Source organism: Schistocerca cancellata, unplaced genomic scaffold (genome assembly GCF_023864275.1).
Source record: "Schistocerca cancellata isolate TAMUIC-IGC-003103 unplaced genomic scaffold, iqSchCanc2.1 HiC_scaffold_782, whole genome shotgun sequence".
In the NCBI taxonomy this organism is placed as follows: Eukaryota; Metazoa; Arthropoda; class Insecta; order Orthoptera; family Acrididae; genus Schistocerca; species Schistocerca cancellata.
In genome coordinates, this window is record NW_026046793.1 from 4,320,741 (window position 1) to 4,464,919 (window position 144,179).

General features: G+C 40.8%; 1 protein-coding gene across 1 annotated transcript; it reads left to right on the forward strand.

Annotated features, from left to right (window-relative positions):
• Positions 1–26,162: 26,162 nt before the first annotated feature.
• LOC126143137 (disks large homolog 5-like) lies at positions 26,163–116,404 on the forward strand. The gene is made up of 10 exons (XM_049915348.1): positions 26,163–26,302; positions 51,268–51,403; positions 56,077–56,209; positions 69,616–69,764; positions 78,399–78,641; positions 84,949–85,149; positions 99,635–99,823; positions 111,002–111,167; positions 111,380–111,545; positions 116,148–116,404. The coding sequence occupies exons 2-10, from the start codon at positions 51,305–51,307 to the stop codon at positions 116,272–116,274; spliced, it is 1,473 nt and encodes a 490-aa protein (XP_049771305.1). The 5' UTR covers positions 26,163–26,302; positions 51,268–51,304; the 3' UTR covers positions 116,275–116,404.
• Positions 116,405–144,179: the final 27,775 nt, after the last annotated feature.

Here is a 144,179-nt window from a genome sequence, read left to right on the forward strand (position 1 = left end):
ACTTATAACTAAATCTGAGGGGGCGTGCGATGGGGAGGTTCCCTTGTCAGTCATTCTAAAGAAACTTCTAAAGAAACAGAGATAACTGAATAATAGCTGTAAAAACAAAGCATAGGTTTATACAGTGCTTTTTTTCTAAAAAAAAAGTTTGAGGGTACTCCGACATTGGATATAATGCAGCAAAAATTACTTGTAACTGAAGCATGGGATACCACTCGTCTGCTTTTAGCCGTGACGTCATCAACATGTCGAACTACAAAAAAATGGTATCGGACTTGTTCCAAAGTCCAACACTCTGGACGATCATTTAATTTTCTATCATGCACTAGTTCGTTCACTGCATTTTCCACGTAGGTTCAATGCTCAGGTTTACAGTTTCACTTTCGTCATCCACTGATGAACTTCCTAGCTTTTCACTCGCACACGAATTATTGACAGTTTTTGGTTTTTTAGACGCAGAACAAGTAAAATAGTTTGTAAGTTTTCTGATTGAAACAGTCAATGGCATCGCTTTTCCCACCAAAAACTGCACTGGTATCATTCCTATTGCAATTACCAACACGAAAAAATGAAATAAAAAATTTACGCCTGTGAAATAAATCTTTGGCACTCTTCCAAGTTCTCAATATCGTAAAAAAATTACTTTGTTGACGAAAAAGTTTAGGGTTAGGCATCGCCCAGCGTTCCCCCACAAAAACAGCATTGGGTTTATAGATACAGAGCTGCTGAATGAAGCAGGTTTGGCTGTCAAGAGGACAATGGTTTAAGTCTTCAATGACTACCATAGCTGAACTGTGTCAAACGATTTTTCATAAAACCCTAAGAAATTACGGTCCTATGTAAAGGCTGTTAGTGGCCCCAAAGTTAGTGTCCAAACCCTAATGAATGAAACAGGAACTGAAATTCAGAGTAGCAAAGCAAAAGCTGAAATGCCTAACTATTTTCAAATGTTCCTTTACGAAGGAAAACCCAGGAGAATTGCCCTGTTTTTAATCCTCTTACCATTGGAAAGATAAATGAAGTCAGTGTTCAGTGGTAGTGTCAGTGGTGTTGAGAAAGGGAAGAAATCCTTAAAATTGAACAAAACTGTAGGACCCGATGGAATCTCTGTCAGGTTCTATACTGAATTTGTGGCCAACATAGCCCCTCTTTCAGCTATACTCTCTTGTAGACCCTTCAAACAAAAAACCTTGCCCAGTTCAGGGAGAAAAGCACAGGTCAAACCCATCTACAATGAGGCTAGAAGAAGTGATCCACAAAACTACCGTCCAATATCCTCGACATCAATTTGTTGTAGAATCTTAGAACTTATTCTGAGCTCCAACATAACGAGGTATCTTGAACAGAATAACCTCCTCAATGCCAACCAGTATGGAGTCCAAAGAGTCAATCATGTGAAGCCCAACTTGCACTTTTCTCACATAACATACTGAAAGATTTGGATCAGACTGTCAGGTAGATGCATTATTTCTTGATTTCTGGTAAGTGTTTAACTCAGTACCATACCTACACTTACTGTCAAAAGTACGATCATACGAGGTATTAAGTGAAATTTGTGGCTGGACTGGAACTTTTAGGCAGGGAAGACACAGCATGCTATCTTGCACACAGAGTCATTATCAGATGTAGAAACAACATCAGGCATGCCCCAGGGAAGTTGCTGGGACTCTTGCTGTTCATGATGTCTATCAATGAACTTTCACACAATATTAAGACTTTTTATAGATGACGCAATTATCTGTGCTGAATGAAGCTGCATAGATATTCAGTCGAATCTTCATGAGATTTCAAAGTGGTGCAAAGATTGGCAACTTGCTCTCAATGTTCAGAAACAAAAAATTGTGCACTTTACAAGAAGAAAAAACAAACATAGTATCCTACAACTGTAGTATCAATGAGTCACTGTTGGAATCAGCCAACTCATACAAATACCTGGATGTAACACTTTGTGGTGATATGAAATGGAATGCTCACAAGGTCTCAGTTGAGGGTAAAACAGATTTCGGTTTGTTGGTAGAATACTGGGGAAGTGCAATCAGTCTATAAAGGATATTGTTTACAAATGACTCGTGTGACCAGTTCTGGAGTATTGCACAAGTGTGTAGGACCTGTACTAAAGAGGGCTAAAAGGGGATATTGAACACATACAGAGTAAGGCAGCAAGAAAGAGCACCAGTGTGGGAGAGTGCTACAGTGTTGCTGAAGAAATTGAACTAGCAGATTGCTGAAGATAAATGTGAACTATCCTGAGAAAATCTACTAACAAAGTTTCAAGAACCAGCTTTAATTATTACTCTAGGAATAAACTTCAATTCGCTATGTATCACACACATATGGATTGTGAGGGTGAGATTAAAAAAATTACAGTGTGCAAAGAGGCATTCAAACAATCATTCCTTCCACACACCATACGTGAATGAAATGGGAAGAAATCCTAATAAGCACTTCATGATGGTTTGCAGAGTACAGGTATAGGTGTAGATGTAATTGTAGATTTCTCGTATTTTGAAGAGTTAAGTGTAAATCAATTGCATGTTAATGCAGTACTGTAAAAAGGTATGAACCGATGTTCAGCTGCCATTCACAGAGACAATATATTACTGTACGATACAGACATATTTTACAATACACGCACCACTAAACATTACACTTTTTTGTAAGATTTTTGATTGTGTGAATGTTTTCATTTTGTTACTGTTTTAATATGGAACAATATTTCATATAGTATTTCCAGTTGAACATTGAAGTTGTGCTGTACTGTATTATGATGATGTGGGTCAATAAAAGTGTTGTTCTGATAATCCAGCCTTTTTGTGGTCTGACCATGCTTCTGGTCCTGTAGGATGTGGATAGTGGGGTTCTGCTATACTTGGCAACATCAATTCGCTTGGTTGTGTTGGTCTAGTATATCACTGATGTTACTCACATCTCTCTTTGATTGTTATGATAGTCAGCCTTGTGGTACACAACAGACTTACAGAGGCCTAAATCATCTTTAATATTACAAAAGTGCTTTCTATCTTAGTTGAAAGGAGTGAAATACAACAGATACCATGTTCTCACTGGACTCCACCAATCTTTCAAGATATTTGGTCAGCGTAAGCCAGACAAGCAATTCTTAGTTCCTGTTCTTCTTTCTCAGTCTCAACCTCTATCTCACATATTCTTTATTTTGATTTCATATGATAATGAGTACCCATTCCTTCAGAACATTATTCATAAGTGTTTTAAATTTTTCAGCAAGGGTCTTCTTGTCTGAAAGTGTTTGAGCTCCAAGTGTGACAAAGCAAGATGGGATATTTTTAATTCCCCTCTTATTTTGCCATCTGTCTACTTGAATTTGTTTTTTTCATTTTTGAACTAATTACCAATAACATACATGAGTATAATCTGTATTTTCATAATACAGAAAGGTTGGCCCTCAGTTTTAAAGAATATAACACCAGATCTAATTTTGTGCTTAGTTTTACATGTGTAATTGACTTTCTAATTTATTTTGACTATTATTAGTTAGTATCTTTCATTATAGGGTGAAATCAGTAATTGTTTCTTAACTTAAATTCTACTGTTGACATATAAACAAATATAAATTCTGTAATAATTGTAAAGATTTGGAAGATAAAATACTAGTAATCTTAAAGTATCTATTTGGCTCTATTCAAAAACATGTTAGCAAAGCCAGCCTTTAATTAATTTCAAAGTAATTAACAGTTTTGTCCAAAGTATTGTTTGTGTACTTATATTTGTTAATTTCATGATTTAAACAAATAATTCGGCCTACATCTTGTAGTAGAAGAAACTGTTAAAAAGAACCAATTTTTTGATGTATTCAGTTAATTTAATGAGTTAAGTTTTAATTGTAATTTCTGTAGATTAAACATTGAACAATGTGTAGTTTCAGGGCCTACTATTCTGATGATATACAACGGCCCACTTTTTGGTCATGAGTCAGTCAGCCAGTCCACGTCCGAATTTCAGATGAGAAATCTGTGTTGGTTAGAACAACAACAATACTTCAACTTAACTGTGGAATAAGTGTTAAACAATTAGGCCACGTGTCAAACCAATGACAGTGTCTGCTCCATATGTACCTTGCTATTCTTCAAGAACTGTGAACTTTGTGGTTAGGTTTTTACTGCTCGAGATGTTCAACAGTAAACTATTGTAGCAGTATTTGAAGTTCTGCCTGCAAACTATTAAAAAGACTGTGCACTGGGCAAATAACTGTATTATTAGCGGGTTGTGAACAGTGAAATTAAAGTACTGTGAAGCGCAACTGTGCACCTGTCGGCTACATTGTTTACAGTAGTCAGTGTCGGAATCCACAACTCATTTTTCAGCCAGTGTAGCAATGCAGTACGTCATCACCGAGGACAACAAATGAAGAAACAAAGCAGACGGAACCACTACACATGAACCATTCTTTAGCATCAAATTCCTTTGTGATGGATGGCAATGGCTTTATTCTTGGAGATAAATGTCAGTATACGTAGACTTTCTACATACACTGTGACCTAGGGTTGGTTGGTTTGGGGGAAGAGACCAAACAGCAAGGTCATCGGTCTCATCGGATTAGGGAAGGAAGGAGAAGGAAGTCGGCCGTGCCCTTTCAACGGAACCATCCCGGCATTTGCCTGGAGTGATTTAGGGAAATCACAGAAAACCTAAATCAGGATGGCCGGACGCGGGATTGAACTGTCGTCCTCCCGAATGCGAGTCCAGTGTGCTAGCCACTGTGCCACCTCGCTTGGTGTGACCTAGAGATCCATTGTGATTCTTCTCATAACTAACACATCAATGAAAGGTAGCTTGATCTCTCTCTCAGTTCCATCACAAATTTTGTATTATGATGGACAGAGTTTAAATGTTCCAGTAACTCTTCAGCTCTTCTGTTCCAAGTGCTAACACCCCATAAATGTATCATATACCAACAGAAACAAATTAGCGAAATTAGGGTCTTTGCATAGGCTGGTACTGAATAATGGACTACCCACTACCACATCATTAGTTTGTTCATAATAGTTACCGAAGAACAGGAGATAAACTGATGTCACAATGTGCATAAAAACGTCTGTGAAACAACTGTCTGGCTTCAGCGTATTCTGAGAGCCTTAATCATGTTGCATGACGAGCCTTGAGTCATTGAGAAGGGTCAGACTTCCTTTTGATTTTACTTGTAGGGTCGACATTTATTTGTCTGTATGCTACATAATTGAAAAGGTGAAAAATCTTATTGTAGTCCTTGTGACATTAGGATTGTAGGATCGCCTTATTGGCAGGTAGGACTATAATTTCCTTGTCCCCTTGCAGATTTCTCAGTGTTGCTTGCTCTTCCTTGGAGATGCTGGATCTTAGTATAGGCACTGTGATAAGTGCTCTAAAGGTTTTACAACAAACCACCTCTTCTGCTTCCGGTGGTAGAGAAGCTGCAACATATTCCATGGAGCTGATGTAATCTACTACTGGTATAATTTTTGGAGCGTGTATGAAATCGAGCCCTTTAGCAAGGATCTTCACTGTATTCTCATCTACATGATTGTCGGTGAGATTAATGACAGTATGTTTCCCTGTACCTTGTCTTGGCTTTTTGTGCTAATGATTGAATTTTGTTTTCTGGTGCGAAGTAATTTTCAACTGCACTGATTCTGTTTGTGACAAGGCCATATTGTCACCCCATTCCCAAGAATTCCAGAGTGTGTAGCTGACATGTAAAGATGGAGATGAAGAATTTTTTTAAGTGATCTCTGGCATTCTTCGGATTTCATGAATTCTCTCTCTTACTAGGGCCAAGTTTGCAAGGCTGGTGTGTTAATGTGATGTTCGATGTATGCAGATGTAGGTACGGCTTTTTCATCCTGACACCTTGTCGAATAGATCTGTGTACTGAGAAGTCTACCTTTCACCTGGCACAGCTTCTCCAACTGATATGCATTGTGAAATGTTTACTCCCTGTTGAATGAAGTGAGGTGATCTCTCAGGCTTTCCAAGTGTGGTTGGTTAATGGTGTGTTGTGCTGAGTCCTCCTCCCCCCCCCCCCCCCCCCCCTCTCCCCCAAGGCAACTGCGGAAGCGGAATATTGATATTATGGTCAGTTTCAGTGGTATTGCCCTCTTGACCAGGTTCCACTTTGACACCTTGGAACTAATCATGGAAAACATTGAAGATTGTATCACAGAAAGTTTTGTGTGTTTTCTGAAGTCAACTTATTTCCTATTCAAAGGAAAATATGATGACCAAACCCCTGATGGCAAACCTATTCATGGAACCCAATTAAACAAAGGTACTAAAATCCTCCAAGCTGAAACATGTTTCTATTGGCACATGGACGGCACTTGTCTTTTGGTCACATCAAGCAGAAAAACTTTAGCTCCTGGAACACGTAAACTCTTTGTAACATAAAACCCATGATGCAACTTTGAAAAGAGAACTAGCTACCTTTCCTTGACATGATATGAGAACACGTTGACACCTTTGTCACAATGCATAAGGCAAACCTATATGCACTGACCTATCTCCATGCCTCAAGTCATCATCAGCTAACAAAAATTTGTTGCTACAAAATCTGGTCAATACTTTCAGACAAGGAGAGCATCATTGAAGAATTACAAGCAATGCTCCAAAGGAGTGGGTACTCAGATTGTCAAAATCAAGAATGAATGAGAAAAAGATTAAGTCTGAGAAGGAAGAAGAGAAGCAAACAACTGCTTACATATCTAATGCTGGCCAAATATTCAAAAAGATCAGTAGACTCCTATAGAAATATGGCACACAGTGCATTTCACTCCTTTCAACTAAGATAAAAAGTAGTCTTTACAGTGTTAAAGACAATATGTCACCTTGAGGTTGAAGCTCTTCTGTCCACCTTTGCTTACAAATAGATTTGATTTTGGAGAGGGTCCACCTCGAGCAAAACAATTTTATTTTTTCCTCTATCTTCCAGACATGTTTCACTGAAGTTCCAACATCATCAGTGGGGCTTTATTTTTGTCCTTGTTACAAAATGCTATCGTTTTCCCATGTTTTTGTATTTCTTATTATAATTGTTTTTTTCACAGTTTGTCATTTTTTGTGGTTTCACCACTATCTCCACTGTGAAGACCTGCACTATGTAACATTCACTATAACTGTTTACAAATTATGTCTCCAAAAGTCTGGCGTATATCAAATGCCATTAGAACATAGCCCGTCTTACGTGGGGGCAGACTATTGGGACATTCGAGGAGAGGTGAAAGCACATCAGTGACACATCCGACTGTAACAACCAGGCAAACCAGCTATCGCTAAGTACTGCCTCGAATATAATTATGAAATGAAATATAATGTGAACAGCCTTGTAGTGGAAATATCAGGTTTCTGGGACAGCATAATTAAGGAGCCAACTGCAATAAGTATGTTAGAAAACCTAACAAACAAGGACAAAGGCTTGATTTTCAACAAGGCTTGAGGCCCTGCACTCATTTTGTTCTCTCTGGCCATTATATTCACCAGAGCTGGGACACAGAATCTGCATTTCATGGAATTTCAGCTTGAGCTCTGAAAAACAAGCACATCAAAGGGCAAAGTAGGTGTCTGGAATCCAACTCAGCTAGAAATAGCAGCACGACACCAATAATAAGTCAAGTCTTTCGGAGTGCATGCATCGAGTACACACAGCAGCAAACTTTGCAGCACTTTAGGAAGACAGTTGGGCTAGTAATCAACATGTTGTACATAAAATGGAAACAACTCAGCAAAATAACTGGAAGAACACAATCTGTCACACCGATAAAACCTGAGAGATGGCAAGAAACTGGCTACTTTGCAGTAACACGAGTATCCACATGGTCAGTGGGACGAAGTCTGGAGCACTATCTACTGTCAGTATGTTTGTCACTGTGGTGACATCCACTAATACAGTGGCAGTGAGAAGAACACCGGTGGAAAGAGGCACAACCACAGCAGTGTGCGCAACAAAAACATTGTATTTAATACTGACAAGACAAATTCTGTTTAGATGAGTCCCAGCTCTGCATACACTATTGTGATGGATGTAATCATGTGGGGTAGCTCTGAGTATAAACATTGTCATATGAGCCCAGCACCTAGTGTGATGATATGGGGGCACTACCAAGTTCACAAGTTCTAAGGTAACATATCACTTTAACAAGCAGAGGTGTTGCACAACATTTACCAAACCAACGAATGATGATTGCAACAACAAAAATTTAAGTAATGAGTTAGTATAGCATGCTGTTTGGAAATTTGTTTTCTTTCTGTGTGTTTAAGTTGAATGGACACAGCATATCTGCTAGTCAGGATGACAACAGGAATCTTACTAAGCTTCATAGTACCTGTTGGTTTTGCATTGTCTGCTCCTACCTTGGAGATATGGTACAATCCACAGGAGGAGGACGTCTGTGACAGTCGTGATGATGTCCCCAATATCTGGAGAGTCTTTGAGATCGTTCAGTTAGCTGTCATCCAAGAGAGAATAAAGGTCAATTACTATCATACGTAATTGTATTGAGCAAATCTAATGATACTGCTCCTTGGTCATAAAGGAATGTATGACATGTTTGACTGTTGTAATTAATAGATCAATGTATTCATATTAACAAAGAACGTTTCTACATTATTTATTGGAAATTTGAGATTTGTAAGAGATCTGTTCAACTTCCAGCACAGAAGTTGCAGAAGGAAATAAAGTCCACAGTAACGAAGACTGCACAGCTAGTCCGATCTAGGTATGAATAATTCTATAATGGCAAACAGAAATTTATACACGGGTATATTACATTACATAAAACATGATATAACACCTCAACACAATCACTTCTGGTTCCAACAGATATTAATACAGACAGCATAATTTGCATTTCTGGCAAGTGGCTTAGCCGAGATGAGTCTCCGAAGTCACTGTGACAATCTGTGAACGAGGCAACTTAATATCACATGTCACCATTGCTGTCCTGACCTACCCACCTAGATACAGTGATTGTTCTGCTACTGCTCTGGCCAATATGTTTTCCAGAACTTTGACCAACTGAAAACACCTGGCCATTTGCTGAGAGACTGGCACGCCAACAACCAACAGCTGCTATGACTGATGAACTCTGCCATAAGGCTGAAGCAGAATAGAATGCCAGAATGAAATTTTTGCTTTGTGGTGGAGTGTGGACTGATATGAAACTTCCTGACATACTAAATGTGTGTGCTGGACCAAAAGTTGAAGTGTGGACCTTTGCCTTCTTTGGGCCCATACTCTACCGGCTGAGGTCGCCAAGCACGACTCGTGAACAGCCCTCAAAGTCTTACTTCCATAATTATCTGGTCTTCTACCTTCCAAACTTCACAGAGGCGTATTTTTGGGTAGCTCAGTCAGTAGAGCACTTGCCACGGAAAAATCAAAGGTCCTCAGTTCATGTCTTGATCCGGTACACGGTTTTAGAATAGAACGAATTACCCATACCTAAAGTCAAATCTCAGTTCAACCCAATGCTCAGCCTGGGTGGAGCCATTGTTGCGGCTACAGTTGGCAGCTTTGTGTACGTTTCACATCCTGTATACTCCACAACCACATACAAACAAAATTGTGTATTCTTCTTACTATACAGCATAGTGAGGTGACAGAAGTCTTGGGATACCTCCTACTATCATGTTGGACTTTCTTCTGCTTGGCGTAGTGCAGAAACTCGATGTGGCACGGACTCAATGGATGTCCCGTGCAGAAATATTGAGCCATGGTGTCTCTATAGCCATCCATAACTGCAAATAGTGTTACTGGTGCAGGATTTTGTGCACAAACTAACCTCTCATTTATGTCCTATAAATGTTTGATGGGATTTATGTCGGGGAATCTGGTGGCCCAATAATTCGTGCAAATTGTCCAGAATGTTCTTCAAACCAACAGCAAAGAACTGTGACCTTCCACAATTGTTTGGGAAGTTGAAATCCATGAATGGCTGCAAATGGTCTCCAAGCTGCTGAACATAACCATTTCCTGTCAATGATTGGTACGGTTGGACCACAGAACCTGGTCCATTTCATGTAAACAAAGCCCACATTATCTGAAATCTAAACTCATCTGAACAGGCCATAGTTTCCAAGTCATCTAGTGTCCATGCAATATGGTCACAAGCCAGGAGAATTACTGCAGATGATGTTATGCTGTTAGCAGAGGCACTTGCAACAGTTATCTGCTGCCATAGCTCATTAACACAAATTTCGTTGGACTGTCCTAATGGATACGTTCATCATATGTTCCACATCGAATTCTATGGTCATTGCATGCACTGTTGCTTGTCTGTTAACACTGACAACTCTACACAAATGCCACCTCTCTGTCATCAAGTGAAGGTCACTGGCCACCACTTCACTCATGGTGAGAAGTAATGCCTGAAATTTGCTATTTTCGGCACACTTTTGACACTGAAGATCACGGAATATTGAATTCCCTAATGATTTCTTAAATGGAATGTCACATTAGTCTAGCTTCAACTACCACTCCACATTCAGAGACTTAATTCCCACTGTGCAGCCACAACCATGCTGGAAACTTTTTCACATGACTCACCCGAGTACAATTTACAGCCCCGCCAATGCACTGCCCTCTCATACCTTGTGTACACAATACTACCACCATCTATATATGTGCACATTGTTATCCCATGACTTGTCACCTCATTGTACATGCACAATAAGTAAGATTTCATTATTTGCTTTTTTTCTGTGTGTTGATGTCAAGCACTGCCTTAATCAAACAGACTTTCCATAGGGGGAGTACCAATACTGAAAATGTGTGGAATAAAAAGAAATATTTTTTTTTTGTTTTTAGTTTGAGAAATCTTGGTGTTTTTTGGTACAAAGTGGATGCCTTGGAAGAGATGTGTGTGTGTGTGTGTGTGTGTGTGTGTGTGTGTGTGTGTGTGTGTGTGTGTGTGTGTGTGTGTGTGTGTGTGTGTGTGTGTGTGTGTAGAATAGTGAAGGACTGGCCCTGCTGGGAGGGGAAAGACATACAGGACAATAAGGGGGCAGGAAATAACGGGACATTAGGAAAGCATATGGAAATAGTCTTTTGGTGACACAGGAAGAAATAATGCGAGTTCAGTACAGAACAACAACAATATGAAAAATGATAGATTGCTACTCATCGAATAAGAGGAGGCATTGAGTTGCAGACAGACACAATGAAAAGACTGCTTATCTTTTAGCAAAAATTTCATTGTAGTTTTACTGAAAGCTTACCTGTTTTCCATTTCGTGTGTGTGTGTGTGTGTGTGTGTGTGTGTGTGTGTGTGTGTGTGTGTGTGTGTGTGTGTGTGTGAGAAGAGAGAGAGAGAGAGAGAGAGAGAGAGAGAGAGAGAGAGAGAGAGAGAGAGAGAGAGAGAGAGAGAGAGAGAGAGAGAGATAGACTGACTCAATGTCTCCTACATGTGGTGGGCAGCCTTCTCTCTTCTTCATATTACTGAGAGACTGAATATGTTTCTTAACTATTTGGGCAGATTACTTCCAGTCTCATTGTTTTGGCAGGATTATAGACATATTGCACTACCCCACCTTGCAATACAGCCAGTCATAACCCATAATTGAAACACGGCACACCTGAATTTTCAGACTGTGGTTTGTATATATGCATTCTCATTGCTCTAACAAGAAAACTGTGGGCTAAGCATGACCAAGTCTGAGATGAAGGTAATAATCATTTACAATTGTTACAAAAACATTAGTCTGATGAGAAATGAACATCAAACTTAAGATGAACAGTGAAATTTAAAACCATAGTACTAAAATTGAAAATGTTACAGTTTCAGAATGTAGTTTTATATTCTTGTGCAAAAGTAACAAGCTGCCAGCAAACACCAGAGAGGAGACTTGAAATCTCTAGCTTTTCAAAAATTAAATACAAGATCATCTTATCGCTTACTGAGTATTAAGATTCAACAGTAAGTTTCAGTACATGCCTAACAAGATTTCAACTTTTCAGTATACAGACAGCCAGTATCGCTATTTGAAATCAATAGAGACACCCTGATGTGAGAAATAATGAAAGGTAAAGTGTCTTCTAAGACACAGCTATTAGCTGACTTGGTGGCTCTCTGGCTACAAATCCAAAGGTCTGGGGTTCAGCACTACAGTGGCCCTAATACTTTTCTGTAAATTACCAAGTGATCATCAGTTCATGTGAAAAATTACAAGAACCCTGCTACTAAACTACTGTAGTGTCCAAACCAACCTTCAGTTTGAGGACAACTTTACATACATAATACCATTATTTATAACACATTACAAAATAATCTAGAAGCAATTCCCATAACTAACAATGTGACAGTTGTAATTTGTGGTTAGTATATTTCACAGAAGTTGCCTGCAATGACTCTTTTGCTTGCTAATACACAACTTGACTCACTCCATATCCCTAAATACTCATTTGCAGGATGCAATTTATTGAATACAATGTGTAACTGAATATGGTGTTACAAATGCTGGATAAAATAAAGATTGCACTTTTATTTTTCAACCATTATGAAGCTGACACACAAACAGAAAGACAGAGTGAAGTACGTGCACTTTCACTTTCATAGTACATTTTACAGGACTGTGGGTTTTGGAAATTATCTACAGAGTCAAGGAGAATAATTCTGAAAAATACAAACAGTTGATATGCCAATGCTTCCACTATATGTTTGTTTCATTAGCATTTCAAAGATTTTACATAAATTATGAAAAGAATAGATTGCTACTCGCCACTTGGAGGAGACATTGAGTCACAGACAGACACAACAAAAAGACTGCTAGACACTAGCTTTACGCAAAATGGCCTTCTCCTGAGATACAAAACACTCACACTCACACGCAATACTTATACTACTTCTATATATTGTATTCCACGAGAAACAAAGTAAAGAAATAATGTGTCAAGTAATTTTTAAAAAATAATTTTCTCATTAATAAGTTTATAATCAAACATTGCATTTATGCATGAAATTACAAAGGAGAACAGTGCTTAAAATGTAATATTGGAAGGTCATTAACATACAACATGAACAGAAAGGGTCTTGACACACTTGCCTGGGGCACACCTTAAGTTACTTCCACATCTGACAATGACTCCATCCAAGATAAACTACTGTGTCCTTACTATCAACAAGTCTTCAATCCAGTCACAAATTTCACTCAATAACACATCTGATCGAACTTTTGATGATAAGCAAAGGTATTGTACCGAGTCAAATGCTTTCCGGAAATCAAGAAATAATGCGTCCACCTGACTGCCTTGATATATAGCTTCCCGTATGTCATGTGAGAAAAGTGCTAGTTGGGTTTCACATTATCATGTTTTCAGAATCCATGCTTCCAACCTAATATTTTGGGTAGGAAAAATATATGGTGTATGTGATGGGGTTGCAATCCTAAGAGTAGAATCCTATCACATCAAAGCATTGACCCATCAAACCTTCCAATGCTTAAAACACCTCAAAGAAATTTCTTCTATTATGATCTAGTGCTATCAATCATCATATTGCACTTTGTCTACTCTCCTTTCAAAATGGGTTTTTTCAAAGGCATCTTCATTTAAAACACAGCAATAAGTCACAATACATGATGTCTGGAGAGGAAGACTGGCAAACAACTGAAATTTAATTTTCGGACAAACGGTTCAGTTGTGATCAGATGGGCATCATAGCGATGCAACTTGTCTTCCACTGACCTGGGCTCTTGCCCTGAAATACCTCACAAAGACTGTACAGAATTACTTGACTACTAGCTTGTTACTTCTTAACCTTTTAGTGCCTTTTCATTTAGTAGCTGTTATAGGTAACACCCACTGACTTACAGTTAGTTCCTCCAATGCTCAGTACCAAATAAGGCAGCAAGAATCCTCCAGTGAACCATCAGCTGCCAGGTTTTCAGCTTCCTCCCAGGTCATGTCCATGCACTGATGATCCTTTGCAGAAGTTTATTTCTTTGTGCTACAAGATCTTGCTGTATCCATCTGTTTATTTCAACAGAAATGTTGATTTGGGGTTGTTCCATCTTTCATGCAGAGAACATGCCCCACAAGCTTCAGCCTTCTTTCGGCAATGACTTTGTGCAGGCTGGATAGACCACTTCTCAGCACTTCTTCATTTGAAATGTGGTGGTGATAACTGACCTTCAGAACTTTCCTGAAGAATTGTTGGTATAAAACATTGAGCTTGTGTATCAATTTTACTGATATTTTCCACATCTAACATGCATATATGGCCATCGGAAGGATGATAATAGTACGACCAAAGCTTTGTGGACACACCCTTTGAATATATGTTGGAAGATTGTAGAAGCTCTCCCAATTCTGCTGCTGTTGTCCACATCTATGTCCCCATTATAACAGATAAGGTTGTTGGGGTCAACAGAAGCGTCCGATCCCACGCGTCGGTTTTGACCCGTGACATAAGGGTGTTATGGTGTGTGACGTCATGACGGCACGGAGTTTGGTGTGGCGTGTTTGTAGATGTCATCGTGTTGTGGTTTGTTGTGCCCTCTGGTGGTATGTTCAGGGTTTTCATTTGTTTGGTGTTTTGGGCTCAGTTAGCTGTTGCTCAGTGTCAAGTATTGTTCGAGTGTGTTTGAAGTGGAATTCGTTTCAGTGGTTAATGATTTTGTGGTTTTGTGTGAAGATTAATTTAGTGGTGATCGCTGTACGTCGTGTGGTATTTTTATTAAATTTAATCGGTTGTTGTTTTTTGATCAGGAATGGATATGACAGATAAGATTAATAGTTCCTGTTTGAGGGCTATGATGGGGAACACCCCTTTAGAGCTCATTAAGTTTCTGCAGCTTTTTGGCTTAATTGCCAAGGTGGTCAAATGCAGTGTTTTCCGTGAAGAAATGAAGTTGGCTAAAGTTCCGGCCTCTCAGACCAGGGTCGGTTATATTTGGCGCTGTAGGAAAGACGACATTTGGCGTTCCATACGGCGCGGTACCTGGTTCGAGAAGTCTAGGTTGGGCATGTGCGAGATAGTACTGGTTACTTATTACTTTTGTTATAGATCCCCACACAGTTTTTGCATGCATGAGACTGGTGTGAGTGAGAGGAGTGTGCTTGATTGGTTTTCTTTTTGTTGTGAAGTGTGTTCAGAGTTTACTAAGTACAGGGGTAAGCTGGGGGGGGGGGAGAGGGGGGGGGGGCATGGGGTTGTTGTGGAGGTGGACGAGTCGCAGTTTAGGAAAAGGAAGTATGGGAGAGGTAAGTCTGTGGCTAGTCTCTGGGTGTGGGGGGCTGTTGTTCCAGGGGGTGGGTGTTCCGAATGTGTTTTTAGGGTTGTGGAAGGGAGGTCTAAGGCTGAATTAGTAGGGTTAATTGAGGAATATATAGAGCCAGGGTCCACAGTAGTTTCTGATGCTTTTTCTTCATATAGGGGGTTGGGTGAGAGGGGATTTCATCGTTTAGTAGTGAATCATAGCTTAGAGTTCAAGAATTATGAGATGGGGGCTTCTACCAATACAATAGAGGGGATGTGGGGGGTGGTTAAGGCAGTTCTTGGGAGGGGGAAGAGGCGCTGTTCTAACCTTCAGTCTCATTTAGATGAGTACTGTTGGCAGAAGAGTATCCCTGAGGGCTATTGTGTTGTTCGGGTTTTCTTAAGGGCTGTGAGTAAAATGTATAGGCCGAAAGTAGTTGGTTAGGGTGGTCTGGGTAGGTAGGTGGGTGGGTGGGTGGGTGGGTGACTGGCTGGCTGCAGCTCAGGGTGGGGTGGGTGGTTTATTTTGTGTTAGAGTGTTTGTGAGGGTGGGGGGGGGGGGGGGGGGGGAAGAGTGTGTGTGTTCGTGTTTTAGTTGTGGAGGATCTATTTTGCTGAAGTTTTTGTTGAGTTGTAGTGTGTGATTGAGATTTTTTTATGTTGCATTTGGTTTTTGTTTGTGAGATTTTTATTTTGGGTTGAGGGGGGAGGTTGGGTTGGTTGGAGGGGGTTGAGGTGTGGGTGGGTCGAGTTTTTCTTTTGGTTGAGTATTTTTTCGTAGGTGTGTGTGTGTGTGTGTGTGTGTGTGTGTGTGTGTGTGTGTGTGTGTGTGTGTGTGTGTGTGTGTGAGTGAGAGGAACCACGGACCTTGCCTTTGGTGGGGAGGCTTCCGTGCCTCAGCGATACAGATGGCCGTACCGTAGGTGCAACCACAATGGAGGGGTATCTGTTGAGAGGCCAGACAAACGTGTGGTTCCTGAAGAGGAGCAGCAGCCTTTTCAGTAGTTGCAGGGGCAACAGTCTGGATGATTGACTGACCTGGCCTTGCAACATGAACCAAAACGGCCTTAGTGTGCTGGGGCTGCGAACGGCTGAAAGCAAGGGGAAACTACGGTCGTAATTTTTCCCGAGGGCATGCAGCTTTACTGTATGGATAAATGATGATGGCGTCCTCTTGGGTAAAATATTCCACAGGTAAAATAGTCCCCCATTCGGATCTCCGGGCGGAGACTACTCAGGAGGACGTCGTTATCAGGAAAAAGAAAACTGGAGTTCTACGGATCGGAGCATGGAATGTCAGATCCCTTAACCGGGCAGGTAGATTAGAAAATTTAAAAAGGGAAATGGATAGGTTAAAGTTAGATATAGTGGGATTTAGTGAAGTTCGGTGGCAGGAGGAACAAGAGTTTTGGTCAGGTGAATACAGGGTTGTAAACACAAAATCAAATAGGGGTAGTGCAGGAGTAGGTTTAATAATGAATAAAAAAAAATAGGAGTGCGGGTAAGCTACTACAAACAGCACAGTGAACACATTATTGTGGCCAAGATAGATACGAAGCCCATGCATACTACAGTAGTACAAGTTTATAAGCCAACTAGCTCTGCAGATGATGAAGAAATTGAAGAAATGTATGATGAAATAAAAGAAATTATTCAGGTAGTGAAGGGAGACGAAAATTTAATAGTCATGGGTGACTGGAATTCGAGAGTAGGAAAAGGGAGAGAAGGAAACATAGTAGGTGAATACGGATTGGGGATAAGAAATGAAAGAGGAAGCCACCTGGTAGAGTTTTGCACAGAGCATAACTTAATTATAGTTAACACTTGGTTCAAGAATCATGAAAGAAGGTTGCATACATGGAAGAATCCTGGAGATACTAGAAGGTATCAGATAGATTATATAATGGTAAGACAGCGATTTAGGACCCAGGTTTTAAATTGTAAGACATTTCCAGGGGCAGATGTGGACTCTGAACGCAATCTATTGGTAATGAACTGGAGATTAAAATTGAAGAAACTGCAAAATGGTGGGAATTTAAGGAGATGGGACCTGGATAAACTGAAAGAACCAGAGGTTGTCCAGAGTTTCAGGGAGAGCATAAGGGAACAATTGACAGGAATGGGGGAAAGAAATACAGTAGAAGAAGAATGGGTAGCTCTGAGGGATGAAGTAGTGAAGGCAGCAGAAGATCAAGTAAGTAAAAAGACGAGGGCTAGTAGAACTCCTTGGGTAACAGAAGAAATATTGAACTTAATTGATGAAAGGAGAAAACATAAAAATGCAGTAAATGAAGCAGGCAAAAAGGAATACAGACGTCTCAAAATGGCTAAGCAGGGACGGCTAGAGGACAAATGTGAGGATGTACAGGCTTATCTCACTAGGGGTAAGATAGATACTGCCTACAGGAAAATTAAAGAGACCTTTGGAGAAAAGAGAACCACTTGTATGAATATCAAGAGCTCAGATGGAAATCCAGTTCTAAGCAAAGAAGGGAAAGCAGAAAGGTGGAAGGAGTATATAGTGGGTCTATACAAGGGCGATGTACTTGGGGACAATGTTATGGAAGAGGATGTAGATGAAGATGAAATGGGAGATACAATACTGCGTGAAGAGTCTGACAGAGCACTGAAAGACCTGAGTCGAAACAAGGCCTCGGGAGTAGACAACATTCCATTAGAACTACTGATGGCCTTGGGAGAGGCAGTCCTGACAAAACTCTACCATCTGGTGAGCAAGATGTATGAGACAGGTGAAATACCCTCAGACTTCAAGAAGAATATAATAACTCCAATCCCAAAGAAAGCAGGTGTTGACAGATGTGAAAATTACCGAACTAACAGTTTAGTAAGTCACAGCTGCAAAATACTAACGCGAATTCTTTACAGACGAATGGAAAAACTGGTAGAAGTCGACCTTGGGGAAGATCAGTTTGGATTCCGTAGAAATATTGGAAACGTGAGGCAATACTGACCTTACGACTTATCTTAGAAGAAAGATTAAGGAAAGGTAAACCTACGTTTCAAGCATTGTAGACTTAGAGAAAGCTTTTGACAATGTTGGCTGGAATACTCTCTTTCAAATTCTAAAGGTGGCTGGGGTAAAATACAGGGAGCAAAAGGCTTTTACAATTTGTGCAGAAACCAGATGGCAGTTATAAGAGTCGAGGGGCATGAAAGGGAAGCAGTGGTTGGGAAGGGAGTGAGCCAGGGTTGTAGCCTCTCCCCGATGTTGTTCAATCTGTATATTGAGCAAGCAGTAAAGGAAACAAAAGAAAAATTTGGAGTAGGTATTAAAATCCATGGAGAAGAAATAAAAACTTTGAGGTTCGCCGATGACATTGTAATTCTATCAGAGACAGCAAAGGATTTGGAAGAGCAGTTGAACGGAATGCACAGTGTTTTGAAAGGAGGGTATAAGATGAACATCAACAAAAGCGAAACGAGAATAATGGAATGTAGTCTAATTAAGTCGGGTGATGCTGAGGGAATTAGATTAGGAAATGAGACACTTAAAGTAGTAAACGAGTTTTCCTATTTGGGGAGCAAAATAACTGATGATGGTCGAAGTAGAGAAGATATAAAATGTAGGCTGGCAACGGCAAGGAAAGCGTTTCTGAAGAAGAGAAATTTGTTAACATCGAGTATAGATTTAAGTGTCAGGAAGTCGCTTCTGAAAGTATTTGTATGGAATGTAGCCTTGTATGGAAGTGAAACATGGACGATGAATAGTTTGGACAAGAAGAGAATAGAAGCTTTCGAAATGTGGTGCTACAGAAGAATGCTGAAGATTAGATGGGTAGATCACATAACTAATGAGGAGGTATTGAATAGAATTGGGGAGAAGAGGTGTAAGTGGCACAACTTGACAAAAAGAAGAGACCGGTTAGTAGGACATGGTCTGAGGCATCAAGGGATAACCAATTTAGCATTGGAGAGCAGCGTGGAGGGTAAAAATCATAGAGGGAGACCAAGAGATGAATACACTAAGCAGATTAACAAGGATGTGGGTTGCAGTAAGTACTGGGAGATGAAGAAGCTTGCACAGGATAGGGTAGCAAGGAGAGCTGCATCAAACCAGTCTCAGGACTGAAGACCACAACAACAACAAGGTAAAGAGAAGTGTTCGATCCTAACTTATGGGGTTGGGAGCTGCTTTTGAGCTATATAGCTCGAGGGAAGTATCCGATTCCAGATGGTATTGTGTTTAGTGGTATTTGGGGAGTTTTGTGACGTCGATTTTTTTCGTCATTTTGCGTGGTTTTGTATGGGAGTGAGTGTCTAAATTTGTTTATATTTAGTTTGACCCCACCCAAAAACCCCCAATTTCCCGCATTTGTACCATTAGTGTCATTAGGCTTCTTGTGGAACATGTGTGTGTATGTGTTTCGATGTATTTTCATCTTCATAATGTGTATGTAACGACTTTATATGCACCATATTGGAATTGTCGTTTATGGTCGTTTCCGCCAGATTTGTGACGTCATCGGTCAAAGCAGACAGGTGGGATCGGACGCTTCCGTATTTCCGGTTGTTGAGACATAGAAATTGGTCACCATCTTGTAGTCCTTTTTGTTCCACTATAATCTGGGTAGACACATTTACACTTTATGCACATTGTGTTTCTCTCGTCACCATTTATTTTTAGCACTACAGAACTGACCTGACACAAAATATCATTTTAATTTTCTATTTCACATGGCATACGTGTTTTCAGTAATTGGGAAGAATGCTTCCAACACATTGTCCATGCTGTTTTCACATTGTATCCACACACCTATTACCCATCTCTGGTTGCAATGTTGTTGAATCAGAATCCCTCTTGAAGGTTTTAGTATTTGCAGCAGGCATGACAACGCCGCTACTCCACACGGTCATTACAGGTACTACAAACACCAATGATGACTTTGTAACAACTGGGTAACAGAATCCCGTGAATGGAACAAATTACTCATGCGAATTGAACTATAGGAAGCACAACTTTTGAACCCACGTAGATAAGCACCTGACAATGTATTCAAGCACACAGTTGGTTTGCACAGCCAATAACTGAGCACATGACAACTCTTGGCATGAGGGCAAAGCTATGACTAAGACTAAACTCAGTGGCCAGAGACAGTGGTCACTTGTGTGTTAGTTGCACTTGCACGAATGCACGTATGTTCGCTAGATTAAATGGAGGCCTTTTGGCTGCAAGTTCACCATGTGCAGCAGTCTTTTTTGTCGCACGTCTGCCATTCGACATCTCTTTTACATGGTGAGTAGCAATCTATCCTTCCCATAGTATTGTCGAATTTTTGAGGAGTTTGAAAGGGACTAAACATTGAGGTCATCACCTCCCATTAATTTCTTTAATAATCTACGGCAAAAACTTTCTGGAAGAAGGAAAGTAGAGACTGCCAATTTACTCTTTATCTTTGTGGCGTCACCTGAGACAGGGAGCCAGGTGAAAAACAGGAGGAGGAAAATAAACATCAAAAAGTAAGGAACTGCAATGAAATAGGAGAGGTAGGCGATCTGAAGCAGCCAGAGTCACAACTGCTCCACCTCCCCTCCTCCTCTCATGCACCTAGTTTGTAGCTGAATGTCTACTTCCTCATCTGATAACAGCTCTTTATTCATTGCAGAATAGTGGCAGAATGCTCGCATCACAGAATGGGGAAAAATAAGATGAGACCATGGTGACACGCTTTAAATGAATACAAAAACTCTCTCTAAAGTTTAAAAACCATGTCCACAGCTTGGACATCACCTACCGAGACCAGAATTGTGAAGCACCAGTGTTCATCACAGGGCAGTGAAGTTGGGGGCACTAGCATAATGTGGGGCACCAACAAGGGGCTTCACAATGGCAATACGATGGGTCCCCTTGCCTGAGAATATGACAATGAGCCAACTAGACATAGCTATAATGTAATCAACATAGAATAGTAGATATCCTGTGAGAAGTGTGAAGGGAAGATGATCATGTGATCGTCAACCTCCAAAATGGTTTCCTTTTATGTTGTTCATTCTGGAACAGCCAGCCATAAGATGGACAATGCATTATTTTATGCCAACTGATTTGGTAATGACTACATCTACACAGTATACCTTACCATGGATGAATGCCTCTTCAATGAAAGAGGAATCTATCAACAAAGAGCCTCCATATCAGCGTGATTCAATAAATACCTGGTGCCTATCTATTCCCCTTACACGTAAGAACAACTATCATCTTAATATTCCCGTATTGTTGGGGCCAAACAGATAACTAGCCTAGATCTGTCAGTTTCAAAACATCATTTGCTAAGGCACTTCAAGTTCAGTGGCTTTGGGCTTCTAACTGGACTCCTTAAGACTTGACAATCAAGAGGGAGTTTATAAAATTTAGAACTTTTTTCCTTCATTCAATTCCCTGTGTGAAATGCCTTGGAGTCCTGTTGGAAAACAAGTTAAACTGGAGACAACATATTGATAAACAAATCTAAATGGTCAGTTCTGCATGTTTTGCTAGGAGTATCTCTCATTGTGGTGGTTTGTTTCACATGTTTTCACTCCTCATTGCCTTCTGGAATTATCTTCTGGAGAGTGTACCTAAAGAAATGACCAGTAAGAATAGCATGTTAAGTAGAAAACTGCTCATCTTGCAGATGCCTTTTTAAAAACCTAAATTCTTGCAGTTACTTCCCAATATATTTACAATGTTGCTGACAAAAATAAATTGAAGCTGAACTGTTTTTTCTCCCCCTCCCCCCATGCAAATGTATTCTACCTGGTGCAAAAGTATTCTACTTCCCATCAGACAAAGCAAAAAATGGGTAATCACAACCAGTTCAGAAGAAAACTTAAAACCCCTTCTCATTAGTCATTCTTTCTACAAATTAACTGAATATCTAGACTCAAAGATTTAAAAGGTATGTTAGCTATATGGCAAGTAGCAGCTGTTGTGAGGCTTCGTGACAACTGCAACCATGGCTGAATATTTACACATGTAGGAAACCATTTTCTCTTAAAAAAGAAACCAGTCTAATTGTTTGTCTGTCTACAACTCAACACCAGCAATCCATCCTTTTCATGATACTCTAATTTTTCCATCCTAGATTTTCCATTGTTGAAATATTATGTTGTGTGTAAAAGCTGTTTGATAAAAAGTTTTTCAAAGTAGCAGCTTTATTCCTTACTTGGTTCGATTTAGCTGCTACTTACAACCATACTCTGCAAACCACTGAACAGCATGGTAGGGAATGTCCCACTGCACCCATCATTTTATTAGGGCTCCTTCCCATTCCACTTACATATAGAGATGCAGAAAAAAATTCTGTTGAAATGTGTCTGTGCAGACTGTAATTACTCTAATTTTACCCTCACAATCCCTACAGGAGGTGCTGTATATTCCTAGATCCATCATTTAGAGCTGGTTCTTGAAATTTTGTAGTAAGTTTTCTAGGGACAATCTACATATATCTTCAAGTGTCTGCCAGTTCAGTTTCTTTGGTATCTCTGTGACACACTGAGAAGTCGAACAAACCTCTGACCATTCATGCTGTCCTCTTCTGAATATGTTCAATGTCCCCCATTAGTCCTATTTTGCATGCATCACACTAACTTGAGCAATAGTCTCGCATAGGTCAGATGAGTGATTTTTAAGGAATCGCTCTTGTAGACTGACCACATCTCCCTAATATTCTATCAGCGAACCACAGTCTGCCACCAGCTTTGCCTACAGCTGAACCAAAGTGATCCATTACACATTCCTACAAAGAGTTGGCCTGCAGCCAAGTAAATGTCAAGTTGACAGATTCCAACTGAGACCGTTTGATACCATGGTTCTTTCATTTTGTGAAAGTGGACAATTTTACTTTTCTGAAGACTTCAAGCAAGTTGCTAATCTGCATCACTTTGAAACCTTATCAAGATATGACTGAATATTTGTATTTAATTATTTTCAGACAGTACTTCATTATAGGTAACAGCATCATCTGAAAAGATTCTGAGGTTGCTATTAATATTGTCTGCAAGATCATTAATACACAAGATCAACAGCAAAGATCCCCACACACTTCCCTGGCGCTCATCTGAAATTACTTCTGCATCAAGGACTCTCCATCCGAGGTAAAGAAATCCACTACCCATTCACAAATTTCTCTCAATATTCCACACAATCATAGTTCTGACAATACGCACAGGTGTTTTATTCAGTGAAATACTTTCTGTAAATCAAAAAATACTGCATCTCCCTGACTGCCTCGATCTATGGCTTTCAGGACATCATGTAAGGATAGTGTGAGCTGGGTTTCACAAGTTTGATGTTTTTGGAGTTCATGCTGGTTGGCATGGAGTGTGTCATTCTGTTTGAGATCTCTCATTACATTTGAGCTCACAATATGTTCCAAGATTCTACAACAAAAGGATGTCAAGGCTACTGAACAGTAGTTTGGTGGATCATTCTGCTACCCTGTGTGATCGGTGCTTTTCTCAGCTACTGGGCACAGTTTTCCGTTCAGTAGTTAAGTGTGAATGGCACTAATTTATTGTAACAGTATTGTGAAAAGGTTAGTTACAACTCACCATATAGCGGAGATGTTGAGTTACAGATAAGCACAACAAAAAGACTGTCCCAAAATGAGCTTCTGGCCAACAAGGACTTTGTCTCTGACAGCTGAAGCCAGACTACTGGCTTCAGCTGTGAGGGACTGTGGTTGTGTTCATGTGTCTTTTTTTGACAAAGGCTTTGTTGGCCAAAAGCTTGTTTTCTTTTTGTTGTGCCTATCTGTGACTTGGAACCTCTGCTGTATAGTGATTAAGAACTATCCTTTTCACAATATCGTTACATTTCAACCTGGATTTTTCACCGTTTGCACTAATTTATTGTTAATATGTCATACAGATTTTTCTATTATTTGCTTATCTTCTGTTAATGTACACAATGTCTCACTCCAGCATCCACAAAGTTGGTTCTTGATGGGATCTACACAATGTAGTAAATAACTGAACGAATACTTAATTCGTTTTTGTAGCTGCACTGCCCCAAAGGATAACTGTTTAGGGTAAAAGTGGCTGAAACTATGAAAATAAGCCAGCACTCTGTCTTCAAGTGAACAGTCAGAAATTAGGTAGGTACAAAAACAGTGATCTGAGCTTTGTTATTTAATCTGTTTTGACTAATTTTGCTATCTAGCTAAATGCCAAGGAATTTCACACACAGGGTTTAACTTACTGTATGATCCTAAGGTATGTTTATGGCACCAGTAAGTCATTTTAAGGTTCTTGGGATGTGATTCGTCTAATGCAACTAAATAAAAGACTCTTTTTATTGTACTATAAGTGGTTTACGTATTATTTGTGAAGCGTCTTCTGTGGAATTTTGAGTTGTTATTTGTGTGTATATGCCACCGGGAGATGTTATTGGGCAGTTTGCATATCAAGGATATCTGAATTTCGGCATTTAATAAACTCATTTCGACTTAGCAACTCGTTTTCATTCTACATCGTGTTTTGCTCGTAAGTTTGGCAGAAATGCAAAATTAAACTGGCTAGAATTGCACGTTAATTGCGTACATAGCACTGTACAAAAACGGCAAGTGAACTGACGTTTAGCTGTGGTGCATTTCAACAGACAGTTCGCATATTTTGCTGAGATTTCCGACTGGAGCAAATAGAATCCAAGGTATTAAGTGACACCTAACAAGTCGCTACAGTCTACACACACAAAACAATTTTTCCACGCAAAATTAAAATTTTTGATAAAATAAGTGAATTTTATTGACAGTTGAAACAAATCGGATGGAACGTTTTCAAGCTGATGATCACTGAAATCAGAAACGAAGGGCTGAAGCTGTAATGTGATTAATATCATTGTCCCCCACGTCCTTGAATATGTAAAATTTTAGATCAAATATGATCACCAAAACATTACCAGTATAAAACGAATTTAGAATAATCTACCAGTGTTGTGCATAATTATAATACTCAAATAATGCAGTGGAGTTACTAAAAGCATTTTACTTTCTGTGGGGTTTTAAAATTGCAATTTTATTTTTGTCACCATGTTTCATTTGAGTATCTGTCATTCCACACGTGAACACCGCAGGTTCTCGTTTAGTATCGTTTATTTGCATTCAAATATGCACCGTATGCACAAATTCTAAAGTTTTCAAGGAATCCTAATAAAACTGGTTTAATTTACACATGAGACTGCAAAGAATGTGTCGTGACACAGTCTTTAATATAGGGCGCTTTCCGCAGTTATATTTACATTCTAGCAAATATCCGTATATTCATACTGCGGTCCAATACGTAGTTTTTGGTTCGAATGCGTTAATAGGCATACATATCCAAAAACCTCTAATCCTTCACTTGTTCCCAAACTAAAAACCGGAGCTATTTACCCAACAATACACTTAAAAGGCGTTAGCTCATTCCCTCTTGACTACAATTACGTATCACGAGCTTCTCTTTCAAAACACGTACAACCCAACAAAATACACAATCACAAACCAACGCTATGCAATTATCTTTTAAACTTACGAAGCAGCTGTAATATCCAAATTCGCGCGGACTGAAAACATATTACTTCCGATCAGTCATTCGAAATGGGAAGCCTAACAGACACAATCAGCATTCATATGGTGACAGAGGTCCCGCGAAAATCATACGAAGCGTTCATAGATCTACCTACAAGCAGCTACGTCTCATTGGCTCTTACCGCCAACCAATGAGATATCGGTGCCAGTTGAAATAGCTACGTATAATTCCTCGTGGATTTACAGCCCAAGACAATAAAGGAAAAAACTGCGATGAATTCAAGGTAAACGAGTCTAAAACCTCAGTTAACTTTAATCGCGATTAATTCCTCATTTAACTTAAAACGAGGGTGGTGTATTACAATTTTTGAAAGGCCTATTTTTTCGGCTAACTTTTAATCGACCTTGATGTAATCGACAACAAGTGTCGATAATCGAATTGTACACTGTTGACGTTTGAAAGAGTGCGCGACTGCGCGAGTTGAAAGGGGAAATCGGCGTGACATCCAGTGAGCTAGTGACAACAGAGTTGGATAGAAAAGTCGTCAATTGGAGAGCAGGGCTTGGTCTTCCTCCACCAGATGATGAAACATTGCGAAGGTTTGAACTATTCAATTAAATCCGCTTTTCCTGACAGCCACCTGTAACCATAGTGCTATTTTCTCGCTGGATTACTGCTGAATACTTCATTTCATTATTGTAACGAAAACCTACTGTAATATAATAATTATCACGTTTGGGACCTACTTGACCACGCCATGTACAACTAGGGCCATTTTATGGTTTAGTTTTACCTTTTCTTATTGTTTGTATTACGTTGTCTTACAGAATAGCTCCTTTTTGCGCTCATAGCATCAAACTGTAATGGTCTCATTGGATTTTTGTGCCAGGAAGAGTACCCTGAAGCGCAATTTCTGCCCGTTCAATTTCTATGTACAGTATTTTCATTCGTAAATGCGATTTCAAACTGAAAATGTTATTTTCGTTTTTCACATTGGATTTCTTCAGTGCCTTCAGTCCCATATAGATAGACTTGTTTTGTGGCTGTATTGTCGTGCCTCAGTTTTGTGTATTTTGATATGCATTTTTTTTGTCACGGATGTCACTTGTTAGCCAGAAAGCTGTCTCTGAATAGTTTAACATATATATTTGGGTTGAGAATCACTCTTGAATTTGATTGGTTCATCAATTTTAAACTGTAATTTCAGTTTTCGCCACTTTCGGATTACTTTTTCTCATAAGCTTTCTTAAAATCTATAAAGATACTTTCGTATTATAAATGTTTTGATGTGAGAATTAGTTTCATAGCTAAAATTTGTTTCAGGCAAGATCCGTTTGGTCTGGAATTTTCCTGATGTTCACCGAATTTGAATTCAGAAATGCTTATTTTTAACCTCTTGTTCAGCAATTTCACCTTCATTTGATGCTTGTGAATCTGAATTGGTTTTTAGAATTTCTGATAGAAATCTTTCTTTGGGTTTAGGGCAGTTTGGAAGTTTTTTAAATTTTCTATTTCTTGGTTATGTGCCAAGTGTGCACTTTCTTTCATGAAACAGTTTTTGGGGCTGGTATCCATTTAGATTTGTTTTAAGTGTTTCATATAAGAACCCTTGTTTTTTATAAGCCTGAAGATGACGTCTCATAATGTCGTTTTGTTCAATTTTCAAGCTGCTTGGAATTGCTTGGCACTTTTTTTTTCAATTTATTATTTGATGATTTGAATGCTCTTTGTCAAGATTTTACTGCTTGCGCAGTCTGTTCCACCATGGATGTCTCTTTCCATCTTTGTAGAGGAATTTGAGTTTATGTAGTTTCGATAAGTTTCTGTTGAGATTTCTTTGGAGTTTTGTGCTTGTGTTTTGAGTTCATTTGCTAATAGCATTGCTTGGAGTTAATCAGTATCATGTTCGGTATTACCTGTATCTGTTTGCTGAACTTTTGAGGCTTTAAATTTAGTTTCACTGTGGTTAGGTAGTGATCTGTAAATATCTGGACATTTGTGTACTTCTACATATTTAAAATCCCCTTGTGATGTGGCTATGAGATTGTGATATGATCAGTACGGATTTCGCCTAAATTCTTGTCAGGTGTTTTTTGTTTTGTTTGAAATGTGTTGACAGTTTTGTGGTTACAATTTCTACACAGTTAAGAAAGTATCCATTTTGTTTGTTCCATTTGTGCGCAAGGAAGTCACAAATTATTTCCTTGCATTTTCTCTTGCACTAACTGATCATTAAAATACTGTCAAAATTTTCCCATGATTTTGTGGAATTTTAGAGATTAATTTTTCTATCACCCCCCATCGCATGTTTACTTTTCTGTTCCCCCTCCCCTTGGCTGATTAACATTAATTACTGTTTAAATTTTATTTGCACATTCAAAGTAAATTGTCATTAATTTTGTTCTTCACTTTGATTATGGATCTCTGAATGTCTTATGAAACTGTTCATACAATCTACCACATGGGGTATATTTATTGGTGTTATTTTGCCTTTTTTGCTTTTTGAATAGTCTGTAATTTCCAAAATCTGTGCTACGTGGTGGCATTCTCACTTTGCAATCTTGTTTCTAGCATGGTTAAAATTTTTTCTTAACTATTTCTCCTAATTTGTAGAGCTTTCTTGGATTTAGGAGTGAAGTAATGTTGACTGTACCAAACAAAGTTTTGAATTTGGCCTGAGCAGACCCGAGAATTCAGATGTCTTCTGAATTGGGAACCTGATGGTTGACTATTCTAGACTACTGTATTTTTATCCACGTGTAGACAATGTAAGTTGTATGTATGTCACAAATATGTGCCCAAGTACACACAGTTACATAAATAGGTCTGAAATATTTGCTCTGTTACATGTTTGTACAGCATTTTCACTATTCAATTGAATGTATTGCAAAAGCCCCTCAGTTATAGTAGTTATAATAGTACAGTTGTCTATATAATTTACATATTTCAGGTAATCCAGAAGTTTCAAAACTGCTATTTAATGAATAATTTTGAGTGTATATTTCATGTTTGTCTTAAATCACTTAATTGCATAACTCTATTTTGTTATACAGCACAAGATTTTATTTTCTTTCCTGCTGAGGTGTAACTGGTGGCTGCATCTGTTTCCATGTTCATGTAAAGACTTATTTCTTTGGTGCTTGTCCATCTCTTTATGTAGGACATTGTTTGCAAACTATTCACTTGGAACAGTAAAGATTCCTTCGTGTATAAACAATTCAGTACAGTGAGTCCTCTTTCCACTTTGTTGTAATGTCTATAGCCTCTTACTGCAGCTTAGATGTTACTATATTCAGTACATTTGTTTCCTGGAATATTTTCCATAAATAAAGACAGAATTGATAATCCAATATCTGTTTTAATGTGTAAGCTACTGCTCACTTGAATTATTATTACTGAAACTGCATAGCATACTGATGTTAGTTGCTTCAGAGGACTGTAAATTGATCCCACACGTCGGCTTTGACCCATGACGTAAGGGTGTTGTGGTGAGTCACGTCATGACGGTGTGGAGTTTGGTTTGCGAGTGTGGTGTGTTTGTAGATGTTGTCGTGTTGTGGTTTGTTGTGCCCTCTGGTGGTATGTTCTGGGCTTTCGTTTGTGTGATGTAATGGGCTCAGTTTGCTCTTGCTCATTATACAGAATTGTTAGTGTTGGCTGTGTTTGTAGTGGAATTCGTTTCAGTGAGTTAACGATTTAGTGATTTTGTGTGAAGGTTAATTTAGTGTTGTTCACTGTAGGTCTTGTGGTAATTTGAGTAAATTAATTGGTTGTTGTTTTTGTTCAGGAATAGATATGACGGATAAAATTAATAGTGCGCATCTGAGGGAAATGATGGGAAACACTGCTTTGGAACTGATAGTTTTTGCAGCTGTTTGGTTTAATTGCCAGGGTTGTCAAGTGCTCTATTTGTAGCGAAGAAATGAAGTTGGCTAAAGTTCTGGTATCTCGGACCAGGGATGGTTAAATGTGGCGCTGTCGAAAGGATGACATTTGGCGTTCCATACGGCGTGGTTCCTGGTTCGAGAACTGTAGGTTGGGCAATCGCGAGGTTGTACTGGTGACTTATTATTTTTGTTATAGATCCTCACACAGTTTTTGCGCGCATGAGACTTTTGTGAGTGAGAGGAGTGTGCTTGATTGGTTTTCTTTTTGCCGTGAAGTGTGTTCAGAGTTTATTAAGTACAGGGGTTAGCTTGGGGGAGAGGGGCGGCATGGGGTTGATGTGGAGGTGGACGAGTCGCAGTTTAGGAAAAGGAAGTATGGGAGGGGTAAGTCTGTGGCTGGTCTCTGGGTGTGGGGGGCTGTTGTTCCAGGGGGTGGGTGTTCCGAATGTGTTTTTAGGGTTGTGGAAGGGAGGTCTAAGGTGGAATTAGTGGGGTTAATTGAGGGGTACATAGAACTGGGGTCCACAGTAGTTTCAGATGCATTTTCTTCATACAGTGGGTTGGGTGAGAGGGGATTCAATTAAGTCAGTTCTTGTGGGGGGGGGGGGAGGAGGAGAAGAGGTGCTCTTCCAACCTTCAGTCTCATTTAGATGAGTACTGTTGGCAAAAGTGTCCCTGAGGGCTATTGTGTTTTTCAGGTTTTTTAAAGGGCTGTTAGTAAAATGTATAGGCCTAAAGTAGTTGGTTAGGGTGGTTTGGGTAGGTAGGTAGGTAGGTGGGTGGGTGGGTGGCTGCGGCTCAGTGTGGGGTGGATGGTGTTAGTGTTTGTGAGGGGGGAGGGGAGGGGAATTGTGTTGGTTTGTGTTTTAGTTGTGGAGGATCTATTTTGAAGTTTTTGTTGAGTTGTGTGATTGAGATTTTTTTATGTTGCAGTTGGTTTTTTAATTGGGTCTTTTATTTTGGGGTGAGGGGCGAGGTTGGGTTGGTTGGGGGGTTGAGGTGTGGGTGGATCAGGTCTTTGTTTTGGTCGAGTATTTTTTTCGTTGGTGTGTGTGTGTGTGTGTGTGTGTGTGTGTGTGTGTGTGTGTGTGTGTGTGTGTGTGTGTGTGTGTGTGGTGGTTAACCTAGTTTGTGGTGCCGGAACTTTTTTGTGGTAAGTTTTTATTTTTATGTTGGTAGTGTGTGTTGGGGTCGAAGGAAGTGTTCTATTGAAATGTGTGGCTGTGAATGTTGGTATTGGTATGAGAAGTAGTTTTTGGGCTATATAGGTCAAGGGAAGTGTCCGATTCCAGATGATATTGGGGAGTTTTGTGATGTCAGTTTTTTCGTTGTTTTGCGTGGTATTGTATGTGGGTGGGTCTCTAAATTTGCTTATATTTAGTTTGTCCGCACCCAAAAACCCCAATTTCCCGCACTTGCCCCATTAGTGTCATTAGGCTTTTTGTGGAACATGTGTGTGTTTGTTTTTTCGATGTATTTTCGTCTTCATAATGTGTATGTAACGACTTTATACGCGCCGTATTGGAATCTTGGTTTATAGTCGTTTCAGTCATATTGGTGACGTCATGGGTCAAAGCAGATGGGCGGGATCGGACGCTTCCGTATTTCCTAAATTGATAATTTCCTATTACCTTTGGATCAGCATACATCCCTAAAAAAATCTTGTTCTTGATAAACATTCTGCAATCTCAACTTACACTTTGTGTTTCTGTACATCTCATAATTCCATTTGTTGCTTATATGTACTTTCTCATAATAAGACAGAATTATGTACATATTCTAATCAGCTTTATTTTTTGTGATATCTCTTTGAGCCAGAACTGGCTGCAGAATGAAAATAAAGACTGAAACAGACCTGTTGGTTTCTTGGTGCTGAATATGTTGGATGAATTTATTTATTGCTGATGAGATGTTCACTGTATGAAATTTGTTTGCAATTTTATATATATCCCTAGTGGGTTAGTGCATGATAGAGTACATACCCCAACCCCAAACCAAAAAATCAGCACAGTGTAATAGTGTAGCAAGAGGTCTCGGTTTGTCGCAAGGTGTTAATCTGGTTAAGAGTTGATGTAGCCAACAAAGCTGAAAGCTAAATATAGGTATTTGTGCAGGTGGCTATGTAGCATAGCCCAATGTTTGTGCCATATTTAAAATACTGTGCCCTGTTTATCGTAAGTTTTGCCATGAAAACTTAAACAGTGTGATAAATTCAGAAAACCTGCTTTAGGTAATGAGCAGGCTTTAGAGTACTTTAATACATTGTGTACACGTCCTGTGTATTAACTACAAAAACATAAGGGGGGGGGGGGGGGAGGTGGTACCTCATAACTTTCACCCACGAGTGTGATAAAACATGGTTGTAGATCACAGTATTTTTCATGACTAACTACATATAAAGTAAAATATACAATGCCATTTGTGATATGTGAGTGATATGAGTTTTTTAGCTGAGTACGCAGCAGTAGATAAGATTGCTCATTCTAACTGAAAGATAATTGGGTCAGATGCTGTATGAAGTTGAAGCTGAGTCCTGTTTGAAACTATTATATCATCATAAAAAAGTATAAATGCTTTCAGTAAAAAACATGTTTCTTGTTATTGTAAGGCAGTGGAGGTAATTTGTTTCTTTTTAGTTAAACTATTAATTTGATATGTTCAGGGTTATCTGCTGCACTTACAGATTTTTGTGAATAAAACAGTCTTGGCTGCTTAACATTTCTTCCTTTATAATACTTTTTGGCTTCTGCCACCATCAGATCTGCAATTAAGACTATATGCGCATAAAGAATGACAAGTGTTCATTACTCAGTATCAAGGTACAAAAGGTAAATAATTAAAAGTTAAATAATTGTAAAAAGCTAATGCACCAAACCTTAGAATTTGTAAAACAAGGTTCGCCGGCCGTGGTGGTCTCGCGGTTCTAGGCGCGGAGTCCGGAACTGCGCGACTGCTAGGGTCGCAGGTTCGAATCCTGCCTCGAGCATGGATGTGTGTGATGTCCTTAGGTTAGTTAGGTTTAAGTAGTTCTAAGTCTAGGGGACTGATGACCTCCTCAGATGTTAAGTCCCATAGTGCTTAGAGCCATTTGAACCATTTGTAAAACAAGGTTCAGTTCAGCATCAAAAATATATGCCTAATTGGGGTGTTAGCTGGAACTTAATATATTTATTTCATTTTATGAGCCAAGATAGTCCCCTGATTAGACATTTGTTTTTGATGTTGACTTTTGCAAGTTGTAAGGTTTGTTGAATCAGGTTTTTATACTACTGGCCATTAAAATTGCTTCACCATGAAGATGATGTGCTACAGACGTGAAATTTAACTGACAGGAAGAAGATGCTGCTGTTGTTGTTGTGGTCTTCAGTCCTGAGACTAGTTTGATGCAGCTCTCCATGCTACTATATCCTGTGCAAGCTTCTTCATCTCCCAGTACTCACTGCAACCTACATCCCTCTGAATCTGCTTCGTGTATTCATCTCTTGGTCTCCCTCTGATTTTTACCCTCCACGCTGCCCTCCAATACTAAATTGGTGATCCCTCGATGCCTCAGAACATATCCTACCAACCGATCCCTTCTTCTAGTCAAGTTGTGCCACAAACTCCCCTTCTCCCCAATTCTATTCAACACCTCCTCATTAGTTATGTGATCTACCCATCTAATACTCAGCATTCTTCTGTAGCACGACATTTCAAAAGCTTCTATTCTCTTCTTGTCTAAACTATTTATCGTCCATGTTTCACTTCCATACATGGCTGCACTCCATACAAATACTTTCAGAAACAACTTCCTGACACTTAAATCTATACTCGATGTTAACAAATTTCTCTTCTGCAGAAATGCTTTCCTTGCCATTGCCAGTCAACATTTTATATCCTCTCTACTTCGACCATCATAAGTTATTTTGCTCCCCAAGTATCAAAACTCCTTTACTACTTTAAGTGTCTTACTTCCTAATCTAATTCCCTCAGCATCACCCGACTTAGACTACATTCCATTATCCTTGTTTTCCTTTTGTGATGTTCATCTTATATCGTCCTTTCAAGACACTATCCATTCTGTTCAACTGCTCTTCCAAGTCCTTTGCTGTCTCTGGCAGAATTACAATGTCATCGGCGAACCTCAGTTTTTATTTCTTCTCCATGGATTTTAATACCTACTCCGAATTTTTCTTTCGTTTCCTTCACTGCTTGCTCAATATACAGATTGAATAACATTAGGGAGAGGCTACAACCCTGTCTCACTCCATTCCCAACCACTGCTTCCCTTTCGTGCCCCTCAACTCTTATATCTGCCATTTGGTTTCTATACAAATTGTAAATAGCCTTTCGCTCCCTATATTTTACCTCTGCCACCTTCAGAATTTGAAAGAGAGTATTCCAATCAACATTATCCATAGCTTTCTCTAAGTCTACAAATGCTAGAAACGTAGGTTTGCCTTTCCTTAATCTAGCTTCTAAGATAAGTTGTAGGGTCAGTATTGCCTCATGTGTTCCAATATTTCTACAGAATCCAAACAGATCTTCCCCGAGTTCGGCTTCTACTAGTTTTTCCATTCGTCTGTAAAGAATTTGCGTTAGTATTTTGCAGCCGTGACTTATTAAACTAATAGTTCGGTAATTTTCACATCTGTCAACACCTGCTTTCTTTGGGATTGGAATTATTATATTCTTCTTGAAGTTTGAGGGTGTTTCGCCTGTCTCATACATCTTGCTCACCAGATGGTAGAGTTTTGTCAGGACTGGTTCTCCCAAGGCTGGCAATAGTTCTAATGGAATGTTGTCTACTCCCGGAGCTTTGTTGCGACTCAGGTCTTTCAGTGCTCTGTCAAACTCTTCACGCAGTATCGTATCTCCCATTTCATCTTCATCTTCTTCCATTTCTATAATATTGTCCTAAAAAATATCACCCTTGTATAGACACTCTATATACTCCTTCCACCTTTCTGCTTTCCCTTCTTTGCTTACAACTGGGTTCCCATCTGAGCTCTTGATATTCATACAAGTGGCTCTCTTTTCTCCAAAGGTCTCTTTAATTTTCCTGTAGGCAGTATCTAGCTTACCCCTAGTGAGATAAGCCTCTACATCCTTACATTTGTCCACTAGCTATCCCCGCTTAGCCATTTTGCACTTCCTGTCGATCTCATTTTTTAGACGTTTGTACTCCCTTTTGCTTGCTTCATTTACTGTGTTTTTATATTCTCCTTTCATCAATTAAATTCAATATTTCTTCTGTTACCCAAGGATTTCTACTAGCCCTCGTCTTTTTACTTGCTTGATCCTCTGCTGCCTTCACTACTTCATCCCTCAAAGCTACCCATTCTTCTTCTACTGTATTTCTTTCCCCCATTCCTGTCAGTTGCTCCCTTACACTCTCCCTGAAACTCTGTACAACCTCTGGTTCTTTCAGTTTATCCAGGTCCCATCTCCTTAAATTCCCACCTTTTTGCAGTTTCTTCAGTTTCAATCTACAGTTCATAACCAAGAGATTGTGGTCAGAGTCCACATCTGCCCCTGGAAATGTCTTAAAATTTAAAACTTCGTTCCTAAATCTCTGTCTTACCATTATATAATCGATCTGAAACCTGTCAGTATCTCCAGGCTTTTTCCGTGTATACAATCTTCGTTTATGATTCTTGAACCAAGTGTTAGCTATGATTAAGTTGTGCTCTGTGCAAAATTCTACCAGGCGGCTTCCTCTTTCATTTCTTAACCCCAGTCCATATTCACGTACTAAGTTTCCTTCTCTCCCTTTTCCTACTGACGAATTCCAGTCTCCCATGACTATTAAATTTTCGTCTCCCTTCACTATCTGAATAATTTCTTTTATTTCGTCATTCATTTCTTCAATTTCTTAGTCATCTGCAGAGCTATTCGGCATATAAACTTGTATTACTGTACTAGGCGTGGGCTTCGTGTCTCTCGGCCACAATAATGCGTTCACTATGCTGTTTGTAGTAGCTTACCCACATTCCTATTTTTTTATTCATTATTGATCCTACTCCTGCATTGCCCCTATTTGATTTTGTATTCATAACCCTGTATTCGCCTGACCAAAAGTCTTGTTCCTCCTGACACCGAACTTCACTAATTCCCACTATCTAACTTTAACCTATCCATTTCCCTTTTTAAATTTTCTAACCTACCTGCCCAATTAAGGGATCGGACATTCCACACTCCGATCCATAGAACGCCAGTTTTCTTTCTCCTGATAACGACATCCTCTTGAGTAGTCCCCACCCGGAGATCCGAATGGGGGACTATTTTACCTGCGGAATATTTTACCCAAAAAGACGTCTTCATCATTTAACCATACAGTAAAGCTGCATGCCCTCGGAAAATATTATGGCTGTAGTTTCCCCTTGCTTTCAACTGTTCGCAGTACCAGCACAGCAAGGCTGTTTTGGTTAGTGTTAAAACGCCAGATCAGTCAATCATCCAGACTGTTGCCCCTGCAACTACTGAAAAGGCTGCTGTCTCTTCAGGAACCACACGTTTGTCTGGCCTCTCAAAAGATACCCCTCCGTTGTGGTTGTACCTACGGTACGGCCATCTGTATCGCTGAGGCACGCAAGACTCCCCACCAATGGCAAGGTCCATGGTTCATTGGGGGGAGGAAGAAGATGCTGTGATACGCAAATGATTAGCTTCTCAGAGCATTCACACAAGGTTGTCACCAGTGGTGACACCTACAACGTGCTGACATGAGGAAAGTTTCCAACAGATTTCTCATACACAACAGTTGACCGGCGTTGCCTGGTGAAACGTTGTTGTGATGCCGCGTGTAAAGAGGGGAAATGCGTACCATCACATTTCCGACTTTGATAAAGGTCGTATTGTAGGCTATCGCGATTGCAGTTCATCGTAGCGCGACATTGCTGCTCGCGTTTGTCGACATCCAATGACTGTTGACAGAATATGGAATCGGTGAGTTCAGGAGGGTAATAAGGAACGCCGTGCTGGATCCCATCGGCCTCATATCACTAGCAGCCGAGATGACACGCATTTTATCCGCATGGCTGTAACGGATCGTACAGCCACATCTCGATCCCTCAGTTAACAGATGAAGACGTTTTCAAGACAACAACCATCTGCACGAGCAGTTCGACGACGTGTGCAGCAGCACGGACTATCAGCTCGGAGACCGTGGCTGCGGTTACCCTTGACGCTGCATCACAGACAGGAGCGCCTGCGTTGGTGTACTTGACGACGAACCTTTGTGCACGAATGGCAAAATGTTATTTTTTCGGATGAATCCAGATTCTGTTTACAGCATCATGATGGTCGCATCCGTGTGTGACGACATCGTGGTGAACGCACATTTGTCATTGCCATACTGGCATATCACCCGGCGTGATTGTATGGGGTGCCATTGGTTACACGTCTCGGTCACCTCTTGTGCGCATTGACGGCACTTTGAACAGTGGAAGTTACATTTCAGATGTGTTAAGACCTGTGGCTCTACCCTTCATTCGATCCCTGTGAAACCTTACATTTCAGCAGGGTAATGCATGACCACATGTTGCAGGTCCTGTACGGACCTTTCTGGATACAGAAAATGTTCAACTGCTGCCCTGGCCAGCACATTCTCCAGATCTCTCGCCAACTGAAAATGTGTGGTCAATGGTGGCCGAGCAACTGGCTCTTCACAATACGCCAGTCACTGCTCGTGATGAACTATGGTATCATGTTGAAGCTGCATGGGCAGCTGTACCAGTACACCCCTTTCAAGCTCTGTTTGACTCAGTGCCCAGGTGTATCAAGGCTGTTATTGTGGCCTGAGGTGGTTGTTCTGGGTACTGATTTCTCAGAATCTATGCACCCAAACTGCTTGAAAATGTAATCACATGTCAGTTGTAGTATAATATATCTGTCCAATGAATACCTGTTTATCATCTGCATTTCATCTTGGTGTAACAATTTTAATGGCCAGTAGTGTAAAAATTTGTAACATCTAATATATCATCCTTGTAGCATGATATTTTATGACGTGCTGTCTGTCTGGCTTTTGTTTTTGGTTCTTCAGCTGATGTAGGATTCATAATTTTTCTGATGTTTTACCAGTAAAAGTGGCTGGCATTGTCAAAGCTTCATCCTCCATTGCTGGTGGCGGAGTGTAGTGGAGTTGAGCTCGCAGCCGTAGATTTTATGTACCTTGTGTGCTGATGTCCAAGGGCCTCTTTCCATAGTCAATTCCGGTGTGGTTCTTAGCTTGCTATGTGCAGCAGTCGTTCTGCAGCATGGGAATTCAGGATCCATTCACCTTGAGGTGTTTCTCATTCTTGTTAGTGCCGTGTTTGTGTATTTCTGTAGCTGCTCTGATGAAGCAGGTGTGATAGCTTTTGTCTACAGCAGTAACTTCCATTTTGATGAATTTTACTGTGCTCAGTCACACACAATGCGTACTATGTGGAAAAGTTTGTATTGGAATGACAGGATGATCAATGAACACCAGGACCACGTAAAATAAGCGGCATTGCAGGTTGGGGCAGGTGCAGAAATTTGTCTGGCAGAGCATGAGACCAGCCACATAGTAAAATTTGCTGACACAGAAGTTACTTGTGTAGAGATGAGCTATCACACCACCTTGTTCAGAGACGCCATAGAAATACGCAACATGACACTAGCTTCAACAAGAAAGAAGAAAGCTTAAAGGTGAACAGACCCTGGATTCCCTTGCAGCAGTGAATGACTGTTGCAGATAGTAACGAGAGAACTGCACCGGAAATAACTACACCAAACCGAGCAGTCTGTGTGCCAGCAGTAGTCTGTTTGTGTGCCAGCAGTAGTCTGTTTGTGTGCCAGCAGTAGTCTGTTTGTGTGCCAGCAGTAGTCTGTTTGTGTGCCAGCAGTAGTCTGTTTGTGTGCCAGCAGTAGTCTGTTTGTGTGCCAGCAGTAGTCTGTTTGTGTGCCAGCAGTAGTCTGTTTGTGTGCCAGCAGTAGTCTGTTTGTGTGCCAGCAGTAGTCTGTTTGTGTGCCAGCAGTCTGTCACGAAACCTTCAACTACTTTCTACCATTTTTTGTAATGGACATGCAATTCTGTTGTTTTAATTTGAGTTAGTTTTTATGATGGAATTAGCTGAAATAGCATTATAAATAAATATATTAAGTGATGCTGATGTTTTTATTTGTGGAATATTCACAATGATCATGGACTTGTACAGGAAATTTATTTCCTGTATTGTCACTTCCAGATTGTTGCATGAGAATCTCTATGTTGAAGCTTTAACATGACAATACATGTAATCATTTGTCATTGCAATAGCAAGATGGCATGTCTGCTTAATGATGGGACATATGTGGTGCACTTGTGGTCTAGGGGTAGTACCTGTGAGTACTAATCAAACTGTCCATGGTCCCAGGTTCGAAACATGCCACCACTTAAATTTGATTAATAATCGTGATTGTCAGCCAAAGACTTCCGGTATAACAAGCCACCCTCATTCTTTCAATGGTCGGCCTTCTCAAAAGGATGAGGAGTGGACAGAGGTTCAGAGCAACTGGTCCCCCTGCGGGTTCGGGGGTTAGAATAGGCCCGCGGTATTCCTGCCTGTCGTAAGAGGCGACTAAAAGGAGTCTCACATGTTTCGGCCTTATGTGATGGTCCCCTCTCGGGTTTGACCTCCATCTTTCTAAATTATTCCGAAGAGCGAGCCAATTGGGGAAGGGCGCCTTACATGGTGCACTGTATCCGTCGTGCAATTAGACCTTTAGCCGTCTTTCTCGTCGTTGCAATGGTGTCCCGCTCGTTTTCGATCTTTTGGGCGATTACCACACTGCACTCTGCAGCGTTTCTTTTAACTGCGACGACGACCTTGGCCATTTTTTGCACCTAAGATCCAGCACGGTAGCCAGTCCGTTGTGGTGGGGCCGCCATGTACCCTCTTGGTTGTAGCCCCCTGACAACACAGGGATCGCTCTACTGATGCCTGCGCCGTTAACTCCCCACGTATGCCAAGGAGTAGATGCCCATCGCCCCGGGGCATCGGGACTCCCGGCAATGGCCATCCTGCCAGGTGGCCTTTGCTGTGGCTGGGTGGCGCCCGTGGGGAGGGCCCTTGGTCGGAGTAGGTGGCATCAGGGCGGATGACCCGCAATGAAGCGTGGTACATCATCTCTCGCTGGTGGGCCACCACCAGCAGTCTCTAAGCGATCGAGGTCTAACCTCAACGGCAGGAAATACGATCCACGATCATTTCCCTCCCTGGCCACTCCATGGGAGGAACGTATGGCAAAAGAAGGCAGTGGAGACTATTCACCCCGGTTCCTTGTGTGTACGCGAGTTGATGGGGAATCGTTTATGTCAACCAAGCCCCAGTTTTTTGTGGAGCATTTAGAGGACAAGTTCGGGGAGGTGGAGGGCTTGTCCAAGATGCGCTCTGGTTCTGTGCTCATCAAAACGGCATCCTCTGCCCAGTCACGGAGGTTGCTCAATTGTGACAAGTTGGGGGATGTTTCAGTTAACATCACGCCGCATAAGAGTCTGAACATGGTCCAGGGTATAATATTCCACAGGGATCTTCTTCTGCAGTCCGACGATGAATTACGCGCCAACCTCGAACGACGAGGTGTTCACTTCGTCCGGCGCGTCCATCGGGGTCCGAGGGATAATCAGGTAGCCACCGGTGCCTTCATCTTGGCCTTTGAGGGTGATGTCTTACCCGAAAAGGTTAAGGTGATGGTTTACCGTTGTGATGTGAAGCCATATATCCCTCCTCCGATGCGGTGTTTTAAATGCTGGAAGTTCGGGCACATGTCATCTCGCTGTACTTCCAGCATCACGTGTCGGGATTGTGGACGTCCTTCGCATCCTGATACTCCATGTGCCCCGCCTCCTATCTGTGTTAACTGCGGAGAACACCATTCCCCCTGCTCGCCGGACTGTAGGATCTTTCAGAAGGAAAGGAAGATAATGGAATATAAGACCCTGGACCGCCTGTCCTACACCGAGGCAAGGCGGAAATTTGAGCGGCTACATCCTGTGCCAATGCCAACTAGTTATGCCGCTGCTGCAACACCAGTTCGATCTCAGCTCGGTCAGCATTCACCGGCCCCCTTGGTTGTGGGGGGCACTTCACTCCCTGTTGCTCCTGCTCCATCTCCTTCAGGAGCAACACCACCCCAACCACCGGGGACATCTGTTCCCCCTTCACAGCCGGAGAAGCGTGAGCCTTCTTCGGCTCCTCTCGCTCGGAAGGGGTCCCTTGGGGCCCTCCCATCCCAGGCTTTGCCCAGTGCCAAAGTGGACACCCGCAAGGTTGTCAAACAATCACCGGTCGCTGGTCGCAGGGCGTCACGGTCGTCTTCAGTCCCAGAGACTGACCCAGTGAGGCCCTCCCAGCCAGAACCACCTAAGGCTCAGCGCGCAAAGCAGTCAAAGAAAAAGGCTCCCAAGCATCCTGAAATTGCGGTGGCACCTGTCCCACCGCAACCTTCTCCCTCTGCGTCCGAGGATGAGGTGGAGATCCTGGCGTCCGCTGAGGACATGGATCTCGCCAGTCCCTCGGATGCAGTAGATAGCTGTTGTCCAGGTGGTGACTCAGTAGCAGCAGGGGCCCCGGAGGCGTAATCTGCCTCCCCAGTCCCTTCACGCCTTTCCCATCCATGGCTAATACCATCCTCCAGTGGAACTGCAGCGGTTTCTTCCACCATCTAGCTGCGCTCCGCCAACTTCTCAGCCTTCGCCCTTTCTTCTGCATTGCTCTGCAGGAAACTTGGTTTCCGGCGATGCGAACCCCCGCCCTCCGTGGCTATCGGGGTTATTACAAGAACCGAGCAGCTTATGAAAGGGTGTCTGGTGGCGTCTGCATTTATGTCCTTCACACTCTGCACAGCGAGTCTGTCCCTCTCCAGACGCCTTTAGAGGCTGTCGCTGTACGCGTGTGGACGCCACAGGCTGTTACCGTCTGCAGTCTTTACATTCCACCGGATGGTGATGTCTCGCAGCATGTCCTGGCTGCACTGGTCGCCCAATTGCCGCCACCTTTCTTGCTATTGGGCGACTTCAACGCTCATAACCCTCTGTGGGGGGGGTCAGTGGCAACACGTCGAGGCGCCATCATTGAGCATTTATTGTCGCAGCTCGATCTCTCGCTGTTAAATGATGGTGCCTTCACACACTTCAGTGTGGCGCATGGCACCTACTCCGCCATTGACCTTTCAATCTGTAGCCATAGCCTCTTACCGTCTGTCCAATGGAGTGTGCATGACGACCTGTGTGGTAGTGACCATTTTCCGATCTTTTTGTCACTACCACAGCGCCCCTCTTCTGGGCACCCTAGCAGATGGGCTATGAATAAGGCTGACTGGGACTTGTTCTCCTCCACTGCCGCTTTTGAGCCTCTCTCTACCGATGACATTGATGCGGTGGTTCAATCGGTCACCACCGGCATCGTTACTGCCGCCGAATCTGCCATTCCCCATTCCTGTGGGTCCCCTCGGCGGAAGGCTGTGCCTTGGTGGTCGCCTGAGATCGCTGAAGCGATTAAAGATCGCCGGCGGGCGCTCCAGCGTCACAAGCGACACCCCTCCCTCGACCACCTTATCGCCTTCAAACGGCTGCGTGCGCGGGCCCGCCTCCTTATCCGCCAAGGCAAGAAGGAGTGCTGGGAGCGGTATGTGTCCACCATTGGCCTCCATGTCACTCCTTCGCAGGTCTGGGCCAAGATTCGACGCGTCTACGGCTATCGGCCACCTGCCAGCGTCCCTGCGCTCTCACTGAATGGAGCAGTTTGTACTGACTCCGACGTCATTGCCAATCGCTTAGCAGAGCATTTTGCTATGAGTTCCGCTTCTGCGAATTACCCCCAGGCCTTCCGCTCCATTAAAGAGCGGATGGAACGTCGGAGCCTTTCGTTTCGCACCAACCACCCAGAATCTTACAATGCTCCATTTAGTGAGTGGGAATTTCGCAGTGCCCTCGCTGCTTGCCCTGATACCGCTCCTGGGCCAGATGGCATCCACTGTCAGATGCTGAAACACCTTTCAGTGGACTGCCAGCGGCGCCTTCTCGATCTTTACAACCGTCTTTGGGTCGAGGGGGAGTTTCCGTCGCAATGGCGGGAAGGCATTGTCATCCCCGTTTTGAAACCTGGAAAGCACCCTCTGGAGGTGGACAGCTACCGTCCCATTAGCCTCACCAACGTTCTTTGCAAGTTGCTTGAACGGATGGTGAGCCGGCGCTTGCATTGGGTACTGGAGTCTCGAGGCCTTCTGGCTCCATCTCAGGGTGGGTTCCGTAAAGGCCGCTCCGCCGCCGACAATCTGGTGAGCCTGGAGTCGGCCATCCGTACTGCCTTTTCCCGCCGTCAGCACCTGGTCGCTGTCTTTTTCGACATGCGGAAGGCGTACGATACGACGTGGCGTCATCACATTCTTTCTACGCTCCATGGATGGGGTCTTCGGGGTCCTCTGCCGATTTTTATCCGCAATTTTCTGTCGTGTCGTACCTTCCGCGTGCAAGTCGCGGCCTCGTATAGTTCCTCCCACGTCCAGGAGAACGGTGTGCCACAGGGCTCTGTTTTAAGTGTCTGTCTGTTTTTAATAGCCATTAACGGGCTTGCTGCGGCCGTGGGAAATTCTGTCTCCGCTTCCCTGTATGCTGACGACTTCTGCCTTTATTACAGCTCTACTGGCATTGCAGCTGTTGAACGTCAGCTACAGGGCGCTATCCGTAAGGCGCAGTCTTGGGCTGTAGCGCATGGGTTTCAGTTTTCGGCAGCCAAGACCCGCGTTATACATTTCTGCCGGCGCCGAACAGTCCATCCTGAGCCGCGGCTTTATCTTGCCGACGAACTCCTTGCTGTGGTGGAGACCCACAGGTTTTTGGGGGTGGTTTTTGATGCCCGGTTGACTTGGCTGCCTCATATCCAGCAGCTTAAACAGACGTGTTGGCGGCATCTAAACGCTCTGCGATGCTTGAGCCACACCCGCTGGGGAGCCGACCGCTCTACCCTGTTACGGCTCTACCAGGCGTTAATCCAGTCCCGTCTGGATTATGGGTGCCTGGCATATGGCTCAGCATCCCCGTCTGCGTTGCGGGTGCTGGACCCAATCCTCCACAGCGGGATACGCCTTGCCACTGGTGCTTTCCGCACCAGCCCTGTGGACAGCTTACTCGTGGAGGCAGGTGTCCCTCCACTGCGGTTCCGGCGCCAACGTTTGCTGGCCGCTTATGCTGCCCATGTTCTAAGCTCGCCCGGGCATCCTACCTATCGTCTCCTGTTCCCGCAGTCAGTCGTCCGTCTGCCGGAACGTCGGCCCCGGTCGGGTTGTCCGATCGCCATACGCGTCAAGGAGCTTCTCTCCGGGCTTGGGCTTGTCCCTGTTCCACCTCCTTTCCGGGCACTTCTGCGTACACCCCCGTGGTGCGTTCCTCGCCCTTGCCTTCGGCTAGACTTGGCACAGGGCTCGAAGGACTTAGTCCCTCCAGAGGCCTTCCGCCGCCGCTTTTATTCCATCCTGGCCACGTATCAGGGCTCTGGCATTGTTTACACCGACGGCTCGATGGTTGCTGGTCGAGTCGGGTATGCGCTCACTCTAGGGAACCATTCCGAACAACGTTCTTTGCCGGCTGGCTGCAGCGTTTACACTGCTGAGCTGGTCGCCATCTTTCGAGCCCTAGAGTATATCCGCTCCTGCTCAGGTGAGTCGTTCGTTATCTGTAGCGATTCCCTGAGCAGTTTACGAGCACTCGACCAGTGTTTTCCTCGTTCCCGTCTGGTGATGGCTATCCATGAGTCCCTGCATACTCTTGCGCGTTGCGGCCGCTCTGCGGTCTTCGTGTGGACCCCAGGCCATGTTGGGATCCCCGGCAACGAGAATGTTGACCGGCTGGCGAAAGAGGCGACTAGTGCACCACCTCTGGACGTTGGCCTCCCGGAGACCGATTTGCGGGCGTTCCTACGCCGCAAAATTCTGGACCTTTGGGACACTGAATGGCGCGCCCTGCCTTCACGCAACAAACTTCGGGCCATCAAGGGGGCTACCGGTGTGTGGCGCTCCTCCTTGCGGGTTTCTCGCAAGGAGTCTGTTGTCCTCTGCCGGCTGCGCATTGGGCACACTCGGCTTACCCACGGCCACTTATTGCGCCGTGAGGATGCGCCTCTATGTCGCTGCGGCTCCGTTTTATCCGTGGTTCATGTTTTATTGGAGTGTCCGTTTTTAGCTGCGCTCAGGCAGTCGTTCGCACTGCCTGCCTCGCTCCCTGCCCTTTTAACAGATGACCCGGCTATGGCTGACTTAGTTTTACGTTTTATTCGGGCAGGGGGTTTTTATTCTTTACTCTGAGTGTTTCTGTTTTTATCTTATTGTTTTGTGTTGATTCTGGCCTTTGGCCTCCGGTTTTAAACTGATTTTTTAATGTGTTTCCAGTGGTTGGCTTTTCCTTTTTTATTTCTCTGGTCGGCCAACCACCGTCACACTCTGTGTGCTTTTAGTTCGTTTTGTCTTGTCTTTGTTTCAGTTTCTCTTGTCCTGTATCGTCTGTGATCTCTTTTGTTCCTCGTTTTTATTCTCTGTGGGTGTTCTTTGTCTTTGGAAAAAGGGACCGATGACCATAGCAGTCTGGTCCCTTTAATCCCCCAAACCAACCAACCAATCAGAGCAACTGGGGTGGGTAACTGCCCTTAAAGGCAGAAAAATCAGCAAAGATAAACAGCATGAGGATGCAGAAGGCAAAGGAAACCACTGCATTAGAGGCACATAACTTGTATCCTCAGGACATGTGGCCTGTAAGTGAGTGTGTCATGATGACCTCTCCATTGGCAAAAGATTCTGGACTAGTCCCCTGTTCCAATCTCTGCGAGGGGATTGCCGTAGGGGAAGGTGACCGTGAGAAAAAGTTTCAATAATCAATGAAAGGATAACATTCTAAGAGTTTGGCCATTGAATTTCAGAAGTTCAAATGTGGCATGGAAGCTAGAAAATACTGAAAAGGGAAATGCAGAGGCTCAATCTAATTATAGTAGTAGTGGTGAGTGAAGGGAAATGAAAAAGACAAAGATTTTTGGTCAGATGAGTATATGGTAATACCAACAACAGCAGAAAATGGTATAACATAAGAATAATTTATTATGAATAGTGTGTGCCCCCTTGCAGGTCCGGGGGCTAGAATAGGTCAAAGGTATTACTGCCTGTCATAAGAGGCAACTAAAAGGAGTCTCATGCTTTTTGACCTTTGTGATGGTCCTCTGTAGGGTTTGACCTCCATTTTTCAAAATTTTCCTGACGAGCAAGCCAGTTGGGTAAGGGCACCTTACATGGTGCTTCGTGTCCATCGTGCATCGAGATATATAGCCAACTTCCTTGTTCTGGCATTGCAGTCCCACTCATCCTCCATCTCTTGGGTGAGGACACCTTTGTGATTGTTTTCCTCCACCCACTATGCAGTGTAGTTTTCTGCACCGATGATGACCATGGAATTCTTTGCACCTCATATCCAGCACTGTAGCATGTCCGTTGTGGTGGGGCTGCCATGTACCCTGTCGGTTGATGCCTCCACCGTTAACTCCCCACGTGTGCCAAGGAGTAGATGCCACTCACCCTGGGGCATCAGGACTCCCGGCAATGGCCATCATGCCAGGTGGCCTTTGCTGCGGCCGGGAGGTGCCCGTGCTCCCGCACCACCTACTTCGGGTGCAACAACCCCCCCCCCCCGTCCTCCCTCCCCAACCATCAGGGATTTCAGTCTCCACTTCTGAGCCAGAGAAGCGTAAGGCCTCTTCGGCTCCTCTCACCAGGAAGGGGTCCCTTTGGTCACTTTCTTCCAGGTTTCTGCTAGTGGGAAAGGTGACACCTGCCAGTGGCTGAAGAGCCCAAAAGCAGCTGGTTGTAGGGCTTCACACTCATCCTCAGTCCCAGAGACTAAATCAGTGAAGTCCTCCCAGCCAGGGAAACCCAAGGAACAGTGCGAGAAATCAGAAAAGAAGACCCCCAAGAACAAGGAACTTGTGGTGGTGCCCACACCACTGCTTCCTAAAAGCTCTGCTGGACCCTCACACACAATGGATATAGACTGCTCAGGCAAAAAGTCGGTGGCAGCAGGTGACCCTGAAGCATAAACTGCCTCATTGAACGTTCCAAGCCTTCCCAGTCGCACGCTGATGTCATCCTCCAGTGGAATTGCGGCAGTTTTTTGCACTGCCTGGCTGAGCTATGGCAACTGTTAAGCTTTACACCTGCTTTCTGCATTGCCCTCCAGGAAACCTGGTTCCCGGCAATGCAGACCCCTGCCCTCTGCAACTATAAGGGATATTACATGAACCGTAGCTATTATAATAGTGTCGGGTGGAGTTCACATTTATGTCGTAAACTCGGTCTGTAGTGAAAATGTGTGCCTTCAAACCCCTCTTGAAGCTGTGGCTGTCAGAATATGGATGACACTGGCAATAACTGTCTGCAACGTATATCTCTCTCCAGATGGTGCAGTACCCCTGAATGTATTAGATGCACTGATTTATCAACTCCCTAAACCTTTCCTACTTTTGGGAGATTTTAACGCCCATAACCCCTTGTGGGGTGGCACCGTGGTTACTGGCCGAGGCAGAGCTGTTGAAACTTTACTGACGCAATTCGATCTCTGCCTCCTAAATACTGGGCCCGCCACATATTTGAGTGTGGTTAGTTACTTGCGAATTGATTTATCAATTCGCAGCCCAGGACGTTTCCCATCTATCCACTGGAGATCACGTGACGACCTGTGTGGTAGTGACCACTTCCCCATCTTCCTGTCACTGCCCCTGCGTCAGGCCCACAGATGCCTGCCCAGATGGGCTTTAAACAAGGTGGATTGGGGAACTTTAACTTAAACTCTCCCTGACATGGTAACATCGATGTGACGGTTGAACAGGTGATCCCTCGCTCTTTAGTGTGCCCCCCCCCCCCCCCCCCCCCCCCGGGCGAGAAACAGTCCCTTGGTGGTCGCCGGAAATTACTGAGGCAGTTAGTTGGCAAGCTCTACAGTGACATGAGCGGCACTCTTTACAGTATCTGATAGCCTTTAAGCGGCTCCGTACCCGTGTATGCCAGCTTGTAAAACGACGGAAACAGGAGTGTTGGTAGAGGTAAGTGTCGACCATTGGGTGCCATATGTCACCTTCCCATGTCTGGACAGAGATCAGATGTCTTTTTGGGTACCAGACCCCAACAGGTATCCCTGGTGTTACCGTCAATGGCGTGCTCTGTACCGACGCAAATGCGAATGCCGAGCACTATGTTTGAACCTCTGCGTTGGAGAACTACACCCCAGCCTTTTGCACCCTGAAACGGTGAGTGGAAAGTAAAGTCCTCTCATTCACTACACGCCACAGTGAACCCTTTAACGCTCCATTTATGGAGTGGGAGCTCCTCAGCGCACTTGCACATTGACCCGGCACAGCTCGTGGGCCGGATTGGATCCACATTCAGATGATCTCTCTTCTGACTACAAGTGCCATTTCCTCATCATCTTCAACTAGATCTGGTGTGATGGCCTCTTTTCATCGCAAGGCGGGAGAACACTGTCGTTCCACTGCTCAAACCCAGTAAAAAACCCCTTGATGCGGATAGTAATCGGCCCATCGGCCCTACCGACGTTCTTTATAAGCTGCTGGAACATATTGTGTGTTGGTTGTTGAGTTGGGAGATGGAGTCACATGGCCTACTAGCTCCATGTCAGGGTCTCCACTTATCCAAAACTTCCTCTAGCTCCGTACTCTGTGTCCAGGTTGGTGCCTCCCATAATCCGCCCCCCCCTCCCTCATATTCAGGAGAATGGCATTCCTCGGGGCTCCGTATTGTGTGTATCTCAATTTTGTAGTGCCAATCAACGGCTTAGCAGCAGCTGTAGGGCTGTCGGTCTCCCCTTCTCTGTATGCAGATGGCTTCTACATTTTGTACTGCTCCTCCAGTACTGGTGTTGCTGAGCAGCACCTGCAGGATGCCATTCACAAGGCACAGTCATGGGCGCTAGCCCACAGCTTCCAGTTTTTTGCCGCAAAGTTGTGTGTCGTGCACTTCTGTCAGCGTCGTACCATTCGTCCGGAACCTGAACTTTCTTGTTGATGATCCACTCACTGTAGTGGGGATATAGTGATTCTTAGGACATCCAGAAGCTCAATTGACTTAGTCAGCGTAAGCAGAAGTGCTGGCAGCATCTCAGTGCCCTCCGCTGCCTGAGCAACACCAACTAGGGTGCAGATCGCTCTACGCTGCTGCAGCTCTACAGAGCCCTTGTTCAATCCTGCCTTCACTATGGGAGTCCGGTTTACGGCTCGGTGGTGCCCTCAGCATTGCATTTAGTCAACCCAGTGCACCACTGTGGCATTTGCCTAGCGACAGGAGCTTTTAGAAAGAGTCGTGTGACCAGTGTCCTGGTGGAGGCCGGAGTCCCTCGATTGTGGATCTGATGTGCACAACTGCTTGACAGTTTTGTTGCACACATTCGTAGCTCCTCTGAGCATCTGAATTACTGTCTTCTTTTCCCGCATGCAGCAGTTTACCTCCCGCATCAGCGGCCAACATTACGGCTCACGATTTCGGTTCGCGTGTGATCCCTTCTCTCTGAACTGGAGTCCTTCTCTTTACCATCTCTGCTTGAGGTCCATTCACGTACACCTCCACAGTGTATACCTCAGCCGAAACGTTGTCTGGACCTTTTGCACGGCCCTAAGGACCATTTTAACACCGACGCTCTCCGCTGTCGCTTCCTCTCAATTCTTGACGTGTACTGGGACTCTGAAGTTGTTTACTCGATGGCTGATGGTAATGTTAGCTTCGCCTATGTTCAGAGACCATATTGAACAGCATTCCTTGCCTGCCAGCTGCAGTGTATTTACTGCAGAGCTGGTGGCCATATCTCATCCACTTTAGTACATTCGTTCCTGTTCTGGTAAGCAGTTTCCTCTGTTCTGACTCCCTGAGCAGCTTACGAGCTACCGACCAGTGCTACCCTCACCATCCTTTAGTAGCAAACATGCAGGAGGCCACGTCTGCCTGGGAACGGTCCACTTGTTCAGTGGTGTTTGTGTGGACCCCAGGACACGTTGAAATCACAGGTAACGAACTTGTTGACAGGCTATGCGGAAACCTCCCCTGGAGATGGATATCTCTAATGAAACTGCCCTGCGTTCTGTCTTATGTCGCAAGGTTTTTCAGCTTTGGGAGACGGAGTGACATAACAGTATGCACAACAAACTGTGTGTCATTAAGGAGACTGCGAATATGTGGAAGTCTTCCCTGCGGGCCTCTTGCATAGAATCAGTTGTTCTTTGTCGACTCCGTATCGGCCGTACGTGGCTCACACCTAGTTACCTCCTCCGTCATGAGGACCCACCTCAATATCGGTGTGGCTTCCAAATTACAGTTGTCCACCTCTTGCTGGACTGCCCACTTTTTGCTGCTCTGTGGCGGACTTTTAAATTTCCCAGCACCCTACCTTCGGTGTTAGGCGACAATGCTCCAACAGTAGCTCTAGTTCTATGTTCTATTTGTGAGGGTGTGTTTTATCATTTGATATGAGTTTTAGGGTATGTCCTTTGTCCCTCTGTGTCCTCCACTGTACGGCTTTTAGGGTGGTGGTTTTAATGTAATACAGAGTGGTTTGCTTCTCCTTTCTATTCTCATGATCAGCCAGCCATGGTAATCTGCATTCTAGTTTCTAATTTATTTTTTCTACTTCAGTAATTATCGTAAACCTCTTTCGGTCTCACTTTGACTCGGACACACAAACAAGTGATCATTACTTAGTTTCTGGAATATGACAGTTTTGTCTCCTGTTAGGATTTTGTATCGACATCTTGCTTCCCGTTGATAGAATTTTTTAAGCATTTCCTTACAGTAATTGACACTTAAGTTTTGTGGCATTTGTTGGGAACAGATCTTTTTCATAGCTAGATGTTAATGCAAAATCAAATACATTGCAGTCTCATCGTGCCTTGGGATGTATCACAATAAGTCGTGTGCCAGTCCTTTCGGATCTCATCTTAACATAATTTACTTCTCACAGAATCGTGTTTGTGATGAATTGTAAACAGCCATCTGTGAAGGTGATTATCAAAAGTTGAACAATAGGATTTGAGGCACGGTTGTTGATTTTGGCCATTACAAAAATTGTAAAGTCGTATAACAAATCTCTCACACACAATTTCCATTTTTCGCAAGTTTCCTTAAATGCAAGCTGAAAAACCTTAGCCAGTTTCTGGTGAGCTGCTAGAATGAGTACGATACAACTGGTGTCGTGCTGAAGTGGGGTTGATTGGTTGTGATGACACAGTTCTGTAGCAGTAGCCTGAAGTCTAGTTTAGGGTGAAAGGTGATAACTTGGTCGAGTTGATGAAAGCAATGAAAGTGAATGCTAAGTAAAGGTTGTTGTAAGACTGGCATCTAGTATAGTCTAGGTTCATATTTGTTTGTATTTAAACAGTTCACTACAGCCGAACACTGGTTGTGCTGTTGTCATTCTAGTTGTTCGTCTGTTTCTGAGCTGTTTTTTCTAACAGTAACAAATGAAAAACTTTAAAACAGTGGTAACTGTGCATTTCACTAGGTGACACTACTGTGCTGTGTAATTTGCTAAATATTTGTAAATACCCTGATATTTTCTGATGTCTTGTAACTTTTGTATTTATATTATTTCTTTGACTATTAACTTTTATTTTTAACACGGCAAACCAATCGTAATAGCATGTTGTACTATCCAGTGTGTGTAATCCACAAATACGACCAATCATAGAAGAGATGATGATGCGCATCCGTCCAGAAGAGGAGGTGAAGATGATACGGAGACGTGTGGCTATGAGTGAAATGAAAAAGAAGTCTGAATCTGATGAAAAAAATGTAAGTTTGCACTATTTTAAAAAAGTCTCTGTGGTGATTATTTGCTGTTATATATTGTTAGAGGTCTAGTCGTAACAGATCTTCCTATCCATTCTTTTTGCATTAGCGTTACCGTTACTGATACAGCTGTGATTTTCATCTGTACTTTATCATTCATAGACTACTTGAGCAGATAGCATCAGACCAGATCTATCTTATTCTCTTTTTATGTATGTGCTTATTTAACCCAGAAATTGTCATGATGGTGTAAGATGTCTCACCATAACACTATGAATACAAGTAGCTCCAGTACACATGCACACAGAATGTTTTATGAGGCTAGGACAGTTGGTTAGCTGTGGTCTTGTTGAAGGCACATATCTGGTATTTGCCTGAAGTGATTTAGGAAAATGACAAAAAGCCAAAATCTGGGCGACAGGACAGAGCAAACTATTCCCGAAGATGAACTCGGTGTCTGTACAACTGCAATGCTTCATTCAGTTGGTTCCAGTTGTTCATTGTTCTTATGTTAATTACATAACCTGCATGTACTCCCTCGATGGTAATATAGGTGAGCCATAATGGTGTGGTTAAGATTTGGGAAATCCAAGAATCTTGGGTTGTTGCCAGATTGTAATCAGTCACTTTCTGCTGCAAGCCTCGGTTCCACTTCAGTGTTCGGTGTGGCAGTGAAATGTTACATGTCTCAGTGATTGGGTATTTTTCATAACAGTCTGTATGCCATGTTCTGAGTGAGCAGACTATTATTTCAATAGCTCTGTCTGCAACAAATTTCAGCTGGTAATAGCGAATATACTGTTAATGATTTATTAGAGGAGGAGATGCACTTGGATCGTAAGAAGAGATTCCAAAATCGGATATTGGGTTTTAAGGCATACCCAGATGCAGATACTCGGATCACGATTGAGTAATGAAGAGTAGAGAGAAGTGTAAGATAATCTTCTGGAAGAATCAAAGTGGAAGGAGTTGGATACTGAAGCACTGAGGATGGGCGAGATGTGTTAGAGGTTATCTAAGGCTGTAGATGCTGTGACAAAAAATTCACAGTAGGCAGTTCAGTTGAAGAGGAATGAACTTTTCAAAAAAGGGCAGTCACTTAAGTTGAACAGACAGACATAAAGGCAACGAAAGTGACTGTAAAGAAATGTTGGGTTACAGAAGAAATACAGGGTGAGCACAAAGTCTTGCCCTGATCATAAAAAATTATAACAGAATAACCATTTGTCATAATAAGTTATATTTGATGCTGTTACATAGGCTAGTGTTACTAGTTGTTGCGACCAGTAGATGGTGCTAGTGCTCCACAACACCAATGCGGTCTGTTAGGTCACGTTAATTGCTGGAGAAATGGCATCAGAGCAGGTGAAAGAGCAGTGTGTGCTTTCTTTTCACAAAACGAAATCACCAGTCGGTGTTCGGCGTAAATTTCGGGCTTCTTATGGACGCAGCCCTCCTGACTTTAAATCGGTAAAGCGAGGTATGCAAAGTTTAACGAAACGGGCAGTGTTGAAGATCGTCCTCGAAGTGGCAGGCCTTGTGTAAGTGATGCAACTGTTGATAGTGTTAGACAATCATTTCGACAGAGTCCGTCTAAATCGACTCGTCGAGCTCCTTGTGAACTTCAAATATCGCAAGCAAGTGTGGTGAAGATTCTTCATGAAAGGCTTAGGTTGTGTGCTTACAAAGTGCAAATTTTGCAGGCCTTGCAACCGAATGATTTGCTGACACATGCTGAATTTGCAGCTGAGATTCTAAACAGGATTGATGGTGCTAATGATTACTTAAATCGCATATTCTTTACTGATGTATCCACCTTTCGTGTCAGTGGAATGGTCAAGAGGCATAATGTCCATACAAGGGGTTCAGAGTCTCTACATGCTACTGTACAGTTACTGTGAAACAGTGAAAAAATGAATGTTTGGTGTGGCCTCATGCATAACAAGGTTTTTGGTCTGTTTTTCATCACGCAAAAATCCATTACCGCTAACATTTACTTCCATGTTTGGCAACAGTTCATTGCCACACAGTTAGAAGAATATAGACCGTGGATACTTTTCCAGCAAGATGGAGCACCCCCCATTGGGCTTTGATGGTGCGTGATTTCCTGGATGAAACATTTCCGGATCGGTGGCTTGCAAAGAACGGTCCAACACCCTGGCCACCCTGCTCTCCAGATATTACGCCCCTTCACCTTTTTTTCTGGGGCTATATCGAGGACAGTCTTCGTCACACCAGTTGCTGACATTGATGAACTGAAGGCTAGGATACAAGTTGCTGTGGATACCGTGACAGAATACATGTTACGAAACACCTGGTGGGAATGTGAATACCACCTCAACATTCTCCAAGCTACCGAGGGAGCACACATTGTGGTTTACTAACATAAGTGGTCTAAAAAAACTAGTAACTATGTAACGGCATCAAATGTAAATTATTATGTACTTTCAACATAGCAGCACAGTCAGCAATTGTGATAATCTAATATATAAGAAACTATCAGCCTCGATTGTGGTAATGAAACAAACCTTTACCTAGGTTTCAGCCCAAATAATTGAGGCTTCTTCAGAAGATGCACCTGAATCTATAATTTGTCTAAGAGGGCATGGTCTAGAAATAAGACATGCCCTCTTAGACAAATTATAGATTCAGGTATATATTCTGAAGACAGGTCAATTATTTGGGCTGAAACCTAGGTAAAGATTGGTTTCATTACCGCTATCAAGGCTGATAGTTTCTTATATATTAGTAAATTATTATGTCAAATGGTTATTCTGTAATTGTTTTAATCATAGCTGCACTAGTTGGAACACTCTCCCATAACCTCCAGGCCTCGATCTTCCCTAATTGCTGTCCTCCATCTGCCTCTGCCCACTTCTCTTCTCCCCCTCTGTAGCACTGCACACCAGTGTGCATGGGTCAGTGAAGTGGTGAAATGCACCTATTCTAAACTCGCCAAATTACTTGTGCTCGAGCTACAGAAAGTGGTATTAGTTGGGGTAATTCACTGATGACTTAAGGGAATTGCTTCAGATGTATGAACACATAGGCTAAGAAGTGCACTGACCAGTGAAGGAGGTTATTGAGAGTAACATAGTACTTTTTAATTTCATTTATCTTCAGTAAAATTTGTAAGCAAATGTGGTGCCATATTATGTCTGAATTACCTTCATTCAAATATTTCTTGGAATAGTCTTTCGCCGGCCGGAGTGGCCGTGCGGTTCTAGGCGCTACAGTCTGGCGTCGGGCAACCGCTACAGTCACAGGTTCGAATCCTGTCTCGGGCATGGATGTGTAGGATGTCCTTAGGTTAGTTAGGTTCAATTAGTTCTAAGTTCTAGGTGACTGATGACCTCAGAAGTTAAGTCGCATAGTGCTTAGAGCCTTTTGAATCAATAGTCTTTCATTGTGACATTCTCAACCATTTTGTTTCAAATACTACTTCCAAATCAGTTTAAAGTTGATGTGACATGCTTTTGGTTTTGGCTGACACTATTTTTGAATACTGAGGCGAGTATTTTTTGTACTGTAGAACAATAAAAATTCATTAGTAAATTTGTTGTGAGCTACTTACCTTTCCTTCATACTGTGTTCTAATAACTTTCCTCAGTATAAATAAAATATATAGTAAATTATTACATATTCCTGTTGTTACAGAGTATTAATATTGAACATGCTATTCATATTGAACATTATACTGGGTGTACATAAAGTCCAGGAACACTTTAAATTATTTATTGCACACGAACTAAATATTGTACAGATGTCATGCATATTGCATTTTGAAGAGAAATTCTGAAAGGTGTGTTTTTTTGCAAGCATTGAGTATGCAAACCGTGAGTGACTCGGCAGATGTCAATATGGTAATAGAATTCTTGCCATGCCCGTACCAGTGTGGCAGTCACTTCTTGTATTATCCCGGAGCTCTTCTACGTTGAGTGGTAGAAGCAGTACGTACACCAGATCATTAATTTGTCCCCATAGAAAAAAAAGTCTCACAGTGTGATTTGGCGATTGGGGAAGCCATTTCATGAAGCAGCTGTCCCCTTCTGTAACACGGCGTGTTTTGGCTAGCACTGACTATTGGCAAATTGCCAAACTACACTATGGCTGTATATGTGGGGGGGGGGGGGGGGGGGGGAGAGGGAGAGAGACTTTCAGTTTGTCTTCAAAATGACATATGTATGATATCTGTACAGTGTTTGGTTCTTGTGCAATAAATAATTGAAAGTGTTCCCGGACGTGATGTACACCCTGTATTCATATTTCTTAGCAAACTTGTTTACAATGCTAGCTCAACGTGTAATAACCACCATTAAATCGAGTGGCAACTAAAAGTGTTTAATTAGCAGCCATGGAAGTTAGATAAATAAAACTTGCTCTCACATACAACAAAAAATTACTTCTGGAAAATTTGTAATTTCAACCTGGAAATCTCTGAAATTGTATGATGAGTCATCACCTTGAGCTTTTTTGCATGTTGATTGTTTTCCATATTTCTCAGCACTGACACAGTTTACTAAATTTATTGAAAATATTTATATAGTATGTCTGTCTTCCATAAACAGCTATCTGATGACTGAAACTGGTCTATCAGTCCAGTTGTCATTACATTGAAGTCAAACCCACAAAAATAACAACTAATTATTAATAATGCTGCATTTTATTTCTTGCAGTCAAAGGAAGAAGAAAGGTTAGCATTGCTAAGAGAATACAAAGCATTAAAAATGGAAGTCCAGGAAAAGAAAGCAAAGGAATTAGCACAAAAGGAGAGGATAGAATCTCTTAAAAGAGAGATCAAAGAAAAACGTACGTCTTTTCCAATGTTGGTTAGTTAATGCCTTGTAATATGCAATAGTTGATTTTAATTATTGTTAATATTACTATTACTCGTAGTGTTTCAATATTTATACCACCATACTGCTGAAATTCAGTCCCAGTAGTGATCATTCAAATGGTGTCATAAACTGTTTTTGAGAGTGTGCTACAGAAAGTGCTAAAGTTGGAGACAAATGTCTGAGAATTCAGGCAAAGGAATTGCTAAAAGTATATAGACATGGGCACCATTAAAAGGACAGACTGCTTAAATACTACTTTGATGGTTGCTAGAAGTTTTTCCTTTACTGTAGTGTAAATGATGTGCTGCTACTCTGTCAGAAGATTATAGGCATCTTTGCAATCATCCAATATCTTTCTTAGAAGCAGAGCCACATGACATCATCTGAAAATCTTTTTGGAAGGTTTCACATCCACATATATGCATTATTCCATCCAGGAATTTCCAGTGTTATGCATTCCCACATGTTGCATGATGTTGAAGAGAGAGCGGGGAGGGGGGGGGGGGGGGGGTTGAGAGAGAGAGAGAGAGAGAGAGAGAGAGAGAGAGAGAGAGAGAGAGAGAGAGAGAGAGAGACTGACTGACTGACTGACTGACTGACTGAAGGTCATCAGTAAAGAACATGTAACTAACATTTCACAATTTGTTGTGATCAACCATAAAGGAACTAGTAGTACATTGGTAATAAAACATACATGCATAATAAATATACTCATTTCAAAGATGTTTCCTTTTCAGTGTATTATACTTGAACTATCTTCTCTACCGTGATCAATTCGATGAGATGATAGGAGTTATACAGTTGCTCTCAGATCCGCAGCACTGTAGCAGATGTGATTTCATGTCAACATCTAGATAGTTCTTTGCTCCAGGAATGCATCATTGTTTCACTTTTTGTCTTCATTTTACAACTCCTTTTAGACACATTCATTGTGATCAACCATTCTTCAGAGACCTTTAATGTGTGACAAAATTAGTGTTGCTTGCAAATGTCAAATTTTTGAATTGTTCTCCTTGCATTTTGATTCCTTTGCCAAATTTTTCTGTTGTCCTCCACTGCTTGTTCAGTCTACCTATTGAATAGCATTGGGGATAGGCTACAAACCTGATTCACTCCATTCTTGATCACTGCTTCCCTTTCGTGTCCTCAGACTCACAGCTGCATTCTGGTTTTTATAAAAGTTGTAAATAGTCTTTTGCTCCCTTTTTTAATTATACAACTTTCAGTATTTCAAATAGTGTATTCCAGTCAAATTTGTCAAAAGAATTTATGTAAATCTACAAATGCTATAAACACTGATTTGCCTTTCTTTAACCAATCTTCTAAGATAAATGGCAGGATCAGTATTGCCTCATATGGTCCTACATTTCTCCAGGGAGATGTGATTATTCAGAAGTAATGACAAGGATGGGCTTTCTGTAAGTTCTGGTAGAAGTCTTGTCTGTATGTAGCCACTTTGTCAGTGACATTGTTGTCAAGGTTATGCAGTGCACACAGCCAAAGAAAGTGTCAGGACTGTTTGACTGGTGAAATGAAAGCTTTGAAAAAACTTGACTAATGCCAAATGAAAAGGCAGAGTAACAGGCGGAATATAATGCCCAATTAAGTCCCACCTCCAAGGTGTCATTGAGGCAAACAGTATCACTTTTGTGAGGAGTGCCAAAGACAATCACACAGTTGGCTATGGTGCTGAGTCTTCTCCCCACCCCACCCCCCACCCCCTCCCCTTTTCCCCACAGCATGACACAGCAGGTAATGTCTGTTTGCCATGGGAATTAAAGGTGACAATGTCAGCTTGTCCTCAGGAAATGTAATCTGTCATTTTTGTATTGGCCTAGTCTGCAATTTCGTAGACACAGCCTTTGATCCCGTAAAAGCATTATAACTGCCATATTTTGAAGGTAAAAACAGTCACTCGGCAATCTACACATTGTGATTTCACTATTTCTTGGTTGACATTGCGTGATGGGCTAACAGCTTGAAAGTAAGGAAATTATTCAGTATTATGTGAATGAAAAGGTGTATACAGGGTTGTCCATTGATCGTGACTAGGCCAAATATCTCATGAAATGAGCGTCAAACGAAAAAACTACAAAGAACGAAACTTGTTTAGCTTGAAAGGGGAAACCAGACGGCACTATGGTTGGCTCGCTAGATGGCGCTGCCATAGATCAAACAGATATCAACTGTGTTTTTTTAAATAGGAACCCCCATTTTTTATTACATATTCATGTAGTATGTACAGAAATATGAATGTTTTAGTTGGACCACTTTTTTCGCTTTGTAATAGATGGCGCTGTAATAGTCACAAACGTATAAGTACGTGGTATCACGTAACTTTCCGCCAGTGCGAATGGTATTTGCTTCGGGATGCATTACCTGTGTTAAAATGGACTGTTCACAAATTGCGGAAAAGGTTGATATCGTGTTGACGTATGGCTATTGTGATCAAAATGCCCAATGGGCGTGTGCTATGTATGCTGCTCAGTATCCTGGACGACATCATCCAAGTGTCCAGACCATTCGCCAGATAGTTACCTTATTTAAGGAAACAGTGTTCAGCCACATGTGAAACGTCAACCACGACCTGCAACAAATGATGATGCCCAAGTAGGTGTTGTAGCTGCTGTTGTGGCTAATCTGCACATCAGTAGCAGACAAATTGAGCGAGAATCGGGTAGCAGACAAATTGAGCGAGAATTGGGAAGCTCAAAAACATCTGTGTTGAGAATGCTACATCAACATCAATTGCACCCGTACCATATTTCTGTGCACCAGGAATTACATGGCAACGACTTTGAACGTCGTATACAGCTCTGCCACTGGGCACAAGAGAAATTACGGGATGATGACAGATTTTTGCACGTGTTCTATTTTACGACGAAGCGTCATTCACCAACATTGGTAACGTAAACCGGCATAATGTGCACTATTGGGCAACGGAAAATCCACAGTGGCTCTGAAAAGTGGTACATCAGTGACCTTGGCGGGTTAATGTATGGTGTGGCATTATGGGAGCAAGGATAATTGGCCCCCATTTTATCGATGGCAATCTGAATGGCGCAATGTATGCTGATTTCCTACGTAATGTTCTACCGATGTTACTACAAAATGTTTATCTGCATGACAGAATGGCAATGTACTTCCAACATGATGGATGTCCGGCACATAGCTGGCGTGCGGTTGAAGCGGTATTGAATAGCATATTTCATGACAGGTGGATTGGCCGTCGAAGCACCATACCGTGGCCCGCACGTTCACCAGATCTGACGTCTCCGGATTTATGTCTGTGGGGAAAGTTGTAGGATATTTGCTATCGTGATCCACCGACAACGCCTGACAACATGCGTCAGTGCATTGTCAATGCATATGCGAACATTACGGAAGGCGAACTACTTGCTGTTGAGAGGAATGTTGTTACAGGTATTGCCAAATGCATTGAGGTTGACTGACATGATTTTGAGCATTTATTGCATTAATGTGGCATTTACAGGTAATCATGCTGTAACAGCATGCATTCTCAGAAATAAGTTCACAAAGGTACATCTATCACATTCGAGCAACTGAAATAAAATGTTCAAATGTACCTACGTTCTGTATTTTAATATAAAAAACCTACCGGTTACTAACTGTTCGTCTAAAATTGAGCCATATGTTTGTGACTATTACAGCACCATCTATCACAAAGTGGTCCAACTAAAACATTCATATTTCTTTACGTACTACACAAATATGTAATAAAAAGTGGGGGTTCCTATTTTAAAAAATGCAGTTGATATCTATTTTACCTATGGTAGTGCCGTCTAGCGGGCCAACCATAGCGCCATCTGGTTTCCCCCTTCAAGCTAGACAAGTTTCGTTCGTTGTAGTTCTTTTGTTTGATGCTTATTTCGAGAGATATTTGGCCCAGTCATGATCAATGGACCACCCTGTATAGTTGAAGCTTACATTTGTACTGGCTCATAAAATTGTTCAAACACTGCCTAAATATTTAGCACTCTATGAAAGAGTAATATTCAGAAGTTGGTAACAAAATGGTGATGCAGCGGTGTCTTATTCTGATTGTAACTGTAAGTCTTCTGTTAGTAATATGGAGCTGGTTGTTTAATAGGACCGTACCAAGACATTAGTTTTCAGGACAATGAAAAACATGAAACACTGCATAAAAATTCCCCCCAGGGGGTCCACAACTCTTTTGTGGATACGTGCGTAGCGAGCACGGGACCCCGAGCTAATGTGGCCTTCCTTCCTTTCCGGGCTGCATACCTTCCCATTCCGCATCCTTCCCCATCCCTATCTTCGCCCCTCCTCCCCTCACCTCTGGCTCTTTCCTTCCCTTTCTCCCCATCTGGGAGTATGGTTTGTGCCTACGTCCGGAGACGGACGCTCGTAAATGTACTGCATTCTTCGCCTTTCTTGCTTTTATGTCTTCTTCCTTCCTTTGTCCTTCCCTTTTTCCTTACCTCTTCTCTTTCCCTTTTCTCCGCTGCAGCGTTTGAGACCTCTCTTCTTTCCTTTCCCTTTCTCTTTCTTCCTCCCTGTGCGTGTCTGAAGGCCGACCCACGCCCTTCGTGCGTAGCCGGTGACGGGGTAACGCATAATTCCCCGCCCCGGGTAGACAGGTAGGACACGTACGTACCCCCTGGTAACGGCCAGGCCCAGGGAGGGGTGATTACCCGAGCTGATACCTTCCGAAAATGCCGATTGGTCCCTCCGGACGTTTGTCGGGAGGTGTGACCTGAGGTGTGAACAATCACCTAAGGCGGGAGTGCCCTCAGAGAGGGCCCCCACAAGGGAGGAGCGCGCCATCGGAGACGCCAGTAATCATGGGGGATTCTTCCGCAATGGTTTCCTCACCTTCCACTATGTCTGCTCACAAACGTAAGTATACTGAGTCTCAGCCACAGACGATTCTTCCATCGTTGCCACAGTTCCTTGTTGTTTCTCGGACTGATGAAGGTCACGACTTCTCCACGGTCAACCCTTTCATTATTCAGAAAGGTGTCGACGCAATTGCAGGTCCTGTAAAGTCTTGTTCCAGATTACAGAATGGCACCCTGTTGTTAGAAACACACAGTGCCCTCCAGGCACAAAAATTGCTGCGTACTTCTCTGCTCCACACCTTTCCTGTCCGGGTGGAACCGCACCGAACCTTAAATTCCTCGCGTGGATTCGTTTATACACGCTCCCTCGATGGATTGTCTGACGAAGAAATTCAGCACTATCTGTCTGACCAGGGCGTAACGGCAGTTCATAGAGTAATGAAACGGGTTGACACGAACATCATTCCAACCCGCACTGTCTTCTTGACATTTGACACAGTTCAACTCCCATCGAAAATCAAAGCTGGCTATGAGATAATTTCCGTTCGCCCTTACGTCCCAAACCCTACGCGTTGCTATCGATGTCAGCGGTTCAATCACACCAGCCAGTCCTGTTCCAATCCAGCCAAATGTGTTGCGTGTGGCAAGGATGCCCATGAGGGTGCTTGTCCACCTCCATCCCCTCGCTGCATCAACTGTATGGGTGACCACGCTGCTTCCTCTCGAGATTGCCCCGTTTTTAAGGACGAAAAGCTCATCCAGGAAATAAGAGTGAAGGAAAAGGTGTCGACCTTTGCTGCTCGAAAATTATTCGCCAGTCGACAGCCCACCGTGCCTCAGACAGGAAAATACAGCACTGTCCTTGCTTCTCCTCAGCCAACAAAGGAGGCGGCCACGCAGACTTGCGACCTCACCTTTAGTACCACGGTCGTCAGATCGGCCAGCGCAAAGATCGCTCGTTCAACCTCACCACTTTCGCCTGCCCACTCTGTGGCTCACCCTTCGTCGGGTTCTGCTACATCTCGAGCCCAAAAGTCGGACGCCAAGTCTTCGAAAAAAGAGCATACTCTTGAAGAGTTTTTACGTACCGCAGCTTCACAACCATCGGTTCCTCCTTCATCTAAACAACATTCTTCCAAGAGGGCTACAAAGAAACCCAGTTCCTCTCCTTCTCCGCCAAGGCGTGCCCCCTCTACAGCACCACCTGGCGGAAATCGCCCTCGGCCATCTTCTGTGTCGCCGAGGCGCACTGCTGGCGGCCGGTCAACCGGCCGATCGCTGGTGGCAGGGACTGCTCCTGACCAACTTATGGATCAGGATCTTCTGCCTTCGGCTGAATGCCATTCCATGCTGTCGGTTGCTAGCTCCGAGCAGTCTTTGAGTTGACAGCGACTTTGGTCACATTCCTCCATTCTCTTTTCACCCCATGTCCATTATCCACTGGAATATCCGCGGCATTCGAGCCAATCGGGATGAATTGTCGGTCCTCTTACGCTCCTACTCGCCGGTCATCTTCTGTCTTCAGGAAACAAAGCTGCGTCCCCATGACCGCTTTGTTCTCCCTCATTTTCAGTCCGTCCGATATGATCTCCCGTCTGTTGAAGGCTCTCCAGCCCATGGAGGACTCATGATTCTTCTCCATGATACTCCCCATTATCACCCAATCCCCTTAAACACTTCCTTCCAAGCTGTCGCCGTCCGTCTTTCACTTTCCGGATACACGTTCTCTCTTTGTACTGTATACATTCCATCGTCCACACCAATGGCACGAGCTGATCTCCTTCATCTTCTTGGTCAGCTTCCACCCCCCTATTTGCTGGTTGGGGACTTCAATGCCCACCACCCGCTTTGGGGATCTCCACACCCTTGTCCACGTGGCTCCCTATTGCTAGACGTCTTCCACCAAGCGGATCTAGTTTGCCTCAACACTGGGGTCCCCACATTTTTGTCTGCCTCCACGACAACCTTATCTCATTTGGACCTTGCGGTCGGTACTGTTCCGCTAGCTCGGCGCTTCGAATGGTTCGCCCTTGATGATACACACTCGAGTGACCACTTTCCATGTGTCCTCAGACTGCAGCCTCAACTGCCATATATGCGCCCGCGACGCTGGAAGTTTGCCCAAGCCGATTGGACACTTTTTTCGTCTCTCGCGACATTCGATGACCGTCGCTTTCCCAGTGTCGACGATGAGGTCACACACATTACCGACGTTATCCTTACAGCTGCGGAACGTTCAATACCACACACCTCCGAATTGCCCCGGCGCCCCCCAGTTCCTTGGTGGAACGAGGCATGCCGTGACGCAATACGTGAGCGGCGACGTGCTCTTCGCATTTTCCGTCACCATCCTACTTTGGCCAACTGTATCCGCTATAAGCAGCTCCGTGCGCGATGCCGTCGCGTCATCCGCGATAGCAAGAAGGCAAGCTGGAAATTCTTTATTAGCTCATTTAACACCTTCACTCCCTCCTCGGAAGTTTGGAGTCGGCTTCGACGGTTCTCAGGCGCGCCTAGTTTCTCCCCGGTTTCTGGGCTCACTGTCGCGCATGATACCTTAGTGGACCCCGTCGCAATTTCTAACTCGTTGGGTCAGCACTTTGCTGAGATTTCGAGCTCTTCAAATTACCCGCCAGCGTTTCTCCCGAAGAAACGTGCAGCGGAAGTGCGACCTCTTGCTTTCTCCTCCCAAAATCACGAAAGCTACAATACTGTTTTCTCCATGCGGGAACTCCAACATGCCCTCTCATCTTCTCGCTCCTCCGCCCCAGGACCGGATGGTATCCATGTCCAAATGTTGCTGCATTTATCCACCCATAGTCTGCGTTACCTCCTTCGCCTTTATAATCGAATTTGGACCGACAGCACCTTTCCCAGACGGTGGCGGGAAGCTATTGTCGTTCCCGTTCCGAAACCTGGAAAGGACAAACATCTCCCCTCTAGCTATCGCCCCATTTCTCTCACGAGTAGCGTCTGTAAGGTTTTGGAGCGTATGGTGAATTACCGTTTAGCTTAGTGGCTGGAATCCCGCAGTCTTTTAACACCAGCCCAATGCGGATTTCGGAAGCATCGTTCTGCAGTTGACCATCTTGTCGCTCTCTCCACTTATATCATGAACAATTTTCTCCGGCAACGCCAAACGGTAGCAATATTTTTTGATCTGGAGAGAGCATACGATACCTGTTGGAGGACAGGCATCCTCCGCACACTGTTCTCTTGGGGCTTTCGAGGCCGGCTGCCCCTTTTTCTTCGCGAATTTATGGCAGAGCGCACTTTTCGGGTGCGGGTGAACACTACTCTCTCCCGTACTTTCTCCCAAGAAAACGGGGTACCCCAGGGATCCGTGCTGAGTGTTGTACTGTTTGCCATCGCCATAAATCCAATTATGGATTGTCTCCCTCCTGATGTCTCGGGCTCCCTCTTTGTGGACGATTTTGCGATCTTCTACAGCTCTCAACGGACCAGCCTTCTTGAACGACGTCTTCAAGGATGTCTCGATCGCCTCCACTCGTGGAGCATCGAAACTGGCTTCCGTTTTTCACCCAGTAAGACCATTTGTGTCAATTTTTGGCGACGTACGGAGTTTCTTCCGCCCTCCTTACATCTAGGTCCTGTCAGCCTTCCGTTTTCAGACGTCGCTAAATTCTTGGGTCTTATGTTTGACAGAAAACTATGCTGGTCCTCCCACGTTTCCTATCTTTCGGCTCGCTGTCTGCGATCGCTTAACACCCTCCGTGTCCTGAATGGTACCTCCTGGGGAGCGGACCGAGTGGTCCTTCTCCGCCTCTATCGCGCCTTAGTGCGCTCGAAATTGGATTATGGAAGCATAGTCTACTCCTCTGCTCGGCCGTCTATTCTTCGGCGTCTCGACTCTCTCCACCACCGTGGATTACGTTTAGTGTCTGGAGCTTTTTACACTAGCCCTGTGGAAAGCCTTTATGCTGAGACTGCTGAACCTCCGCTGTCCAATCGGCGAGCAGTCCTCCTGAGTCGTTATGCTAGCCGTCTGTCTTCCATGCCTGCTAATCCAGCCCACGACCTTTTTTTCGACGCCTCCTTTGATGTAGGGTATGCAGGCCGCCCCTCCTCCCTACTACCCCCGGGAGTCCGCTTCCGTCAACTGCTCCATTCTCTTTCCTTCCGCTTTCCTAAAACCTTCCTGACAACTTGGGGTACAGCACCACCTTGGCTCCGTCCCCGGATCTGCCTGCTCCGTGACCTTTGTCAATTTCCCAAAGATGGTACCCCTACACTTGTTTATCGTCGGGCATTTGCTGCTCTATGTGCAGAAATGACGGACGCCACATTTATTTACACCGACGGCTCGAAAACATCGTTAGGTGTAGGGAGTGCCTATATTGTTGGCGACACCCCAAATCGCTTTCGGCTTCCCGACCAGTGTTCGGTTTATACTGCGGAGCTTTACGCTGTTCTCCAGGCTGTCCACTACATCCGCCGCCATCAGCGGATACAGTACAGATTCTCTCAGCTCTCTCCTCAGTCTCCAAGCTCTTTACCCTGTGCACCCTCTGGTCCACCGGATTCAGGACTGTCTGCGCTTGCTTCACCTGAGGGGCGTCTCGGTGGCGTTCCTCTGGCTCCCGGGACACGCTGGTATCTGTGGGAATGAGGCGGCCGATATAGCGGCCAAGGCCGCAGTCTCTCTTCCTCGGCCAGCTATTCAGTCGCTTCCCTTCACCGATCTTCGGAACGATTTATGTCGCCATGTTGCTCATTTATGGCATGCCCATTGGTCGGCACTTCCCTGTAATAAATTGCGGGAAGTGAAAGCCCTTCCTTGCGCTTGGACCTCTTCCTCCCGAACGCGTCGTCGGGAGGAGGTAATTTTAGCTAGACTCCGGATAGGGCATTGTCGTTTTAGCCATCGACATCTTTTAAGCGGCGATCCTCCCCCACTCTGTCCCCACTGCTCTCAGCTGTGGACGGTAAGACACCTTTTAATTGAATGCCCCTATTTTAATCCGTTACGCTCCCGTCTACAGCTATCGCCTGATCTATCGTCGATTTTAGTAGATGACACGCGCTCCGCCGACCGCGTTCTACAGTTTATTGGTGACAGTGAAATGACGTCAGTCATTTGAAGCTTTTTTGGGGACAATCACCCCCTTTCTGTAGTGGATTTTTAAGCTGTCTTCTATTTTTAGTTTCTCCAATTTTCTGACTTTGTTCCCATTGCTGCTGGTTTTAAATTTCGGTTTTTTACTGTCTTAAGTCACGGGCTGGGTGCTAATGACCATAGAAGTTTTGCGCCCTAAAACTACAACAAAAAAAAAAAAAAAGTAACTTTAGATAGATGTTAGTCAGACAAATGTCCCAGTGCTCAAAACTATGAATTCCTCTAGTGAGACAGTCTAGTGTTTGGTTATATTGGAAAAAAGGTGAGAAGAGATTAGAGAGACATCACCAAGAACTGCAGTTGGAGAGAACAGAATATGTGGATGAAGAAAGGTGAGTACTCAAGGAATGTGAATTTTAAAATTTTCCTGGCGAATTGACTGTTCAAACAAATCTCGGGCTTGCAGCCGGTCGTCATTCAATACTTCGCACGATATTTCAACTGGGCCCCTGCCGGTCATCTTCAGGTGAGCCGTCGCAAACTGGCGAAAATGTCCTCCGTTCCACAATATACATAGCGTACTGTAACTGTTCTGCGCATACGTCGAAAACTTGATAGATGAACCACACTGCCCGCCGGCAGCGTCCTCCCTGGTGGAACAGTGGAACTCAGTCGCCCTCTGCGTTGCCGTTTGCCACGGCCGTCGACTCACTGTCGTCTTCGATTTGAGCAAATCGTGGAGATGATGGGATACTGTGCACTGTCCAGCTGGTAGCCGCTGTCACGGTTTAACAGATTTTCCACCAGTTGTATTTCTACAGATTCTTTAATAATGGAGTCCCAGAAAGATGTTGCTGTGGACAAAATCATTGTTTTCTCATACTCCATTGAATGTCCAATAGAAATACAATGTTCAGCAATAGCGAACTTGCTTGGCTGCAAAAGGCGGGTGTAACGTTGATGTTCAGTGCAGCATTCTTTCACGGTGCGTGTGGTTTCACCTATGTAAGCCATACCACATTGGCACGGTATCTTGTAAATTCCGGCCTTTCGTAGTAACAGACTGCCCTTAACTGATCCCACAAGGTCCGCAATCTTCGATGGTGGGCGGAAAACCACTTTTACCTGAAATTTTCGGAGGATTCTTTATTGTTAGTGCCCTGTTACCTTGTGGTGTGTACAAAGACTAGATGTATGGTCTGCTAAGTGACTCTACCTATAGGAGGATTGATTACGATCCTACAGGACGTGTGCAATGGAAAACTTCAGCACTATTAAATTCCTCCTCCTTACCGCAAGAGACCATCAAGAGGTTAAGACCACATGGTTGTATACCTCCGAGACTGTATGGCCTTCCAAAGATTCATAAAGAGGGTCTTCCTCTGTGTCCAATAGTGAGCAACATTGGAGCTCCTACATATGATTTAGCTAAACATCTCACTTCCTTACTGAGACCTTTCGTAGGCAAGTGCTCACGTCACATATTTTATCAGTAGACTGGGGGCTCTTCATCTTAGCAGTGTAGACCTTCTAGTAAGTTTTTATGTGGTCTCACTTTTTACAAAAGTTTCTCTTGCAGATTCTTTGACACTGGTAACATGTTTCCTGTTGATATCACTGCTTTGTTCAGGCACACTCTTTCCGCAAATTATTTTATGTTTAATCAAGATTATTTTGAACAGACTGATGGTGTCGCCATGGGTAGCCTCCTGTCTCTTTCGTGGCCAACCTTTTTATGGAGGATTTTGAAGAGAGCCCTTGAATCAGCTACTCTGAAACCAACAGTATTTTGGTGGTATGTGGATGACACTTTCATAGTGTGGCCTCATGGAGAAGATAAATTAATGGAGTTTCTACATCACCTCAACTCCATTTATAGCAACAACCGGTTCACCATGGAAATAGAGAAATATTGTTGTTTGCCTTTCTTGGATGCCCTGGTTCGAAGGAAGAATGACGGTTCTCTAGGGCATTCAGTTTACCGGAATCCCACTCGTACTGATTTGTACCTGCAAGCATCGAGTTGCCATCACCCATCGCAAACCATGAGTTTGCTTAAAACACTTGTTCATAGAGCTCATACTGTCTCAGATCTAGATAGCTTACCTCAAGAACTCGCCCATCTAAAGACAGTATTCAGTGAAAATGGATATCCCATCCGGCAGATTAACAGGGCACTAACAGTTAAAACTAAGAAGCAGGAAGTGAATAAAGAGGAGAACAAGCCGGAACAATCTTTAGCTTTTCTTCCTTTCGTTGGCAACACTTCGTTTAAAATAGAAAGAATCCTCCGAAAATTTCAGGTAAAAGTGGTTTTCCGCCCACCATCGAAAATTGCGGACCTTGTGGGATCAGTTACAGACAGTCTGTTACTACGAAAGGCCGGAATTTACAAGATACCGTGCCAATGTGGTATGGCTTACATAGGTCAAACCACACACACCGTGAAAGAACGCTGCACTGAACATCAACGTTACACCCGCCTTTTGCAGCCAAGCAAGTCCGCTATTGCTGAACGTTGTATTTCTATTGGACATTCAATGGAGTATGAGAAAACAATGATTTTGTTCACAGCATCGTCTTTCTGGGACTCCATTATTAAAGAATCCGTAGAAATACAACTGGCGGAAAATCTGTTAAACTGTGACAGTGGCCACCAGTTGGACAGCGCACGGAATCCCATCATCTCCACGATTGCTCAAATCGAAGACAGAGTGCGTCAACGGCCGTGGCAAACAGCAATGCAGAGGGCGACTGAGTTCCACTATTCCACCAGGGAGGGCGCTGCCGGCGGGCAGTGTGGTTCATCTATCAAGTTTTCGGCGCATGTGCAGAATAGTTACAGTACGCTATGTATATTGTGGAACGGAGGACGTTTTCGCCAGTTTGCGACGGCGCACCTGAAGATGACTGGCAGGTGTCTAGCTGAAATATCGTGCGAGGTATTGGACGACGACCAGCTGCAAGCCCGAAATTTGTTTGAACACTCAAGGAATGTTTGAGGTCTTCTAAAAGAACATGACAGCCCAGTTCTTATTGTGTAGATTAACATCCATTATTTTCACCTAGGTCATGTTTGAAATGTTCTGTTATCATTATCTTTCTATGCTAGTATTATTAAATAACATCATACAATACTGATGCTGTTTGTTATAAACTTAGTTATTCCCTCTTTCCTGCAATTATCAACTTACCCTGCCAAGAATGTTTCCCTTAGTCTCCATTTGCCAGTAACATTGTCATGTGTAAAAGAAATTTTGCTTCCTCCTGCAATTGTTCAGCAACTAAGTTAAAGAGCATTTCTCTCTATTCCTTCAACAGCATATTTCATTCACAACACGAGTGACGCATGATTGATGCATGTAGAGTGTAGAGTCTTGGGGTAGATGATCCTGGTCTAGGAGGAAGTGTGGTCGTTGTAGGACTTGTAGTATTACAGCTTTCAGTTACTCGTATTAGACACCTGTTTTATTTCAGATCAAAAAGCTTCAAGTTTGCTACATGAAATTCGTGAGCTGAATAACCTAACTTTGACTGTGAAAGCAGCATCTCAGCAGCTTGAGAATGGCATGAAGCTAATGTGTGACAGTAATTGCATCGCATCGTACAGCAAGAATGCTAAGCAGGTAAGTGAAGAGGTCTACTATAGCATTTATTTTGTTGTTAATATAATTGTATGTATTTGATTGTTGAGGGTGTTACCTTGCTGCATTCATTAAGTTATTTGCACGTTCAGTGTGCCAGCAAAGGTACTTTCATAAAAGAAATCTGTCCCCCCTCCCCCCCTCTCATATCTTCTAGATTCATAGAGCAATTCCATTATGATACTATTCCTAAAAAACAGGAAAAATCCTCCTCAGAAAGTTGGCATAGTGTTTCCCTCTCAAGCTGTGTGCGAAAACCACTTGAGTGGTGTTGCAGAGGAAGCCACTTCTCATCTCGACTTAGAAAGTATCATTCTCCATTTTTTTATACAACCTGATCCTACTGTAGGCAGCATTGCAGAGAGCTTTCATATACAGGTAGAACCTTACATAGCTATTCTTTGACATCGGTCCATTAACAGACAAGTATTACGCAAATGTTCTGTGAACTCAGATTGCAATACCTGGAGGCAAGGAGGCATTCTTTCAGGAAATCACAACTGAGAAAAATTATAGAACTGGAATTTGTGAGAAATGGGAGAATGACCCTACTGCCCACCAATATACATCTTGTGTAAGGGCCACTAAGAGGAGATTAATCAGGGCTTGTACGGAAACAGTTTTTTGCCCCTACCTCCATTTGAGAGCACAAGAGGAGAGGAACTGCAGCTATCTACAGAGGTCCAGTGTAGGCTGCGATCATCATATGACAGTGAAACTTTGTAGACATGTTCAGGTGGAATGATTTATGCGTGGGAAAAATTAGTTCAAATTTTGGCCACCAGACGCAAATGTGGTGGTGTTAATTAGAGATGGGCAAAACTGTTCTTTCCAGAGATTGGATCAGAACTGTTCACTCCCTGAAATGAATTAGCTCTTTTTCATGACTCACCACTCATTTACAATAGAAAATAAATGGAAGGCACATTGCCCTTTAAACTTGGTTTATTCCAGTACTATACCTGTATTTTGATCTTATTTGATCCTATTTTGAAGTAACACAGATAATGAGTAAGAATTTTGTATTGTTTATTGAAATTTCCACGATATGACAAAGTTTTTGATTATTGATTTATTTTGCACTATCGTGGTTCTTTGGGTGATCGGAAAATGTTGTAACTTGAGATTTACATTAACAATATATTTGGCTATAATGTATTAAAATTTCATTAACCTCATACAAATACATCGCAAGCCATATATTTTTAAAGTGAACGTTTCCTTTCGAAGACACCTAAAATCGCAGAATCCGTACCAGAATAAGAAAAAAATATGTAAATTTGACTGTAAAACGAAAGTGCTGCATATAGCCTTACGCAGAATAAAACAAGGAAAATATTGGTGTATCACATTTTGCGATACGTTTATCGGTTCGCTCGTAATTAAAGCGTAAATTCGAGTGTCCATAATAAAAATCCTATAGTAAGGAGTCATCAGGAACCTAATCTAATCAGTTTAAACAAATAAAAATAAAATAAAAACAGTTGATGTATACATAACATAATAATGTAATATACATAGCGGTATTACTACGAAGAACAATATCCAGTGGGGACGAACTCGGATGCAGAGGCGCTGAGTCGAGCAGGTCGAGCCGCGAGCTGTATTACTGCGTGAGCTGAGACCGCAGAGACCAGAGTGACACCTGAGTCGCTTTGCTCGACGCTCTGGCTAGAGTCGAGACGGTGGGGTGAGCGTTGAGCGGGCGAGTTCCGAGGGGGGGGGGGGGGGGGGGGGGGGGGGAGCGGTGAACTCAGCCGCTCAGAGACAAATCGTCCGTTCCCTTGCGAGCAGGTTTTTGCAAGTAGTTCCTATGTTATCCGCTAGGTGGCTCTCTGTCATGTTGCTCGCATCAACTGCCCAGAGGGCAGGACGTGCGACTGAAACGATCGCCGACAGAGTGCGATGCGAAGTTAAGCTGCGCCAGACACTGCACAGTGCACACGGCAGACGACGCACAGAGACGGCACGGCGTATGTGAAACACAAAATCCAATGGGGCACTGCACAATGCAGGCAACCAAGGTAGAAGCAGGTCAGAGGCCGGCGCTGGCTGTGTTGTGTGGCATGCAGTGTGCTGTGACCAGCAGAGGCGCTGCTGATATGCTCCGTCTCTCTCTCTCTCTCTCTCTCTCTCTCTCTCTCTCTCTCTCTCTCTCTCTCTCTCTCTCTCTCTCTCTCTCTCTCTCTCTGCCGTGGGAAACGTTTGGAGCTACCGTTCTTTTTTTCTGAATCACTGATTGTTCACTCCTTTGAAAGATTGAACTCCATGAATTAGTTCAAGAGCGGATCCCCCATCTCTAGTGTTAATGTTAGAAAGATGTATAGAAATGTACCCATATGTAATGGATTAGGAATGGGACATGGGCAGAAAAGGTCAAACAAGCAAGAAAGTCATAGTGTTGTTTTTATTTTTAATCTGTTACACAATTCATTCAATACAAGCACCAGAGACATAGAGATGCTGTGTCTGTGAAATGATGCGATCGACAGTTGGCCGCAGCAGTTCTGGTAAAATCTGAGCAACGTATTTCTGTTTACTGGCCTTCAGAGAACGTAGAGACCAAATGTGTCCCAGGTAAACACATTATTTTAGATCTTCCCAGAACCAAGTCATGTGGTTTCATATCTCGAAGGCCATGCATCTAGAAAATCTCTAGACATAAAACGATCACGGAAGGTTGCATTAAGCAGATCTTTCATCGGGCGAGCAACACGAGATGTTGCTCCATCTTGCATGAAAACAGTGGCTTCCACAGAGTTGTCTTCCAAAGCAGGAATCGTGCTGTAAGAGGACATCTCGATAATATGAATTTGTCACTGTATAGGTACTCACGAATGCACATTACACGATTTCATACAGGAAGGACAATGGCTCTTGAGTATAACACAAGGTTTAGCAGTACCCCAAATTCGGCTGTGCTGTGCATTCACTGCACCCTGTAGTGTAAAATGTGCCTCATTGCTTCAAATGATGTCAGGCCACATGTCATAAAATTTGATCTGTGCCAGAAACCGAAGAGCAAATTCAGAATGTTGCTGCTGATTCAGATTCCAGTCACTGCACTGTCTGGATGTTGTGCAGATACTAGTGTAAAATAAAACTCAAAACTTTCCGTACTGTTGACCATGGGATAGAAAATTTTCGTGACACAGCCCAAGCACTAGCAACATCTGGGGAATGTACTGCACAGTCAGTTACAAAAAAAGCACCTCGTCAATACAGCACGGATGCCATACTGTCGTACAAGGTACAGTGCCAGATTTACACCTGGTGGCCAAAACTGAACCAAGTTTTTTCCAGGTGTTGACAAATGTGAAAATTACCGAACTATCAGTTTAATAAGTCACAGCTGCAAAATACTAACGTGAATTCTTTACAGATGAATGAAAAAACTAGTAGAAGCCGACCTCGGGGAAGATCAGTTTGGTTTCCGTAGAAATATCGGAACACGTGAGGCGATACTGACGCTATGACTTATCTTAGAAGCTAGATTAAGGAAAGGCAAACCTATGTTTCTAGCATTTGTAGACTTAGAGAAAGCTTTTGACAATGTTGACTGGAATACTCTCTTTCAAATTCTGAAGGCGGCAGGGGTGAAATACAGGGAGCGAAAGGCTATTTACAATTTGTACAGAAATCAGATGGCAGTTATGAGTCGAGGGACATGAAAGGGAAGCAGTGGTTGGGAAGGGAGTGAGACAGGGTTGTAGCCTCTCCCTGATGCTATTCAATCTGTATATTGAGCAAGCTGTAAAGGAAACAAAAGAAAAATTCGGAGTAGGTATTAAAATCCATGGAGAAGAATTAAAAACTTTGAGGTTCGCCGATGACATTGTAATTCTGTCAGACAGCAAGAGCAGTTGAACGGAATGGGCGGTGTCTTGAAGGGAGGATATAAGATGAACATCAATAAAAGCAAAACGAGGATTATGGAATGTAGTCGAATTAAATCAGTTGATGCTGAGGGTATTAGATTAGGAAGTAAGACACACAAAGTAGTAAAGGAATTTTGCTATTTGGGGAGCAAAATAACCGATGATGGTCGAAGTAGAGGGGATATAACATGTAGACTGGCAATGGGAAGGAAAGCGTTTCTGAAGAAGAGAAATTTGTTAACATCAAGTATAGATTTAAATGTCAGGAAGTCGTTTCTGAAAGTATTTGTATGGAGTGTAGCTGTGTATGGAAGTGAAACGTGGATGATAAATAGTTTGGACAAGAAGAGAATAGAAGCTTTCGAAATGTGGTGCTACAGAAGAATGCTGATAATTAGACGGGTAGATCACACAACTAATGAGGAGATACTGAATAGAATTGCGGAGAAGAGGAGTTTGTGGCACAACTTGACAAGGAGGGGGGACCGGTTGTAGGACATGTTCTGAGGCATCAGGGGACCATAAATTTAGCGTTGGAGGGCAGCATGAAGGGTAAAAATCTTAGAGGGAGACCAAGAGATGAATACACTTAGCAGATTCATAGGGATGTAGGTTGCAGTACGTACTGGGAGATGAAGCTGCTTGCACAGGATAGAGTAGCATGGAGAGCTGCATCAAACCAGTATCAGGACTGAAGACAACAACCAACAACAACAACAACTACTACTACTACTACTACCACTACTACTACTACTACTACTACTACTACTACTACTATAAATAATTCACTCTGTGCTGTCTAGACTAAGAACAGATAAACAATATAAGGCAGTGAGAAAGTCGAGGATAGGCTGCAGCAGGTGGAGCATGCAGTCATTCGAGCAAGCCAGTGGATGTGGAGCAAGAGCTAGTGCATTCTGTACTGGTATTTTGAGTTCTGTCACGGGGAGAATTTTCTGAGAGAATGCTATTTAAGTTGTAAGAGAGAAATGCTTGTTTAGACACACAAGTGGTGTGGCTCTGTGGGTAAGTTCCTTGCTTCACATGCAAAGATATGGGACAGATCCCCATTTAGTCTTGATGTTTCCTTCATTTCACGTACTGTCTCTTTCTCCTCTGGACAACTGTCTCTTAATGTGGAAAAATACCAGTTGTGCAGTGGTACGGAGTGCGTCGAAGTGTAACACACCTCGACTCGCTAGGAAGAAAACGGCATCCCACCTCAAACAGGACCGCGTCTAGTAAACCACTACGGTGTTGAAGACAATCTGTAGGATAAGGACAACTGTAATTTTTTGTGTTAAAATAATCAGTTGTGTAGCAGTTGTCTTAAAAAGCAGTGCCCCAAAATGTTGTTTCCTCCCCATGCATAGACATGACTATTTATGAGTCAATGCCAGATTGTCAGTAAAATAGTTCAGTGTAACTGGACAAAGCTAATGATGTTTTTCTTATTATAACATATCACTTCATAAAAGTGATAACTTACTACCTGTACCAGGTGTAGAAGTATGAAACAGGAATTCCCCTATAGATAGTGTTAGTCATCAGTGTAGGGCCTGTGAGACCGCGTCTGCAGCTCCATCTGCTTCCTGAAACGGCTGATGACGAATGTCAGTGCACACGAATCCACGTTCCGTACATCGGTATCTGTTTCAAACCTGTAAACTTGTCAAGTTTTTTGCTTACAAACTAAGAGTTACGGACAAGATTCATTTTTTTGATGTGAGAAACGAGCGTGGGAAACGACCGAAAAACTTGGAAGACAACCAATTGCAGGTTTTGAAGATAATGGGGAGTGGGTGAGGATGATGGGCAGTGATACTCAAACTCAACAGGAACCCCCAGAACAATTGAATGGAACTCAAAAAGCCATTTCTTTTTGGTTGAAAGCTATGCGAAAGATGCAGAAAGTGGGAAAATTGGTTCAGCATGAACTGAATGAAATACGGAAAGCAGATCAAAAGACCACTTGGGAAATACTACTCACCAGATAAAAAGAAAGTCGTTTCTCCATCAAATAGCGACAGGTGATGAAAAATGGATAATTTTGAGAATACTAAGTGTTGTAAATCAAATGTGAATCCAGGCAAACCATAGACATCCAGTGTAAGACCAAATTGCTTTGGAAAAAGACGATACTCTGTTTGGTAGGACCAGAAGAATGTCATCTATTATGAGCTGCTAAAATCTGGTGAAGCCAATCACATTGATCACTGCCAACAATAAATGATCTATTTAATTCGAGAATTAAGTAAAAAATGACCAAAATAGGGAAAAAGAAAAGTCGTATTGCTCCGTGATAACACCCCATCTCACAGCAAAATGGGTCAGGGAAATCACCCAGGCATTCAGTTGAGAAATACTAGGGCATGCTGCTTAGTTTTCAGACTTGGCTTCGTCCTATTATCATCTATTTGCATCTGCTGGAGAGGTGGGAGAAATGTATAAACAGCAATAGAGATTATTTTGAATGAAATATTGTCAGTCAGTTTCAAACAGATGTGTAATTATTGCAGCCAAATTCCAGTGACATACAGTACTTATACAACTGCTATGTTTCCAGTGACTGATCGTCATCAGCACATAGGAATTTTGCTAAGTGGGTAATAAGTGAGGAGTAGAGAATTTGTTTAAATGTGCATGAAATCGGGAGGATGGACATCTTGTTTCCACAAGCAACTGGTTACCACAATACAGCTCTGTGGAGATTCACCACTTCTCAGAGCCAGCACTGCCCCAGAGAACCCCGAAGCTCGTAACAAAAAAGGAAAGCAGAAGATACATTGTGTCTAGCCCATAAATTGGAAAGACTGGTCATTTAATGTGAACAATGTTAATGTTTATGGACAGAAATGTAGTAAAAGAAGTGTTTCCTGCTGCAATATTCAATCAATATTACAATGTTTTGTGAAGAAGGTAAGCTAACCTTAGCAAAGCAAAAGGGGATCTCAGGTAATTGTATTATGGTTCTTATACTCTTTCAACTCATTCCTAATTTAACTACAAATTAACTGAGGCAGAACACAGGTAACATTGCATTTATGGCATTCACATCAGAACTATCAATATTACTGAAATTTCAACTGCTATAGCAGTAATGTGTGACAAGCTGGGAGTTTTGGTTGGACAGGAAGTGTGTTAAGATAGCCGAAGTTATGGCGACCGCTCGTGTAAAAGGGCCCTCGTAGTTCTGTTGGTACATTGTTATATATAAGTGAAACGTGCAACTGGTAACATAAGAAGAAAATTCTCTCTTGTCGTACTAATAATCCTGTGAAATTACCGTATTTACTCGAATCTAAGCCGCACTTTTTTTCTGGTTTTCGTAATCCGAAAAACCGCCTGCGGCTTAGAATCGAGTACAAAGCAAGCGGAGGTTATGAAAAATGTTGGTACGTGCCGCCACAACTAACTTCTGCCGTCGAATATATGTAGCGCTTTGCAGGCATGCTTTGTAGGCACAAAGATAAATACTGGCGCCAAAACCTCTGCGTCAGTAAATAAATAAAAAAAAATAGTGGAAGACGAGCTTTTTTTCTCCGCCGCGAGTTTCGACCACTGCATTTTCATACATTATCCAACAAAGTAAATACAAATTCCGTATTGTTCATCTTCGAATGTAGCACAATTTCAGTATACTACGAAAATCTGACTGGCAAGACTGTTTGGGATGTTTGTCAATATGGCCAACTCTACGTTCTGAATTTTTTCCTATCTGTGAGAAGAGATGGTTGCTAATAGGAACCTGATGAAATTTGAATCACATACAGTATTCTCTTCACCATAAGAATAGTACGAATATAAACATTTTGCCATGTATTCTTTCGTGTTTGCTGCTATCTCATTTAAGTCCTGTCTGCCTAAAACTACGAAACTAGAGTGAGACAACAGCAAACGCTGAAGAATATACGTATCGTGTCGTGTTTATATTCGTATTATTCTTATGTCTAATAGTGATAGTCAGAAATGAAGCACGGCAAGTGACTAGATTTTTAAATCTAAGATGACTCTAATTTCTGTGCAGAATTTGATGTAATAAAGAAGCGGCCACAAAGATTTTCAAACAGAGAAAAATTTTCGCCTAACTCTCGTTCAGAACATGTTCTATCATACGGAGTCTATTATTTGATTCTTGCTGAACATTATCAAAGAAAGCAGCTGTGTAAGTAACAACAAATAGCAGTCTCTAGCCATTGTTTCGCTAATGAGATGATTCCCCTCTCTCTCTCTCTCTCTCTCTCTCTCTCTTTTTTTTAAATAATGCGACAAACAATGCATGACACAGTGCAGTAATGCATTTTCATCTTAAGAGTGACGCAAACACCTATAACAAAGAAAACGGCACTTATCAGATCAAAGCAAAATAAGCAATCGATTCATACCAGACGAAGCACATGAAAAAGGAAGGGTACCCGTATAAATACGGACGGAGTGCCTGACGCATAGCAATGGCTAAGTGGTAAAGCTTAACTGCTAAGTTTACGACTCGAACCAAACTACTGTAGCTGTATCGTCATTCGTTTGACCTAAATTGTGTCTCATATTACAATGGACCAACTTTGTTTCGATTTGGAGGTGCGGCCTAAAACTTTTCTCTCCCCTTGAATTTAGTCTCAAATTTCATGTGCGGCTTAGATTCGGGAAATTTTTTTCCCTTTATTTCGAGTCTCATTTTTCAGGTGCGGCTTAGATTCGAGTAAATACGGTACAATAATACTACACCCTCTGTTACTAGGAGCAGCAGTCTTCACCATCAGAAACTCCTTCTGTGGTCGAAAAATTTATAGCAGAACAGGAGGTGGTGATTGCAAAACTCGCGGAGTCTCGCATCTCGGCACCACCTGAACCGACGCCAGATGTAGGATTGTATGCTGAACTGATTGAGGCAGAAGTTCATAACGTAGCCCTGGAAAAGCAGTTGAAAGAGAATGAATCTAATATTGAACTGGCCACTGAAAGTCTGGTGCAGAATACTATGGTAAGTACTAAGAGACTTCCCAGATTCATTACTTTTTGTGAATAGTACCCAAAGAAATGTGGACAGTTGTCATATTAACAGAGCATGTTATCACCCTGTCACTGAAAATCTGAAAAAATTACTTAAATGTTTGTGCTGTTATGGTTGTGGTCTCTAATCAAAAGATACGTTTGATGCAGCTCTCCACAGCTGCCTATCACATGAAAGCATCTTCATTTCTAAATAACTGATGCGGCCTCCATCCGTTTGAACCTGCTTATTGTAGTCATCCCTTGTTCTCTCCTACAGTTTTTACCCCTGGCACTTCCCTCCGTTAGAAAATTGACAATCCCTTCGTGCCTCAGGATGTGTTCTACCAACTGATCTGGTATTTTAGCCAAGTTGTGCCATAAATTTCTTGTTTCTCCAATTTAGTTCATTAGTTATTTGATCTGCCCATATAATCTTCCTTCTTGTCCAAACCATATTACATGTCTGCACAATGCTACACACCATATGATTATCTGCAGGAAAGAAGGAAAGACTTCCCAACCCTTAAATTTATCTTAAATCTTAGGAAACTGCTTTTTTTCCCCAAAATTTAATACTTTCTCCCAGACAAGAAACAAATTGTTTATAAACAGAAGAAATGTGTTTAGAGTCTTGAAATGAATACTTCAGTATATACAACACATTATTCCATTCATCCCACTACAGATGCAGTTCTTTGAAATAGGAAATGTATTGTCAATCTCATAGGAAAAGAGCATACTTCAACAACATGTTCTATCAGTATGAATGTGATACTCCTGCATCTGTTTTATGACTTGACTTCATTGCATGTAAGTGAACTAGATCGTCGCAATTTTTTGTGGAGATTATAATACCAGACCTGATCGTATCCCCAGCAAATAAAACAAATTGCATTTATACACCAAGGCAATTACTGATCGCAAACTTTCACTTGGCTGCCGGTTGTAGAATGCTGGGAGTAGAGGCTCGCATTCGGCTCGCATTCGGCTCGTAGCACATTGGCTGTTGTGACAAGCCCCACCTCCTTCTCATAGGACAGCCAGCTTACAGCTGCAGCTTATAAAAGAAATGGAATAAGCATCACCTTAATGTTTGAGTAATTGAAAACAGTTATTACTACAATATAAGTATTACTTCCAAAAACAATGAGGAATGTGTAGGTAGAACTAAAATCTTACAAAACTAGTTGCTTCCACTGCAGTTGTCCATGGTTGTGTCCATGCTAGTGGACAGATTTGGTGGTGCTGGATGGACACGTGTTAATGACAGTGTTGTCAACGGCAATTTTCATCACACTGATGCGCCTCCAGTAATCTTCCTCCAGCTCTCAAATTTTCAACAGTAAGGTTCCCACCCTCACTGGTGATATACTGATAGGCAGCATTTGCGAGATTTGACATGTTTCCGGCAGAGATATCCGAGGTAGCATAGTGGTTTGCAATGTGGACTCGCATTTGGGAGGATGATGATTCTATCCTGTGTCCAGCCATCCTGATTTAGGTTTTCCAAGATTTCCCTAAATCGCTTCAGGCAAATACCGAGGTGGTTTCTTTGAAAGGGCATGGCCGACTTCATTCCCCATCCTTTCCTAATCCGATGAGACTGATGACCTTGCTATTTGGTGCCTTCCCCCAAATCACCCCCCCCCCCCCCTCCCCCTTCTCAGCAGAGATATCCCTCATAACATTTTGTTCTCTGAATTGTCGTTTCAGTTTGGCCTGTGCAAACTCGGTTGCATTCAGATTGCAGTTTATGGTGGCAACTAAATAAAATTTAATGAAAACAAAATATGATCCCTTTCCACAAAACAAATAATTAACAAACTTTATACTCAACACCCCTTCTGGCTGCGTTTCTGCCATGTACAAAATCAAGCTGACTCGGACATAAGTTGCAAATTCCCGTATTGCACAAACTTTCTCGTGCATACATTTGCGTAGTTCTAATGAAATATCACATTCTCAGCTTATGTATGCCATTCTCCCTACCTCCCATCCCTCCCATCCATCCTTGGCTGTAGTTTCAGTTCATACAAAAGATGAATACTTTACGGTCCGTAATTCAGTTTCACAATGCCAGCACCGTTACTGTTTGTTTTAAATAAAAGTTTGTATCTCCAGAAGTGTGGAAGTTATTGATTTGAAAATTTAGCACTATGGTTGTGTTATCAAAAGAATTTGGTATACAAAGTATAAAATAGATTAATATTTACTAGTACTACTTAGATTCGTAGAGGGTATGAGGAATGTATTGCATGCAGCTTTAGTCAAGGACATGGCTCGCACGGCCCAGTAGCCAGAGTGTGTGAGAAACAAAATCTGCTCTCCTCATGGCTCCATGCCAAGCTACGCTTTCAATGCAAGATGACAACTCATAATACAAGGGAGGATTGAAAAGTTTCGGAATCACCACAAGAGTTCAGCACTATTACAACACATATCACATATATTCATTGGACTGTTGCCTGTAAACACGTGCCACATAAGTACTCTTGGGGAAAAAACTGTTGTGGTAATGTGGCTCTGTTGTTGTTCCTGCAAAGTAATTTGCGAAGAGGAAAAAATTGAGATTCGAGCAGTTATTAAGTACTTTGTACAGAAAGGTATGAAAGCAAAGGCATTGATGCCGATTTCCAGAATACACTGGAGGACTCTGCTTCTTCATATACAACAGTTGCCAAGTGGACAAATGAATTTACATTCGGTCAGGAGTGCTTAGATGATCCGCGCAGTGGTCAGCCGAGACGTCATTACTGCAGAAGTAATTGCAAAAGCACACAAATTGGTCACAGAGGATTGAAAGCGTGTGAAATTGCTCACGCTTGCCAGATGTCATCTGAAAGGGCATATCGTATTTTAACTGAAGAATTAGAAATGAAAGAATTATCTGCAAGATGGGTGCCGTGACTCTTGACGCTGGATCAAAAACGCACGAGAATGGACATATCAGAACAATGTTTGGCCTGTTTTAAGAGAAACGAACAGGATTTTTTCACCGGTTTGTGACCGCAGATGAAACTTGGGTGCACTACTATACCCCAGAGACAGAAACAGCAGTCAAAGCAGTGGAAACGTGCCGATTCTCCGCCACCGAAGAAAGCAAAGGCAACTCCTTCAGGTCATGGCATTAGTGTTCTGGGAAGCAAAAGGGATCCTGTTTGTACTTGCAGATTATCTCCCCACTGGGCAAAAAGTTACTGAAGAATACTATGCTAACATCCTGGACAAATTGCAACAAAAAGACCAAGGAGGAAAGTTAGCAAGGAAGAAAGTGATCTTCCCTCAAGACAATGCGCATCCGCACACATGTACCATCACCATGGCAAAATTACACAAACTAAGGCATTAATTGTTGCCACACCTGCCTTATTCACCTGATGTAGCTCCACTGGACTTCCATATCTTACAAAAACAAACTTTTTCTTGGTGGATGAAGCTTCACTTTAAATGAAGAATTGATGGCCGGAATTGGCAACTGTTTTGCAGGCCTGTAGGAAACTCATTTTTGAGATGGGATCAAGGCAATGGAACATCGTTGGACCCAGTGCATTAACCTACAAGGAGACTACACTGAAAAATAACAAACATTTCAGTGATGTAAGTACTTTTTTTTTCTATTTCGTTCTGAGAACTTCTCAAACTGCCCTCGTAACTTGCTGTGGTACAATCAGATGGCAATTTCTCGTCGTGCCTACTGATATGCTGTACAGGGCTGTTCACGACACAGTCCATCAACCACAGGTATTGTTGATGAGCAGCGGACATGTTGAGCATTTACAGTAATGCTGCAGGCTAAAGCAATGAACTAAAATTTGTACTGTACTGAAATTGGAATCCTGGGTTTCCTGCTCACTACACAGACATGCTGATGTTATGCCAAAGTTGCCGCTGCTACCAGAGCTGCAGTGAATACTCTTGTAATCTCCCTCCCATATACAAATTCCAGTTCACACCTCAGCCCATTGCTATTCCACTTCTAAACTCGCGTCAGTATTGCAGAGGCTCTCCAATATTGGAATAGTGCCTTGGCAGTGAGTGAAATGGGATTAATCCTGCCTGTACATCGTGTAAGTTGATGTTTCTGCCTCAGCCTATATCACTACTGTAGATATAGGTGAGGAACATAAACTGTATGTGATTAATCTTGAGTGCTTGTTATAAAGATAATCTTTACTGAAAATTGATTGTTGTGCTAAGTATTGCTTTTATAACAATGAAAACAATTTTTGATAATGGAATGTAATTGAATAGATAAGATTTACTCGTCAACCGGTGGCAGAACACAGATGGAACACAGCATCTTTCCTTTCCATCCCGTCCGTCAAGTCTTCCCTGACACGCAGTTCTGGGTGATTTTCCCCAAATCTGTGCCTTTTCCTGGACCTCTCCAGTCCTTTTCCTTCGCCTCTCTTCCTTCCCCTTCAGCTCTTCTGCCTATAGGAGCAGCCTCTGCCTCTGAAAGCTTGCCTAGCAACCTAATTATTGCTTTTGTATCGTACAAAGTGCTATCTGTTGGTTATTTTGCACACTTTTTGGTTTCAATAAAACCCTATGTCATTTCAAGCATGTGTAAATTTTTACATCACTACCTATGTTATTTTGCGAAGTATTGAATTTTCAAGTGTTAAGACTTTTGGCTAACCCTGTATTATTAATAATTAATGTGTACTGCTCTTCTGAGTCGGCACCAATTCACGGGAGAAATCGTGTACAAAATAATAAAAACGTGTCACTGAACAATTATTACTGTCAGTCGTGACTAATGCGTGTGGCCAGTGGTTGAAAATACTGCTACAGTTGTAAGAGTCTTTTATTTAACACACGACCAGTTTTGAGCTATTAATATGCCCATCTTCAGTTGTCGTACTGGAAACAGTAAGAGACTGGAAATAATTTTTACACTCGGAAAACGCACAAAGAAAACAAAAAATCCATAAATTTAAAAACTGGCGGTCGGGCTAGGTGCCGCGAAACGTAAATCGGTGCCAAAGTGACGTCGGGCAGCACTACGGAAGACTGCCCGGGTAAAGAAATGTGTAAATAATACCGGAACACTTACGCTCGGTACTGTGACCCCGAGGGCCGTGTCGGACGAGTAGAAGACGTGGTGTGCTTCCGATGGGCGCAGGTAATACGTTACATAAATTTTATGTCACAGCTTCCACTCAGTTTTACTACAGTTCTGTGCTGCCTCGGTCGACATCTTTATTTACCGTGCGTAATGCACTGTTAACATTTTTTGTGTAATGTTTTTTAATGTAAATCACCAATTCAGATTGAGAATGGCCGGGCTAGTGGTCTCGCGTTCTTCTTCCCGCCAATAGATGGCAGTACTTTTGCCACTCTGGTTTACCAGTTTGCTTCCTCCTTCGTGCCTGCTCTACTCCGAGCTGTGCACTCGTTGGTAGCACACGGCATCTTGTACTCGCCACTGTGGCTCTCGGAGTCACTGCACCGAGTGTAAGTGTTCTGGTATTCTGTGCATATTTCTTTACCCGGACAGTCTTCCGTAGTACTGTCTTGTGTTACTTTGGCATTGACTTAGGTTTCACAGCACCTGGCCCAACCAACAATTTATAAATGTTTTCAAATTTATGGATTTTTATGTTTGCTGCTTGTAAAAATTATCTCCTATAACTTCCTATTTTCAGTACGACACCTGAAAAAGTGGTCGTGTGTTAAATAAAATGACCTTGCAACTGTTGCAGTATTTTCAGCCTCTGGTATAATTCTCAGTTGTGGATGTTCCTCCGACAGGATTGATTGTAGTGCGTGTGGATTAAGTTTTGAGAACAAGAGTCGGTAATATTTAGTATCGATATATTTTAGGTCGGCACCGTAACTGGCGAGCTTTTAAAATTACCGTAGTTTTACAGGATTGTGCTACCTGACCACGAAATTGTTCCACTTGACCTCCTGTAGGCATTACCGGAAACGTGCAGTGGTGTTACAGTAAACAACTAGAGTTGTGATTAAGGAAAGTGCATCACACTGTGAATTGCTTTAAGACAGTTGTGCATATACTGTCAAGTGGTTCAGCATGTCCTCACAAAATATCACGGTGAGATCTCGTGATAAGCTGACTACAGTGCCGTCGCCCTAAGGTGCAATAATATTGTTTGACTAATACTACTGATAAGGTTGTCGATTGACTGTTTTGTGGGCAGTGACAGCTGTCCTTATACCAGGGATGTTGCAGCTGTCAGATATTTAGCACGGTAGCTGGAAAGAAAGCAAATCAATTTGTAATTATATACTTGAATTTTTTGCAATGTAAATGTTCTGTCCATTTTCAGCACGCATTATCAGATTCAGCAGACATAGAAGTTGTAAGAGAATGGGCAAAGCTTCAAGTTACGAGACAGACTAGTGATATAGTCTGCCGTTCACTGAAGGAAATCATTTCGGCTGGTAGCTCACTTCGTTGCGACAGAGACTTCCTCCGTGTTGTTCTACTTGATGCTGAAAAGAAACTTAATGCACTTGATGAAAGATATGTAAGTATTAGCTTTTGTCCTACATACACATTACATATGTAAGCTGAAATAATATACCATTGGACATATGCAGTGCATAGTTCTAGTAACTAACTACTAAAGCACTGAGTGGTCTGTATTTCCAAATACTTACTTCTATTCTTTCAAAGTGTTGTTGTTGTTGTTGCCGCAGTCTTCAGTCCAGAGACTGGTTTGATGCAGCTCTCCATACTGCTCTATCCTACGCAACCGTCGTCATCTCTGAGTAACTACTGCAACCTACATCCTTCTGCGATTTTTACCCTCCATGCTTCCCTCCAATACTAAATTAGTGATCCTGTGATGCCTCAGAAGGTGTCCTACCAACCGATCCCTTCTTCTAGTCAGGTTGTGCCACAAATTTCTCTTCTCCCCAATTCTATTCAGTACCTCCTCATTAGTTACGTGATATACCCACCTAATCTTGAGCATTCTTCTGTAGCACCACATTTCGTAGGCTTCTATTCTCTTTTTGTCTAAACTATTTATTGTCCATGTTTCACCTCCGTACATGGCTACACTCCATACGAATATTTTCAGGAAAAAAGACTTCCTGACACTTAAATCTGTATCGATGTTAACAAATTTCTCTTCTTCAGAAACACTTCCCTTGCCATTGCCAGTCTACATTTTATATCCTCTCTATTTTGACCATTGTCAATTATTTTGCTCCGCAAATAGCAAAACTCATCTACCACTTAGTGTCAAGTTTCCTAGTCTAATTCCCTCAGCATCACCTGATTTTATTCGACTAAACTCCATTATCCTTGTTTCGCTTTTGTTGACGTTAATCTTAAATCATCCTTTCAAGACACTGTCCATTCCGTTCAGCTGCTCTTCCAGGTCCTTTGCTGTCTCTGACAGAATTACAATGTCATCTGTGAACCTTAAAGTTTTTATATCTTCTCCATGGATTTTAATACCTACTCCGAATTTTTCTTTTCTTTCCTTTACTGCTTGCTCAATATACAGATTGAATAACATTGGGGATAGGTTGCAACCCTGTCTCACTCCCTTCCCAACCACTACTTCCCTTTCATGCCCTTAGACTCTTATAACTGCCATCTGGTTTCTGTACAAATTGTAAATAGCCTTTCGCTCCCTGTATTTTACCACGGCCACCTTCAGGATTTGAATGAGTATTCCAGTCAACATTGTCAAAAGCTTTCTCTAAGTGTAAAAATGCTAGAAATGTAGGTTTGCCTTTCCTTAACTTATCTTACGAGATAAGTCGTAGGGTCAGTATTGCCCCCCCCCTCTCTCTCTCTCTCTCTCTCTCTCTCTCTCTCTCTCTCTCTCTCTCTCTCTCTCTCTCTCTCTCTCTCTCTCCCCCTCCCTCCCTCTCTCTTCATCCACTGTGCTGCTACCTCTGGTTGTTACGGGAGGTGGAGGGTAAAGTGTTGTCGCTCCGTCAACAGTGTTGCCATTCTTATTACTCCAGTTACACTGCTTATGCAATCTAGAAGAAATCAAAGGTGAGAGTCTAGTTGCACCAGTGCCGATACTTTTGAATTTATTCACCATTCCTGCTGAATAGACGGCAAATGTTAGATTTGGGATGATGTCGTGCACTTGAGTAATCCAGTGCCTGTAAATATTGAAATATTCAACTTTTTAGCTTCTTGTGATTCCTTGTAAGGTCTACTGTATCATTACTCCTTTCAATACTTATTCCCATGTTAGCCATAATGGGGGGAATTGAGTATGGTTTGTAATAGACAGCATTTAACTAACTCACAAACACCTGTATATTTTATACTGTGTATTTTTCATGTAGATTTTACAAAATACTGCTCCATTTTCTCAAACGAACAGAGATTTGTACCTCTCACAACTGTTTGTCCCAACCAGAGAAGGGACTGTCTAAAAAAGTAACAGAAAAATCATGGAAATTTGCTTTTTATTTTGCAGTACTGATTCTGACATATCAATGATTATACTGGTTGTTACATAAAACTGCAGTTGTTCTGTAATAAGTACATGCTGATTCTTAGAAGTCTTTGGAATGACCTTTTTCACAAAATTCCTATCATGTACTAAGCAACATCACATGTTTAAATAGTGATCAGATATTAAAATACATTTACAGCAGTCTTCAAAAGTTACAGAAATCAGATAAGCTACACACAGTCCCCACAGTCTCAATGTGATCAGAGAATGGAAACGTGGTCCAAGTACCGTATTTACTCGAATCTAAGCCGCACTCGAATCTAAGCCGCACCTGAAAAATGAGACTCGAAATAAAGGAAAAAAAAATTTCCCGAATCTAAGCCGCACCTGAAATTTGAGACTCGAAATTCAAGGGGAGAGAAAAGTCTTAGGCCGCACCTCCAAATCGAAACAAAGTTTGTCCATTGTAATATGAGACACAATTTAGATCGAATGAATGACGATACAGCTACAGTAGTTTGGTTCGAGTCTAAGCTTAGCAGTTAAGCTTTACCACGTAGCCATTGCTATGCGTCAGGCGCTCCGTCCGTATTTATACGGGTGCCCTTCCTTTTTCACGTGCTTCGTCTAGTTTGAATCGATTGCTTATTTTGCTTTGATCTGATAATTGCCGTTTTCTTTGTTGTAGGTGTTTGCGTCACTCTTAAGCTGAAAATGCATTACTGCACTGTGTCATGCATTGTTAGTCGCATTCTGATAGTGCGTGTTTACGGCCTGTCGCGGCTCGCGGCTCGGCTTGCTTTTGTGCGCGCTACCGCCGCGTACAATTAAAAAAAAAAGAGGAATCGTCTCATTAGCGAAACAATGGCAAGAGACCGCAATTTGTTGTTACTTACACTGCTGCTTTCTTTGATAATGATCAACAAGAATCAAATAATAGACTGCGTATGATAGAACATGTTCTGAACGAAAGTTAGGCGAAAATTTTTCTCCGTTTGAAAATCTTTGCGGTCGCTTCTTTATTACATCAAATTCTGCACAGAAATTAGTCACTTTAGATTTAAAAATCTAGTCACTTTCCGTGCTTCATTTCTGACTGTATCACTATTAGGCATAAGAATAATACGAATATAAACATGACACGATACGTATATTCTTCCGCGTTTGCTGTTGTCTCACTCCAGTTTCGTAGTTTATTAGGCAGACAGTTTTTAAATGAGATAGCAGCAAACACGAAAGAATACATGGCAAAATGTTTATATTCGTATAATTCTTATGGTGAAGAGAATACTGTATATGGTTCAAATTTCATCAGGTTCCTATTAGCAACCATCTCTTCTCACAGATAGGAAAAAATTCAGAACGTAGAGTTGGCCATATTGACAAACATCCCAAACAGTCTTGCCAGTCAGATTTTCGTAGTACACTGAAATTGTGCTACATTCGAAGATGAACAATACGGAATTTGTATTTACTTCGTTGGATAATGTATGAAAATGCAGTGGACGAAACTCGCGGCGGAGAAAAAAAAGCTCGTCTTCCACTTTTTTTTTTAAATTTATTTACTGACGCTGAGATTTTGGCGCCAGTATTTATCCTTGTGCCTACAAAATATGCCAGCGTAGCGCTACATATATTCGGCGGCAGAAGTTAGTTGTGGCGGCATGTACCGACATTTTTCATAACTTCTGCTTGCTTTGCACTCGATTCTAAGCCGCAGGCGGTTTTTTGGATTACGAAAACCGGAAAAAAAGTGCGGCTTAGATTCGAGTAAATACGGTAGTCTGTGTTCTTATCATCTTTGAAACTGACTAAGTTCAACCGTGGGTGATTTTAAAGCACCTGTAATACATTAAAAAATGGTGACGTTGGTTTATCTGTCAATTCTCTACAAGCTCTTGCAAATACATATACTTCCTAATCCAAGATACTTACCTGCTATAAACTTCCAGCTTCATTTCACATTCTGATATATCACTGGTACATGTGGACAGGTAGGCATCATATTTCTGTGTGTTTGTGGCACAGACAATACAATAGTGTACGTGATTAGGTCCCTTAGCTGACAAAACTGGGAAGCTGCCACATCATAGTATAGGCACAACTGTTGTGGCATGACCAAAGATGTTGAGTCTGATCTGTGGGTGACCAATGATATCAGGTAAGCTATTGGTGCAATATTCACTGACATATATTTGTTATTCTCACTTGTGCTATCTTATTAAAAGTAGAGGATCGAAACTCTTACATCATAAGACATGCTGCATGTAATATTAGAAACTACAGTGCAAAGTCCATCTACAGAAAATTATGTTGGGCTTCTTAATGAGGTGTGCCAGTCAGTGTAGAAAATGAAATAATACTGATGTAGTAACAAATGGTATGACCCGCCAGGTTAGCAGAGAGTGCTAATGCGCTGCTTCCTGGGCTCAGGTAGACGCACCAGCCCCAGATCGAATCTGCCCAACGGATTAACGATGAGGGCTGGTGTGCCAGCGAGCCTGGATGTGGTTTTTAGGAGGTTTTCCACATCCCTCTAGGTGTAAACCAGACTGGTCCCCACGACCCACCTCAGTTAAGACACGCAGACATTTGAAACGTGTTTGCACTCATTCATGATTTACACTAGATGCAGACAGCTGGGGTACACTGATTGTGTCCTGGGTGGGCGGGGGGGGGGGGGGGGTTACGGGGTGGCGGCAGGAAGAGCCTCCGGCCAAATCAGATAGTCAGCACTCCAACTCTGTGAAAGGTGCGGGACAAGGTGCAAGCAATACTAAGTAACAAATGGTACATTAGAACCAGTTACAAATTTTATATACCATAGCCAGTACAGTTATTTCAACAATATATGACAGTACCGATGTTGGAATCTACAGGTGTTGTCTGAGGGAGGGGGACCTACTTTAGATTGCCTGTATGAGGAATCTAAATTACTGTAAAAGTCAATGCAGAAAGAAAGTATTAGCTACTGTTTTGTGGAAGATAGCCTCATTTACAGCTTATATTTGAAAGTCTTGTAGTACCAGCTGATTCATAGCTCTTACATGATGTCATGTTACATGTACAAATGTAACATTCATTGTCTAAAAATATGCCGGGCATAGACGTGGGGCATATTAGTCACACTAAAAGCTAAAATCTCCATTGGTAAATTATTAACAGGAGGATCATATTTTCCTCAAAACTATAGCTACTATTTCCATTTCGCATAAAGTTGTTGTTATAAGCTTTAATCGCCAATAATTGCGTGGATATTCAAACACACTCACTTGGAAACAATAGCTGGTTACATGACAACAACTCAGTATCTCTCATTCGACTGCCGTGCCGTGCCGTGATACGCGGCCAGCGCCGTTCGTAGCTAGGTGGCGCTCCCACGCTCAGCCGAGTTGCGGAGCGCCTCTATCACCATTTGCGCGTGCTGTCATGGCGGCACTGTTAAATGTCGTGGCACTGTCACAACACTTTTCTCCCCTTGAAAAAAAAAAACACTCACTCCCTTGGAGACATGGACAGTGAGGAGACATCCGTGGCCTCTTGTGAGGCCCCGAGAACATCCCACGGAGAGACACGAGAGTATGGTCGAAAATGTCCAGGACGGAAGCTCGTCCGTGGAACGTGCCTCCTGGACGAGATGATGGGTGAAAACTCCGGAGCAGCATCCGTAGGTGTCGTGGACCTGGGGGTGTGCTCCAGCGAGATGGGTCCCGGAGAAGGCGGCGTATTCGGAAGCGGGAGAGATGTCGGCTGCATAAACACGTACGGTAGATCGGCAGCAGCTACAGGACTGGCTTCTCGGGCTGGTGGAGGCGAAGGAAGGGGCGGTGGCACCGGCGTGCCCACCACTCGTGGGCGCATCTGGTCGTAATGGCGAACAACCGTGCCGTCGTCCGTACATATTTCACAAAGCCAGTGGCCGCGAAGAGCCTTGACCACCCCTGGAATCCATTTAGGGCGAGATCCGTACCCTCGTGCCCACACGTCGGCACCCACCGAGTATTTTCCCGCACTAGGGGACACAGCACAAGGCCTGACAGGGTGAAGCAGGCGCAGTAGAGTGCGCGGTTGGCGGCCGTGCAAGAGTTCAGCAGAGGCGTGAAGCGATAAGAACTCAGAAATTGCAGCAGAGCGTCATCTGTGGAAAAATCACTAAGGAATTTTTTCATCTGGCTTTTGAAAGTGCGGACAAGGCGCTCGACCTCCCCATTCGATTGTGGATGGAAGGGCGGTGCTGTAACATGACGAATCCCTTGTCCAGTACAAAAATCACGGAAGGTCTGCGAAGAGAACTGAGGGCCATTGTCCGTGACGATCGTGGATGGAAGACCTTCTAGCGCAAAGATTTTGGTCAAAGCCAGTGTTGTCGCCGCAGTGGTGGGTGACGGATACCGAACAACAAATGGAAACTTCGAGACGGCGTCGATCAACAGTAGCCAATAAGTACCGAGGAAGGGGCTGGCAAAGCCAGCGTGCACCCGTTCCCATGGCTGCGCCGGATCAGGCCACGGAGAGGGCATTGTACGAGGTGCAGCCAGTCGTTGAGCACACTGACCACATGCAGCAATCGTGTGGGCGATGTCCAAATCAATACCGGGCCAATAAACGTGCCTGCGGGCCAGGGACTTAGTCCGAGAAATCCCCCAATGGCCTTCATGCAATAGTTTGAGAACATCTTTGCGAAGAGAGGCTAGCACCACGACCCGTGGAGATGCGCCATCCGTGGCCAGAACACCACTACCATCACGAACAGATGAAGGTGCAAGGCATGGTAGTTGCGAAGGGGATCCGATGCCCGGCCTTTGGTCCTGTCCGGCCAACCCCGTTGAACAAAACCGATCACCTGACGCAGGACCGGGTCCTGCGCAGTACCTGACCTGACCTGCGAACCTGTAAGTGGAAAACCCTCGACCGCACGACGTTCTTCCTCATCAATGTGGAAACAGAGTAGTTCATCACGATCGAAAACCGGGTCGGGGCCCATCGGCAATCACGACAATGCATCAGCGTTGGTGTGCTGGGCCGTGGGGCGATAGTGAATCTCATAGTGAAAACGAGAAAAGTATAAGGCCCAACGTTGCAGGCGGTGAGCTGCCTTATCCGGAAGCGTTGCCGATGGGCTGAACAGAGAGAGACTAGCGGCTTGTGGTCGGTGATGAGGTGAATCTTAGAACCATAAAAAAAAAAAGCGCTGAACTTTTATAGAGCATAATGATAGCGAGCGCCTCCTTTTCGATTTGAGTAACGCCGTTGTGCATCGTTGAGGGTCTTGGAAGCATAGGTGATGGGTCGTTCCGACCCATCCTCATACCGATGGGCGAGAACAGCCCGTAGGCCATACTGTGATGCGTCAGTCGCCAGAACCAAGTGCTGACACGGACAGAATGTGGCAAGACAAGGCGCCGACTGCAAATGAGCCTTCAGGCGGACAAAAGCCTGCTCACACTCGTCGGACCAACAGAAAGGGACGTTTTTGCGTAACAGCTGATCAGAGGATGAGCTACCGCCGCTGCGGATGGATTGAATTTGTGATAATAAGCAATCTTGCCTAGAAACGCCTGAAGTTCTTTGACCGTAGACGGCCGGAGTAGAGGGTTAATGGCCGCAACGTGCTGACGTAGAAGACGTATACCCTCACGGGACAAGTGGAAACCAAGATATACAATGGAGGGTTGGACGAACTGTGACTTGTCCAGATTGCACTTCAACCCAGCCGAATGCAAAACCCGAAACAGTGAACGCAAATTGCGAAGGTTCTCCTCAGTGGAGGCCCCCGTAACAACAATGTCATCCAGATAGTTGATGCAGCCGGGAACGGAAGCCGTGAGCTGTTCCAAAAACCGCTGAAAAATGGCCGGCACGCTAACGACGCCAAATGGTAATCGCTGGTACTGATACAACCCACAAGGAGTGTTGATTACGAGAAATTCCTTGGAAGAAGCATCCAACGGCAACTGATGGTACGCCTCCGATAAGTCAAGTTTGGAAAAGAGCTGGCCCCCAGTGAGCTTGGTAAATAACTCCTCAGGACGGGGAAGAGGATAAGTGTCAGTGAGGCTCTGAGCGTTGACAGTGGCTTTAAAATCGTCACACAATCGCAGACTCCCGTTGGGTTTAGAAACCACCACGATTGGCGATGCCCATTCGCTGGAGGTAACAGGAAGGAGAATCCCTGAAGCTGTTAACCTGTCTATCCCAACCTCGACAGGTGCACGCAACGCCACCGGAATAGGGCGTGCCCGGAAAAAATTAGGGCGAGCTGTAGGTTTAAGAGTAATGTGGGCTTTAAAATCCTTGGCACGACCCAGACCAGCAGAGAACACGGACGGAAATTCAGAACACAATCCATCCAGCTGTTGATACGGAATATCCTCAGAGATGAGGTGCTCATCATCATCAACGGAGAACCCGAACAACTGGAAAGAATCATAACCGAACAGGTTTTCAGTGCCCGCATGATCCACCACATAAAACGTGAGGGGCCTAACAACAGACTTGTAGGCAGTGGAAGCATCGAACTGGCCAACGATAGGAATTTTCTGTTTATTATAAGTTCTCAGATTTCGCGTAACTGGAGACAAGGGAGGGGAGCCCAACTCCAAATACGTGCGAGAATTAATGAGAGTTACTGCAGAGCCAGTGTCCACTTGCATGCGAATGTCTTTATCCAGAACACTAACAGTAACAAACAACTTATTTGTTTGAGAAAGCACACAGTTAACATCCGTGTCCGATGCCTCGTCCTTGTCGACAGGAACTTTAGGGGACCGACATACAGAAGCAATGTGGCCTTTTTTCCTACACGAATTACATGTGGCCCAACGTTTCGGACACGTGGCCCCGTCATGCTGTGCGAAACAACGTGGACGAGAAGGAAGTGCGGAACGAACCTGTTTCTGCGGTTGCTGTTTTCGCTGCGAGCGTCGCGGCCCAACGCGACGTTGTTTACGTGAGTGAACCGCCGCCACATCTTCGTTCCCCTGTGAAACAGGCAAATTGTCCGTGTCGAAAGTTGACTGTACAGACGTTCAATCCCGTCTCCAGCCATCCTGATTTAGGTTTTCCGTGATTTCCCTAAATCGTTTCAGGCAAATGCTGGGATGGTTCCTTTGAAAGGGCACGGCCAATTTCCTTCCCAATCCTTCCCTAACCCGAGCTTGCGCTCCGTCTCTAATGACCCCGTTGTCGACGGGACGTTAAACACTACCCACCACCACCTTGACTGTACAGCGCCTCCGTCACACCACACGTCTATTTGCGCGCCAGCAGTGTGAGACACTTCAAAGGATTGAGCGATGCTTAGAACTTCAGACAATGACGGGTTTGGCAGTTGTAGGGCACGTTGTCTAACTTCTTTATCAGGAGCAAGCCCTAGAATAACATCCCTAACCATTGAATCAGCATAAGACTCGTGTTGAGTGTCCGTGACAAACTGACTCAGACCGTGTAGTTCCGCCACCCGAGCCCGGTAAGATTGATTGGGCTGTTTACGACCCCGGTAGAACGCCACGCGGGCGGCAACGATGAGGGTGTTTCTGCGGTAATAGTTAGACAATAAGTCACACATTTCTTGGAGGGACAGAGAGGCAGGTTCCCGCAGAGGGGCTAACTGAGATAGCAGCTGATAGATCCGTGGGGAAATCAAAGATAGAAATAACGAATTAAACATAGGAGTGTCGACAACACCGAAAGCCGAGAAGTGTTGCCGCAAACGCTTCTCATAATCCTCCCAGTCTTCAGCGGCCTCGTCGTAAGGAGGGAACGGAGGCGAAGAAGAGGAAGACAGACGATGAGTAAGCGACGACGACAACACCTGAACAACAGCAGTCAACTGTGTTTGCTGTTCAATGAGTGCTTGCATAAGCTGTTCCGTGTCTGCCCCGTCACGAACACACAAATCCACAACGCAGTGAAAATATCCGACCTCGTCGCCAAAAAGTGTTATAACCTCTAATCACCAATAATTGTGTGGATATTCAAACACACTCACTTAGAAACAATAGCTAGTTACACGATAACAACTCAGTATCTCTCATTCGACTGCCGTGCTGTGACATGCGGCCGGCGCCGTTCGTAGCTAGGTGGCGCTCCCGCGTTCAGCCGAGTTACGGAGCGCCTCTATCGCCGTTTGCGTGTGCTGTCGTGGTGGCACTGTTAAATGTCGCGGCACTGTCACAACAGTTGTAGTGTGGTTTAGGTGGTCCGTACAGGCAATCCAAAGTAGGTCCCTTCTTCACATAACACTTGCAGGTTCCAATATCTGTACTGTAATATATTGTTGAAATGACTAATGACATGGTGCAACCAACTATGGTTTTCCTGTTTCATTATAACACTGCATGGTGAAAAAGATTCACCTACTGTGTGTGTGTGTGTGTGTGTGTGTGTGTGTGTGTGTTTGAGGGAGCGAGAGATATTTATTTTAATACATCAGTATTATTTTATTTCCTAAACTTACTGGCACACCTCATTAAAAGGCTTCTGTGGTTGGACTGTACCACAATTTCTAATATTACACGTGACATAATATCTGATGTAAGAGTTTCAATCCTTTACTTCCAACAAGATAGCATGTGAGAGAATAACAAGCTTATGCCAGTGAATATTCCACCAGTACCTTACTTAATGTTATTGACCATCCACAGATAAGATCGTAAACACCTTCAGTCATACCATAACAGTTGTACCTATACTATGACATAGCTAAAGGACGTTATCACATACATTGTTGTATTGCCTTTGTGCCACATACGCACCAAAATAAGAAGCATACCTGTTCACATGTATCGACAATGTATTGGAGTGTGAAAAGAAGCTGGAAGCATAAGATATGTAAATAACTTGGGTTATAAAGTGTATGTATGTGCAAGATCTTGTCAACAATTGACGTATAAACCAATGTCACCATTTCTGAACGTGTTATGGGTGCTTGAACATGACCCAAGGATAATAAAAAGAATACAGTCTACTTGGACCATGTTTTCATGCTCAAAACACTGGACTGAGTTTACCCTCTTCAAAACAACAAACTGTGGAGCTCTGATTGTGTGTCTCTTCCTGTTGGCGTGGCCAGCAATGCAACATAACCAAAAAACGGTTCATGCAGACATAAGATCAGCTGTGCAAGATGTCTTTAGTGCTTTTGAAAGTGAAACCTGCATTGCCAGTTTGTCAAAGGATAAGTTTTGGTCCTGTGTGAAATCCACCAATGGATCAAATTTATCATTTGTAGATAGCAACTGCACAAAAATGGAAGATGGAAAAATTCTAGAGTTAGAAACAGTTACTCAGATCACATGTTCTCCACATTCACTTCCGTGCACACATTGACATATATGCATGTGACATGTGTAAGCAGGAGCGTTTGTGGAATGGAAAACTAAGAGTCAGGAGGAGGGGGCGAGGGTCCAGTGGACGTTATGAAACAACTATTAGATAATACCTGTAGCCTCTCTTAAAGTAGTTAATGACAGACCTGTGGAACAATGAAAAACCTGTGATTACACACACACACACACACACACACACACACACACACACACACACACACACACACACAAAATAAATATACATAATCTCCTGAATATTTATATCACTAACCTCAGTTTGTTGATTAATTATGGATCATGTTTCCCACGTATGACTTTCTGGAAATGAATATGTTGTCAGTGACTGTACATCCTCTAACACACAGTAAACAACTGTTTTTCGATATCTGAAGGAGCATGAGAAAATTATCATTTCCATAATTGTAGGGGGCTCTGGACAGGTTGATATCTTAATTTCCATTCCCCCCCCCCCCCTCTAGTCATGGTCTACAGAATTTACCATTCCCAATAATAAATAAAACGCGTATTATCTCCTTAGTTCTGGTTTATTCATTTGTTTCAACAAAACATTGTGCGAGTAACCATGTATACGAGGGGCATTTGAAAAGTCCGTGCATAAATAAAAGCTACTTATGTGTTTGGCGTAAACCTTTGTTTTTCGAAATAGTCTCCTTTTAGACTTATGCACTTCATCCAATGTGATTCTAATTTGTTGATCCCTTCCGAATAATAGGAATTATCCGTATGCAAAACAGCTATTAGTTCCTGCAATCACCTCCTCGTTTCAATAAAATCATTGTCCTGCCAGCTATTTCTTCAAATTGGGGAACAAATAGTAGTCTGGAGAATAGGGGGGATGTGAAATGAGTTGGAATCCTATTTCCATTAATTTTGTGACCACTACTGCTGAGGTGTGTGAAGGTGTATTGTCGTGATAAAAAAGGACTTTTTTGTGGTCCAATTGCCAGCGTTTTTCTTGCAGCTCGGTTTTCAAACAGTCCAATAATGATGAATAATATGCACCTGTAATAGTTTTACCTTTTCCAGATAGTCGAATCCCAAAAGACAGTCGCCATAACCTTTCCGGCCGAAGGAATGGTCTTTGCCTTTTTTGGTGCAGATTCTCCCTTGGTAACCCATTGTTTAGATTGTTGTTTGAGCTCAGGAGTATAGTAATGTATCCATGTTTCATCCACAGTGATGAAACGACAGTTAGTCCTGTGGATTCTTCCTGAACGGCTGCAAATCATCCTTGCAATGCTTCGCACAATTCAGTTTTTGGTCAAGCGCGAGCAATTGCTGAACCCATCTTGTGGATAGCTTTCTCATGTCCAAATATTTATGCAAAATAATATGTACCCATTCATTTGAGATGCCCACAGCACTAGCAATCTCACGCACCTTATCTCTTCTGTCATCCATCACCATATCATGGATTTTATCAATGATTTCTGGAATTGTAACCTCCACAGGGCATCCAGAATGTTCAGCATCACTTGTGGCCATATGGCCACTCCGAAAATTTTGAAACCACTTATAAACTGTTCTAATCAAAGGTGCAGAGTCACAGCAGTGTTTATCAAGCTTCTCTTCAGTCTCCTGAGGTGTTTTGCCTTTCATAAAGTAATGTTTAATCACCACAAGAAATTTTTTTGTCCATTTGTTTGACAATGACTCCACTTCCTTGATTCACGCGAATGTCAAACACAAAGAAATAGACCAATATGGCTGAAAAGATACTACTAACTGAACATGACCTCGATACGGGCTAGTGGTGCCATCTCTTGGACTTTGCACGGACTTTTCAGATGCCCCTCATATGTAATAGTTCTCAGATTGAAATTTGATTTTTGAATCCCTCACCTCTGAGAGCAATTATTTAGGAGGTAGTGATTCAGTAGCTTTCAAAACACTTGAGGAAGAGAAGCTACGTGGAGAAAACGTAACGATCACCAAGCAGGAGTGCAAAAAAGCAAATGGGTATGAGGCTATGAGGACTGAAAACTGCATATAAGGGAAAGAAATTGGAAGATGGCTGACGATTAGATGGTAAGAATAGACATGAAAAAATCTGTCAAGGAAAGAATTCAAAACTATTATGGCATAGCAGTAGCATAGAAGATATTAGAAAAGCTGTGTGGGCAGTTTTGTTTCACCTCTTCAAGAGACAATAAACCCAGTCATAGGCCTTCCAGAAAGTGATTCTATTTACAAACCAGCTATTTCTTTTGCAAGTAGAAATCTTGAAAGAAACTTCCAAGGATTTGTCAGATGTAAGTCCACTGACGAAAATCACTCCCAAAATCCTAAAGAGTCCATGAACAGTGTAATCTTGGAGAGAATTCCCGAGAGTGTTGGTGGCAATCGGTATACTGCATTTTGGTGTGTTGGATGCAGTGACAACATTCACTGAAGGATATGAAGTACTGAAAAGGCTGCTAGAAACCTTTGGTCATTTTGCAGTAAAACAAATGTTAAATTTAGATAAAGAAAGGCTTTTTGTGTCTGAGAACTGTTTGAGACTTTGAAACAATGGCAAGACAGGGAGGAAAAAGGATATTGCAAGATGAAATGGAAGAGGATGCAGACAACCCAATGTATGGAGCTGGGAGGCATTGACAACTTTAATGGCTGTTTTCTGTAAGTTGTATTTTTCAAGAAAAAGTGTACTTTCTTAGTTTCTATTAACCAGAATTTGTTCAAAATTATGGGGTATACTCATTGGAGTATTGTGCATATTTTAACACGGGGATTTTCGTATTTTGTAAATCTCAAAGATGTTAGCCTTATGTACATCGAACGGTGTAGGAAAGTTTGTCTACTTTTCACAAATATAATTATCTTAAAAATAATAAATACTTTCAGAAATACCTTTGTTAGTGGCTAGAAATGTGCAACCCAAGGCATATTTTCTTCAAATTTTTATTCCCAATAATTGCTGAAAAAGGTACCTTTTATATGAATAAATATTACATTGTTTAAGATAGGGAGTTTTCCAATCTGCCCAGAACTCTTTAAATGAAGTAAAATCATATCAGCCATATTATGTCTTATGTAACTGTGTAAAGTTTGTGATTGCTATTTGTCCTGTGGTTAATGCTTTCTCACAAAGGCGACACTGTGTGCAGTAGAATCAACATTCATTGGTGCTGAAGAAATGTAATACTTGCCAAGAAATAACTCCTGTTCCTCTATACCTGCAACAGCTGAAATGAATATTGTTTTAATGTATGGCCCTTTTTTTCCAGAAAAGTGCTCAGAAGGAATTAATGAATTTAGCTAGCGATTTGTCTCATAGCTGGCACAATATTGAGAAAGCAGCGGAAAAAGCTAGAAGGAAACGTTCACAGGTAGACATAGAAGCCAAGGAAGCACCAAATCATCTCACAGAACTAATGAACCAATTGAGAAGAGCTTCAGCAGAGGAACTTAAAGCTGTAAGTTACTCCTTCTGTTCCATGCAGATAAGCGGGTCTTGTATAGCTTTCATGTTGCATGATGCATATGTAGTTACACCATCATTTCTGTATATTTGATGTGGGAGAAAAGTAATGAGACTGATTTTTTTATGTACCGTAGTTTTTATTTTTTCAGTCAATAATATTGCCCAAGGGAACTCCCTTGGGCAACTATACACTGGCAGTCATTGTTCCCACTCTGGGTTGCAGTGCTCTCGGTCACATTCTTCTGAATGTTCCTGAATCCCAAAATGTCATTTTAAGACATTTTTCAATTTTGGGGAAAAAATCAAAAGGACTCAGTTCAGGTGAATAGCGGGCCACAGAACAATATGAAAGCCTTTTTAAGTAAAAAAATTCCACGATGGAAGTGGCCGCATGGCATGGGGTGATCTCACGAAGCAGCATCCACTTGTGTGCAATGTCCAGTCTCAGTTAATAATTCTCTCTTTCCTGAGCCTTTCAACTTTAGCTTTGTAAAACATTTGGTTGAAAGTTTGTCCTGGAGGAACAAATTCTTTATGCACGATAGCCCTACTGTCAAAAAAGCAAATTTGCTTTGTTTTGATCTTTGATTTGCTTATTTGAGCTGTTTTTGGTCAAGTAGATGTGTGTGTGCCACTCCTTACTTTTCCACTTTTTCTCAGGATCCCACTCATAAATCCACGTGATGACTCGACTAAACCATTAGTGTGCCAAAGATTGATGTACAGTGAAAGTGTTTAACAGGTCACCCATCATCCTTATTGTTAAACTTCAGTCTGATCTCACAAGAGCACGCACACTGAAGTGTTTTTCTTGGTGTTTTAGGGTTTCGTGTAGCTGCTGGCTCGCACCTTGTACTTAAAACTGAGTCAGAACACTTAACAAGATCTGTTACCCGACGTAACATCTGAAGTATTTACCTTTTCCTTTTAATCGAGTGCTACAGTTGATTTTCTTGAAGTCGGGGTCCTGCTAATCAGTGCCTCAGAAATCCTGTGTGTTGCTGAGGAAAGGCTCGACTTCTTAACATTCTGAAGTTACTGGAGCAAAAGAAGAAAACTTACTCATATCATAAAAAGCACGTCCTCTAGTTTCAGACATATATTTCCTTGAGTAGTTGTACGGCTCATTAGTGTGATTCACGAATTAGAGAAGAACACAACTTTCATAAGACATATGCCTTGAAGGCTCAATATGACAGTCCAGATTGCAGTATATTTCAACTGTCGCAAAACCATCCTGTCTCTCATGTTAATTTTTGGAGAGTGTGGTTGCTCTTTGACAGTCAAGCCACTGCCAAGCCACCACCACAAGAATAGAATATCAGCTTTCGAAATGTGGTGCTACAGAAGAATACTGAAGATTAGATGGGTTGATCACATAACTAATGAGGAGGTATTGAATAGGATTGGGGAGAAGAGGAGTTTGTGGCACAACTTGACTAGAAGAAGGGATCGCTTGGTAGGACGTGTTCTTAGGCATCAAGGGAGGACCAATTTAGCATTGAAGGGCAGCGTGGATGGTAAAAATAGTAGAGGGAGACCAAGAGATGACTACACTAAGCAGATTCAGAAGGATGTAGGTTGCAGTAGGTACTGGGAGATGAAGCAGCTTGCACAGGATAGAGTAGCATGGAGAGCTGCATCAAACCAGTCTCAGGACTGAAGACAACAAGAAGATATTTGCATGCAGTGGGGAAGGGTAAAAAAAAATTAGATATTTGGGTAGCACATGGCCCAAGCCAAAATCACAAAATTGAGTGGGTGGCCATATATGCATCTCCGCTTGTGTCATCAATTAGCTCATGAACAACACCGACCATTTGTATGTTGTTGTTGTTGTTGAGAAATGATGTCTTTATGCTAACTTAAGGAAAACGCAGCAGCTACTCACTGTACAAGACGTGCATGCATCCACAAAAGATAATGTTATGCATCTGGTAGAACAATGACGGTATGGTGTACTACAAATTGCTTCGCTAAGGCGTAACCATTACTGCTGACATTTACTGACAACAACTGAAATGTCTGGCAAATGCAATCCAAGAACAATGACCGGGAAGATAGCGTGATGTGATGCTACTCCACAGTAATGTCCTCCTGCATTCTGCAGGACTGAAAAGTAATACTGGAGCTGGGTTGGAAAGTCACTCCGCACCCACCTTATTCACCTGATTTTGCGACCTCAGATTTCCACGTTCTCTGCTCTCTATCAAACAGCTTTCAAGGTACTCCCTTTCCAGATGGAAACACCCTCTGAGCATGGCTCGACTAGTTCTTCACCTGATAGCCACATGATTCCTACAGTTTAATTGGAAAGTTACCCTGGCATTGGCAGACTGTTGTAAACATTGAAGAAGAATATGTCAGTGATGACTAAATCCTTGTTACGTGTATCTGTTGTGTTTAATAAGCTTAGGTACAAATGCTATGAACTTACGCAGCAACCTAATAGTATGGAGGTTAGTGCTTAATGAAGAAGAGATTGTAGAAAGTCAAACAATGGAAAATTCAGGTTGGAATGCAACAGTGTTATGAAAAGGATAGTTGCTTCTCACCATATACCGGAGATGCTGAGTTGCAGATAGGCACAAACGTAGGTTGTATTTGTGTGTGAAGAAGAGGGAGGGGGAGCATATTTTTGATAAATATCTTGTTGGCTGAAAGCTGATTTTCTGACAGTTTTTTCTTGTGCCATTCTGCAACTCGACACCTGTGCTATATGATGAGTAGCAGCTGTCCTTTCCATAATATTGTTAGATTTTAGAAAGTGTTGCAGGTGTCACTAAGTGGAAGGAACACCTTGGCATTTTATAAGAAGCTGGAAATTTAATTAAGATATGAGGATGGTTTGAAAAGTTCTCAGAATGGAATAGAAAAAAAAGTACTTACATCACTGAAACATTTTTTTCATTTTTCAATGTAGTCTCCTTGTAGACTAATGCACTTGGTCCAACAATGTTCCAGTGCCTTGATCCCATCTCGAAAATGAGTTTCCTCCAGACTTGCAAAAGAATTGTTAATTCCAGCTATCAATTATTCATTTGAAGTGAATCTGCGTCCACCAAGAAAAATTTTTAGTTTTGGGAAGAGATGGAAGTCTGTCAGAGCCATATCAGGTGAATAAAGTAGATGTGACAAGAATTTATACCTTAGTTCGCGTAATTTTGCCATGCCGCTGGCACGTGTGGGGGCACATGTCAAGAGTCGCAGCACCCGTCTTGCAGATAATATTTTCATTTCTAATTCTTCAGTTTAAATGCGATATACCTTTTCAGATGATATCTGGCAAGTGTGAGCAATTTCACGCACTTTCAATGGGCGATCCTCCACACCTATTTTGTGCACTTATGCAATGATTTCTGGAGTAGTGACACGTCTTGGCCGGCCACTGTGCGAATCATCTAAGATCTCTCGACCAAATGTAAATTCGTTCACCCACTTGGCAACAGTTGTATATGAAGATGCATTGTCCCCTAGTGTATTCTGGAAATCGGCATGAATGTCCTTTGCTTTCATACATTTCTTTACAAAGTTCTTAATCTCTGCTCGAATCTTGAATTTTCATTTTTTTTTTCCTTCCTTTTTCCCCCCATCTTTGCAAATCACTACGTGGGAGCAACAGAGCCAAGTCACAGCCACAGCTCTCTTCCGAGAGCATGACACCTGTTTACAGACAACAGTCCAATGAATATCACGTGAAACACTCGTTGTGCTGGTGCTGACCTCTTGTGGTGATTCCGAGAACTTTTCAAACCACCCTCGTACACCAAAGAAAGGAAGGAGTGCCTTACTTGTTGTTGGTAGACTAAGCTACATGAAGACATGTGAAAATTTGTTCAATAAAAATATTAGAATGGAGGAGGGATCATGCGCTTCCGTTATGATACAATGGTTAAATTGTGTTGAAATTATTTCAGTAATGTATGAGATCATGGAAGTAAGTGCAGTCAGCTGGTTATCACCATTCCCTACATCTACATCTATACTCCACAAAGCAAAGTCAGGTGAGGGTGGATGGTACGTTATGTATCAATGTCGCACCCCCACACTCTTCCCCATTCCATTCACAAATGACTCGTGGGAAGAAAGATTGCTGATAAGCTTTCATGTGAGGTCTGGGGTATCTCTAATTTTCCCTCCACGGTCTTGTCGCGAAATAGTGTGTACATAAAGTTCAAGAATACTTTAAATTATCGTCGACTGCGGCAGTCGCTTCCCGTATTCTCTCCCAGAGCTCTGCTACATCACATGCTAGGGCGGTACATACACCAGATCTATAATGTGTCCCCACAGTAAAAAGTCACATGGAGTGAGATCTGGTGATCGGGAAGGCCCTTTCATGAAACAGCTGTCCCCTTTTGTAGCAAGGACGATCTATCGATGCGGCAGCTCCGTGTTCAGGTACCGATGAACTTCGCGATGAAAACGGGGTGGAGCCCCATCCTGCTGAAAGATGAACGGAGAGTCCGATTGCATTTGAGGCATCAGCCATTGCCCCAACATGTCCAAGTAGGAATATCCAGTGACAGTACTCTCGGCAAAGAACAATGTGGCCTGTACAGTTTTTGACGCGACACAGCACAAAGAACATTTACCTTTGGGGAATCGTGCTCAAATTCAATGCATTCATGTGGATGCTTTGAACCCCATATTCAACAATTATGCCTGTTCACTTTCCCATTAGTGTGAAAAGTGGCTTCATCGCTAAAAATTAAGCGATCAACAATGCCATCCCCATCCTCATTCAATTGTTGCAACTGCAAACAAAACTCAAAACACTTGTCTTTGTCGTCATTGAGCTTCTGCACTAGCTCCAATTTGAATGGTTTCATGGACAGCTTCTGTCACAGGACTTTCCACACTGTCATTGGAGCAGATTCCTTTGGAGTCTTTACAAATGTCTCTCGTACGTGCTCCACATTCACTTCACTTGCACTGGGACATCTGCCTCTCTCTGTCGGGCACAAGAAACCCGTCGTAACAAATTTGTTGTGCCAGTGGTAAATGGCCTTCCATGTTGGTGGCTTCTTGCCATACTTGGTTCTAAACAATCATTGAACAGCTGTAGCACACTTGTTTTTCTCGAATTCCAACACACAGAAAGCTTGCTCTGCACCTGAACGCGCTACATTTGCAACTAGCACTGATTATCAGCAACTTACCAAACTACGCTGTGGTGGTATACATAAAAAAAAAACTTTCAGGGTTTCTCTTCAAAATGACATGTATAATATCTGTCCAATGTTTGGTTCTTGTGCAATAAATAGTGTGTTCCCGGACTATATGTACACCCTGTACATGTTGTAGGAAGCAATATACTAGTAACTCTTCTAGGAATGATAATTAATTGAAACCCTCAGCTCCCGACAGGTGTTGTTGATATACGTCGATGGGGACAGCTGAAAATGTGTTCCCCGACCGGGACTTGAACCCAGGATCTCCTGCTTACATGGCAGACGCTCTATCCGTCTGAGCCACCGAGGGTACAGACGAATAGTGCGACTGCAGGGACTTATCCCTTGCACGCTTCCCGTGAGACCCACATTCCCAACTGTCCACCGTCTATATACGTAATGTACCTAATAGATATTTGCCCTTCCACTCATTACTCGCGCACACCAAGTTGTCTATTCCCATAAGAGTTCAGGCAACCTGTGCGCATTTGCACAGACGAACGTCAATGGCTGGATAGCCTTTAACTATATATATGAAGATAGTAATTGTTCTCGAAAGAACAGATACCATTGATCACCGTGCAGCTTCTCTAGAATAAATGATAATTAATTAAAACCCTTATCTGCTGACAGGTGTTGTTGATATACCTCGATGGGGACAGCTGAAAATGTGTGTGTGTGTGTGTGTGTGTGCCATGTAAGCAGGAGATCCCGGGTTCGAGTCCCGGTCGGGGGGCACATTTTCAGCTGTCCCCATCGAGGTATATCAACACCTGTAGGCAGCTGAAGGTTTCAAGTATCATTCATTCTAGAGAAGCTGCACAGTCATCAATGGTATCTGTTCTCTCAAGTACAATTACTATCTTCATATATATATTCTAGGAATGTACGCTCTTGGAAGTTTTGACAGTAAAGAGCACAGTGGTGCAGAATGCTTCTCTTGCAGCGTCGCTCTGGGATTAGCTGAGCATCATCTTCACTCTCTTACTAAATGAACCTTTAACGAAATGTGCTGCTCTTCTTTGAATGCCCTTGTTCTTGTGTCTTTCCTGTCTGATACAGAAACCAGCCTGATGAGGTTCATAAAGTATTGGTTGAACAAGGGTTTTGTAAGCTGCCTGCGTTGTGGGTTGCCTCCATCTCCACAGGATCTTCCAATGAGTCTGTTTGGTGTCAGCCGCAGCAATAAGTTTCATGTGTTCATTCCACTTTAAACTGCTCCATACGTACATTCCTAGATGTTTTATGGGAGTGATTGCATCCAGTGAGTGTTCTGCAGTTGTTCAGCCATATAGCAGTGGGTCTTCCTGCCTATTTATTTGCAATTCATTAAATTTGTTATACGTTGAGGGTCACCTGCCAATCCCTGCACCAAGCATTGATCATTTGCAGATTGTGTTGGATTTCGATTCAGTTTCCTAGTGTTGCAACATCTCTGTACACAACAGTATTTTCCATGAATATCTTCATGGTACTTTCAACATTAGGACATTTATGTATTGTACATCTGAAGGTTTCTCTCTATTGAAAATGACATGTTGTTTTCTGTTACCTAGAAAATCTTCAGTCCAATCCCTCAGCTTGTCCAATATTCCATATGCTCCTGTTTTGTTGTCAAAGGTATGAAATTGTGTCGAACACATTCTGGAAGCTGAGAAAATGTTTTTTTCCCCTTTAAAATTCATTTTTGTAAGTTAGTTTCTGTAGTTGTAAATTATTTTATTGAGGTTGGATTCCTCTGGAAACCATGTTCTCAACTACCACAGTATTAGTGCTGTAAAGAAGAAAAATGGCAGCCTCAGTTGTAAGAGATTTGAAATAATTTATTACAGCAAATTGATTTGTCACCGCATGGCCATTTTCAGTACAAAAATAAGTATTGAAGACTCGTGTAATAAAAGCACATACTAACAACTTCAACATGGCCGTCCGCAGCTTGTGGTCTAATGGCTAGCGTTGCTGCCTCTGGATCACAGAGTCCCGGGTTCGATTCCCGGCTGGTTCGGCCATTTTATCTGCCCAGGCACTGGGTGTTTGTGTTGCGCCATCATTTCAACATCATCATTATTTGTGAACATGGCTAAAATTTGACTGTGTAAAGATTGGGACACTGTACAGGCACTGATGACCGTGCGGTTAATAAGCCCACAAACCAATCATCAACATACTCCTCATCCAACGTTTATTGTGTGTTGAGGTCATGTTGAAGTTATAATATGTGCTTTTATTGCACAAATTTTAAAACTAATATTTGCACTGAAGAGGGTCCTGTAGTGAATGAAATAGATTTTCTGTAATAAATGATTTCATCTCTCTTAGAATCGAGGCTGCCATTTTTTAATTTTTTTTTTGATACAGGAGCTATTATTATTATTGACGTTTTTTTTCTCAGACTTAAGTCTGGTTAAAAATGGAACGTGACGCGGACCTCGGTCAAGCGTGACTTCCTTGTAACTGTATGGTATATGTTATATTGCATTTAGGAACTTTCGGGTAATTGAACATGTATCAATAATTACAGATTTTTGTAGTTGTATATATATGTTTGGATGTAGCTGTATTGCATTGATGTACTGGTGAATATTGTGAGGTATGACTCCTGTAGTTGATAGTATAATTGGGATAATGTCGACTTTATCCTGATGCCACATGTCCTTGACTTCCTCAGCCAGTTGGATGTATTTTTCAATTTTTTCTCCTGTTTTCTTCTGTATATTTGTTGTGTTGGGTATGGATATTTCAATTAGTTGTGTTAATTTCTTCTTTTTATTGGTGAGTATGATGTCAGGTTTGTTATGTGGTGTTGTTTTATCTGTTATAATCGTTCTGTTCCAGTATAATTTGTATTCATCATTCTCCAGTACATTTTGTGGTGTGTACTTGTATGTGGGAAGGTGTTGTTTTATTAGTTTATGTTTTATGGCAAGTTGTTGATGTATTATTTTTGCTACATTGTCATGTCTTCTGGGGTATTCTGTATTTGCTAGTATTGTACATCCGCTTGTGATGTGATCTACTGTTTCTATTTGTTGTTTGCAAAGTCTGCATTTATCTGTTGTGGTATTGGGATCTTTAATAATATGCTTGCTGTAATATCTGGTGTTTATTGTTTGATCCTGTATTGCGATCATGAATCCTTCCGTCTCACTGTATATATTGCTGTTTCTTAGCCATGTGTTGGATGCGTCTTGATCTATGTGTGGCTGTGTTAGATGATACGGGTGCTTGCCGTGTAGTGTTTTCTTTTTCCAATTTACTTTCTTTGTATCTGTTGATGTTATGTGATCTAAAGGGTTGTAGAAGTGGTTATGAAATTGCAATGGTGTAGCTGATGTATTTATATTTGTGATTGCTTTGTGTATTTTGCTAGTTTCTGCTCGTTCTAGAAAGAATTTTCTTAAATTGTCTACCTGTCCATAATGTAGGTTTTTTATATCTATAAATCCCCTTCCACCTTCCTTTCTGCTTAATGTGAATCTTTCTGTTGCTGAATGTATGTGATGTATTCTATATTTGTGGCATTGTGATCGTGTAAGTGTATTGAGTGCTTCTAGGTCTGTGTCACTCCATTTCACTACTCCAAATGAGTAGGTCAATACTGGTATAGCATAAGTATTTATAGCTTTTGTCTTGTTTCTTGCTGTCAATTCTGTTTTCAGTATTTTTGTTAGTCTTTGTTAATATTTTTCTTTTAGTTCTTCTTTAATATTTGTATTATCTATTCCTATTTTTTGTCTGTATCCTAGGTATTTATAGGCATCTGTTTTTTCCATCGCTTCTATGCAGTCGCTGTGGTTATCCAATATGTAATCTTCTTGTTTAGTGTTTGCCCTTGACTATGCTATTTTTCTTACATTTGTCTGTTCCAAAAGCCATATTTATATCATTGCTGAATACTTCTGTTATCTTTAGTAATTGGTTGAGTTGTTGATTTGTTGCTGCCAGTAGTTTTAGATCATCCATGTATAGCAAATGTGTGATTTTGTGTGGGTATGTTCCAGTAATATTGTATCCATAATTTGTATTATTTAGCATGTTGGATAGTGGGTTCAGAGCAAGACAGAACCAGAAAGGACTTAATGAGTCTCCTTGGTATATTCCACACTTAATCTGTATTGGCTGTGATGTGATGTTATCTGAATTTGTTTGGATATTAAGTGTGGTTTTCCAATTTTTCATTACTGTGTTTAGAAACTGTATCAATTTAGGATCTACTTTGTATATTTCCAAAATCTGTAGTAACCATGAGTGGGGTACACTATCAAAGGCTTTTTGGTAATCAATGTATGCGTAGTGTAGGGACCTTTGTTTAGTTTTAGCTTGATATGTCACCTCTGTATCTATTATCAGTTGCTCTTTACATCCTCGTGCTCCTTTGCAGCAGCCTTTTTGTTCTTCATTTATAATTTTGTTCTGTGTTGTATGTGTCATTAATTTCTGTGTGCTGACTGAAGTTAATATTTTGTATATTGTTGGTAGGCATGTTATGGGGCGATATTTAGCTGGGTTTGCTGTGTCTGCTTGATCTTTAGGTTTCAGATAGGTTATTCCATGTGCAAGTGTATCAGGGAATGTGTATGGGTCTGCAATGTAACTGTTAAATAATTTAGTTAGATGTGAATGTGTTGAGGTGAACTTCTTTAGCCAGTAATTTGCTATTTTATCATTTCCAGGGGCTTTCCAATTGTGTGTAGAATTAATTGCTTGGGTGACTTCATGTTGCAAAATTATCACTTCAGGCATTTGTGGTATCATCTTGTATGTGTCTGATTCTGCTTGTATCCACTGTGCATGCCTGTTATGTTGTACCGGGTTTGACCATATGTTGCTCCAGAAGTGTTCCATGTCTGTTATGTTTGGTGGATTGTCTATTTTAATGTGTGTGTTATCTATTGTCTGGTAAAATTTCTTTTGGTTTGTGTTGAATGTTTGGTTTTGTTTCCTTCTATTTTCACATTTTTTGTATCTTCTAAGTCGTTTGGCCAATGCTTGTAATTTCTGCTTCTTTTCATCTAATTGATCTATCGCTTCTTGTTGTGAGATTTTACCTAAGCTTTTTCGTTTTTTTTCTGACATTTCATTTTTTATAAATTGTGTTAGCTGTCCAATGTCTTTTCTCAGTTTTTCTATTCTGATCTGTAGCCTGTGTTGCCATGCTGGTTTTGTGGGTTTCTTCTGTGTGTTGGTTGGTTCTGATCTCTGCCTAGTGTGTATATTTAGTGTCGTGAGTGCTCCTATATAAACCAGTAGTTGTAACTCTTCCATAGTTGTTTTCATTTATTTTGTTGTGTAAGATTGCGTTGGTAGTTTTTATTGTTGTTTCGACTTGTGGGTTAGTTGGCGGTCTATGCAAGAATGGTCTAATGTCTGTATTTGTGTCTTTGTATTCTATATATGTCAGCTGAAATTTATCTTCTATATCTAACATGTGTGTCACTTCGTGTTCTATTTGTGCTTGTTCTGGTGGCTGTCTGAAGATTTTGTTTTCCTCTGATTGTTTAAAATTGATGCGTGTTGTCCTTTGTTTGCTCTGGGATGTTTGAGTCCATTACTGTATTTTCTTCTTCTTCTGATTGCACATTATTTTGTTCCAGTATTTGTTGTACTTGTTGTTTGATGTTTTCTAATTCTGACTGGGGTGTCCTGTTATTTTTTATTATTACACGGATCTGATCAGCTAGTCGTTGTTCTGTTAAAAATTTTAATTCTGGGTATCTGGTAATAAATGTTGTGTATACTTGTGATCTGTATCCAGTTGTGTTGGTTCCTAGGTTTGTTGCTTGGTAATAACAGAACATGAGGTGTCGGTTAACTTCATCTGACCATCTCATCCTCTCTTTGTTTTCATTCTAGGGTGGTTGCAGGAAGCATATCCTGCAAAACACCTCTATTATTATTATTATTATTATTATTATTATTATTATTATTATTATTTGAGGTGTTAATGACAGAACTGCAATATCGTAATTGTGCCCCCAATCTTTATTTGATTGCAGTTGCATGAAACCATGGTATCACTGATGAACAGAGATTCTACTTTACAAGAGACATTGGACTTTGGTACAGCATATAATGACTTGTTCTATATACTGGATCTTGTGGCGCAAAAGAGGATGGCAAGACATGTGACACTAAGTTTACCTGAAATGTCTATCCTCGCAGGTAAGAAATGGTAACTTGGAAAAACATTGCAAATAATGATTGGTCTTTAGATTTATGTGCCAGAACTTTGTAAGAACTGTGTTCACGATGGTCTGGCTGAATTAATTTCTGCAAAATGCTGCATTTTTAATAAAATAGAACAAAGTGACACCTGTAAAATCATTAGGATGATGAAACTTTGATATGGCTTATGAAACAAAAATAATTTTCAGACGATCCTCGTTTAGAGCATGTCATTGGCATGCACTCAGATGAAACACGTGAATCTGAAAGTTCCAACAAATTCTCAAATACCTGTGAGTGGAATCAACATATGGATGCTTTACTGTCTAATAATGATCAACTGGTTCAATCATTAAGAGACCTCATTGCTGTATGGTGAGTTCCAGCAAATGTATGTTTCTATATTTCAATTGATGTCCAGTGTATAATCTTGATTTAAATAATTGAAAGAACAAAATTCATATCTTCGTGGACTGACTGACTACTATGTTACAGGATATAAAAACTGTAACATACATATTTAGAAGTATTTATTGCAGTGTCATGGTGTAATGTCAATTTGAAACAGCAAGGTGTGAGGAAGGGACCTCCAGGAGTATGTACATCCTATTTGTTCTACACAAGTATCACACATTATTACTCTTGCATTTTGTTTTGGAAGTTTTGATTCGAATTCCTTTGTTCACCAGTTCGTTGTTTTCATTTCTATGAGAGGTATATGTGGCATCTTGAGTGCTCTCACTGTTCATCTCATTTACTTGTGATTGGAGTATATTCTTACAACATGACTCGTATTCTATAACCAATGTATAGTATGACAGTTTCCAAGACTACAGGAAGAGAACACACACATAATCATTAAACTGTCCAGTAGAGCTCAGATGCTGCTTACGGTTGCCACACCAGGGAAGGTTTGGGACGTTTACCATTTGTAATTTTGGTTCCAGGGTTCCCTAAATGAGTTAGACTGTGTCTGCTTTCCTAACTACTGATACAAAGACCTAACTGCAAGATGAGATCTATAGGTAGCACATTTCTCAACACTTTATTGCAGTAGACTGTGCGGAAAATGTTTCAAAGAGATCTTTTGCAGTGTATGTTAACTCTGCTGCAATCTTAAAGGTTTTGCAGTTTTTGATCCTGAATTACACATTTAATGCTCATTGCATGTATTCAATCTATATGTGTGATAAAATAGTGGTGTTACTTTTAATCACATGTCGTGTGCTGTGTTTGACTGACAGAAGCAAACTAAGTGCCGAATTTGAATTGAAATGTATGCGAAGATAATGCGCCTTTTTTTTTTTTTTTTTTTTACTCGTGCTTTTGTATAATGAAATGTGCAGATTGGTATCCCACATTAAAGATCTGTCCAAAACACATTATTTCCAGTATCGTTTGTTAAAATAGTCTCAGCAAAAGTGGCATAGGTAGCAAACTATTACCATTACAGGTATATTGTTCTGTTGGAATTATGTGTACCCTTACCTGGATCTGCACAGTTTATAGTTCTCAGTTGTTATTCAGGTATGGTCTGGATGCACAACTTACCTCACTTTCACCCTGAACCCATATTCCAAATATTTGTCTGATACACAGCACATTCTATTCATATTTTGCTATTCTGACTCAAAATATGTACACTTATTTGTAAGAAAATAAAATTCTCAAGAACTCTGGTACAATACACTCAGAAGAAGAAACTTGCTAATAATGCATTTGAATCTCCCAAATGCTGTCAGTGAGTGAGGAAATTCTCAGCAAGTAGCAACTAAAGGTAACAGGACATGTTTCACATGCATCTTTTATGAAGCTCTGGTTAGATGGTCCTACTTGTGTGAACATGTGCTAGTGCTTTCCGAGACATTTACAAACTTTGCATTCCTTCTCTACAGCAGATAGAATTCCCAATTGATATTGTCATTCTACTAAATTTATTCCAAACCATTGTGGCATGGTTGTGCAGCAGCCTTATAATGTGATTAATATTAAACAGTCCCGGCCCACATGTTTGTTCTCAGTGGTTTTTAAACCATCTTCTATGGTTTGCTTCCTGTTAGGTTACCATTTAACCTAATAATTCCATAACTCTCTCTCTCTCTCTCTCTCTCTCTCTCTCTCTCTCTCTCTCTCTCTCTCTCTCTCTCTCTCTCTCTCTCTCTCTCTCTCTCTCTCTTTTTCTTTCTTTCCAGCTCCACACTGGTGGCATCTTCTACATGGTTGAGAAAAACCTGGGTATTTAGGAAAAACTCGGTGGATAAAATTTTTTGCCATTTTTTCATATTGGTAATAAAGCATCTAAATTTAAAGTCCCATGATTAAGTTATTCACAAGTCTAACCCATTCTAACTTCTGCAGAAAAGATAATTTACATGTAAAAGTTAGTTTTATTGATTACCAGCTTAGCATCTGCCGCTTCACTCACTCAGACTGTGTGCTCTGCACAGATTTTTTAAAACTGAATTTTTATGTTGTTCACAAATTGCACTAACTTCTAAACTTTTCATGCTAATTAATGCCATAGAAGCATGGTCTTTCCCAAATGTACTTCTTACCAAAAAGTGATTCTTTTAGCTGGAGTCAAAGATGGGCATTAATCATGCCTTTTGCATTCTTGTGGAGACATTTCCATAGCAATGTTCATCCCTAAAACACATTTTTTATATGTAACTGATAAGTGAAATACCAATTTTCAGATTTTTAACGTTAAAATGTTTTTTAATACAAGAAAATATTTTCTTACACACTTTTATCTCTCGTTTCATCCCCTAAGGAGTTGAATTTCCAGCAACAGTGTAACAGCTATTTTTTTTATTTCTAACTGAGAAGCCAAATTGCAGTTTTGAGATTTAGCTTTAAAATATCTTCATAATGAAATATTTGCATAAACAATCTCATTCTCTGTTTCACCACATTAGCATTGTAATTTCCAAAAACACTGTAACGCAGATTTTTTTTTTAAAAAATGTCTATAACCAAGAAAACAAATACCAATTTTCATAGCTGTAGCTTCAAAGAAACTTCAGGAGTTCTTTAGAGCTATCTTCAAAATCGACTTAATAGCTAATATTTTCAAAAAGCTTTCCTTCTATTATGCGTGGGATTTCAAAAATCCCTTCCTAAACAATGCCTTCAGTACAATATCGACAGTCTCTCCAGATTTAAAGATCCTGTCTTTGGCAGTTTGGTTTGGGTGTGATGAGTCATTCACAACATTGCGTTTTATATGTATGATGGATAGATTGTAATTTAGAGAGAAACATTCAAATCATTTGGATAAAGATGTATAAGTAATAGCTAGATTCCTTACAGTTTGATGCAGGATACAAATTCATCTGTGCAAAATAGCTCAGTCAGAGCAAATTTTCAAAGGATAGAAAACCCAGGATGGAACATGGACAATATGAAAGGAGATAGTGCTGCTCACCACACACAACAGGCATTGAGTGGCTGGCAACAGATGATTGCTGGGAGGACTGTTGCCAGCTTTCCATGGGAACTACTGGTGGAAACTACAGTAGGATTGAAATTATGTGTTAGTTGACACTTCTGGCTTTGTACCTGCTTTCCTGAAATCGGAGTGCTCAATGTCACACACATTCACTGTTGCCAAACTGCCACAGCAATTGGTTCATTTCCAAGTGCTTGTCTCGCTTTCTTTCTTGACGATGTTTTCAGATCCCGAAACCTGAGTCTGGCCCTCTTATTTTGTATTTCAGTATACCTGATACACGAGGCGCAATTCAGCGTTACGTATACAGTTTTTATAATCCTAGAGACGAGCTTATGTTAGACGAGCTTCGCATGACATTGCATGAAGCAGAATTTTCATCTATTTGCACTTGTTTTTCTTCCTATCATTCCCTTTTCATTGAAATCTGCTTGTGCTGTCTATAGCTGCAACTGAGTGCCAAACAGGACTGCTCAATGGTTGGTAATACGGCAGCTGGTGTAGGCAGTGAGAGGATGGTTTCAGATAATCAGTCAGAGAGAGAACTTACAATTTGCTTTTAGCACTGAAACTGAAGTTTTTCGGTCTGAGAGTTTGCTTGTAGAGGTTAACTCTAATAGCCGTGAAAAAAGTGATTGTGATTTTTGCTTCTGCTGTAGATTGTTGACTGCCACTTTGTTGGCTACATTGCAAATCACTGGGTTTTGTTTAGTTTAGGACACAAGTTTAAATTCAGGGCTGTACAATGATCCTTCTGGCGCAATTATGTCGTGTGTCACTTAAAATCGGCTGTGGACAGATCATCTCCTATTGCTGTCTTATCTCGTGCCAACCGCTTCAGACATTGCTCTACATTACACAATAACAGCATTCGAGAAGCGAGCCTGCCGTGTTTCTTTGCTGCCTGTAACAGAGCGGTAGCCGGCAACAGATGCGGCAAAACTGTAGCAGCAAGTGACAGACGTCAACTATTGAGTAATTGTGATCGGAGCATAGTCGTCTGTAGAGCACTGACAACATGGAGGTACTGTGTACGTGCGGAAAGCAGGTGCACCAAGTCAGTTGCAACTGTCAGTGATCTCCTCTCGCGACTCCACTGTAGTTGATTACTGTGAAATTTGGTCGATTTTCCTCACCGAACATGAATATGTATCCATCTTAAGTACTTATGTATTTGTACTTGTTATTCGTTATAGGAATTAGATAGTGTTTAGACTTAATGGACATGTTAATCTACTGACAGTCTGTTTGAAACAGTAGATGAATGTTATCAGTTTATTAAATATGTGATTCCCTTTCTAGTGAACTGACTATCCAATAAAAAATTCATGTACATGTGAGTTAATGCCTGATCTTATTTGTCCTTATTGTTACATGTGTAGCTGGATATCAGTGTCATAAGTCTCTTTCTGCCAGTGATGTCCTGTGAATCTGTGCTTGTAGTTCTTTGCTGATTGTATCACTTACATCCACTGTTTGTTGCTGTGGGTAATCAACACAAAAAGCACTTTATTTCTATATTTTAGGTGGCAACAACCATTTGAGACAGGTGTTCCAGAAGATATGGTTGTAAATGGAAAGAACATATTGCAGCATACAGCTCACTGGGATCGTGTAACAGCTTTCGTGGAAAGAAAGCAAATGAAGGAATAAGTTGTGGGGAAATCATATTTGAAAATTAGGATTTACAAATTTATTTATAGATAACATCATATTGTTTTAATACTTAACTAAAGCTATGTTGCTCTGTTAACTTGCAAGAACCTGGTTGAGTTATAGGTTTTTATACGTTGATCTGTGCAATATGTAAATATGTAAATTAAAATAAACTATGTAAATTAAAATAAACTACTTTCTTCATTATACTACTACATAGTAATGGTCTTTGCAATGCACCGATGCACAACTGTGATTTCATATATGTAAGTATCTGAGTATGTGGCACTGCCTGTGTATGCAACCCCCCCCCCCCCCCCCCAACCGATTATGCTCCCACCCCTCTCCGTCCATCTGTCGCCTCCACCCCGTCCATGTCTGCCCCCTCCCTTCCCTCTATGGTACATTCAGCAGCAAATGTGAATACTCTCTGCTAAATGCGTTGGTAATAGAGTTTTGCAAAGCAGTAATCAATTTAAACATCATGCCTGATGTGTCATTTTAACTGCATGAACTGAAAAACTGCAAAATGTAGTATGTGATAACTTTTTTCGTCTCATAATTTTGTGAGGGCTGCTAGTCAGAAAAAATTGAGTAACGGTTTGAAATTTAGTATAAAGTTTGTTGCAAGTCACTAAGTACTCCCGTTGGCAAATACTGGATAGCAAGCATAGTAGCTACATATTATGTAACAAATAGTTTGGAAGTATGGATTAAACACATTGAAGATTGTATAAGCACTGTATTCGTTTCTTTCAATTTTATCAAGTAGCACAAATTGATTAACACAAGCATTTTCTCAAAAATGATAAAGTTCTAAAGTGAAAAAGTAAATACTTCCCCTAATTCACGTAAGATTCTTAAAGTCGGTAAGTATCTTGTACTGTAAACATTGTAAATAAGGCTTGTCCTTCCTCAGGATTTGAGCTATCTTGTTATCAAGTTTTATGAAATCTGTTCAGCTATTTAGTTATAATAAATTGAAACGTCATGCATGATGTGACCGTTTTTCCATCTCAATGTGTATGCCATTTTACTCCTGAACTGTAATAGGTAGGTGGTTCTTACCCACACAGCAATTGTTGCCTGACAGCAAGGGACGTGTGTACCAAATTTGGTTGAAACTGATCCAGTGGTTTAGGAGATGTGGAACATACATATGTGTATACATAAGTTTTTGTAATATGGATGGATTATCTAAAGTTTAAAACTTTAGAGGTTGTAACTTTTCCCCGTCAAATAAATTGATAGGCTCAGCAGAACAAAACTTTGAAACTCTCTGTAACTGTTTCACTAAAATTTTGGATGGTGTAAGAGCTGAAGTGCTAAACCACTTGATTTCCACAACTGTATTAAAGAGAATTTCAAATGACCATTGTTGTTTTTCTGACTACTGTGTAATATGAAAAAAATTAGTATCCTGATAAATTTTTAATTGTAATGTGAAAATAATTGGTTCAAAATGGTTCAAATGGCTCTGAGCACTATGGGACTTAACAAAATAATTGACTTTCTAATGTAATGAAACAACTGTTTAGGATAAACATGAATACAACAGTAGCGCTGGTCGATTTTGCCAATGTGGCCTCTCTGTGTGTAACAAGTATACTCACCACTTTTCAGAATTTGTAATATTAATATGGAAGTTACAAAATTCCTCAGTTTGAAAATAACAGTTAAAATAAAATTTTTTGTCATCCCATTCTCACGGTAGGCACATACCGTGGGAAGCAAGGAGGGGATATTGTTTGGTGGCCGGTATCCTCTTCTACAATACAAACTGTGCGCAAGTATTAGTTGGGTTCTTTACTCAAAAGAATAGAAAATTACTCAACTCAAGATAGTCCAGGTGTTGTGGTACAAGCTCTCCATAGTAGTCCACATTAGCCTCGCTGCTGGTGACGTGAAAGTCTGATATATACACTGCTCTGGTCACTAGGTAGAGGCTGAGCTAAGTCAGTTTGGTTTCCAGAAAGGCATTTTCAGTGGAAAACACTATATATACTTTCACTAACGAAATATTAAATGCTCTGAGTAACTGGAAGTCACCCGTTGGGATTTTTTGTGATCTCTCAAAGGCTTTTGATTGTGTAAATCATGGAATACTTCCAGATAAGCTCAAGTACTGTGGTATGAATGGGACAGCGCTCAAATAGTTTAAATCATACCTAACTGGAAGAGTGCAGAAAGTTGAAATAAGCAGTTCACATAATATGCAGAAAAACTGGTGGTTCCTCAAACTGGGGAACAATCAAGAATGGGGTGCTGCAAGGTTCGGTCTTGGGTCCTCTGCTGTTCTTAATATATATTAATGACTTTCCATTCTATATTCATGAAGATGCGGAGCTGATACTTTTTGCCGATGATACAAGTATAGCTATCGCACGCAACAGACAAGAATTAAGTGGTGAAATTGTAAACAATGTTTTTCAGAAAATCATGGTTCTCTGCAAATGGGGTCTCATTAAACTTTGGCAAAACATAGTACATACAGTTCCACACAGTAAATGGAATGACACCATTAATAAATATAGACTTTGATCGGAAATCTGTAGCTAAGGTAGAATATTTAAAATTTCTAGGTGTATTCATTGATGAGGGGTTGAACTAGAAAACACACACACTGAAGATCTGCTGAAACGTTTGAGTTCAGCTACTTATGCTATTAGGGTCATTGCAAATTTTGGCGACATACATCTTACCACGCCTATTTTCATTCTTTGCTTTTGTATGGCATCATATTCTGGGGTAACTCATAATTGAGTAAAAGAGTGTTCATTGCACAAATGCGTGTAATCAGAATAATTGTTGGAGCTCATCCAAGATCATCCTGCAGACACTTACTTAAAGAGCTAGAGATCTTCACTGTAGGCTCACAATATATAATGTCTGTGTGTGTGTGTGTGTGTGTGTGTGTGTGTGTGTGTGTGTGTGTGTGTGTGTGTGTGTATACCTGTCCTTTTTTCCCCTCTAAGGTAAGTTTTTCCGCTCCCGGGATTGGAATGACTCCTTACCCTCTCCCTTAAAACCCACATCCTTTCGTCTTTCCCTCTCCTTCCCTCTTTCCAGATGAAGCAACCGTTTGTTGTGAAAGCTTGAATTTTGTGCGTATGTTTGTGTTTGTTTGTATGTCTATCGACGTTGGGACCTTGCTTGTACAATTAATAAGAAAAATTAGTTTTTGTTGACACTGAGAAGACCAGAAAAGTTAAAATGAAGAGTTGGAACATATTTTCCATTGACTAGAGAAATTAAGTCATTATTTTTGTTAGATATTTCTGTTGATATTTTGGAGGCTTGCACAGCTTTCCAGTAACAAATGATTTTCTATTTTCTAGCAGATTATATTTTTGTATTTCATGAATATCTCCTCAGTTTACTCTGCCTTTCATGGTTTGACTCAATTTTCTTTCTGTCGACTTCTCTTTGGAATATTTTTGCGGCTTGATAATCTTCACTAAAAAAATTTTACAATTACTTGAAGTGGTCTTCATGAATCATGAACTGTTTTAAATTTTCAACAGGATTTTTTTAAGATCTCTGTTCATCATGAAATGCTTCTCTAGTTTACTCAAAAGGTTTTTAAAATCAGTGAAATCGTATGATGATGCAAAGACATCATGAAATTGTGGATTTGTCTTCATGCTTGTAATCTACTGAACAGTGATGTGAAACAGACATTGCTTCCTCACTTCATGTCCATTTCATTTGGCAAATATACTAATCTCCATTTCTTGTATGCTCTTTCATGAAGTATTTAGTTTTTTAAAGGATGAGAATTGGCTGAGTAAAATATAAAGTCTGCAGATTCTCCTACATGTGAATTGACCATCTTTACAATAAATTTGTACATGGGTGTTGAAATTTCCCTTCATTTCCATCTTCCACATGCCACATACAGCAAGTTCCTTGTTTCACTTTATAGTCAAATATTGTGATATTGTAAGTTCTGCAAACTCGCTTGAATCTGTGTTGGCCACAAAGATTTATTGAATTTAATTTTGAATACTTTTTTAAATGTAGAGAGATTAGCATTGTCTCCATAGATAACTGCTATAGTTCTTCCTCCTATAAACTTGTGGGACTTCTGTGTTGGTAGATAACGATTCTCAATGCATGGGACTGATTTAATAGGTGTGTGCATGTAATTTTTAGCATTGCCGCCAACTGAGAAAGGATTATCTTGTTGTCCTGAAGATCTACTGCAGATTCACCTTTAATTTTTCAAGTTGAATTCTCAGTTAATATCACAGCATGCATGTAATACAAACTTTGACACTCAGTTGTTGTCCGTTATTTCAAAAATATAAACAAGGGTTATCCTTTGTCCTTTCTTAGGATACTTCTACTGATGTTTTATTTCAACAGTAGGGCCTACGATATATTCATGTTTGCTTGGACAAATCGTCGGTCTTCCAGTAATTAGAAACCATCAATATCCTGCCCTCTTCTGTAAACAATTTTGAATACAGTTTTACGTGGTTGGCTTAATACTTTTTATATACAAGAACTCTTGGTCTGAAATATTTAATGAACTTTATATATGCTTATGTTTGGAAGGATGGTTTTCTTCTTTCCCTTAGTGTTTACATAATATTTGGCGGCCCAGTTTTTGTCATCATTGATACTAGTTGGAACGAAAAGTTGATCACAATCCATGTGGCAGTTCTCTTTCAATAGTTGATCAAGGATGATGCTGTAGAAAGTATGTATTGGTCTGCCAAAGTAATTATGCCTGAGGTGGCCTTTGAAGCGCTGGAAAGGGGGGGGGGGGGATGGGAAAGGAAGAATCAATGGTGGAATATAGGAGAGAAATTGGTGAAAATGAAAAAGGAGGTCTATAATAAATAGCTCAGCACTTGGCTTGATGAAGTCCATAAAACATACGAAGCTAAATAGAAAGAAGCACAAAGGGCCATTACTAAAGCATAAAATGAGGTGTGCTGAAAGTCAGAGAGGATATAAACAAAAACTTAGATGGTAGTAGGGCAAGCAGAGTGTGAAAGGTGGTGGTGGTTAGAAAAGTGCTGAGATTCCTCCGATAAGCTTAGGAGTGGGTCAAGTATTACCAAGCGCTGCTCACAGAGAAAAGAAACCAATTTATACAAGACATGTTAAACTTGATGGAAGAAGATAAATATCCATGTCCACGACAGATAACCTCGCAAGAAATTTGTAAAGCTGTGAAGCCTGTGAAAAATGGGAAAGCACTGGGGTCAATTGGAATAAAGCTATAAATAATAAAGGGAGCTCCTATGGTTGTGTGTGATATCCTTGCAGAGTTGAATTATTGGCATGATAAATGGACCTGACACTTGATAGCCAAAGTTCCAGGCCTTCCTCCACAAATCCTCTTACAGATGTTTTAAAACTTAGAAAAAAATACTTAAGTCTGACATTCTGCCAGGAAGTACAAATTTTCGATGCACAATTTCATGTACATAAAAAGTACTACGACCATCGTCTGCACATTCCACCGCAACCGTCGCTTGCTGGGTTTTCGTGTCATATCCGTAACACCAACTCTAATCACCTGTAATGTCGTTGTTCAAAAAGTTTTAATTACTTTCTCTGTTTTCAAGTCCTGACACACATTCATGCACTTTTTTATTTTTTTTTTATTTTTTATTTTTTTTTCGTGTGGGAAGGCGCGACAAATTTAGTGGCAACATGTCACGTGTGCAAATCCTCACTCAAAATACGCTGGTTACCCTAGGTAAGTGTTGGAGTGGGAACTTTTCAAAATATGGTATCTCGTAAATGACTCGCACTAGAATCCTTCAACAAACACCACTGAAATTCCAATTTACCCTACTTTTAGTTTGTTGGTGTCAATGTTCGTTGTTCCATTCAAAAAAAGTGTGTGTTTGTACGAAAAATACACTACCAAGAATTATTACAGACACTCTACGAGCTAACAATACAAGCCTCTGACTAGCAATCCGTTCTGTGGATATCGCACATCAATAGCACTTTCCATTTCTGCAATGTTTGCGGTCCAAGTTTTATATAATTCACTCTGTGTAAATTAAATTTTCTGTGTGCTTCGTATGTTATAACGGTTGAAAAATATCTTGTAAGGGGCCGGTTGTACAACGCCCGGTTAAGGTTAGCTAACCAGGGTATAACTTTGACAGCGCGTTGTACGCATGGAGGTGGAATAAGGGGAGATGCCACTACAGAATTCCGCTGTACGTTGTTTTGAAGCCAGTGGGCGGGGCCTGCCGCCATCTTGGATCCCCCAAAACGTTAGCAGACGAGTGTTTACAATTGCTTCTTGTTCGCTATTTCTGTCATGTGCACGCAATATTTATTTTATATAGTAAATGTTACACCTGTTTTAGTGAACAACACAGCATAAGGAACGCAACTTTAAACGTTTTTCTGGTCTTAAATGCGTATTCGATACAGTAATACGACGCTTCTGTCCTCAGTACTGTAATTCCTTTTTGTTTATACACTTAGAATAACCGAGAAGAGAAATATGAGCTATGGAAAGCGTGCTTTCGTAATCCATTTGAATTCACTTTCATTGTGTTTGTGTCGATGATTGATAAAGCCAGAACTCCAAAAGCAATGATTGATAGTTTAGAGGCACCGATTTGTAATCGTTGCATTTTCAAGTCAAATACAAATTTTAAATGTCCAAATTTGCAAGAAACTTATCTTATTTCCTTTGAAGTCCCATAGATGTATGCAGGGATGACATAAACAAGCCAGCTGTCACGTCAACAAAGTGAAAGATTCGTTAAATTACGATGGAAAAGAACGGAATTTAAGATTGTCAGGCCCATTGCAGTTTACACATCTGCATGGTTTTTAAATTGTACCTACCAAGTGACATTCGGTGTGGCAAATAACAGCAATTTACAGGATAACACAACACTGTGATTAATGTCATTATCTAAATTGCCTGGACTTAGATAGGGAGCTTTGCTTTAACAAATATGTAACCCTTTAAGTACTTATAATTTAACCACTGTAACAGGTGTTCCACACATTTTACTGAAGATTTAATTAACTACATGTAGTTACATTACATTTATATTAAATTATCGCATTTTAAAACATTAGTCCCCATTTCCAGGATATTTCTTGCCAGGACTTTTCAGTTACTTGGGAATAACCAAATAACGAAAACCAAGCTCACCTCCAGAGAGCTCTTTGCGTAGGATTGATAGGAAATCTAAAGTCAAATCATAGAAATAAAACCATACTGTACAAATTTACAGTGCATCAGAATTTCAAGTACTACATATAAGAAAATGACGCTTAAATATGTCCACTTACGAATGAAATGTGATTTGTTTAAACTTTAGATTGCAATTAGAACGATTAGTACACCCATAAGCGATGTAGCCATCATTTTTTTTTATCAAAACACTTCACGACTACACGGAATCAAACCACCAGAAGCGAATGCTTTGGGGTAGCTAACATGACAGATCTTCACTTGGGTTGGCTTCAAGTTTGTGACGTCATGACAACTCCTCTTGCCGGCCGCGGTGGCCGTGTGGTTCTAGGCGCTCCAGTCCGGAGCCGCTCTTCTGCTACGGTCGCAGGTTCGAATCCTGCCTCGGGCATGGGTGTGTGTGATGTCCTTAGGTTAGTTAGGTTTAAGTAGTTCTAAGTTCTAGGGGACTGATGATGACCACAGCAGTTGAGTCCCGTAGTGCTCAGAGCCATTTGAACAACTCCTCTTATTTTTACCTCCATGGTTGTACGATGCCTTTTTATTCTCTGGTTAGTTAACCCTGGAATAGCGATCTCGTTCAGTTAAGTTGGTAACAGTGGGAGAACACTCTGGGTATTTTCGCGCGTTTTTGAAGTTTATTTACGTCTAGTCATCTGCAAAAAGAGCTCGATTAAAATGAGTGAAAAATGATCGAGAGCCCAAAACTATTCCCTGGAAGATATATTAAAGCTTGTCGATATCGTTCACGATTTCAGAAGCATAATAGAGAACAAGAAAACGCATGCAGTATCATGTAGTGAAAAGGTCAGTCAAAACATTTAACTAAGCTTGTGATGTGTGTATAATGAAATATCTCTTGAAACTGGTTAAATGATTAAGTATTCGTTGTTTGACCAATAAGATATCTTTCCAAATTTCAGAACAAAGCATGGGAGAAAGTATGCGATCTCTATAATTAACAATCATCATCATCATGCAGAACCAGTGATCAGCTGCGACAGAAATATGACACGCTAAAGAAAGAGACCAGAAAATATTGTGCTGCATTAAGGCAGCATAGGCTCCAGATTGGCGGTGGACCTTTTGTCGAACATAAATTTGTAATTGTGTATACAAAAAAACACAATTTAACTAAACTTTCTTCAGATGGCCGCACTAGTCATTTTGATTCTGACGCAACGTTTCTAGGTAAGAATATTCCGTCCAATATGGTAGATGATGAATTTTTCGTAGGCAGATAATGTAGTAACTATTTTGAAAGGCAAGCAGCTTTTTGAAATAATGAACACCATGTCATCTTTTCAGAGACTGCAATAACCACCAACAACACAGGCGTCACGGAGTTTAATTTAGAAATTAACATCTGGAATGGAATTTTATAAATGCATTGTGTAATTACTGTGTTGTTATAAAATCTGCAGTGTTTGTTACTCTTGATGATCAGCTGTTTGACCACTGCAGCAGATTTTGTAATAATAACACAGTAATTACACAATGTATTTTTCAACCATCTGTGTGATTTACTTTTCTTCCTTGATGATGGTTGAAAAAACCGAATCTACTAGAGAATAAAGTTACAATGTACAGCTGATGGCAAGAAAATGCATTGTTTCAAATACGTAACAGCGGTTGACAGCTACCTTATCTCCATTCATCTGGAAGTCATACAAAGTATATACAGATAAACTGAAGGAGAGGTCGAGATGTTTTCAGATGGGCTGGTGTGGATAATACTAATGTTGAGAAACACAACAGCTATGTTCCATAGTTTCCTGATAATATTACTGTGTTCACGTGGCTTGAGTAAGCGCAAATAGTTCAGACATCAGTGAAGAATGGTGGGATTCAATGTTGTTGCTCTGAAGCAAAAATGGGCCTCTCATCCAAATATATTCACTAAAGGCTGAAGTTTTTCTTATTAACTTATAAATAAATAAATAAAAAGTTCTGCGACTGCTGTGGTGTTTACAAAAAGGATCATTTCCAATAGAAAACAGTGTATCAATATTGACGTCATGTCTGAAATTGGGACACTACCGTTTTATCAAAGCGTTTTGCAACATGAGAATTTACGTTTTTGTTAAAACTGCCATACAAATAGTACCCATAAGTGGTGTGGATTTTCGATTTCGTTAAGTCTATTATGGGACTGTCTTCTAAATAAAACGAGTCAATCCTTTCTACTACTGCAACAACTGTAACACACGCCAGATATGCAAGACTATTTTGGCACGAATAGTCGTTTTAATGTGCCTAATTTAGAGAAATAACACAATGGAATTCATGAAGTACGGAAAGGAAATACATTTTACACAATTTAACAGTATTATCTTAGAAAACAGAGAAATAGTTTCACCTGTCCACCCTATGTTTCCAGTTTCTGACGTACAAGATTGAAAAGACGAAGCACGGCTTCCTTTGACAATCGAAATCTGCATATAAATTCTGAGTCGTCGACTTCATCAAAATAATTCGGGCGGTGTCTCACTTTCTGCTCCTTCCTCATTGTTATGAACACTTCAGCCAAAAACTCGTCACCGCTGTCTTAATCTATGGGTATTCCTGCCCTCTTTAAAACTTATTCCGTGGTTAAGCTCGCTAACCGGCCAGAAATCACCGCCTAAGCCATCCCCGAGTTTATTCTCAGGTTAGGCATTAGCCCGGGTTCGTACAAGGCGTTTCTCGCGCTATTCCGGGGTTAGAGCTTAACCGGCTGCTAACTGGGCGTTGTACAACCGCCCCAAGGTGCGCAGTTACTGCGAAAATCAGTTTAGGAAAGCCAAAACTGGGTAATATCATGTGATCATATTCTGTCATAAATGAGTGATGCTGTACTGCAACTTAGCGGGACCACGAAATGTGATGAAGCGATACTAGTTTCATGTATTTTGCTGTTTTCGTATTATAATGCCATTTTAAGGCAACTCTTAGTACGATTTGTTTTACTCACATGTCAGTTAATAACATAGCGATAGTAAAAACCTTCAGGACAACGTAAGGTGAAAGAAAATATCGTGTGTTCATCACAAAGCAATGAATAGGCTAAGAGCTGTGGGCCGATGGTAGTTTCACGTCCTGCTAATACCTGTTTTCCGTCTTCACATTTGTAATAGATTCTGGGACTTTGTTGATATTGTAGTATGAATATGTTCTGAAATATTAGATTTGTGCTCTCTTAGGAATGAACTAATAAACGTGAAACTGCAAAGGCTTTTAAGAATATTTGGTTGTTGCGAGTTACGAAGGTGCAGTTAAGCCAGAAGCTAAGAGGACAGTTAACAGTTTACATGCCAGTGGACCTCTTTTCACCTAACTCAACAGGTGGCACAGAGCACACCTAACTGCCTTTCTTTCTTACTTTCCTTTCTTTCTTACTTTCCTTTCTTTCTTACTTTCCTTTCTTTCTTACTTTCCTTTCTTTCTTACTTTCCTTTCTTTCTTACTTTCCTTTCTTTCTTACTTTCCTTTCTTTCTTACTTTCCTTTCTTTCTTACTTTCCTTTCTTTCTTACTTTCCTTTCTTTCTTACTTTCCTTTCTTTCTTACTTTCCTTTTCCTTCCTTCCTTCCTTCCTTCCTTCCTTCCTTCCTTCGCTTTCCTTCCCTTTCTTCTGATTTCAAAAATGTTAGCCAATGAGCAACGAATTATGACATCTGCGAGATGCAGATGTGATGTTTAATGGAGATATAATAATGGTGCACAGTGCTACAGACATAAGCCAGATTCACGCACGAATCTAATGTGGCGCCACAGCTTGTAGCTTGGTGTAGTGGCATCGTGAGCTACCATTCACACAGGACGCCACAAATTCTACGTGGTTGCACAGCTTGCAATGCGACATCAACTGAAATGATACGTGCCGGTATGAACGTTATAGTGCCTTAGCGCTGCGACGAGTTAAATAAAAGGACGAAATCCGAATGCCAGATCTGAAAATAGATTCCGCACGGGAATAAATCGGGGGGGGGGGGGGGGGGGGAACAAAAAGGCATTTATAAAAGAAATAATTCTCATAGATTTAAATGCTGTCTGCAGTGACAACATAACAGCTGACATGTAAATATAATTTGCAGACACACAAATTTTCCAGGATTTTACACTCTATTTATTCGTTGATATAGGTATTTTGAGTACCTAAATTTTGGTTTAACAGCTGCGACATGACACACTACAGCTTTTTCCTCCATATAATTCACAATTTACCCAATGTCTGGCTTTACAAATTACGAAGTTTTTGTGACTCGCTTTTCTGGCTACATGTTCTCTCTCTCTCTCTCTCTCTCTCTCTCTCGCTCTCTCTCTCTCTCTCTCTCTCTAAAATGTATCACTCAAATATTGGTTTATACTTTCCATTTTTTACAGAAACAAAATAAAACAGGTGAAAATCGAATGGAGTAAAATAGCAATTACTACACGATAACTGCGACAGAATGTTCGTGTTTCGAAACACTGCCACCAGGGCGCAGTGGTAGTAGGAAAGTGGCGCAACAAAGTATATCCAAGCTGAACTTCTTGTGGCGTGACAAAAGTTGTGTGGCTGAAGTTGCGCCACTAAAAACTGGGAGCTCCAACTGGCAACTGCAATGGTTTTCTTGGGCGTATAAATGCGGCTACATGCTGTACATTACTTTAATGGGGGAAACCACATCAGGAGGCAGTTCGACACTGATTTTTTGGGTAGGAAGAATTAATTAGAATTTAATCAAATTTTGACATTTAATTTATACAGTATTTCGAACAGTTTTTGTGATTTTTTAAAATAATTTCAGCTAAAAATAAGTTATGCTGTGCTGTCTACTGAAGGTTGTGAGTGTAGTTCTCCAATTGTGTGCAGTGTACCCATTCCAATTTTCATCTGAAATCGAAAAGGTTTTGATTTTACATTAATAACTTATTTTCTATGAATATGAACCTCCATACAGGTGAACATAATGAAAATTAAAAATTTTGCCGGAGTTGGAACAATTTACTTCGATTTTCACCTCTAATTATGCAAAGAAAAGTACCCTTAAATCATATCATCTGACAAGTTGATTTATATAATACGTAATTTTATAAAGAATCATACTATAAATTTTCATAATGATCGCTTCTATACTTTGAGTTAGACTGCACGCAAATGTGAAGTCATTTCGAGAAAAACGCATTTGAAAAATACATTCTAGCAAACTGGAAATTCAAGGAAATTAACAATAACATAAAATTCTTACCGATTAATCTGAGATTCCAGCTCCATATAGTAATCCTTCTTCTTCATAGCCGGCCGAAGTAGCCGAGCGGTTCTAGGCACTGCAGTCTGGAACCGCAAGACCGCTACGGTCGCAGGTTCGAATCCTGCCTCGGGCATGGATATGTGTGATGTCCTTAGGTTAGTTAGGTTTAACTAGTTCTAAGTTCTAGTGGACTAATGACCTCAGAAGTTGAGTCCCATAGTGCTCAGAGCCATGAGGCTGGTGCGATGGGGAGGTGCGATGGGGAGGTTCCCTTGTAAGTACTGTTGTGTACATGCTAAATGTTTTGACTAGAAAATTTAATAGTGCTATTGTGAATAATAAAAATCCAGAAAGAAATTTTAAGACTTTTTCTAGTCTTAAATCCATATTTTATCCTGCACTAAGACACATTTCGCTTTGTTAATGTAACTTTCTTTTCATTATAAGTGTCGAATAACAAGGAAGAGAAGTATGTGATACGAGAAGTTTACTTCCACAATCCAGCATTTTCCTTAATATGGTTTACCAAAGCTGATGCTCAGTTTATGTCCTCTTGCCAAAAGTGGTGAGATCTTATTTCGCTTTATTTGGCCAGTTTACAATCTTCCCTTCTCACAGAGTTCATCCAGGGAGCTTTTCGAGATGAACTGATTTTAAGTCTAAAGCCAAGTGACAAAAACAAAACTGCTACATTAAAACGACACAGCGCAGCCAAATTTCATGTATATAAAAGAAAATAACGCTTGGAAAAAGTCCACTCACTATTGAAATGTAATTAATTTGCACTTTAGACTATAACGAGCATTATTAGTACACCAGTAAATGCTGCAAGCAGGCATTTTCAATCAACACATTTCCCCAAAGAGCTAATGTTTGGGTGACTACCATGGTGGATGTCAGCTTAAACTTTTTGACATATCTACAATATTCCTTATTATATCTTCATGGATCTCTAATATCCAGGCCACTGAACAAGACTGTTCCTGCAACAACACACAGGAAGTGACATAATACACAATCGTTAGCACATCAAGTTGAAGGTATTGTGGGTATTTGGGTATTATCTTCGAAAATTTTTGGCGGTTATCAAGGTCTGTGTTCGTTACTGTTTTCATCAAGATTCCTACATGTTGCACCAAACTGTTGTACCAACTCAGCAAAAGGCATCAAGCTATACAGAATTTTAAATGAGGAAAACAGGAACGCGAAATGGTTGCAAAATTGTTCTAAAGAGAAATGGAATTGCGCTGTACAAGTAAAGCTATGAGAGATACGTTGTTCAAATAAATGACTGCAACTAGAATATCGTACTTTTCTATAGAATACAAATACATAAGATTTAATTAAGCTACATTCTCAATTCGAAATTAAGAGAGATTATGGGTCTTTCCAGCCTTTTCGCAGTCTTGCTTTCGAACAAATGGTGTTAAATTTGCTGAAAATAAAATTTTAACTTCCATGAAGTTAAATTATATAACTACAGGAACTTAACAGTAAATGTGTTGTCATGTAGAGCATAGTACAAAATTTCACTGCTGTATCTTCAAAAGTGTGGATAAGCTGCACCTTTTAAATAATATGTTTTCAATGAGTGTTCTCACTTAAGAGAACTCTTTGGAATGTTACATACTTTTTTTCATCATGGTGTTGTGTAATCTGTTCGAAATCCTCACTCCAAAGTCATTTCTACTCTATGGAATCGACCATGGAGGTATAATATGGGTTGTCGTGTCACAAACCTGAAGGTGACATCTGCCATGCCAGTTGTTTTGAACATTAGATTCTGGTGGAAGTGTTTTGATCAAAAATGCCAGACTGCGTCGTTTATGAATGTACTAATTGTTCTAATTATAGTCTAAACTGTGAAGGTCTCACATTTCTTTCTTAAGAGAGGACATTCATAAAACTGACCGAAAATATAATGGACTAGAAGAACTCAAAATTTCAGTAATTAAATCGCATCTGAAGTACCTGAAAAACAACTGTGTGATGCGACTTTCATGCCACACTCGCTTTTTGAAGCAACACTTTAATACTAGCTCAGTGAACAATAATTCCAAGGACTACCTTCAAGCATTTTATGGCTATCTAGTTGCTGTGATAATATCCTTTGATTCTATAAATGGTGCATGAATCTTTCCTTCATCTTAGGAATAATAACAAACCAGCTGCTTTGTTTATGAAGAAGAAATTCCTGTTTTGGCTTACGCTACTGATGGATTTCATCCAGAATTGCAACTTATGATGGAGCTCTTGTTTTTAATGGTGGGAATGTAGGGAAGCTGAAGGTATTTGTTCTTGAAGGTATTTTTGTTCTGCCATTGTAACCACAAAAATGCGTGATCTTTTTTTACCTCAATAAAGCAAAACGTTTCTGGTGAAAAAATCACGCATTTTTGTAGTTGCAATGACAGAAAAAAAATACCATGAATTTTAAACAACTATGGCCACACAAATAAAGAATTTGAAGGTATTAGAGAGAATGTACTTTAAGATAGGAAATTTCACTCAAGATATATTGAAAAAAACAATTACAGCGCCACTCTGTAGCTAAAACGTAGATGAGATCTGGTAAGGCAAAGAAAACAGAAAATAAGAAATCAAAACAGAGGTCTTGAAGGGAAAGAGGATCCTGAGTACAAATTGGCGTCCGTCTGAAGAGCTGACCTAAGAAAAAACTACATATTGCATTTCCAGAAAATTAATTTTTTAGTGTTTACATACCTTTTCCTCCTAATATATGGTTACAATTATGAAATTTTGTACACTTATTTCTACAAATCCACTAAATGTTGTTTACAATTGACTCCATCCGAACAGACCTCGGAAGGCCAGATGGCACCAACTGGCCGCTGTGTCATCCAAGAGTGCTCGACAGACCTGGCCAGACAACCATTCAAATTCTAGCCAAATCTGATATTGCTTAACCTCTGTGATCTGATGGGAACCACCATTACTGATGCCACAAGACCATTGGCTGTTATATTATACTCACTAATTATCAAAATTCTCCTGTTTGATACATTAAAAAAACCTCAATGAGATTAAGCTGCTAAAATTTTGTAGAAATCTATTGAATGGTGTGAGGAAAAGGTACTTATGTTATTTACTGAAAATAAAATTTTTAAATCCTATAAAAAAGATAATTATATATAATCCAAACAACGTAACAGTAAATATATTAATTTCATGTGAAGCATGGTACAAAATTTAAGTACCATATCTTGAAAATTGTGGATTTGATGCATATTAACATAGTTTGTGTTTTTCATGAACATCCTCCCTTAAGTTGACTCATTTAAGCATCACACACTTCTCTTATTGGTTATCCGAAATATATAACAAAAACGACGCGAAATACATCTTATTACTGAATCAAATATGCACTTCAATCCAGAGAGACGTCACAGAATACCTTTCTGACACTTTTATTCACAAAACCACTGTACTATTTTCTGTTTAAAACAGCTGTTGCATGCACATGATAGGAATTAAGAGCAGGAAGCAACTGTCTGCTAATGTTTTGGGATAGTTAACATTGCAGGGCTGGCTTCAAAGCAAAGTACCATATAAGTCTGTAGTGTCATCTTCTATGGAATCGACCATACAGTAGAAATATTTCTGGAGTGAGCATTCAGAGGCACAGGCCAATATTGTGTTGTCAACATACGTTGGTACCATGTTCATGTGGTTTTGGAACAGTGTTGGTTTGCCTGTAAAGTGCCAAGTACATTTAGAATATCATTACATCACTAGTACAGACTGATTCCCTTCGTAAGTGATGATATTTGGTACAGGCATGTTGTAGACACCATAAAAATTTGTATTCGATACCCAGAAAAACTAGAATCTTCACTTTGAATATAAAAAATCAGACCCATTTTTTTGTTTTTCAAACAAGTTTCATAGCTCAATTTACCTGTTTTTTTATTTGCGTTACAGTCAGCGCTAATTTTCAGATTGATATGGCATCATTTTCCTGTTGCCGAAGCTGTCCTAATAATCTATAGCTTTGTAGGCGTTGTAAAACGAGTAGATGGTAGCCCACTGCCTTTGAAAGTGTCCTGGAAAACAGTTTGGCAAATTTTAGTGACTATACCATCCATTACATTATATTTGTGTATTTATTTTTCTCTTTTTTTATGGTCTCGCATAAGCTGACTGGTAACTGTTCGACACTTTTTAGCGCAATTTTTGTATAAGCTGCCATTAAATTATGGAATAAGTAATGTATACTACTATACACACCTCAAAAAAAAAATCTTCCATCACCTCGGTCCCGAGAGTTGCGGAACATGTACCGAAAATTGGAATAGAGATCATGATAAACATTTTCGCCCTTTTTATTGCTCATGAAAACCACACATTGCATGTTGTACCACCATACAGCGAGACCTTCGGAGGTGATGGTCCAGATTGCTGTACACACTGGTACCTCTAATACCCTGTAGCGCGTCCTCTTGCATTGATGCATCCTGTATTCGTCGTGTCATACTATCCACAAGTTCATCAAGGCACTGTTGACTCAGATTGTCCCACTCGCTAATGGCGATTCGATGTAGAACCTTCAGAGTGGCTGGTGGGTCATGTCATCCATAAACAGCCCTTTTCAATCTATAGCAGGCATGTTCGATAGGATTCATTATCCTGAAGGAAGTCGTTCACAAGATGTGCATGAGGGGGCCTGAATTGCCGTCCATGTAGACGAATGCCTCGCCAATAAGCTGCCGATAGGGTCGCACTATCGGTCGGAGGAGAGCATCCACGTATCGTACAGCCGTTACGGCAGCCACCAGCAGTTGGTCCCACATAATGCCACCCGAAAACAGCAGGGAACCTACACCTTGCTGCACTTGCTGGACAGTGTGTCTAAGGTATTCAGCCTGACCGGGTTGCCTCCAAACACATCTTCGAAGATTGTCTTGTTGAAGGCACATGTGACACTCATCAGTGGAGAGAACGTGATGCCAATACTGAGCTGTCCATTCGGCATGTTGTTGGACCCATCTCTACCGCACTGCACGGTGTCGTGGTTGCAAAGATGGACCTCGCCATGGACAACGGGAGTGGAGTAGCGCATAATGCAGCCTATTGTGCACAGTTTGAGTCGTAACACGATGTTCTGTGGCTTCACAAAACGCATTATTCAACAATGTGCTGTCAGGGATTATCCAAGCCATAATCTGTAGCTAGCGGTCATCCACTGCAACAGATGCAGCGAGTTATGTCATCGACAGTTCCTGTCTCTCTCTATCTCCTCCACATCTGAACAACATCGGTTTGGTTCACTCCGAGACGCCTGGACACTTCCCTTGTTGAGAGCCTTTTCTGGCACAAAGTAAGGACGCGGACGCGATCGAACCGCGGTATTGACCGTACAGGCATGGTTGAACTACAGACAACATGAGCCGTGTACCTCCTTCCTGGTGGAATGACAGGAACTGATTGGCTGTTGGACCCCCTTTGTCTAATAGGTACTACTCATGCAGAGTAGTTTACATCTTTGGGCGGGTATAGTGATATCTCAGAACGGTGAAAGGGACTATGTCTGTGATACAAAATCCACAGTCAACGTCTGCAGGAGTTTGGGGAAGCGGGAATGCAAAACCTTTTTTTGATGCATGTATAGAGGCAAGTTGCAGTTTGACACTGTTACCAAAAATCTTGAATGTTTCTTGACCTATTTATTTCAGATGTTTACACAATACTCGTATGAAAGTTCAGATAGAGTACACATTTTTAATGTATATCGTACATAATAGGGAAGTGTTTTTAGCAAAAATCTCTAAAACTTTCTGACGATTTTAATTTCTTTGTTACATAAATGTCACAAAAATTAGGGCAGGAATAGGCTGTACATTTTTGAATATACAGAGTGGTGCACATAATACCGGCCCAAACTGGACTACGAACGTGTGAGTAGCATTACTAGCTTGTCAGTCTCTTTGCTACCTTCAAACAGCAGCAATTTATTATTATTTCTTTTCTCTTAGTTTTAGCTTGTTTTGCTTCTTGTTTGGCTGAGACTAATCGTACCCCTTCTGATTTTTCTGAAGGTGACTCTGAGTTAGTTTCAAGCTTTAATATCAAATATGGTGGAGATGGTTTTACTTTAATTTTTTTAGCTCAGTATACTAGAATTGGTTTTATAAGAATACTGTTAGCTTTAATTTTTTTAGGAGGTGATTTTTATTCTTTTATATTTTTTATTAACCTTGCTATTATATCTTTTGGTTTTATTTGGGTTAGAGGTACTTTATCATGGTTCCGTTATGATAAGTTGATATACTTAGCTTGAAAAAGTTTTTTACGTTTATCTTTAATTTTTTTATTTTCTTTGTTGGTTTAGATTTTATTTAGCTCATTTATTTAGTGAAATTTTTTAAGAAAAGTTAATAGAAGAATTAAACTTCTAGTTTTATGTTTTCAAAACATATGCTTTTCCTAAGATAATTAACATATTTATTAGTTAATTAGCTTATCTCATGCATTTGCAACATGGACATTAATTAAGAAGTTTGTAATGTAGATAATTGTTAAGATTTGTCCTGTTATGATATAAGGTTCTTCAACTGGTCATTTACCAATTCATGTTAATAAACATACAACAACTGCTCTAATTCAGAACAGGATCTGATTGATATAATAAAATTGGATACTCGGAATGGTGTTTTGTTATAGAATGGTAAAATTATTAAGATTCTAATTGATAAGAATAGTGCAATAACACCTCCTAACTTCTTAGGAATTGATCGTAGAATTGCATATGCAAATGGGAAATATCATTCTGGTGTTGCTAATGGATTGGTGGGTACAAAATTATCTGGGTCTCCTAGAATTTAGGGGTTAATTAAACATAATATAATTAATAACGATGTTATTATTTCAGATGTGATAGAATCCTTGAAAGTGAAGTATGGGTGAAATGGAATTTTTTTGATATGTCCGTTTAGCCCTAATGGGTTATTAGATCCTGTTTTATCGAGGAAGAATAAGTGAATTGCTGCCATAGATGCAATAATAAATGATAATACAAAATGAAATGTAAAGAATCGATTTAATGTTGCGTTACCAACAGCAAATCCTCCTCTCACTCATTGAATTAAATCTGTTCCTAAGTATGAAACTGCTGATTATAAATTAGTAATTACTGTTGCACCTCAGAATGATATTTCGCCTCTAGGTAAAACGTATTCTATAAATGCAGTTGCTATAACTAAGAATTGTAACACTTCTGTCACTAAAAATAACTGGTTTTCCATTTTGATGCTAGTCAATTGCCAGGATGAGCATTACTGCAAAGGGCATTTGATTCTAAAGCATTCTGTCAGGGTGAAAATACTAAATTAATTACTTTTTCTCTCTTAACAACATGTGGGCAGGGTGGGTTCTTCCTTGGCTCTGGTATGAGGTAGAATGAAACAGTATTTTTACATAAGATAACTTTTATTGAAGATTTGTACAACTGTTTCCTTACTCGATGTTCTGGCTCGGAGAACGGCAGCTGTGTCGTTTGCGAAGCCTTCTGCTGTGGTGGCGGCGGCGGCGTCTGATTACGCGTGGCAGTGTGTATCTCGTGTTGCCGTCTCGCCCAGTTGACTGGAGATGCGCAGTGCGAGGCGGCCCGTTTAATTATTGCGAGCGAAGTCGTGCATCGGATGGTGATACCTTGGATGTGGCGTCCCAGTGTTTCTCTTCTCTAAGCGGCCGCGTGTGTTGTGCGTCAGCCAGCGGAGTGGCGCGGTGGGGGAAGACTGACGGCTGAATCGACAGTGTCTGCTTATGTGGGGAGGGCGATGGCTTCTTCTGAACTAGCTGACTTCACGGTCATTGTCTCTCTCTGCTCTGCTGTTCTGCCCGCTGTTTGCCAGTGTGTAATTCTTCTAAACTAAACTAAGTTTTTCATTTATTTTATAATTTCTACTTCACTTTGATTTCACTAATTTATTTACTTATCTTAAGTACCACTCAACAGAATACAATTACTGTATCAATTGTCCAGGTGTGTGTGTATATATATATATATATATATATATATAAGATCGATAGTAAATTACTCGTCCTACATGCAAATAAAAAATATAGATGCTCCATTTGCATGTAAAGTTCGAATAATTCAACCGTTATTTACGTCCCAGCAGATGTGTACTACACTACTGAATGCTATTTCAATATTTGATATATAATTTATAGCTAAAATAGTCCAGTTACGATTTGAATTACCAAACACAATCCTAGTAGGGACCCAAAATTTCATTAAAATGAAATATTTGTTGGTGCATGGAAATCAACTACGGAGTTGTTAATACTTTTAATTAAACGATGTCTTAATTGTAAGGGTTTATTCATTAGTAAATTATTCATATTTTACGAATAGGCCCCTGGTTAATATTAGTAATTTTAACTACTGCATATAGTGCTAAAAATAAATAATATATTTTTATTATTGTATAAATGCTTGTTGGTCTATTATATAATTTTTCTAACGATATTGTTATTTCTTGGTAATTGATTGAATTATCAATATTTATAGTTCGGTATTTTTGAAGAAGCCTATAAGTATTGTTATGTCTAGGATAATTAATTTTGATATAATAAAGTCCCATATTGTTAAGGTGATAATTATGGTAATTGATTTAGGTTGAAATATTTCGTTTGATGCAATTATTGTAATATAAGTAAATAGAATTAATATACCACCAAGAAATGTTAAGAATAAAATATATGATAGTCAAAAGCTTTCCACCATTGTTCCTGTTATTAATCCAACTAAGAAAGTTTGAAGGATAATGAAAAGTATTATTGATACTGGGACTCTTAATTTAATAAAATTAATACTTATTACATTTGATAGTGATATAATTATTATTTTAATCATTTCAGGGTTTAGTTTATTTAAAAATATCGGATTTGGGGACTGACGATGGAAGCTTTCTACCTCCGAAGTTTTAAAAGTGGGGGCTAGACTTATTTCCGGTTTACAAGACTGGTTTTTTTACCATTAAAACTATTGCTTATTTCTCTGTTTTTCCTTCTTTGTTGGTATATTCTTCTGGTGTAAATGTTTTTTCTTCTAAACGTAAGCATTTGTTAATGGTTCTTCTGAAATTGGAGTATATTGTTCTTTCTTTATTTATATTAATTATTGTTTTTCTTATTGAATTAGATTACGTTTATTTCTTTTCTGTTATTTTTTTTAGTTTTTTATATTTGTGAAGGAGCTATGTTTCTTTCTATTTCGGTTTCAATAATTCCGTCTCATGGTAACGATTTTTTAATTCTTTTGGTTTATCTTTATGCTAAATTATTTATTTATAACTATTTCTTGATCCCTCTTTGTTTATTAAATAATTGTTGGTGCTTGGTTCATTCTTTAATGTTTTTGTCGAGTTTTGTTTTTATAATTTGTGTATATTCATATGCTGATTTAAATATAATTAGATATAATTTTGGTATTGATTATTTTTCTTTTAGTTTAATTTTGTTGAGTTTTTGAGTTTGCTCTTTAATAATTGCTGATAGAGGTTCAGTTTATTTTAAGTTCTTATCATTCTAATTTTTTTGTTTTTGTGGTTTTAATTTTAATAATTATGCTCTATTGTTCATTTGCTAGATTATGTCTTCTTCCTTTTTATATTTTTTAAGCTAGATTAGTTCCTACTTTGCTTTTGATTTTAGGTTGAGCTTATCAACCTGACCATTTGCAGGCTGGTGTTTATTTAATTTTTTATACTTTCGTTGCTAGATTGTCTTAATTGTTGGTTTTATTGAAGGTTTATGATTTTTCTAACACTTTGTATTTCCCTTTATTGGTTGATTTTGGTTCTTATTATTTTATATAATGTGTGTTATAATTCTGGCCTTTTTAGTTAAGACGCCAATATTTTTGTTCATTTATGACTTCCTAAGGCTCATGTAGAGGCTCCTATTTCAGGTAGAATAATTCTTGCTGGTGTTTTATTAAAGTTATGGAATTTTTCATGTTTTGAAGGTTATATCTTATTTTGGTTTAAAGTTTAATTACTTTTGATTGTCTTTAGGATTTTTCTGGTTAGATTTATTTGTTTTCGTCAGGTTGATTTGAATTATCTAATTGCATATTCTTCTGGTGCTCATATAAGAATGATTATTGGTGGATTGATAACTATAAATTGATGGGGTTGTATAGGTTCACTTTCTTTACTGGTTGGTCATGGTTTATGTTCTTCTGTATTGTTTTATTTATGTAATATTATCATCCAATATAGCTGCTCCTCCATCATTGAACTTGGTAGGTGAACTTAGATTATTAAATAGAATTTTGTCTTGTTTTCTTTTAGATTTTTTGTTTTAATCTTTTTATCTTTTTCTAGAGCTGTTTATACTTTGTATATATATTCTTATTCTTAGCATGGAAATTATTATTCCTGTGTTTATACTTGTTCTCTTGGCTATTTTCATCTTTTACTTTTTCATTGATTGCCTTGAAATATTCTTTGTTTGACAGGTGAGTATTTCTTTGTATAAATAGCTTAAGCCTTTTTATTTAAAATATTGTTTTGTGGAATCAATGATTAGAAGTTTTTCATCTTAGTACATGAATTTATTTTCTGTTTGTTCTTTGAGATTTTTTTTTTTTTTTTTAGAACTGTAATTTTTATTTTAGGGATTTATTATTTAATAATTGATTGTAGAGTTTGTGTTGAATGAGAACTTTTTGGATGGCTCTATTGTTGTTATAACTATAATTTTGGATTGAATATCTCTTATTTTTAAGTCTTTTGTTATGTATATTTCTTCTTTGGTGATTTACTATAGAGACGGTTATATGTCGGGAGAATAAAAAATATAAATTGTTTTATTAATATTGTTTCAATATTTATTCTTTCTATATGGTTTTTAATTATTAGTCCTAATTTTATTAGAATTTTGTTAGGATGGGATGGTTTAGGTTTGGTTTCTTATTGTTTAGTTATTTATTATCAAAATGTAAAATCTTAAGAGTGCTGGTATATTAACTGCTCTTTCTAATCGTATTGGTCATGTTGCTATTTTAGTTTCTATTTCTTGAGTATTAAATTTTTGGGGGTTGAAATTATATTTATTATTATGATTTTATTTCTAATTTTTTGAAACAAAGCTTATTACTATATTAATTGTTTTGGTGTCTATAACTGAAAAAGCTCAAATTACTTTTTCTTCTTGACTTCCTGCTGCTATGGCTGCTCCTACTCCTGTTTCTGCTTCATTCCATTCTTCTACTCTTGTTACTGCTGGAGTTTATTTATTTATTCGTTTTAGCCCAATATTAGATACTTATAATTGTGGTGGATTTTTACTTTTAATTGGATGTGTAACTACATTTTTGGCTGGATTGGGTGCTAATTTTGAATTTGATTTAAAGATAATTATTGGTCTTTCTACTTTAAGGCAATTTTGTTTAATAATAAGAATTTTGTGTATAGCTTATCCAAAACTTGCGTTCTTTTATTTATTGGCTCATGCTTTGTTTAAGTCATTATTATTGATGTGTGCAGGTTCTATAGTTCATAATTTAAAGGATTCTCAGGATATTTGTTTTATGGGCTCAATTGTTAATTTTATGCCTTTAACTTAGGTTTGTTTTAATGTTTCTAGTTTGTCTTTCTGTGGTATACCTTTTTTCAGGATTTTATTCAAAGGACTTCATGTCTTTTGGTTTGTTTAAGATGAATTAATCGTTTAATTTTTTTTCTACTGGTTTAACTGCTTCTTATTCTTTTCGTTTTCTTTGTTATTCAATATCTCGGGATAATAATTATTATTCTAGATTTTCTTTTGATGATGAGAGTTATTATATTTCATTTGGTAAGATTGGTTTATTATTTGTTGCTGTTTTTGGTGGTAGTCTTTTATCTTGGTTGATATTCCATATTCCTCATGTGAATGCTTTGCCTTATTATATAAAGTTTTTGACGATTACAGTTGTTGTTTTAGGTGCTTATTTAGGTTATCTTATGCCTAAGTTTGATTTTTCTCATAATTTATTTTCTTTAAGTTTGCTTTCTTTTGTTAGATTTGCTGGTTCTATATGATTTATACATTTCCTTTCAACTAAGTTTGTTAGATTTTTTCCTTTAAAGTTGCGTTATTATTCATCAAAATCATGTGACTATGGTTGAGGTGTGTTATTTGGTGGTCAGGGTTTATATAGATTATTTATTTATTTAATTGGTTATATCCAGGGTTGATATGATTCTAACTTTAAGGTTAATGCTTTAACTTTTTATTTTTTGAATGTTTATTTTAGTGATGTTACTTTTCTTATACTTAAATAGCTTATAATTAGAGCATGACACTGAAGATGTTATGGAAGTATATTTACTTTTAGGTATTTATAAATATGAATATATTATTTTTACAGTGAAAATGTAATGTTTTATTTACACTATATAAATTTTAGAAATGTTAATGGAGATTAACCGCTAATATAAGTTAGCAGCTTTCATATTGGCTATACATTTCCTTAATTGGAACTTAATAGTTATTAACAGTAATACACCTCTTTTTGGCTCAATTAATAAGGATAAGGGCATATTATTTACCGATTTTTCAGGTCAAACTGACTACAATATTTTGCTTATTATTCTACTTTAGGTTGGTTGATTATATCAATACTCTTTTAAGCAACCCAAATATTATAGTTAACTACAACCCTTTATTCTGCTCATTGTAAGGCTCCTTGATATAATTCGTGGTATAGTCCGCCTAATAGGAGTAAAATAAAAAATATTGTTGATACTGTTCACATTATAATGTCTGAAGTTTTGAAAATAATTACAATTGGTAGAATTAATCCAATTTCTACATCAAAGATTAGAAAAATTACTGCAATTAAGAAGAATCGAAGGGAGAATGGTATTCGTGCTGATCTTTTTGGATCAAACCCAGACTCGAATGTTGATTTTTTTTCCTGGTCATAGATTAATTTTTTGGATAACGTTTGTTGCAAGGATTATAACAATTATTGGAATAATAAATCTAATAAAAACTCTTGTAGAAAGGATTAAGTTTGCTTTTCTTGATTTATATCAAGCTTTCTGATTGGAAGTCAAATGTACTATTTATACTAGAAAAACAATTATCTACCTCCTCAATAAATAGAAATATATAAGAATAGTCATACTATATCTACAAAGTGTCAATATCATGTTGCTGTTTCAAATCCAAAGTGGTGTCTTGGTGAGAATTGCTTTATTGAGTGTCGAAGTAGACATGTTGTTAAGAAGAATGTTCCAATAATTACGTGGAACCCTGTTGCAATGAAGAATGTTGATCCATATACTGCGTCTGCAATAGTGAAAGGTGCTTCTCAATACTCATATGCTTGAAGTATTGTGAAATATAGTCCTAATAGTAATGTGAAAAATAATCCTTGTAATGCTTGAGTGTGGTTAGATTCTATTAAACTGTGATGTGCTCATGTTACGGTTACTCCTGAGGCTAAAAAATAGCTGCATTAAGTAATGGAATTTGTATAGGATTAAAAGGTTGAATTCCTATTGGGGGTCATAATATTCCCAGCTCAATTGTTAGTGCTAGTGTTCTTCTAAAGAAGGCTCAGAAGAGTGATACAAAGAACAACATTTCTGATGCAATAAATAGAATTGTATCTCATCTTAATCCAGTTGATACAAATCCTGTATGTAATCCTTGATAGGTTCCTTCCCGTACTACATCTCATCACCATCGCATTATAGTTAATAAGGTAATTTCAAATCCAATTATAAATAAATTAATGTTAAATAGGTGGAATCATTTTTTAATCCTGATACTGGGACTATTGCTCCAATTGCTCCTGTTAGTGGTCAAGGAATGGCTGATTTGAGTGAGTTGTTGACATAGGTTTAGTATACTTCTCTAGAATATAAAGTTCTTAAAATTGAGAAAACATAAGCTTGAATTATAGCTACTGCTGATTCTAGAATTAATAGAAGTATTTGTCCAATAATTAGTAGTGAAATTAAATTTATTAATTCATCCAAATAATATAAATCTTAATCATATAGGCAGAGCGATTGCAAATGTTAATGCTAAATGGCTTGTTCTAGTAAAAATGTAAGGGAATAGTCCTATAAAATTATTAAATATTATAATAAAGATTGAGATGAAGATGAATGTTGTTCAATTAAATAATTTTGGTCCTAGTAATGTTTTAAATTCGTTGTGTGAAGGTAAGTTTTATTTATTTCAGATAAAATTAATCCTTGATGGTGTAAGTGAGAACTTTGATGGGATTAATAATAGTCCTAAGAATGTTCTAGTTCAATTTCATGACAAGTTGAAGATATTAGTTGGTGGATCAAATGTTGAGAATAAGTTTGTTATCATTTTCAATTTTTTTTTATCTCAATTCATCTTTTTTCTGCTCTTTTACTGAGGTTAGGTTTAAATGAGAAAAAGTTTATTTGATTGAGTAGGAATAAGGTAACTGAAAATATAATGAATAGGGAGAATCATATGAGAGGAGATATTTGAGGCATTTAGATTAAATTTCCCCATCAGAAGTAGTAGTTAATTTACTATTGTTTGATTTAAGAGTCCATTACTTACTTTCAGTCATCTGATATTTCAAGGTGTACTAATTGTTTAGTTATTTTAGATTGACACTCTAATGTTATACATTTCAACTAACTCCTTAGATAATCATTGATAAATAAATTTACTGAAGTTTCATGAATTACAGTTGGTATAAATCTGTGATTTGCTCCACAAATTTCTGGGCACTGGCCGAAAAATTGTTCAGGTTGGTTTATTGTAAATGTTCCTTGATTTAGTTGACCTGGTGTGGCATCAATTTTAACCCCTAAAGTAGATACTGCTCATGAGTGAAGAATGTCTGATGCTCTTCTTAATGCTCATACTTCTGTATTTATTGGCAGAATGGTTCGGTTATCTACATGTAAATGTCGAAAGCTGTCGTTTTCTAAATCTTGATCTTGTTCTTATGTAGGTGTCGAATTCTACATCTATAAAGTATGAATATTCGTTTCTTCAGTACCACTGTCGTCCAATTATTTTGAATGTGATTATTGCATCTACTGAATCATCAAGTAAATAAAGGAGTCGTAGTGGTGGGAGAGCAATAAAATTTAGGGTAATTACTGGTAATGCTGTTCAGATGGTTTCAATTAAATGTCCATGAAGTATGTTTCGGTTTTTGTAGACAATAAATACCATATAACTTAAGGCATAACCTAGAATTACTTTAATTAATAACAATACGACCATAGTATGATCATGGAAGAATGATAGTTGCTCCATTAATGTCGAAGCTCCATCTTGAAGGGATTAATTCGATCATGTTGCCATTAATGCTTTTTCTAATAAAAGGTCAAACCTTTATTTGTAGAGCTTCAATCTACTGCACTAATCTGCCATATTAGAATCTAGAAATTAATGGTAATTCTGAGTAACTATGTTCTGCAAGTGGGTTATTTTGTAGCCATTCCGTTGATCTTCTTATATTACCTCTAA

Bases quoted from the DNA above. Each gene is read 5' to 3' on its own strand.
- LOC126143137 (XM_049915348.1), top strand. From the start codon at position 51,305: ATGATGATGCGCATCCGTCCAGAAGAGGAGGTGAAGATGATACGGAGA. The intron at 69,765-78,398 runs GTAAGTGAAGAG...CTCTGTTACTAG, and splicing joins ACAGCAAGAATGCTAAGCAG to GAGCAGCAGTCTTCACCATC. The intron at 78,642-84,948 runs GTAAGTACTAAG...GTCCATTTTCAG, and splicing joins GTCTGGTGCAGAATACTATG to CACGCATTATCAGATTCAGC.